Genomic DNA, 107,283 nt, shown 5'->3' with positions numbered 1-107,283 from the left:
TCGATCTTTTGGTTCCGTTCAGTTTGTTGATAATGTAGGTAAGTCGTCAGTACCAGTAATCGTTAAAATCTTTCAGAGAAGTCTGTTCGAAGTAAGTAAACTGTAGCTCACCAAAATTAATCGTTGAAAGCTGTTCGTGCGCCAGGTCATGCATTGAGCCACAAGAACCCATTTCGATTGAGTGTCGTAAAACCAAACACAAAGTAGTCACAACAGCCAGTCACAGCATAGGAGAATTTTACATGGAGCCAGTGAGAACTCAGAGTAAAAATAAACAAACTTGCTAGGACTGGCACATCTATAACACCAGCTGGTGGCCCCAAACAAATAGAATCTCCCCTCAGTCTTAAAAACCAACGGTTCAGGCCTACGCGGATCGTAAAGTCATAATTCACTGGGTGGGCTTTATCACAGCTAGCACGAGTGATCGTTGGGACCTGAACCTAAACTTTTTCAATAAAGTCAAAAGAGCTCTTCGCGTATTTAAGTGCATACCATAGCCAGCACTTATGCAAGTCACTCAGAATTAATGGTGACAATAGAGGAGTTCAGTGGAAGAGTTTCATCAAGACTAACCCATAACCAAAACAGAGATGTTCAGATGATGCACGGAGATCTTCTGTTGCCTTTACATGGTCACCTTCAACCAAGCGAGAGCTGTACCTATCATTGATCGGGATGAGTTACGAATCTATTTTTATATCGAAACGACCCTCCCCCTCCCGAAACCTAATGTATCTCTCATCGAGGTAGGTAGTCGGGAACGGCAGCCCCAGCTGTTTCAATTTTACCATTCATGAGGTTATTCTTTTATGAAGATCTTTTGTCTTTAGCACGTCAACGTATGTAGGCGTGAAACGGCTCGAGCTTTGCAAGAGAAATGAGTTTTGAAATCCTGTGTTTCTCTGATTAAATATCACTACAAAGGAACGAGAGCGGACGAGTAACTGATTCTTTTTTAAATGCCTTTATTTCCCTGATTAGCTACACAATTTAACCCCTCTGTTTCTCATGTGCTAGAAGAGCACCAATAAGTACTATCAATCGACATTTCCTTGAGTTAGTTCTTTGACATCTCGTCTCTGAGCCATTTCAACAGGTTTTTCACTTTCGCGTAGACACCAAACTTGCCAGGACTGGCGCATCCATAACCCCAGCTGGTGGCACCGTGCAGATAAAACCTCCCTCCGGTCTCACAAACCATTGGTCCCCCACTATCCCCCTGACAGGAATCTATTCCTCCCTGGTCCAGGCCTGCACAGATCATGGAGTCGTGGATCTTCCCCGGGTAGGCTTTATCACAACGAGCTCGGCTTACCACCGGGACCTGAACTTGCTGAAGATAGTCTGGTGTAGCACCCCCGGAAGAAAGTCGGCCCCAACCCGTGATCCAGCATCTGGTGCCGTCAGCTGGTTCAGAGACGGCATCAGGAAGACATACCAGGTTAACAAACCTGGAGAAAGAAATCTCCAGTAAGTTTTCGGTTACTGTATGGATAGAGAGACCATCTCTCTAGCTCAGTGACTTGAAGTCATGTTCTTCCAAAACATACATAGATGAAAAACCTTAGGGATTTTTTGCAACTTTTCTTAATCATAGGTGATTTGAAGTTAGCTCTCCTTCTTCTAGGGAACGTTTTCTGTGATAATGTATATTTCAAATTTTTTGGGTAACTAGAGTTTCCTACATGTATATATTAAACTAAAAGAGATATGCTGCAGTGACTGAAGAGTTTTGACTAATTTGTTTACCAAAATTTAGTAAAACTCAACAAAAACGTGCTCTCCATTACCAGAAATTGATTTTTTGCGCCATCAAACAGGTGAGATATTTATAGCGAGGAGGTTAATATTCATGTTTATTAGACCTGTTAGGCTGAGCTTGTTTCTCCAGTTTGAGTAGAGCGATGTCGTGAGCATATCTTGTTGGCCTGTGATAAGATGGATGAGTGATAACTTTGCTCACTTTAATGTCCTGCTCAGTACCAACACTATTAACACGTCTATGGGCACCAGCTCTAAATAACAAAAGGAGACAAAACAAAGAAAAGAATAAGTAAAGCCATCAGCTATAAAGTGTTTCTTCGCATTAGTTGATTTTTTTTTTCATGTCCACCCAAGTCGACTTTGGCCGAGAGTATCTTGATGTAATCAAAAGAGATGGAATTGAATGCCGTTCGCAAGAGATGATTCATGATTTGTGACCAGTGAAGTCGCAAAAAAGAGGAAGGAGCTTGCGTTCTCCTAAAAAATACATCGAAGTTAAATGCCAGTTTTGGCTAAGTATCTCGAAACGGACTAAAAACATTTTTTGTACTAAGCAAAACTGATTCCTTGAAGGTAGTAGCATATATTTATAATCTGCTATCTTTTCGCCAATTTATGTTGCATGCACCTGTACTTGAAATTTTAAAGTATACTTTTTCTGACCATGTTCATCCTTCATCAGGGCATGGATTTTCCCTACGATAATAGGAAGTCTTTGGTGGCCATTTTGAGGAGGTCTACATTAGATTGGATGAAGTACCGCGAAATATAGATTTTGAGAAACGGTTTACCTTATGATAATGGAATTTGGCGATTTACCGCTGACACAGTGAGTGGCCGTAACGACCCATTGGGGACTGACAAGGGAACCTCCACAATAGGGAAAGCCACTTGTGGTTCGTAACTGAACCTGCCATGGCCAGTCACCGTGTTTAGCGGCGACACCACCAACGATCCTGCTTTGTGGACGGATACCGCAAGAACCTTTTAGAAAAAAATATTAAAAGGGATAAGTACGCGGTGAGCTTCTTAATCGAATTGCATGGTTATTACTTATCTCAGAGCGCTTTCAAGGATGCCAACTTGATGTATTTCGCGACTTACGTGCATGTGATAAATGATGACCTTGTAGTCATTGAAAAGCCGCTATCTTTTTCTGGCGACATTGATACCTCAGATGCTATTTTGGAATATGTGAATAAAACATTTTAATATCCTCCGCTCCTCTTCATTTCATTGTTGCCAGAATGGTGCGTTTCTTTTGGTGACAATGAGCGCGCCTTCATTGTCGCTCAGGGCAGTAGAGTAAATGAGTCTGCATAACAAGATGCAGCGCTCGATTCGGCCGAAGTTTTATATATCATATGAAAGTAACATTTTGGGGATCGTTAGAGGTTTGCTGTCTTAAAACGCTGTAAATCGAATTAATTCCGAAATATCCTACCATCTTTTATATCGAGCAAACCTACTGTTTGATTTGAATAGGCATTACATGATTTCTCCGTTTGTGCAGAAGAAAATCATGGACTACCAAACCTTGCGCAATGGAAACTATAAGACATCGACACGAAATACCTCAGAGACAATGGTAATCCATTGCAAGAATCTGCTCAAGATCTCCGAAAGGCATACATGAGATAAATGAGAATTCTTGTTTGTAAATAGCCGTAGAAGAGGAAACGCATTGCAAAATGTTAAACATATTTTGGATTGAGTGTCATTGAAGCAAAATCAGAGTTTCACCCACAACCGAAAAAAAAAACACTTGATGTAAAATGAAAGTAAGAAATGAACGAGAACTCAAGTAAATGCAAGTAATCTGCCAGAAGCGCGAAAAAGCGAGAGATAATAGCAAATTAACGTATCGTTTTATGTTCGTTTCACATCAGACTGATTTCTAGGACGTCAAGTGTTTTCCAGACAAGTCCATGTAGTGGAAGATTTTGTTTGCACCTTCGATGGTTTTAGCGGCTAATCCCGGCCCTCGTTTTTTTGTCATTGTAACTTTGTATTTCTGAAAACACTTCATGAGTGTCACTTATATCGTTAAAATATCTTCTAAAACGTGTTTTTATACGAACCATTAGTAGTAGTCGGTAAGAGTGAAGAGAAGACACAGCAATAGCTATGACTATAACAAAAGCAAAGATGAAACAAGTTCTCACCGGGTGGAGGTGGGGGAGCGGATGTTGTCGGAGGCGGTTGAGTTACTGGAAAAGAAATGAAAAAGGAACAGCAAATAATTAATGTTAACCAACAGATACAGAGTAAATTATTTGAAAATCAAATTATTTTCTTTAACCATTTGATACAATCCGTACAATTTCCTAAATACAAATTTCTGTTTCAATGCAAGCGTAAGCGATAGCTAAATGCAAGCAGATTAATACATGAAGAGATGTAACATTTTAAATTGCTAATGGCATAAAAAGGCATTTTTCAGAACATAAAAAGGGCCTAGCGCCGACCTCCGACTGAGACGCGAGAGTATTGCGGGATCAGGGGGCCTCTTAATCTCCCCACACCCCCCCCCCCCCCGCCATCTCCCCTCTCTTCTTTATCAGGGCACAGGCGCTTTATAAAAAAAGACTTGAGAAGTCTTTCGTTAACTAGTTTTTTTTCCAAGTTGGTCCTTTGAACTTTTTTCTGGACTATTGTAGATGCAAAACTGACACTTATGACAGGCTCTCCATCTAAGTACAACATTCTCCGATAAAAATCTCTCAAGCTTTTATCTAATTTTTTTTTTCTATAAGGTAGTTTAAACACCTGCTCATTGATTAATTTTGAAATGATACTTTGCTGGAATTTAGGCTGTACATACCTGAGGAACAACCTCCCGGTGAAAGTGTAAAATCATCGATTGCGATGTCGCCAGTGTAGCTGGAGCCTCTTTTCGCGTTAAATCTTATCTAAGAGTTTTATGAAAGATAAGCTAGTTCACTGAAAACACCTCAAACAATAAGATGAAAAACAATAAATGTGTTTGATTCTCTTTTTGGTTTACAAACGAAATACCCAAAGATTTTGTTTAATTACCTCGTACATTCCCGAGAGATTGACATCAACCGCTGCTTTGAGCCACTTATTGCCTTTCTCCCCAAGTTCATTAAAGACAATTTTATTATTTATCACCACTTGAAGTGAAGCAATAGTTTTACCATACATATGGTAGTAAAACTGAAGACACATGGTGCCCTTGAAGACCAGTTTAGGACTGTCCAGGCCCGCTTGATCTCCGATCCTTCGAGGACTTGATGTCTCTATGTACATGTAGTAACCTACAAACAAGCAAAAAAAGGGGAAATCAGTGTCAATTCCAAGAAAATAATGGAAGGAGTTGATCATTACATCACATATATGGCTTGCCTGCTTGCCATTTCTCCAGGTTGTCGTAAGTGAGTGCTTTAGCAACCTTCGTGAGCTTTGTAAAAGGCAAAGTCCACCGTTTGTGAAGTTTTTCTTGCAATTCTTAGTTACTCCTTTGATATTTGCACTATTTCGTTCCTAACTGGTTTTATTTACTAATTTATCTGAATATTTAGCATAAGAATTGATGACTAAATCTGAGCTGGCACTTAAGGTCGCAAAAAAGGAAGGAAAAGATTTATTAAGAACTCTACAAACCATTGCCACTGGTGTGGTCACCGCTGGGCCCCGTATTGCTGGATGAGGTGGATCCTTTGTGACGTGTCCAGTCGAAATCATCATTTGTTCTCTGTACAAAGCCGCATATTTTCGGTAGTTCAAAGTCACAACTAAATGCTAAAGTAGAAAAAAATTGATACTTATTAGATTTTTTCGATTCTTTTTAAACAAAAATAGTAATTATTAGACTGCGACACCGCAATAATACATGACCCGCCCTAAACATTCCTTTTTTAATTCCTTAAGACGGAAAAATAGAACGAAATTACTTGTTCGAGTTACGTTGGGATCTCAAGTATGAATCTAGAGTTTAAACCATTTTTACATCTGGGAGCAATTTGAAAGCAAGGGAGGATACAGGGCAAAAGGCAGGGCAAAAAGTATTTTTGGACAGAGCTTGAAATAATAACATAAACTATAGCGAATGAAGTTTTTCCAAAACAATATGGTTTTGAAAACAAAAAATTATCCCAATAGCCCAAATTATCTCTAGTTTTTGGGCTTAAATAATGAATAGAAAATTATGATGACCACGCAATCGAAATTGCGGTTTTGGCAGCTAGTGGTACACAGTACATCTAAAGGTTAACCGTTTGCAGCCCGGTTTTACTGGGTGCTGGTCCTTTCAAAAGGTTCCGAAAGTTCCAGCTGAATACATATTGCTTAATGTTGCTGTTTCTCCCTGACATGCGAAGTCTTGTTTAGCTCTACACCAACATAGTTCTACTTTCCTTAATATATTTCCTAACTGGTGAGAACAAAACCAGCATACCTGATGGTGGTGCAGGTGGAGCAGTTGTTGTTGCTGAAGGGAAAAGGAAAACCAACAAACTTGGTTGAATATATAATATGTAAGAGCACAAGATCAGATGACTTTTAGGTGCATAAAGCTCGCTTACTTCGGTGCTGCTTCGTCGTCATCATAAGAATATAGCGCAATATTCAGCGAGAAAGATAGAATGCCAGTGGAGTAGTCAGCCTGGCTCATGATAGGCCCGCAGGCCCGGCAAAAATTTTTTCCACGCGCTTGACTTTTATGATATGACTCTTGCAAATGTTGACACAAACATTGAACTTTCTTTGGGGACAGACCCACAATAAGTCGAAAAAAACGCTGGCTGTGCCTCTGAATGCAAATAAATACATGTATCCAGAAAGTTCTGTAAATTAATTAAGGAAATCATCGGAAATTAAAATTTCTGTAAACAATAAGTAATTTTCGTTGTCGTGGTTGTTGCTGTTGTTATTGTTGTCGTTGCTTATGTTTTTGTTGTTTTTGATCTTATTACACCCTTTGTGATAGGTTGTAAAACCAGATAGCCAAACACCCAGAACGCGAAAAGACAAAACTGTGCGGGATTTTTCTTTTACAATTCACAAAACATTGAAAGAACTGTAGGCATAATATCTTCGCAGTTTCACCTCCATTGCCTTGCAGATGATCTCCCCGCTTAAGAAATTCTCGACGGCGGCCATTTCATTATCAACCCAGTTGTAGAAAACCAAATTGACTTATTGTTTGTAGGAGGGAAAAGGGGAACATCAATCAAATCAAATGAATTTTCCATGGGTTTTACTGAGACTCACCAGTGTTACGGAGAAACGGTTACTGTCAATGCAAAAGCTAAGATCTTAATGCATCTAGAAAAAAAACTGTACGGAAGAAGTGTTGGGTGTTTTGGTGTCTTCCCAAATGTTTTTACTAATATGAGAAAAAAACACTTACCAACTGCGGGAGGGGGCGCAGCTGTTATTGGAGGGGTTGAAGATCCTGAGAGAAATAAAATGAATGAATAGATAACGAAATAATGCCAGAAATTAAAGCCAAAAATTAGGGATTGCAAGGAAACAATTTGCTTGTCAATTCTTCGGGTCTAGCCAAACTGATGGCCAAGAGATGGAAAAAGGAATGGTGAGCTTTGGTTGCGTCTCAGGCAAGTAATTAGGCTGCTAAGAAAGAATCAAAATGGCAGCGTTATCAAATTTTAAGAAAATTTGAACATAATTTTCAAACACGTTAAGGCGGGTGTCCTATCACCAATGCTGCAACCTGATAAACTAAGGTACTCGACATCGACTCGTCGAGTGAGTGGCCTGACAGTTCTCGATTGTTAACAAGATAAACTGAAAACATGACTTTTCTTGTTGTTAAGTTTTGATCGACTAGTAGATTTATGTTTAAAAAAAAATGGTTCTCAATTTCTATGCGTGATGGTCGATTGGGTTTCACCTTCATCAACTATCACGGGATGAGAATCTCGAGGTTGTATGGTTTCTGTATAATACTTCTTCTGTAACTGACTCACCACAGCCACCACCTCCTCCTCCTCCGCCGCCGCCGCCGCTACCGCCACATTCCATCAGCACCACGTTGTCGATGGCTGCATCTCCTCTAAAACTACTTCCACGAATGCCCTCGAATATCAACTGAAAAGAAAGGTATCTGTATATCAAGGTGTTCATCAAACTTGAATTGTGACTGAGTTATTTTGCTCTTCATCTGAGCTCTAAGTGCGGCTTTAGTCTCAGTCAAAGTGCAGATTTCAGTTTCAAATATGCTTTGCCCTTATTAATGATTTTCTTGCATACTTTTCCCATTGTCTTTTATGATGTGAAATTTATACTCATACTTGCGTCAAAAAAATGTGCGACGGAGCCTGGTACATCAGATACTTCACGATCAATGCCTTGTTCCAATAATAAAGCTCCAACGCATACTTGTGTAATCACACAAACAAAAACAACCGTGCTGAGACATTTCCTAATTTTATAATCCGAAACATTTGGCGCGACGTGAAACCCGTTTTTTGCTTCCTCAAGAATTGTGATATTGAAATTAGCGCCGCCCATGAATAAACGCCGTTTCGACAACACTGAAAGTTTTACTTACTCCGCGGCGAATGATCGCGTCACCAAAATATGTTACATGGTGATACAAGAAGCTACGCCCTTTATTTTACTAATTTCTATGGGTTAAGGTGAGCTGAAAGGTTATATAAAAACGTCGAAGTTTCTCTACACTCTGAAAGCTCCATCTATGCTCGTTTAAAAGTAGTTTGTGTATTCCTGACCTTTGAATTCCCCTTGACATTAGCCTCCCTTCCCACACCATTGCATGACCGATGAATGAACAAATTATTGAAAGACTAAAACTTTCTGTATCAGCTTCTTAGAATTTTTTAACCCGCTTAATTTTACTTTATTAAAATGTTAGGTGTTTTACAAACAAGTGAGAAGACAATTTTTTTTATTTCGACCCCACCTCTGATGCTCCAGCGTCAGTCACATCGATTGATGCTTTTTTCCACTGATCTCCTTGATTTCCTGACTTAGAAAATATTTTCCTTTGCCCCACAAACACGTTTAATGTTCCCATGGTATTTCCGTTCATGTGATAGTAGAATGACAAACATTTCTTCGTTTTGAAGGACAAACCGTCTTTTACAAGCTTAGCATTGTCCCCTTGTACTCTTGGAGAAGAAGTCTCGATATATGCATATTTTCCTGTAGAGATTGATTAAAATGAGCAGGGCAATGAAGATTGATAATTCATTTTCCGAAAGACGTATTTATAGAGCTCGCAGTAAGGCTGGTATGGATCGTGATCTAGTAACGAAATATTTTCAATGCAGCAAAATTTACATTGTACCATGATGATTGAAGGCAATGGCTCACTTTTCGGTAAAAACTCGTAATATTCAATAGCATTGCCGAGATTCCTCAGACCCATTCAAATTGTGTCATTATGTAAATGAGCGACACATATGTTGAAGAGAACCTTTGTCTGATTGAAGAGGGAGCAGTGTTGTCTTATCGAAAGTTGAAAATGCACAAACATAAAAGTATTTCAAATAAAGTTATTTACCATTTCCAGAGGCATCTGCACTTGGCCCAGTAGAAGAAGAAGGTGTACTTCCTGATCTAACAGTCCAGTCAAACTTGTCATTTTTTGATTGAACAAATCCACACAAATTTTGATCAAAGTCGCACGAGAACACTGTTGGAGACAAACCACAATAGTGAAATAAACTTTACACTACCATAAAATGAATAAAGATAACAATAAAAATGAGATGGACCATAAAATATCGCCTCATCCTTACAAAGGCAACAAAGGCTAAAATTTTTTTTATGTAGTGGAGTCTCGTTATGCTAGTTACCAGCGCTACGTGAGCGTCACCAAAGGACAAGCTTTTAAGGGACGGTGTTATCATATCATAATTGTGCCCCCTAATGGCATAAAAAACCTTGTGGTTTTGGTCGACAGTGTTTTTCAAAAGCAACTGTTGTACGAAGCTGAGGAGTTAGCGGAGCCAACACGCGCTCATCTGTGGAATAAAGGCTCTGAAATCCGATTGAATCTGTGTACCGTGGTTTCCTACGAGACCCACTGCTACATATAGAATGTACATTTCCTCTCATGATTTTTTTAAGTCGTGGAAATGTTCCAAAAATGCTCTGATATGATAACAAACTGAGGTTGTTTAATTTTGCTGTGTCGATTTTCTTGGCTGCACTAAGAGGGTCTCAATAGGGTAATGGGTTTTTATGGCTAAAGGTTAAAATTTTAGCCATTTTATGGCTAACGGTTTACACCATTCATTGTTGTCACCGGAAATTTCTACTTACGGTTACCTTTTTCAACGACTTAAGGTTCAAATTTGCCAATTTTGACACCTAGCGGTTAAGTTTTTAGGACGTTTTACGGCTATCGTCCAATCTCATTGAGACCCTCTCCTGAAGCTCAGCTAACTGTTAATTCCAACAAATTCATTGTGAATCATCGCCCTTACCAGCGTTCCCAGCGGTTGTTGGCACCGGTGGTGTCGGTGGTGGAGGTGGTGTTCCTCCTATCAATGCAAACACACCCAAGGTTGATATTGCCTCATCTTTATATCTATTATCAAAGTGACTTAAATAGTTTTATAACAATTTTGATTTAATTGAGCTTTACTATTGATCAGGGTTAGCCAATTACGAAAATGTGCAATCAAACAAATCACTAACTTTGGTGAGCATGGTACATTTAAATCCTTTCGCACCGAGTTGCTACAATAACAGAACTCTTTTTTAAGATAGGAAATGTGAGAAGAATTCTAATATATCTTTTAGTGAATGTAAATATATCAAAGTCATGCAATAAATATGGAAGCGATCTTCGCAGTAATGAACACTACCTAAGCAGTAGTTCAAATCCCATACAGGCCTAATTTTTTTTCAGGCTCTGTTTTCACTACTGCTTAAGTACTGTTCCGCACTGCGAAGATCGCTTCCACATTCGCATTTTTTTAGTGTTATCCTAGGTGAGCTATTTCTCACTTGCCATATACTAGTCCCATCAGCAGGCATTTTTGTATGAATGACAAAAATAATGATAATAATAATAATGAATGATACAATAATGATTATGTTAATGATTATAATAATAGCAATGGTAATGATCATAATGATGACGATGAGAATAAAAATGATGATGATGAGGATAATGATGACAATAACGATAATGATAATGGAATCAAACATCGTTTGAAATTGTTTAAAAGAATAAAATGATTTTATAATTGTTACAAACCTCCTCCTCCTCCTCCATCCAAATTAGTGTGCTGTTTGATCCAAGCTCGGAATCTTGTCACTCGGGCAAATACGGTGAAAATCATCTTGGCATTACACTGTCCAGACCCCCAACTGACAGCGCCATGCAAGGTGTAAGTTTTCTTGTCTGAGTTCAGACACACATAAGGACCTCCACTGTCACCATGACAACCACTCAGAATGGTATTCTCCACGCCCGCACAAAGCATCTCGCGAGTAAAGGGTATTGACACTTAAGTGAGGTTCAAAATGAAAAAAAAGTAATCAATTTCTGTTTTTCTGCATATTGTTACCATGACAATACATCTTCTTGTTGACTTAGTGAGCTTTGAGAACGTCAAACCATTTCTCTAATATAATCTCATAGGTAGGTAACGAGATATGTTTATTGAGAGAGAAATTTCTAAAATGCTAAGTCATGGTGACATGGATACTCAAGGATTGTTCAATTCAAGGAGATTTAGAGATAACAGGGAATTCGCGTCGGTGCTAAACTAAGTTATTGTCTGTAATGGACTCAAGTAAGGTTTTCGAGGTACGTTATTGTTGGTATTGGTTATAGGAGTCGCTTCTTTGTAAGAATTAGCTCATGGCATGATGTTTAATAAAGTAGTTGAGTTTGCAGGAGTATAGTTCTTTCTGTCGGTTAACAGATATATATCGTAACAGAGATCAATAAAAACTTATCGATTTATAAAAGCCTAAAATAGTAGTAATAATGATAATAATAGTGATAATATATTTTTAACTGCGGAATGGCAGTTTTGAGAGGTGAAATACATCGATACCGATATGGCGGGAGGGACATGCGGACTCAAATCCACACAAATCCCGGCTAAACATACATTTTTCATGAGTTTTTCCCTTGTTATACAATTTGTGTATCTAACTGCAAAGATCTTTCATCTTTTGATTAAAACTTTTCTACCTTATGTTAATTTCAACAAAGTACCTCCTGCCTGGCTGATCTTTTGTTTGCATTTATTGTTGTCGATCGGTGGCATCATGGCCTGTTGTAAGATGTGATACGAACTTCCCGGATGTTTTATTTTTCCCCAACCTATCAACAAATTAATAAAGGGGGTAAGTTTCTGAAGAGACTATGGTGCTGCATCAGTGGGAGAAGATACCAAATTAACTTAGTTCTATCAACTGAGTTGATAACGTAAATTCGCCACCGTTGAGAGTTTAGAGCTTTAGCCCTTCATCAGAGCGAAAGGGCGAAGGGCGCTGACGAAGGGCTTACGCTCGAAACGTAAGCTTTGAAACTCTAAACGGTGGCCAATTTGCGTTAAATTTAGTGTTACCTGCATACTGATGCATTTAGTGTTCTTAGAACGACCTTAAGCAAGATATAATGGGACATTATTTTCTCTTGCCTTAAGCCGTGGCTGAAATTTAAGTCAATTTGCTATTTTTAAGAAATACGTTTACATGGTGTGTACGCTGATTTATAATCTATGCTGTCATCTTTAAGTTGTAGAGCTTTCCATTCCGTTTGCAAACAAACCGATGGTATGTGCAAATCCTTTCCGGATCAATATCCGTATCTGGGCAACTGTTCACCTACCCCTCCCCTAACTCAACAACAGTCAATTGATAACAAGTTAGGGTTAATGTTGGGTTAGGGGAGGGGTAGGTGGACAGTGGCCCAGGTACTGATATTGATCCCCCTTTCCTATGGCCAACATGTTCTGAAGTTAGTTAAATTTACTATGCAGACGTAGCGAAATGTGACTTTTTAAGCGTTATTTGAGAAGCTAAAGATCTTTGATTATCATTTGTTTTAATCGATAATGTACCTCAAATCTTAATTATGCTAAATTTGAAAAAAAAATAAATAAATAAAGCCAAAACTACACATTACAGAAAATTTTGAAAGTCACCTATCCTAGCACTGGTCCCGTCTAATTATGTCTTAACACACCGATTTGAATCTCGAAGGAAAACAAACTTGGAATTTCGCTTTTAGGCTAAGCTAAATCTGTATATCACGGGGAAAGTTTGACTGACCCGTTATGTAACATTTTGATCCAGTAGGTACATCTGAGTCGTATGATGGCAAACATATGGGATTCACCCTTTGAGAAAGCTTTACTGGTCTGGACAGTTTAATCAAGGCTATGTCATTGTTGATGGGGCTGGGTCTGTTGTATGATGGATGGCTAATGATTCTTTGAGCCCCAACCTCTTCCTCGGTTCCCTCGTTTGTGTTTCGATTATGATCGCCAACAACAATTTTGTATGAGGCAGGATTTCTAATTACACAAAACAAAGAAAATTACAAAGATGCATTAGTGTTAGTTGTTATTTCGCTTGATGCAAGTGAAACTTTCACGAGGGTAAGAAAAACACCTTCCGATCCCATTAAACTTCTATTCTACATGCAGGCCAATTGCTATTGTAAGGAACGTGTATCAGGTGTTAACTCTGGGATTTTGTAGTAATGTTAAATCACAAAGAAATGGAAGAGGAAAAAAAACATTACTCTCAAGTCAAGCCAGGTAAATAGCTCTGAATATGGATTTTTGAATTATCGGTAACATGTTCATGAAAACTGCAAGTGGATACTTACGAACTCCTTGCCACGCAGTGGGCGGCTGTAATGACCCACGAATCAGAAATCAGCGATCCTCCGCAGATAAACCCTCCATTGCGTTTCAGAGCTATCTGTTAGAGGAAAGATGATATGAAAACGGTTTTACGTTTCTCTACTTTAGGAGTACAAAGCTTAGGTGGGAAGGCTTCAATATTTTTAGGACGTATTTATACGAAGGGCGCGACGTGCGTTAGGAGATCAATCATTTAATTTTATGACCTTTTTTCTACGCTAGCAAGTAGAATAAATCAGGCATTCACTGAAAAGCAAAGACGTATCCGTGCCACCACTGGACTTACCTGCCATGGCCAAGCCCCAGGTTTGGCATCTTGTCCTCCTATAACTCGTGACTGAGGAATAGGCGTACTGCCACATGGCAGCTGCTGCCCTGCAAAGAAAAACACACAAACAAGCTGCACCTGACTCATCCAGTGAAGTAAATAGCTGGACACAGGATCGATGACCTAATTCTACTGTTCTTTGATGGTCACAAGGGTATGAAAAGGAAAAATTAGAGCTCCTAAATAAGATCGACTCGCAGATCAATATAAGTGAAACTTTCGATAGTGTTGATGCGAATAATTTGCAGGACGTATGTGATATATGAAATTGGTATATGGGTCTGTAACTTTGCAGTAAGTCGTTGGTCTCACACGCACGAAATATGAAGAAATTCCCTCTTTGTTTTACGACTGAGCTCAAGATTGAACATCCTAATTCTACTTACGAGGACATTACCTAATGATGAAAGGAGCATGGCTTTTTAACGAAAAAAAAAAGAAAATAACGAGTGCCGAAAGAACGAGAAAAACAATTTAGACGTGACGATGAGGGTGAAACTGAAGTATGTCAACGTTTGAAATACCGTGTGCTGGAGAAAAAATAAAAGTACATAAGATTTCATGCAAATGGTGATAACTCTTTTTCATTAACAAAAACCAAGAGATGAAATTCCCTCGAGCAGTGCTGTAAATAATACGCTAAGTTTTAGTAACTTCGAAGACGTTGTTACAGTTTAGGAAGCTTCACCCAAACAGCTTGCACCAGAATAAGAAATAAAAAAAAAACTTAAGGGACAAAGTTGTGTTTGAAGGATGTTCTTACCCTTAGCCGTGAATCCCAACAGCAGTAACACCAGAAAAATCATCTTCTCTGTATCAAAGATGACTGCAAAAAGTTTCCCCTTCAGGGATTTATTTATACTCATACATGCCAATCACAACTTTGTTTATCAACAAACATTTTTATTGGCAAATGGAAGATTGCTCAAATTTTGCCATGGTGTATAAACATTTTTACTGCCCACAAGAGAAACTAAAACAAACCTTGCTTGCTTTTGGGATGTTCGTAACTTGAAAAGTTAAAGCATTAGTTTAATGTGACTTTTGTGAGAACTAAAAGCCACTTGAAGTCCATCTAAACACAAAAGGATTTCCGACTTTCGGTATAATTGCATTTAATCTGAAAGCATTGATGTAGACTGAAAAAAAACAGATTCTTGATTGGTCTAGTTTTGCATAGCCGTTCCACATTTTACGTAAATTGATAATTGAGACAACACGTTATTAAGCTTGGGTTAAGCTATATTTCAAGTCAAAGGTTATTTGCAAACGCCTCCAAACATGTTTTGTCCTTTTGCTTACTTTTTAAATTTTTCAATACCTAATGTTATCTTAACTGCTATAAACAACAAAACGATTGACGAAAATTACTTTTAAAAAGTTAGACATTAAAAATTAACGACTGTGATTAGAAAAAAACAAGTACGGACTATGGGAAATAGTCGAGTCTTTTGTTTTTATTATAACATTTCGCATATCTTATTTTCAAGTTTTTCTTCGACATTAAGATTTTAAATTCTCCATTCTGCAAATCCAATAAAGGAGAAAAAATTAACCCAAGGGACTATTCACAGCTGGTGGCCATCAATTTCCATAAAAATTCTGCTACATTAATTAATGTATTAATTAATTAATTACGGATGAAGAGAAAAGCTTTTCAACAGTCGTTTAAGATGTGTACAACTGGATAGTGAATAAATACCATGTGTTGCTCAACACTTTATCAGCAATTAGAGACATCAGTCATGGATGAATCAAAATGAACTTGATCAAAATCATTTTTAAAATTAATACAGACGACATAATGCATGGTCAAATATAAAATTCATTGAACAAGTGAAAAGAATAATATGGATTAAAACTGCTGATGTCCATTATACTTTTGATCAGTGTACTTTTAAATCTTGATCGATAACGTTTGCCGTATAATCTCCAGCCGTGTATAAACAACAAAGATCGTGGATTACCATCGTCCGATAACAATTTCAAAATGTTGCTTTTCCTTTTGCGCAATTCAAAATGGTAAAAGCTTTTATTAGACCAATGACTTGCTCCATACCTTATCAAATTGATTACTTTTGATTAAGTGCAGAACTGAAACAAGAACAAAAGATCTGCTCTCGGAATTTTCCCTGCTCAAGAAGGTTTAGGATTTGAATCGCCTGTTTCAATAAAGTAGTAAAGACAATCAATTCAATTCTATCATGCATCTGTATTCCATACAAACACACTCAACTGACGACAAAACCCAACTCCATCTTTCTACCTGTGAATCAACATACTTGTCGTGGAAAATGAAATGTAAAAAGGTTTAAAGAAATGATGAATAAAGGCACTATTTGCTTAATAATTTCTCTACAAACGAAACTGTTCACTTTAAATGTGGAGCCCTTAAAAAATTGAAACACAGAACCGAGTCACTTATCTGGCCCAACAGAAAAAAATCGCCATTATAGCATAACTGCATTAACGTAAATGTATTGATATGATCTTTGATTTAAAACAGAAGAAAAGACAGTTTCTCTTTTATCAATCTGTGCTTAGCTGTTCCAAGACTGAGATTAATTGATAAATATAATCAAAGTGTTTGGCTTGGTCTGAGCTATACATTCTAGACAGTGTTTGTATACAGACGCCGATGGATCTGTATTTTGAATCTTTCATCTTTGTCTTTGAGGCTTGATTTAATTTTTCTATCCTGTAGTACCTCTGAGGAAACGAATTTCCTTATTTACTTTGCTTACTCTGCTGACTAAAAAGAATAAGGTATCTCTTTTAAAAAATAATAGAGATTTTAAAAATCAGCAATTATGGACGAAAAGAGCAACACTGTAAACAATAGCTTTCGAGAATGAATTGCGATTTGCTGTTATATTTCTGAGTTTTTAACCGATAAATTTTCAGGCTTCACCTCAACAATTCAAGTCTTCAAATCTTTTAGGCAACAAGTCAGGTACAAGCGTGAAACTTTTCCCGAGATAATATAGAAAACTCTGCTGTTGGACAAAATTGTGGAAGAATGGAAAAACTATTCAATAATACTAATTAATCGTTTCAGAAGTACGCCACTAGACAATGGGTTGATTTAAAGTGTTGGTCAGCTTCAGCGAGTTGTAAAGAACTTAAGTCACAACAAACTTAATAACATCATTCTTAAAGTATATACAGCTGACATAACCTATGATCAAATTACCGAGTACGTTTTAGAGCTAACTGATTGACACTGCCTACTTTCAACAATTTTAAGTTCTTTAGAACTTTCAATTTTCACACCTAGAGCCGCTATTATATATTTCGGTTTCTATATTGATGTTATGATGGCTGTGAGTCCAGAAGCTGATCGAGCAGGGACTTTAATTCCTATCGTTAATTTTAGATCTCAAAAGTTTCAGCTATTGGGCAATCAAGACTTTAATAAGTAAGCTGTCCTAAGTCAATATTTAATCAATGCAGTTGCTTTGAGTTAATTTCTGAACTCAAAAAGAATGCTCGATTTACTCATTGAGATAATCCTGCAGAGTGATCACTAAAGGTTGACACGTCTGTTTTTATAAAGCAAAAATGAATTAAATTTTCTTAGATAACAGCTGTATTTTACACTAACACAATCAACTGACAAAAACACTCCAAATCCCAACGTAATCCTCCTTGTAAATCAACAAGCATTTTTGAGAAAAAAATAAAATTTGAAGAGTAACCTGAAATTACAGATTTTATATAATGCTCGAAGTCTCTAAGGTAACGATAAGATATGGGATAATTGTACTAATAGTTAGTGGAGTGGTTTTTCTGGGAAAGGCTGTTCGCCTTATAAATGTTTGCCTATACTTTGATAACAAACTGTTCGAACTTGTACATATTCTATGTCAGTTAAACTGGAAATCTTTAAAGCCACAAACTAGCTATTCTATCATGCACGGTCATAGATAGGTCGCCAAACATATTCTTAAATTGGGTATTTTTTCCTGTGAAATACCCTCCAGTTACGCCAGTGGAACTTTCAGGACAGTCGAACAAGGCTCTTATGTCAAAATTTAAACATCAGCAGGTGGTCTCAACTTAGGAACAGAATTCTTAATAAAAAAGAGCATTTTTTTCAAAAGAAACCGCATTATACAAAGAAAGTGAAAAAAAAAGCGAAAAGATAACCTGTGGTGCGTAAATACTGAGTCAAAAACATAATTGAATGACTAAAGGAAAGTGTTTGCTTTGGCTTTTAAGACAAGCGGCTGTGTAACTGTTGGATGAGTTCATTAACGCAAAGCTTTTTGTTTTTAATATGAACAACAGAGATTTCTGATGACTGAGGGGAGTAGCTGAGCAATCATCATTCTTGGAAATTCGATTACAAAAGGTAAAAGTTTAAAAAAGGATAAGGTGAAACATTTTGTGAACATCGCTCGTTTAAAGGTTTATTAAGACTATTCTTAAAATTAGGAAAAACATATTGAGAGAAGGAAAAAGGGACAACGCAACGCCTCTTCTGATGGCTCGACAGCGTTGTCTCTCAGTTCATATTGCTTCGTTTTTATTTGTTTCTTGTTTTGTCTTTTAATTTATTATCAGTTACGAAAGAGATAGAATCCCGGAATGGTTAAGCACTAAATCACCGGTTGAACGTTTCCTGGTGATTCACATGCATCTAAAACGAAAAAGAAAGTTTTTTTCTTCTTTTCTCTGAGGTTCGTGGAAGAAAATCCCTAAAGAAGACCAAAATCGGCTGCTTTATGTTGACTCATAAAAGAGGGAATCTAAGGGTTTCAATTTTTTGTTCTTTTATATTGAATCATAGCTAATGCATCATCACAAGCACCGACCTATCTTTTTTTTTAACTCGATGAATCAACGCTGGACACATATCTCACGGTCTTTTTTTTTCTTTTTATCAGCATTTTATTGTGGCTTTTCGTTACATTATTGCAGCAGCGTTTGGTAGTCTACCGTCTAGTTCTGAAATGTTAACATTCTACAGCTTTTGCAGCGCGGAGGGAATAACGTGTTGTGTATGAAACACGCTTAGAATTCCTGAGTTTCTTTGGGATCTGCGTCACTCCTCAAGGACCACCATTAGGAACTGAACAAGACAAGGTGAAACAAAAACGATAAGTAATGATACAACGAGAGAGCTACGGGTATATATGATAAAAGATCCATTCCGTTTTTGATGGAACACTTTTGGTCCTTTTCTGTTTGACCAAACGCACCTGAAGGTTACAGCAGTACACGAGGGGCTCCTTTAATGCATGCACAAAGTCTTAGTAATTACTCTTTTAATTGCATGATGGCTCAAGCTCTCTCAAACTCACTACTCGACCTCACTCCATTGTTCAAAATCTGAGATTTTGTTAAATCTGGTTTTCATGGTTAAAATTGTAAAGTATTTGTTTTTTATGATACAATATGAATGGAAAATATTATTTTCATTTATTCCAGGGCTGTTTTGTTTTTGTCCTTAGCATAACGACAGTATGTTATAATATAAATAATTTTTCTTTTTATAATCCCTTACCACAGAACTCGCATGTTTGCAAACAGTTTGTCTTGACTTCATACTCCATATCAGCTCGAGTGGAGCTACAGAGTCCGGCATTCTTCAACTCCTGACAATTGTTTCCCTTGTCATAACATTCTGAAAGAGAAAGAAGACGGTTTAAAGCGTGGAACAAGACCTCGAGCCCAGAGAAATCAAGCCTCCAATCGTAAATCAACAATGCGTTGTTTACTCTTTTACATGTGATCTGTGTGATTCAGATTATGTCGGCGTTACAGCTCGACACCTCCGTCAACATATTGTTGAACATAAAAACTCTGCGATCGGTAAGCACTTTTCGACAGCCCATGGGGATACAAGCCTCCTCAAAGAAAGCTTTTTCTAAAAAAGTGCCAAGGAAAACTTTACTGTCTTGTCTATGAGATACCTTTTATCAAGCAGCCCAATCCTTGTCTCAACACGCAGACCGATTCCATTCGCGCAAAACTCTTTGTTTAAAAGAACATTCCATTACCTATTATCTTTTTAGTATTTAAACAATTTTTATCTTTCGCTCTTTGACTTGATAATAACGTTAGCCCAACGTCGAAACGTCGTCGACATATTTTTAATATGCTTTTACCAAATTTTTTTATCGCAATTTTTTATCGTTAAAAAGAAAAATAGAATAATATTGCAGTCTCCCCATAAGCTGGAAGATTGTTTCATAAAATATCAGCTTCTTAAGGCTATTTCGACCTCATCCTTTATGTGACAAACAGTGTTTAATCGGATCAATATCAGTATCTGGGCAACTGCCCACCTGCCCTTCCCCTAACTCAACAAAAGTCAATTGATAACAAGTTAAGGTTAATTTTGGGTTAGGGGAGGGGTAGGTGGGCAGTTGCCCAGATACTGACGTTGTTCCGTTTAATCTTACCCTCTGGGGTAGGTGCTTTGCCTGAAGGAAGGAAAACAAAATATCAACACAAATTAAGTTATAATTAAAGAAGTAGATACATGAACAACAGAACACATTAACGATTCATTTTTCAATTATTTTGGGTTTTTTTTTAATAATCCATCCTAATTATTTGACGTGTTACTTCCCAAAGAAAGCACCTTTAAGGAATATTGCCAAAAATTTCGGGTGCAATTTGCCGCCTTCTAGGCAGGTATCCACAGATCGCTACCTCTTCGCAACGACTACTTCTCTTAACGGCCTCTTCCTTTAACCTTTTATTTATGGCTATAAAAGAAAAAAATCTAACTGAAACAGTTTGCATTTATACTTACAAAAGCCGCAGGTCACTCCACAGTAAACGGCCATGGAGGAATTTCTTCCGTGATTTTCACACATTCCAAATGACTTCCACCACTCGCAATTTCTGTCTCGGTCGCGACAGAAAGCTGAAATTGGGAAAAAAAAAAGTGTGATATGTATGATCAATTTTTTTTTTTTTTTTGCAATGGATAATTATCTGCATACTGTATACTATAGATGAATTAGTTCTTGCAGAATTGTGATTTGAAATTGATATTGTTGTGCCTGCCGAGATGCATTTATGTTTTGGTGGGCGAAAGTCAGCTCTTTTCTTTGGTAGGAATTTGAAGTCTGAGGTTCGATTTCTCATGAGGACGCAGAATGTTTTTCTTGGCCCCGCGCTCGTGGTGAGACGGAAAAATACATCTTTGTTCATTAATTAACAAAAATATTGTTTACGATCAGTGTGTAACCTTGTCCTGTCATTTTAAAAATTATCCTTACTTTTTAATGATAAATACAAATTATTTTTAACCTAAATGGCAAATAGATTTAACCTGGAGGTGAAGGCGGCTTTGTCGCGTTGGGATTCACAGTTGGCTCTGTAAGTTAAGTATGGAGACAAATGTAAAACTTTAGATTTGACGAGCACTCAAAGAACTCTTCCCTTCTCAACTTTAACGTTTCCGGATCACAAATTCAGATATCCTGTTTTTCTTTATACTCTTATCACAATCGGAGTGATTTTCATGGAGTTTCACTTCTGAAAAATCCTACCCGTACAACCATGATATGGGCGGTCAATTTGCAACTTACGATCCTGTATGACATCCAAAAGGAACCTTTACAACAGCGCTAAGCTAATGGTGCCAAAGATGGAGAGGTTATATTCAATTTGAGGCCATCTACAGCTGTACGTGCAATCAAATCAATAGGCGAGTTTATTCTTGGTCACATTGCCAGCTCGACCTTAAATGTAATATTTAAATGTCATATTTGCATCCGAAATGTCTTAGTTTCTGTCCAACACCTTTCTGTACCCTCCTATGTAAAGAAAAACCAATGCATTAGAAAACTATACCAGACCAAAAATTTAGAGATGAAAACAGAGATGAAACGAAAACCCATGTTGCTTCACATTATAGTTTCTGCGTCAGTCATGTAGAGACAAATACCTTTTTTGCATGGAAATTTGCAAGACTTTGGGCAGTAATGTTCATAGAATCTAAACTTCTTCCGAACTTCACATTCCCCCATCGCGGCCCATATTGGGCATTTGTGTCTCCACTTTGGTGCATCCTCGTCACAGACTATTACAAATTTAGAAGCAAAACAAGTGTTATTAGCATCATTATCATTATGAAAAAGGTGAAAAAACGTTCTCTGGTTAAAAAGGTTTTAAAATATGAGCTTTCGGCTATTATACTATAGCCTTTAACGAATGTAAAAAATATAAGCGCGTGAGTGGAAATATATACAGGGGAGGGTGTGAAAAAAAAATAAAAAACTAAAAAATACAATAGAAGTGTGAAAAGCTAAAAAATGGACAATAGAACAAAATCTAATTACAATACGATAGAATATTGTCTTGGTAACGGTTTAGAGTTATTGTCTGCGCCGACAGTTTTTGCGGTATGCCAAGATTCTAGTGTTTTTCGAACGCGGTAATTGCCTTTGTCTATCACGGTAGCGCCCTCAAAGTCAATCGCGTGATTGTTTTCCCACGCATGGTTGGCAATGTTCGAGCCACTCGTATAGTTTTTAAGATTTCGTTGATGTTCCTTTCTTCGGGTTTTAAAGCATCTGCCAGTTTCTCCTACAATTATTACAATTATCGTGATAATCATTATTATCATTATCATCATTAGAATCTTCTTCATAATTGCATCTCAGATTATTCGCGTGCCGTTATTGATAATTTTTTTTAATTTTTCTTTTTAAATGTTCCTTTCTTCGGGTTTTAAAGCATCTGCCAGTTTCTCCTACAATTATTACAATTATCGTGATAATCATTATTATCATTATCATCATTATAATCTTCTTCATGATTGCATCTCAGATTATTCGCGTGCCGTTATTGATAAAATTTTCGGCCCGTAACCATCAGCATTACCCGCTTAGACCATTACTTAAAAGCGGAAAAAACTCGTTATTTAAGTTACGCCTTCTCTTAATAGTTGTTAAATGGAGGATCAACCAATGTTCATTGCTCTGTTATGTGAGTATCTGGGGATATCTTTTCGTGCGTGCGTTTGTTCCTCAGTGTTCGTTTACTGTGCTTGTTTAAGTAAAGTTGCACATACTTTCCTGAATAGGAGGCTTTGTTGCTGGTGAACCTAAAAAAACAAAAACAAAGAAAACAAGACGAGCAATATCAGAAACATTAGAACTTACGCAGTTAATTCAGTGATCCAAGGGGCAATGAGGGGCCTTGGCTGGGATTGTCAGTTTAAGTATTTCTCCTCAGATGCCAATGTTGGCACTGTCATCGTATTATTAAAAAGTATTTCTCTTCTATTTCAAAGAAAGAGGTCGATTTAAATTCCGTTTCCGTAAAAGTGGCAAGGTGGATGTTTTGTAACTAATTTAATTGTGGATTGTACGTAAGTTGTAAGACACGTTGCCCATGAACGCAGCAAATTGAAGTTGGCAACAGCTAAGCAACAGGAATCTGGCTACCGAGCGGGTACTCCGTGCGGTCAACTCCAGGAGTTTCAATGATGTTTTTCATTAGCAACTGCTCATGGTGTAAAAGACGACTATGTCAGGAACGGAAGGCGTAAGGCGGAACCCTAACAGACGGCAGCAAGAGCTAAGTCTTATAAGGGGCGGTAGACTGCTCGTAGCGGCCTTTCTTGAGACCCCTGTTCAATTCTCTCCTAGCAAATACTCGATCACCGGACTACCTTGTTGTCGAAACCTTTCTAAAAATGTAGCCGGTAACAAACGCCTTTTGATAAGAACTAACATCAAGCATCTTAACAAATCAAACTAAAAAGCTATTTTAGCCGAGTTCTGATTATGACTGGATTTACTCACCACACCATCCACATGACGATTTGCAATTCTTTCTCGTGAAGTCTTCCTGCTCTTGACAAAGGCCTGGTGTCAAAGCAATGTCCGCGCATTGGTCTTTGAACTGTGGATTGTCTGCGCATCCTTTTTGGTATGATACAAAAAGAAATCAAATGTTGACTGTTTTAGTTGCATCTGTCAAAAATTAAAGACGAATTGAATTGCTTCCGTCATCTATTTGTAGCTTAATCAACTTAAAAAAAGTAAAAGGAACACATATTATCTTTCTATTCGTAATAGATGAAGACCAAGGGTTGGCTAAAATACATCTGCAAAGCCTGATTGGCAGACGTTTTAAGGAGAAGGGGCCAGCATATGATGGCGAAACACGTGAAGATTGAGCGGAGGACTGCGGCAACAAGAATCGTAAGTAGAAGAAGGAAGGTGACAGTCAACCAATGAGAGGAAAAAGCTGATTTTAACCATTGTTGAGACGTCGTCCACGTGAGTTTTTTTCAAACTCTCGACAGTCGATATGACAGCAATCTTCTTCAAAACTTAATGAAATAGTAAGGTTGACTGATTTGAATCGTTACATAAAGATTAACAACCACTGTAAAGACATGTAAAGTAAAAAAACATTACATCAACATGGTGATCTCCTTAAAGTTTAGGGGAGGGCTCCGTGGAACAGTAAATCTACCTTTTCATGCTGAAATGTGCTTTCGCTTTCGCACCTATTTTGCGAATGAAATCACAAGAGAAACCGGAAATGAAAACACGATATGCTATTCCGTGATTACCAGTGAATGATAAACCTAGCGATTAGACGCTAAGGTAGTGTGGATAATGCATGAAGGATAAATCAAATACAGTGGCAGTTGTTTTGTGGAGATCTTACCAATTTCTCCAGGTTTAAGTGGCTTCTCTGAAATGAAATATCAACAATATAAAGAAAAGTGAATAACGTACAGTCACAAATTCACCAAAATCCATCGATAACATCGACATCGTCGGTCATCAGTGCTAACCATCACTAATATGATTTTAAGTACAATACTGAATGATAGGATTTATCCTTTATTTAGCCTGATTTCTATAAAAAATTGTTAAAAACAAAAAAAAGTGAAAATAGGTAGCTATTCAAAAAAATTCTAAGGATTTTTTACATTCTTGAAGAAACGTTTCAAAAGGCAAGCTGTGAAGGTCATTTTTATGGCGTTTTACCATTCCAGAATTAATGAGTTCATTGATCAAATTCTCTCTGAAACTGAATATCAATAATAACAAATGTGTAGATAATAACAACCAGACAGAAAAATTGCAACTGTAAAGCATGACCTCACAAATACCGCCAGCATCTCACATTTTCCAACCTGGTTCAGGAAGAAACTTAAAAGTTGATCGATGGAGATCTTAGATCTTTGATTAAAATAAATAACATTCGTTACATTTAACTTAAAAGTCAGGATGAATAAACTTACCAGTGGGTCGAGTAGTTGCTGTACAAAACAAAATAGAACGATTTAAAGTAAGTGAATTGAAAAAACGCATGCTGAAACAATTCTAGCGACCATTCATCATGGAGCCTGTCTGCAAAACGAAACCCCATCAAATATCTTTCTCAGTTTCTTCACACGGAAGGTTTTCTGAGGTTTACACTCCTTTAAAATTTAATTCTTTCCACTGAGGCAAACGTGTCGCCGTAGAATTTATAACAGCTAAATGTTGTGTTGGTTTTTCAGGTCAAGTATGCAGACCTCTTCAGTGCATATGAACTCAAAACCTCTTCATGCAGATCTCAACGGAAACTGTTGTTTCATTGAGTTCCTCTAATATGTCCATAAAGATATTAGGGAGACGGAATGCTCAAAATATGCCAAGGTATTACAGGCTATTACAATGTATACAACAGGGCGGAAATGCAAGATGGACAAATGGCCGCATTAAACGATCCAAACTTTGTTTATGTTTTTGCTACTACTTCTTTTTCACAGTAAGGCTTAAACTTTTAAGGCAACAAACTTCTAGTAGTTAAAAAGAACAAGTTCATGGTTTCCCTTACGTTGGTTTTGGGCGACTTAATCGATCGATACGATGCTCAGATAAGGTCTTAGGATTTATTTTGAAAACTAGAAGCCAAAATACTAGAAATTTCTCTCATTTTCCTCGCCGCTCATTCGTGGCTCGACAAAGCCTGCGCTAATCGCAAACTGAAATGTCCGCGTAAACAAAGTACAACTATCGAGTAAATTGTATCTGTTTTCATCACTAAAAAACTACACCTCACACTTACACGCCTCTCCGCAAAAGTTGCACGACTTAGCGCAGTGTTTCCTCATAAACTTCTCTTGGTCATTGCAATAGCTAATTACGGCGGCTTTCTCAGGACAGCGATCAGCGTAGTTTGGATCATCTTCACAAACTGTAAATCAATGTATAAGTGTGATATAATGAGATTCATTGGGAAGGAACTGCTCGCCAGATTGATTTTTACTTAGTTGCCCGTACTTTTCCTCGCATGAGGTAAACATTCTATGCTTAGTTACCAATTGCGGGTTGAGCAGTAGCTGAAAAAAGAAAAATTGAAGATCAATGAAATGACGAATAATATGGCACCTGCAACAAATAGCGGAAGCTGTAAGCCCACAAAACTCGACTTCGCCCATTCCGGACGAACATAAATCGCTTAAGAAGTTAGAGCTCGCCGACAACTAGAAACATGTTCAGTTTGAATACTGAAATTAGAGAGTTGATAAATATTTCAAAAAATGATTGCAAATTCAATTTGCGTTTTGAAAAGAAATTTATAAAAAAATATTATTATTTTGCTGGTTATGTAGTAAGTTCAAATATTAATTGATATCGCGTTAAATAAGGACAGCGCTGTAAACGCTTCTTATTGAAGCAAAAAAATATAAAAACGGACAAAAAAAACTTACCCACTGGTGCCGGTGGCTTTATCGCCTCTGAAGTAAATAGAGATTTGTTATTAAAATTAGGTCATTAAATGTAAAACTGACTGACTGTAAGTTTTATCCATAACATATACGCATGCTCTATTATCTGCAATGCTCGTGTAACTGAGTATCATCACATGATAGTAATTTGTTTTGAGGTAGTTTAAGTTCAATACTTGCTTGTATTTTGCAAGCATCAGGTAAATGAAATGGAGAACTCTCTGCACATCAAGTCAAATACAATTATATTTTGGAGATTCACTTCAACATTGTCTTGTTTAGGTTAGAGTATTAGAGTATTTTTCATTAGAGCATAAAAATAGCACCTATTTTTCACAGCCGCGAATAAAATTTCGCAGTTTTGCAATTTAATTGGCCAACTTACCAGTTGTGGGTTGTGCAGTCGCTGGAAAGGAAAATAACATAAATGTAAATAAAGAGACAAACATCATACCCACGTCAGTTACAACGATTAATCACGGCATGAAGGTCATCCCAGCAGATCAGGGACCTGTTCAAATATGATTTTAATTCCTTGAAATATTTAACAAGGGTAGCAATCCCGATGACAATGCCATTGAAGGTATCTCGGTCTATCTACCAGGGAGATAGACCGAGATACCGTCATTCTGTATACTTTAATAAAACACAAGAGTATAATCTCTTGTAAAACATTGATAAAATTGGCGTACATGTTCCTTATATTTAATTATTCTCTCATTTTAAATTCAGAAGCACAATTTGCATTATTAACTAATGAAACAAAAACATCTTCAACTTACATGCTCCCTTGCAAAATTTGCACGACTTTGCGCAATGCCTCCTCATAAACTCCTCTTGGTCTCTGCAATAGTTTGTAACGGCAGCTTTCAGAGAGCAGCCATCTGCATAGTTTGGATCATCTTCACACACTGTCAATAAACAACGAGCCGCTGATTTATCGTAGGATATAATGTCGATCAATTAATAATTCATAGGAATAACCAAACTATACATAAAAAATTGAGTAGCTTTGGAACTGGTAGGAAAACTACGTAAAGCGAAGTAAATTTAGAATGGTTCTATTTCTTCCAAATTCTATAGAAGGTAATTTTAAGAAAAAGTTTTATGAAGAGACAATATGAATTAAAAGGTTCACCTATTAATTGTTCTCTTGAAGTCATTTTTTTCGATTGTTAGGGAAAACACACACTTACCAACAGGTGACGTGGGCTTTTCACTCTCCCTCCCTAAAATAAAGAAGAATGTTACCTTAATGTCACCTATGCTGGCGATGTTGACTGTCTTCAACTTGCTCTCATCTCTTAATGTGCCAAAGGATTACTGTATGTTGCCTTCCAAACCATGAAACAATTTTCGGCGGGATGTACTTTAAAGTTAGCCTCAAATTTAAGCAGAAAGTCTCAAATGTTGTCAATTCAAGTGATGCACGATACTCTATTTGACTTTTTCTTTTCACCACAAGTCAATTTAAAGTCCGCTCTGAATGATTCCGTAAAAGTGGCGAGGTGGATGTTTTGTAAACTAATTCCGTTGTGGATTGTACGTAATTTGTAAGACACATTGCGCATGAAGGCAACAAAATGAAGTTGGCAACAGCTAAGCAACAGGAATCTGCCTACCGGGCGGGCACTCTGTGCGTTCAACTCCAGGAGTTTCAATAACGTTTTCCATAAGCAGCTTCTTATGTTGTAAAAGGCAACTGAGTCAGGAATGGGAGACGTAAGGCAAAATCCAAATACGACAGCGTGCACGCAGACTTAACAGACGACAGTAAGAGCTCAGTAGGTCTTATGGGCAGCGGTATACCGCTCGCTTCTAGCGGCTTTTATTGACACACCTGGTCAACCCTCTCTTAGCAAATACTCGATCACGCGATTACCTTCTACTCGCAACCTCTCCAGAAAGGGAGCCGGTAACAAACGTCTTTCGGCAAGAACAAACATCAAACATATTACCAAACCAAACCAAAAAGTAGATTAAGCCGAGTTCTGATTCATGTAAATGATTGGAATTACTTACCACACCATCCACATGACGATTTGCAATTCTTTCTCGTGAAGTCTTCCTGCTCTTGACATAAGCCTGGTGTCGAAGCAATGTCTGCGCATGGATCTTTGAACTTTGGATTGTCTGCGCATCCTTATTGGTGTGATATAAAAAGAGATCAAATGATTTTCTATGACTGTTTTACTTACACAGTTCTGTTTCACTCACAAGCAAGGTTGCAATGATAATTTTGTATGGGAAGGATAGCAAGTGATTTTGGCTCGTTGTTAGATGCCTCTGTCAATAATTAAGGAGGTTTGCGACATCAAAAAGCTGATTTAAACCATCGTGTAGAAGTCGTCCATGTAAAGTTTTTTCGAACTCTCGACAATCAATATTGCAGCACTCTTCTACAAAACTTAATGAAATAGTAAAGTTGGCTGATTTGAATCACTTACTTTTATAAAGATTAACATGCTACTCTAAAGACGTGTAAAGTACAAAACATTACATCAACATAGAGACCTCTTTAAGTTTAGGGGAGGGCTCTGAGGCAACCTTACGTTCGCCTTATGGACCAGACGATAAATCTACCATTTTTTTCTGAGATGTTCCTTCACTTTTGTAGCCATTTTACGAATGAAATCAAAGGAAAAAATGGAAATGGAAAACACGATATGTCATTTCATGATTACCAGTGAAGGATAAACCTAGCGATTAGTTATGAAGATGGTGTGGATAATGTTTGAAGGATAAATCAAATAGAGTGGCAGTTGTTTTGTGGAGACCTTACCAACTTCTCCAGGTTTAAGTGGCTTCTCTGAAATAAAACATCAACAACATAAAGAAAAGTGAATAACGTACAGTCACAAATTCATCAATTCACATCGTCGGCCATCAGTACTAACCATCACTAGTATGATGTTAAGTACAATACTGAAAGAGAGGATTTATCTCTTTTTCCGCCTAATGCTATAAAAATTGTTAAAAACAAAAAAGTGAAAAAAGATAGCTATTCAAAACAAATTTAGGGATTTTTACATTCTTGAAGAAACGTTTCAAAACGCAATCTGTGAAGGTCTTTTTATGCGTTTTACCGTTCCAGAATTAACGAGATGATTGATCAAATTCTCTCTGAAACTGAATATCAATAATAACAAATGTGTAAATAATAATAACCAGACAGAAAAATTGCAGTTGTAAAGCATGGCCTCAAAAATACCGACAGCATCTCACAATTTCCAACCTGGTTGAGGAAGAAACTTTAAAAGTTGATCAATGGAGATCTTCAATCTTTGATCAAAATAAAGACCATTCGCTCCATCTAACTTAAAAGTCAGGATGAATAAACTTACCAGTGTGTCCAGTAGTTGCTGCATAAAACAAAATAGAACAATTTAAAGTCAATGAATCGAAAAAACACATGCTAAAACAATTCTACCGACCATTAAACATGGAGCCTGTCTGCAAGACTTATCGAACATCTTCCTGACGAAGGGCTAACACTCGAAGCGTCAGTATTTTAACTCCTTACGGAGGCCAGTTTACGTTTTCAACTCAGTTATTAACACTAAATTATCTGCTTAAACTTTTGAGGCAAGAGCCTTTAAGCGCAGAAAATTTTTTTGATGTTTACAAAGAACAACTTCATGGTTTCGCTTACGTTGGTTTTGTGCGACTCAATCGATCGATAAAACGCCCAGATAAGGCCCTATTTTGAAAACCAGAAGCCAAAATACTAGAAATGGAAATAATACGGGGTTCGACAAAGCCTGTGCTAATCGCCAAACTGAAATATCAGCGTAAACGAAGTGTAACTATCGAGTAAATTGTATCTGTCTCGACTTCGCCCAATCCGGACGAACATAAATCGCTTAAGAAGTTAGAGCTCGCCGACAACTAGAAACATGTTCAGTTTGATTACTGAAATTAGAGAGTTGATAAATATTTTAAAAATGATTGCAAATTCAATTTGCGTTTTGAAAAGAAATTAATGAAAATAATAATGTGATCGATTATACAAAAATATTGTTATTTTGCTAGTTATGTAGTGAGTTCAAATATTAATTGATATCGCGTTGAATAAGGACAGCGCTGTAAACGCTTATTATTGAAACAATAAATATAAAAACGGCCAAAAACAACTTACCCGCTGGTGCTGGTGGCTTTATCGCCTCTAAAGTAATAAAGATTCTGTATTATAATTTTGTCATATCCAATTGATTGCTTGTAAGTCCCTGATAGAAACTTTTATCCATAACATACACGCATACTCTATTAAATGCAACTCTCGTTTAACTGAGTAGTTAAAGTTTAATACTTGTTTGTATTTTGCTGGCATCAAGTAAATGAAACGGAAACTCTCTGGACATCAAGTCAAATACAATTGCATTTTTTGAGATTCACTTCAACATTGTCTTGTTCAGGCTATATGACCTGACAGGCGAAAACATTAGAGTATAAAAACAGCACCTATCCTTAACAACCGCGAATAAAATTTTGCAATTTTGCAATTTAATTGGCCAACTTACCAGTTGTGGGTTGTGCAGTCGCTGGAAGAAAATAACTTAAATGTCAATAAAGAGAAAAACATCATGCCCACGTCAATTACAACGATTAATCATGGCATGAAGGTCATCCCAGCAGATCAGTAGATTTTAATCACTTGAAATATAAGGGTAGCAACCCGATAACAATTGGACCTTCAGTGTGTATACTTCACTAAAACGCAAAAGTTTAATCTCTTGTAGAACGTTGATAAAATTGGCGTACATTTTTCTTCTATTAGATCCTTTTATTATCCTAAATTCAAATGAACAATTTACAATATCAGCTGATGAAACAAAAACACCTTTAACTTACACGCCTCCGAACAAAATTTGCACGACTTTGCGCAATGCCTCCTCATAAACTCCTCTTGTTCTGTGCAATAGTTTGTAACGGCAGCTTTCCGAGGGCAGCCATCTGCATAGTTTGGATCATCTTCACACACTGTCAATAAACAATGAGCCACCGATTTATTGTTGGGTATAATGTCGATCAATGACAATTAAATAATTCATAGGAATGACCAAATCAAGGAAAATGCGTCCTCCTTCCACATTTAAAGGATCCTTGGAACTGATAGAAAAAGCACGTAAAGTGAAGTAAATTTAGATTGATTCTATTTCTTCCATTATTTCTTACAATTCTAGAGAAGGTAATTTTGAAAAAAATTTTATGATGTACCAGAGTCTTTTGCGAAGAAGCAAAATGATATGAAATAGAAGGTTGACGTATTAATTGCTCTCTTGTAGTAATTTTTTTTTCTATTGACAGGGAAAACACACACTTACCAACAGGTAACTGGGTCGTTTCACTTGGTCTCCCTGAAATAGAGAAGAATGTTACCTTAATGTGACTTATGCTGGCGATGTTGACTGTCTTCAACTTGCTCTCATCTCTTAATGTGCCAAAGGATTACTGTATGTTGACTATCAACACACGAAACGGTTTTCTGCGGGATGTACTTTAAAGTTAGCTACAAATTTGGGCGGAAAGTCTCAAATATTGTCAATTTGAGTGAAGCATGGTACTCTACTGAATTTTTTCCAACTGTCTGATTTCTCAAAGGCGAGCTTTGGAGATTAATGTTATGCAACTAAAATCTATGGAGTGAAGTAAATGAGGTAAAGAACAAAGACATCGGGCGCGGGCGAGTGTGGTACAGATGCAATTCTAGTTTGCGCTTTCGCAATTTTATTTGCACCTTTTTAACTCGTGAATTGTGCGCATGCGCAAGAGCGAGTTATAGATACGATGTGGGGAATGGCATTCGCTCGCTCGATTGGTCGATTCCTATAAACTTTTTTTAGATTTTAGGCTTTTGAGTGCATTTGATAGTTTTTGGCGAGCAATAAACAAACGAAATGGCGACCTTTGTTTCTAAGAATAGTGGTGGGGTGAAAAAGAAGCCAATGATAATCTTAAAAGAGTTTTTTTTTCCGTTTTAGTTTCAACAAGCGGCGCCAGCGACTAGCAGGCATACAAGGATTCACACTGAAATAACAGAACAACCTTCGTTTTTCATAAAATTGTAATTTACAATCCTTGAACTTGAAAACAATCCGAAGATTCATTGAAAATATCACTTACTGCGAAGCGCTCGGAGTTTACAGATGTTCAAAAGCTTTTTCTGTTATGGCGTGAGATTGAGGACAAAATTGATCATTACGTTTCGTCGCGTGTATTTTTCCTGTGTGAAGCAACAGAAGATGCCGGCGACTGACGAAATAACAAGTTAACACGAAAATCAAATAACACCTAAACAAACAATTTTAGCTACCGATTTTCAGTGAATTTTTAAAGAACAATTTTCTTTTAAGTTTCAAGACAATTTGAAGATTCAACATACATACAACGTACTAAAATGCGAAAGTTACACACCACAAAATTGATAAATAGGCCTGAAATGAAATTCTATCTTGTTATTGATTATACGTTGCATAGCACGTGACTTAAATCTACCCAGGCGGAGATCCAAAATGACGGTGGCAGGCTTACCTTAGTTATATCACTCAAAACTCGTTCCCGTCTGTCTCATTTGATAAAGAGGGAATCGTTAATGTTTTCATTAAGACAGTATTGCCTTGATTTTCTAATATTTACAACGAAAGACAGTAAATTTCACTTTTCACCCACATTTACTTCCAACCTTTTCTTTTGAACCAGAAACAAAAATGATAGACGTTTAAAACGCATGACATCATCCACCTTGTCAAATGTAATAGCATAATCATTTCAATTGTAATGCCTTCTTATCCCAACGTTACTTTGTTTCTTTGCTACATTAGCGAACACTGAACTACTGCTCGTACTCTAGATATGACAATCAACCACAAAATTCCCTAAACCAGATAACATTAAACATAATCTAAAAAAACATGTGTCAATTCACGAGTTTGCTCACAGAGCACATTGATTTATGTTGTCTTTTTTTTTCCCTTCTATTTCAACTTAGAATTTTTTCTATACTAAACTTGTAGAAGTCCACTCAAAAGGAAACCTGGAAGTTTGCGCCTTCAGCAACTCTAGCTTTTTTTTTTTATTATATTTCAATATCAGAATGTTAAGAATTTGGAGGTTCCTTGCTAGGTTGTCGGAAAGTATAGAAACTGGAGTATAATTATTATGAAAATATTAGAGTATGGTCGCTTTAGGACTACTAAAGTGATTATGTAAATTGTAAATATGAATTTTCTCTTTAGGAGTTCATGTCAAATTGGATCGATAATTTCCAGTCAATCATCTTTGGTGGGGTCACCATTACCAAGGCAACTAATTTTGTGCTACGTATGCAGTGTGTAATTGCTTTGTTGAGGCCCCACACCTTCACTGGAACTCAAATTAAGCAACTGTGCTTTTGTTAAATAGTTCGATGTTTGAAACAATTAATTTAACTTAATTTGCATTGATTACGAATAAAACGACTGCAACTGATATCAAATTTTGATGAAACACCCATATTTGCTAGAAATTTGGTTTAATGGTGACAAAATTAATATTTGTTTATTCAAATTTAATTTGTAAAAAATCTGCTTGCTGTGGAGGAAAAGTTGATACTTTGATTCCGGTTTTCTTAAACTTTCTACAGTCGCCAAATAAAGTTTGACGCGTAATTAATAAATATCAGCATAAAATGTATCGACGTATTGAAAGGTTGCAGGAGAAAGAACTACAAACTGACAGATCAACTGGGATAAAATGACAATGTAAACACCACGAACACTCACCTATTTATTTGATTGTTTAGGAAGGGTTACCACTTAGCATTGGCTTGAAATTACTTTACGATAAATATGCTAACCGAACATCCTTATATAGATGTATTTCTTCAGAAGTAATAAATGTGGTGTTTGTGGCGGTGCAGTTTGTTTGTAATTTGTTAGTTCTGTCGGAAATGATGCTGCAAAATTCGACCATTACCATTCATGAATGGTTCTACATTAAGTAAGGAAAGAGAACACAAGGATGGCAATGACGAAGGAAGGAGTAGAATGATTGACTTCGTATTTTATTTTACTACAACAATTAAAGAATTAACCCCGCATTGTATCGGAAACACAAATTCCTTGGAACAAAATTGCCATCGAGAATATGCCATTTTTTTTTAACTGACAAGTAAGTTGGAAATCGTTTTCAGCTTTTTCGATTTTATGCAACTTAAAACCATCCCAAGAGAAAACCTTCAACAGTTGTTAAAACTAACGCTTTTGAAACCGACTCCTGAGATTAAACTGATTTCATGGGAAAAAAATGAGGCAACTGAAGCAAATAAAATCACCCACGTCTGTGTTGTGCATGAAGAGAATGACAAAAACTTGGTTTCTTTTGTAAGCCAAAAGTACAATTAAAAGTTTCGAAGAAAGCGATCGAGAGGTGTTAACAGACCTGTACATGCAGGTGACTCAGAAGAAAACTCGTTTCAAGCAAGAAGGTCTGAGAAAAAATAGTCAACTGAAAAGAAGTTCGATGATATAAAAAAGATGCATCTTACCTTCACAACCACGATAATTACATGAAAGACCGACGAAAAACACTGAAAATAAGGGAAAGGCTTTCATGGCAGCTTCAGCAGCATCGACTCGAAATGAATGTCCTCACATCAGCTTTTGGCATCAAAATTTACCTAACTAAGTAAACATTTTAAGGAAATGATATTGAACTTAACGTTGTATAGCAATTAAGTGTTTCGATGTGACTTTACTTTAACTGGTTTCGTTGTCACGTAGCAGAACTGACATCATCTGCAATGTGATTTTAGCATTGCGGTGATCATTGTATCATATCCATTTTCCACGAAAGACTTGATGACTGAAACTTGCTTGGTGAATTTTTTTTGGCCAAATGAGAATATAAATGAATAAAACATAATATCGCCGAATGTCGTTACAAAATTTTTTGCTATGGGATTATTTTTAATTTGAGTGAGCACCATTATTGTTTCAGAATGAGGCGTTAGTCATGAGTTTTGTCCAAAAGCAATCCTTTAGATAAAGCATCAGATTTCTTAATTTGAATATCAGTAACACGATTTGAATGCTTAAAAGAAACTTGCCGACAAAATGTGAAAAAAAAATCGTGGATACTTTATTCCCGAGGCCCAATTAAGAAGCAATTTCAAAAAACTCGTGCATTGTGTTTCATCAGAGTTTGCAAGCACTTGAGAACAATAAAAGCGTTCATCTGTTTTCACGTGTTTGGAGACCCTGCTAAAACGCTCGCACTCGTATTGAAAGAGTTGTTCTGAGTGGGTTGAAAATCAAACAAGCAGAATTCTTATTTTTTATTTATTTTTTTTTATTATTTATCTATTTTTTTTCTTTTTTTGCTATTGATCGGCGCTCTAGCTATGAAATGATAACTAGCCGATGATGCCTTTTCATTCTTACTGGTTTATTGTTGTGGTTGCTGGCTAACCAGTGATCACATTGCCTTCATGTTGTAAATAAACAAGTGATTTCTCGTGATTTTCTGTGAAGCAATCAGCAACTCGACGATTGTTTACGATTTGATTTGAAACATGAGCCGTGAGAAGAGTTTTAATTAAAATCCTTTGGCTGTTTTATTTAATTTGATTGGATTTTATGTAAATATTGGCCGCTAAGTGCATTAGTAAAGGAACTCACTGCAGCAAATATTTTATTTCGCCCACTAAAAAAATTCTGATCATAAAAAGTTGAACGTTTCCAGGCATGAGATGGAGAGATTTGTTTCCAGTTGAAAGCAGGAGAAAATCATGTACACAATTATCACTGCGTTACAAGCAATTGTGAGACAAAACGTGATGTGTTAATGGTAAACAATCGAATTTGGCTTGGTCAGTTGGGGTTAGATTTGGATCGCGGCCTCTAACTGTGGGCACATTTGCATTCGAAAATTTGATACGCACAGGATATTATCACAGGCATCGACTGCCTGTGGAACGCGTTTAGTTTTCTACGGGGTTGGGTGGTTACCATCATTCTAGATCTCACCAGAGTGAGACCGCATACGTATCGAAATCCATTAGAATTCTCTTAGTCGACTTTACCTTAGTTTACAAATCAGAATTGAAAAAACAATTGATTTTGTCCTATCATGTACCACATTACAAGGGAAAAGAAGATTTTACCGGTGACTACACGTTCTTTTAGAGGACTTTTGTTTCTTTGTTTCACGTACATAATTCTTTAATCAATAAACAATAGCAGCAATATTTTTCCGTGGACTTTAACTGTGTCCGATAAACGAAGAGTTTTCCAAGAAGCAAGCTAGATAAAACCTGTGACCTTCGAGAAACAGATTTACCGGCGAGGATGAATACACGAGCATAATCCCAAAACAAACTGAAGGCTTTCGTGTTGATTATCAACTAAATATTTATGGAGCGCTCGCGTGAAAGGCAAGGTTTAGGACTATCCTCGGTCACATGACGCGTTTAAACCAATCGCGCAGTCCTGGCGAAAATAATTGATGATTGTAATGATGATTGATTGGATGTAGTATTCCATAAATGAATTCTAATTTTGTTACATTTGCACAAGCAAACTCTCGCCTTCTTAGGAGCAAATCAGTCGCCCAAAATCGGCTTGAAAGCCAGTATCCCATGGGTAAGCAAAGCACAAGCACTATGAGGAAGGCCCATGGTAAATGAGATTTTATCGAATCATTAACAGATTTAAAGTGTGTTCGACTTTAAGTTGCGTTATGTAAGTTTTCTTTGTGCTCTGATATCGTCATCATCATTATTTATTTATTAGCCACTTGAGATATCATATTTATACAGGTTTAACAGTACGGTAGGGCGAGGAGACCTTCAAGAAACCACCAGACATACAGGGGTGGCCACCTCGGTTGTCAATATGTTTGCAATTAAGTTGTGGATGTGGATGTGGATATGTAGCTTGGCCAACTCGTTCAATTCATTCAAAAATCAATCATGTTTCTTTTAAAAGTGAAAAAGCTAGTCAAACCAGTGATCGATATTGAGAGAGAATTCCAAATTTTACGACCTTGGTAGAGTATTGGAAACTGTTTAAGATTAGTACGACAGTTATATGGTCGATAGCAATTGGATATTCTTAAATCATAACCGTGTTATTGTCTATTTGCAGGGCACAAGCTGAGAAACATCGGGGGCAATATGTTGTAATTGACGTGAATTATTGCAAAAACTCGGACTCAATCGAAGGCAGAGATCAAAGGCTTTGAAAAGAAAGCAATTTTCACTTTAATAAGGGCTTAATGATATCTAGTTAAAATAGGAAACTTTCCCATTGCATTCTATCTAATAATTTTACCGGCGTCGACAAAATCTGGATCGGACCGGATCGGAACACGGATTGGATTACGGATCAAAACAAAAAGTTTTGAAAAATGAAAAATTCAAATCGTTTATAAAATCATAATAATCAGAAAATAACAGTAAAAAAGCCAAACTAGGTTGATTGAAATTAGAAATGTTACTTGACAAGCCAAAATATAGTCTACGTGACGTAATGAACTAAATGAATCGCTTAGTGCACTTTATAAGTTATATCTCAAACAGTCTTGCACCTTGATGATATTAAGAAAAAAAGAGAAACGATAACCAACTGATAAAATGATACGTACCTCTTGCTTGCCTTCGTCCATGGCGGCATTGCTCGACACAGCCGTTAAAGTTACTACGTGAGGTTTTGGGGCAAAAAAACTTCAAGTGGGGCCTGCGCTTCATTATGTCACGCAGACTTTATTTTGGCCTGTCACACAACATTTCTAATTTTAATTAACATATTTTAGGTCTTTTTTTTTACTCTTATATTTTGCATTATTACTTTGTAAACGGTTTTATTTCTTTTTCATTTTTCAAAACTCTTTTTTTTCAATCCGTAATCCGATCCAGATTTTGTCGGCGTCGCAGTTTTACCTTCGTCCGCCAATTTGAGTTCTCTGCTTGAAAGACCTGCAATGAGACATGAGAGTAATTCAAAGCTGTCAAAACATATTATAAAATAATTCAAATAGTACGCGCGCTCTGATTGGCCATAAAACCATTTTATATGAGCGTATGTAAACACGGTTTTCGTTCCTCTTTCATTAGTTATTTTATAAAAGAAATGTAAAATGGTTTCCGTGTTTACATAGCTTGATGTAAACACTTGGGAGGTTGGGAGAACACGAGATAAGCGTAGGAAACCACGACGCGAAGCGGAGTGGTTTCCAGCCTATCGAGTGTTCTCCCTACCTCCCGCGTGCTTACATCACGCTATGTAAACACGGAAACCATTTTACATTTCTTCACTCTCAAACGCGACGCGAATTATGGCTGAAAACAAAGCTAAGCTTTCTGACAATAACTAAGGTTTTGCGACGTTAGGTAGTCTTCATTAAACGGCAAATATTATTTTGAAGTGTCGATATGTCTTGAAAGTGTTGTTCAATATTTTGAAATCGTATAATTTTCAGAATTTTCAACACAAAGCAACGCAATTTTTTGATCGTAAATTCTAGTAAAAGAAGAATTCAAACAGGTTAAATTTACCAGTATGTTATAACAGAATTAGTTCGTGCTTTAGCTGTGCGTCTATCGAGTCATGGATGTACGCGGGAAGTTTGGAGAGCACTCGACAAGCCAGAGTTGCTCTTGGCTGCGCCTTGGCGACTATTACGCTTCTCTCGGGCTCGTGCATCTATATTTCGATATGCACACGCTAAGCATGGACAAATTATTTAAAGCTTGTAAACAATGATAAAAATAAAACGACCTTAAGACATAACTGTTAACACTTACTAGGTTTGTGTACATAATCATACGCGTGCAAGGCCTTAACACTTCTCCCAATGCAAATTGGAATGTTGACAGAAAACACAAAAGCAAAAATTATTCCTTTCATTTGGTTAGATTTTTCAACGAGGCAGCGATGTGGACAGTAGAACAGCTGTCTTTCGCATCAGAGTCCACACGGTTGCACTTATGAGAGTTCGCGCTCAGAAAATATTAATTTATTGAGAATCTTAGTATGCTGAAAGGCGTGGAAAACTAACGATGCATGATTTTGGCGGAAAATATAGTTAGCTTACGTTGTTTTCAAGAATGACTGACAATCAGTGTGTCTTCGATATTCAGAGTGTCTGTAAGCCCCGAGGGAACATCAACTGACATAATTTTCTAGACAGCAAATTTATTGAAATGAATGTGGCAGACTCACTCATGATACCTAGATGCACTGATTGTAAAATGTTTTAAGAGGAAAGAATGCATGAATGAGGAAATATAAAATGGTGGTATGAAGTGTTTGAATAAGTCTTATTTCAGTTCTACGTAAACGCTTTCAAAAATGTGATGAATATTGCGAATTGGATTGAAGTCGAGTAATTTAATTTCAACGTTTTTTTGGGGGACAGATATGAATTTAACGGTTGAAAATTCGACTTTGAACCACATCAACTGACATCCTTGGCATACAACGCTTTACCCAAGGCAACTGATCTGACATTGCTGAGGTGTAAGGTGCATTTTGTAAGAACAAGCACAAATAGTAATTTAAGAAGCTTTCTCATTGATTCTATTTCCCAAATAACTGAATTTTGAATACCTTTTGTCACAGGTTACCCAAAATGCTAGTAATATTCTGCTAGAAAACATGTAGGATTTCGCTGAAACACGAAAGGCAACAGGAAGAGCAACTTATACAAATGTACTTTGCTACCGAACCTTTCCATTTGTTTCTCCCAAATGCAGGTAACTGTTATTAAATACTGCATTTATTTTTCTCAAAGAAGAGCCCTTGCCTAGTTAAATCACTTTCTCACACGGGTCATGTACTTTACAATTGATATTAACGATACAATCCTTGAACAAGAAATTATTAATTCAAATCAATTTGAGCGGAAGAATATTGAGGCAGTAAATTATGCAAGGTAGTGCTTTTTAGGGCGAGGCGCCCCGCGCGGGAATGCTAATTAGCGCCTGAGCTGTGTTTGACTCCTCAGCCGTTCGTTGGTTTATCGCGTAATTGGAGGAGCGTTGCGTGACATCTAAAAGAACTGCCCACGCAGGGAGATTAGTAATATTTTCCAACGGGCTCGACTAACACCACTGACCAACAACATCATCACCTTACTAGTATTTTATTGTATTTTCAGCTTTGACGGTAAATGTATTAAAATTTTAAGTTTTCAACAAGCAAAAATTTAGCATTAACTGAAGATAAGCTTACGTATAGGTTTTTTTAGTTAACAGCCCATTTCAGCTGTTTACATTACTTCAGGCAGCGGGTAACTGCGTTTTGAAAGAGGTCAAACTGGCCGTCTTTTCTTCAGAGCTTGAACTGTAGCTCAGAGGCTAAGGAGCTGAGTCAGGAGCTAAGTGAGGAAAGAAAAAACAAGAAAAATGAGAAAAGCATAAGGGCATATCGCTGTATATTTCCCACTACCCCATATCTGCTGATTTTTACGTAAATGTTACACAGTTCTTAAGGTTTAAACGCCAAAAGCATCAAAGGTATTTCCATAATCTCGATTAAAATTATATTAATTATAAAATTAAAAAATTTACTTCATCTTAAATTCTTTTTCAGTGCCCTCAATTAATCCTGCAAGTTGAAATACCTTGGCACTTAAATAAAGATTCTCATCTTATAAAATGTTTCCTTATACGTTTTTAAAAGTAAAACTTTCTGAACACACATTTGTTCAATTTGGCGGACGCGTCAGTTATCATATTATAAACATTTTTTCCCATGATCCCTTACCACAGAACTCGCACGTAACCAGACAATTTGTTTTCACTTCATAAACCTTTTTGGGGTCAGAAGAGGAACAGTCTCCGGCTTCCTTCAACTCTTTACAATGATCAAATTTGTCGTAACATTCTGTCAAAAAAAGGGGGAAAAAAACCAGCCACTAAATAGTGCAAGCTTATATATAATCAGTCTAGTAGATACTGTAAATTGATGCAAAAGGAAACTTTCAATTTTATGGTTATATCACTGATTCGACAGTGATTTCTTAAAATGGAGTTCTTTGTTACTCTACCCAGATTTTTTTTTCAAGAAAATCAGGAGAATTCATATCATTCGATTTTCTCCTTTGCTTCAGGAGAAAGTGGAAAACAGATAAGGTCTTAAAGTTCTTTTTATCGAAGTTAACTGGTGCGCATTATCATAAATGTTACAGACTGTTCTTTGACTTACCCTCTGGGGTGGGTGCCTGGCCTGAAAACAAATGCAAAAAAAATAAAAAGAAAACAAATGATTCTCTTAGATTTCTTTTTCAGATAAGATTTACTAAAACTGTTACGCTTCGTTAGGTTTGTTAGGTTTCTGTTTTGTGGTGTTTCATTTTTCTGTTAGTTTAATGATTGCTTGGTTATCTGACCTTGGTCAACGATGTCATAAATTATTATTGCAAATAGTATATTGTATGCGTATAATGTACTATGAAGGGTACAAATCGTTTGATTCTGAACATGTTCATTTTTATTTTATTTATTTTTTTTTTGGTTAGTCCCGTTTTTCTTGGTAACATTCAATAATAATAACAGCCAGTAAAAAGGATTTACGACAACTTTTATCCTTGTCGTGCTACAGCGGTGTTTGGAAAATAGAGAGTAAAATTGTCATCTTATGCTTGATGTTGTCACCTCATATCTAAAAACCTTTTGGTAAGTTCTACGCTGCAGTTTATCTTTAAACAGCAACAGGCTTTTGCTTACACATTTCACAAGTCACTCCACAGTAAATTGCCATGTGTTCCCTTTGTTCAGGATTTTCGCACAGTCCAACTCTCTTAAAGAATCCACACCTTTTGTCATAGTCTTGACAGAAAGCTAATATGTGAACAATACAAAAAAATATCAGAATCACTAGTAACTTAATCAGCTCTATTGGTTGTAAGAGATGATAAACTAAAACTTGTGCAATTATCCTTTTGCATTATTTTCTCCACACCGACTTGGTTTCCATTCTACAGCAGAAGTCTAACTTTGAAGTGCTACAAAACCTCGAATTTGCGCCACCATTCGAAAAAGCGCATTTTTCAAGGAAGCTAACTGGATCAATTTGCACTTTTATACCATACATGTTTTTTAACAATTTGGAAAAATAACTTTAGAAACTTCTGGTTCAGCTTTATTCGTAGCAGTGTTTGTGTTTTCTCTAATTTCCTAGTGCCTTTTCATCAAAGGCGATTATGTCTGGCTACGATTTAAAACAAAACTGAATTCATTTCTAATAAATGATCAACATCGAAATGGACTCTATGTTATTATCCTTCCTTCTATTCGGAGAGCGAATAGGAGGAAAGATAATGGTTATTACGATGTAAAGCTACTGTTTTAATCATTTTTTTCCTTATTCACTTCGCACAAAATTACCTGCAGGAGGCGCTGGTGGCTTTTTTTCGATGGGCCCTGGAGGCGGCACTGTAAGATCAGAAAAAGTATATATATAACAAAATTAAGAGCACATATTTTAGATTATCTGAAGTTCATCCGATCAAGATGAGTGTATTTAAAAAGAATTGCGGGAAATATCGTGAGGAGTCAAGTGAAAACAAATAAACTGCGTGTAGGGAGAAGGGGGGGAGGGTGGGGTGAAATGTGAGTAAACATGGCGCAACTGTTTTTAGCTTCGCACCTGATTGTTCGAGAAGGTGTTACGAGTTTGCTAAACCATCGATAGAATGAAGAGGAACAAAACCAATGCGATTCCGGATTCGTTCGTATCTGCATTTAAAATTTTTCCACTGGTAGAAAGCTACGTTGACTTAAAATGATAGATGTTTTGTGACATGTAATTATATAATTTACCTGTTTCGCCGCAAACTTTGCAGGTTCCTCTACAGTAATGCTGCATAAATTTCGATGTGCAATATTCGTCAGTTGCCCATTTTGGGCAATTATTCTTCCACTTTGGCAAATCTTCACAACCTATTACAAATTAAAAAGCAAATTTTCGTGACTTTTCTCGCCTCATTCTGTTATAAGATCGAAATTGCTATAATTAGCCTAATAAGTCGTCATTGTGAGAGCTAATTAAATGTTAAAGTAAATTTGCGCGGGAAAGTCCTGTGACAATGATTGTGCGAGGTGCATTTTTTTTAGAAAAAAGTGATTCGCACAGTTAAGTGCATCGTTTAAATATCATTTCACACTTATAGCCCGTGACCAGAAGTTAGGCAGTTACTACGGTTGAGATTAAAGTTAAACTTAGATTTTTTAGTTCAATCGCCTGACTTTACACGGCAAAGCATAATTAATTTACTTCGCGCTTCATTTAATGATGAATAATAGAGCCTAAAATGATTAAGACAAAAATATCAGTTTGAGATGAAATTGGGAAATTTACATGGACTCTTTGTTCAAACGTCTTAGCTTATTTATTACACAAAACCTTACTTGTCTAAAAATTTCCGGAGCACTCAAAATTTGTCTTGGCGGGAAAGTGACAGAATACAAAATACCAATTAACTCTGAAAGCCCATTCCACATTAAACTTCGAAAACAACGGTACCTCGGGTGCTTCAAGTACTGTTTTGTTGATATCTGGTTAGAAAAAAAGCATTTCAGATTGAATTCTTCCCAACAATGATTACCTTCGTCCGAAAATTCGCTACCTCTTATCGACAGACCTGCAATGAGACACCATTCAATAATTTTAAGCTGTGAAAACATATCAAGCCGAATAAAGAAAGCTTGAAATCAAGAATAAAAACTAAACGACTTTAAGATACAACAGTTAACACATACGAGGTTTGTGTACATAATCATACGCGTGTAAGGCTTTAACATTTCTCCCAATGCAAATTGGAATATAGACTGATAACACGAACAACAGAAGAATTGCTTTCATTTTGTAAGATTTCCCAGTGAAGCAGCAATGCGAACAGTGGAACATTTAACTCTCACACCAGAGTCGACCGTTGCATTTATGATTGATTGCGCTCAGTTCAGTTAATTTATTAAGGATCTTACTAACGATGCTTAATTGTGGCGGGAAAATATCGCATGTCACGGTCTTTTGACCATATGAATATGAATAATAATTACGGGTTCGATTGAAAAGTGACTGATAGTGATACTGAAAGGTTTCCGAACTTACTTAATATTCCTAAGTTTGACATAAGCCAACCAAGCTTTTTTTCGCAATTTTAATTCCCCTGAACACTTTAGAAAAGCAAAGAAACTTTCCTGTAAGGAAGGATAGCTAGCGCCATGTACAAGAATGACCCTTCGATATCCAGCGCGTCTCTAATCCCTGAGGGAAATCAACCAAAATATTTTATCTCTCCCATCAGTAAATGTGGTGAAAAGAAGTTTCTAGACTCAGTCATGAAAGTTCGACGCACTTACTTTAAAATTTTTTTTTGAAAGGAAAGAATGTATGGTGCTGCTATTGCATTGTTTGAATAAGGCTTATTTCAGTTCTGCGCGAATGCTTTCAAAAAGTCTGATAAATAAAACAAATATTTGATGAATATTTCAAATATCATTATACTAAAACCGTTTATTTTAATTTTAACCGTTTGTTGCGAGAGATATTTAGATATGGCTTTCTAGCTCGGTTAAGATTGTTATTTTCAACCAGTATTATCCAAACATCGTTGGCAAACAAACGCAAAACCTAAGGTATTTGATCTGACACTGCTTAGGGTGTGGAATGCATTTTGTAAGGCTTAGGGGTACCTTCTTAATTTTCATTTTAAAAAAATTCTAACTGCTGTTGGAGAACAAACGCAGAAATACAACGAAGAAAACGTGATCTGTGGTTTGAACACTTTTGAATACAGGTTACCTAAAATATTATTAATATCCTTCCAAAAAAATGCATGTTTTCGTGGAAACATCAAAGGCAACAGGAAGGGTGACTTATACATACGACATTACCGAAAATTACCATATTTGTTTCTCTCAAATTGACGTTGTTATCAGTTAATTGTCATCAATTCATTCATTTACTTTTTCTGAAAGAAGAGACCTTGCCTGCTCAAAATCAGTCTCACACGAATCTTATACTTTACAAGTAATATTACCTATTCTACCATTGAAGTGGAAATTAATCTTTCAAATCCATTTGCGCAGCAAGTTCTAAAGTTCTTTCGTCGAAGAAGACCTAGTCTTGTTTGTATTGGCATATTTTGTTACCTAAAATTGTCGTTGTTGTTGGTCACTCTAAACTCGAAACAGTCGGTAAGTTTTATCGTATTTCATGTGCATTGTAATTTCTCTCGCTAAGGTGTAATTTTCTGTTTGTAGAAAACTACGTACTCTACCATTGAAATTGGCTGTTTACTCCGTTCGATCATTGGAACATTGTGGATTATCGTTGGAATCCCTGTAAATAAATGGTTTGAGTTTTCGCTTTCGACTGTATTCTTAGGTGGTTCTGCGAACAGCGTAACAATTTCAGTGGCTTGCGGTTTCGGAACTTAGTGTGCTTCAGTGGTCTATCTTATCTTTAGCGATCAGCAGGAAAATAGGAAATGATAATGGTTTCAAGAAGGCTCTAGAAATACATTTATTACGGTGGGCGTGTAGTTTGTAAGCTAGCAAAGCTGCTCATGACTAACGTCTACCTAGAATGCCAAAGAGTCTGCTGCTCTCGAATTGGAAAGCCAGTAATAACAACTTTTCAATTTTTTTTTAATTTCATCTGTTAAATCAGAGAGAAAAACGACGGCCCAATCCATCTATCTATATCTGAAACGTGCAACATCATTTTCTAGATTCTTTATTTTTACCAGCTGGAATATAGTTTTATAGTGACTGCTTTGTAACGTCATTGATGTAATTTCACTATTTGGTAAACCTATTTTTTGCTTTGTTATTTGAATCGAGCTGAGTGTCGTTGTGACCAGACAGCAAATTTTTGTCTTTTATTTGGCACGCCATATTCATTACGATTTTTATGTGGACTGAAGCCGTGATATGCGACGGTAGAAAGTCTTCCTTATCATTATTATTATTGATTAGTTTTGTAAAGAACTTGGGAAAGAAATGGTTTAGCTATTTATGCAGAAAATATTAAAATGTTAATTAAATTCTTAGGATGCTGTCGTTTGTGAAATAAAGGGTTCATTCATAGCTTATCAAGTTATGTGCTCACATTCAACAAGAGCAGTTTTAGTTACCGGGGTACCTTGATATTACTTACCGTTAAAACTGGAAATTAAGGCAAGAGGCGTAATATTCTCACTTCCATTGCTATTCGATCATGCTTGATTGACAAAGTCGTTTTTACGGAAGCCTTAGATTAGGTCACTTGAGTGCTTCCTTCTGCAAATTCATTCTGAGAACGCAGTTATTCGAAGAAGGGAAGTGATTTTTGTGTTTGTAAGTCCGCGTGAACTTTTCCGATTACCTTTCGCTCGAAAATAAAGACGTCATGCATGTCAAATGTCCGACGAGACAATTCTCAGTTTCATGACCAGCGCGTGACTAATTTCTTTATCTGACCATGACGACCCTCGGCGATTTTTAACGAGGTCTGCCATAGGCATCCTATGTAATAAAAACTAAACCCATATGACATCAGGTGCGCGAGTCGGCCCCAGGTCTTTGCTGTGGATGGAGCGGGTTAACCTCAGCCAGATTGTAAATGAGTGTTTATTACATCTCTGTGTTCACTTGTGGAAAAGTTAAGTTACTGGTCCAGCTATGAGACCGAGACATACATTTTCAGCACACTACTATTTTCAACTTCAGCATCTCCTTCATACCAAGAGAATATCATCTGTCCATACATAGGAGCGTGTTGCCTAGTTACATTACATCTATATCGTGTTATTCCAGGAATCCAACTCTGTGACGTTTGATAGCTGACTTTGTCAGCAGTGATGGATAGAATTTGCCTTGGTGTGCTTCAGTGGCTCGCATTCTCGCAACATTCTGCTAAGATGTCGACGAGTATTAGGTCAAATTCGTCCTCAGTCTGTTTGACGTCATTTGATTTCACTAATTTATTCAAGAGGGCTCAGCGTTCCCACGTGCAATATCTTCTAGGGCTGCTATCATGACTTGTCTTAGGCAGTGTTCACACTTGGTGCCCGGGCACTAGTACCCGAGCACCGGCACAAAATGGTGCTGTGTTCAGACACACGGTACCCAGTCTGAAGATATGTTCACATTCAATAAACAGAGCACACGCTCACTATTGAAATCTCGAGTGGGACAAGGAATTGTGGGTAAGAAAACAAGTGGTTTGTGGGTAAAGTGCCAGGGCACCAACGAAAAATATGTTCACACAAGGACTCAGTGCCCAGTTTAGTGCCCGAGTACAAGGTCGAGACCTTGTACTCGGGCACCGGCACCGTGCCCGAATTCTGGCGTGGGTACCAGGAAAAAAGGTGTGTTCACATTGGTGCCCGGCGTAGAATAGAACCCGGGCACGGTGCCCGGGCACCAAGTGTGAACAGTGCCTTAGTTTACAAATGTGGTAGCGTTGTGTTCTGCTGTTGAATCCCATGATGATAACGTACAGGGCTGACATCCCAACATGCTAGGAGTGCGTTGAGTGCTTCCCTAGAATTACCTTCGCCACTTTCGTGCCATCGTAATCTTTGGAGCTCTCAGATGGGTGGTAAAATAACAAGTTCAACAAGGTGCAGAAACTTAAGATTCGTATGCGAGAAACCAGCAAAGTTTCAGTCGTACACAGTTACTCGCTCTAATGTACAATCGTAATAGACAGAACGATGGCAGAATATCTCTGCAGAAACAAACTTCAAATGATAAAAGGCGATGAAATTTGGCAAAATTGAGTATATCTTTGTTGTTTGACACTGAATAAATTCTAACCCTACTTAATAAGTGGTGAAAATAAGGCCGGAAAAAAATTCAGGCTCGTACGGGATTTGAACCGGTGTAGTACTCTACCAACTGAGCGAACAAGTCAAGTGGGAGCTGGTCATTATGTTGGTTCTAAATAAACCCTCCAAGTGGTGGACAAATGACTGCAAATATATGAAAATCATATAAATGTGAACTGCGGTTGAAGAAACGAATATGAAAGCGATCCTCCTAGTTATGAATACTATTAAACTTTTATTCACATACATACGATTTTCATTTATTTGCAGTCATTAAGTTCTAATTCCGTTCGATCTTGAGTTTTTTCAAAGGCCGGAATGCTCCTTAACTTTTGGTGACGAAATCAACATTTTGGGAATTATCCAGTAAAGTAAGCTCTTCCTAGATCTTTCTGAATGAGTTCGCCATGCATATAACACCTTTGATGACTTTACGTTTATGATAGATGTTAACAGCGAGCGCTCCCTGTTTATTAATGCTTTTTTGTCCACTCAAATAATGAATATTATTCTGAAAATTGGTGATCCCGTACTTCCTTTAAAATGTTGCTTTATTAAGAAAGTAGCGTTCAAATGAATTGTATAACTTCTTGAAGACATAATCCTTCACGAGATCAGTCTTTAAGTCCAAAGAATTGGATAGATATGTAAGTAAGTAAGTAGATAAGTAAGTAGTATAGGAAGTAGGCAAGTAAGTAAGTAGGTAGGTTAGTCAGTTTGAATGGGTCTTTCATTATAAAACCACGTCTTAACGTAAAGCGGTACAGGGGAGACATATTTTTGTTGTTATGTGCAGTTTGCCGACTTGAGCTGATCAGAACGAAGCGTCGCCTGTTGTTCTTCAATTACCCTCGCCTCCAGAAGCGTCAAAAATAGCGATGTTTAACCAGGGAAAGCAGAAGATTAGTGGTGTAAGATCTTTTTTAGCGAGGTCGTAGACAGGTAGGATCTTTGAGTGTAATTACCATGAATCGATACAGGTAGGTCGGAGTTATTTTTTTTTCTAAAAATATTCACACTCAATTTGCGCAAACATGTGCTGCGCGTTCATTTTGGAAATAACAAGGTAATTTGGTATTATCAACGGAGTTGGTGAGGTAAATTGGCCGCTGTAAAGAGTTTCAAAGCTGACGCTTCGAGCATCAGCCTTTCGTCAAAGTAAATGACGATAGGCTAACGTTGGAAAAGTCAGCTTTGAAGCCTTTACGGTAACCAATATATGTTATAAAGTTAGTTGATAGTAACAAATTACCTTGTGTTATTATCCAACTGTACAAATAACGCGCGAATAGAGTACAAATATCCTGCGATATTGTACGGTTATTTGGACAATTGGTTTTTTGTAGTGTAAAAAAACCTGTTTAACCAGTCGGCTGCGCGCGCTACGCTTCTCTATCCCCTTTTTTTTCCCGCCTTATGAGCAATGAGCAGAAAGACTCAGCAGAAAAAACAAAGCAGTTGGATAATAAATAACTTAGTAGACGTTTTGGTGTGTGGCATTACCGAGTATTTTTACTCGCCCTACAGGCTCGTCAAAATACGGCACAACTCGTAAAAATACTCAGCGATACTACATACCAAAACGTCTAATAAGATAAATATGCTCTCCCACCGACGCAGCACCACAGTTTCTTTAGAAACTTGCCCCCTTTATTCATTTTGGAAATATTTTTCCTTGATGAGAATTTTGCCTTGGTTGGTGGCTTTTTCGCTGTTTCACCTTTCTGATATTGTACGCCTTTTGGACCTGGTAAAATCAATTTTTTGTGCCTGCCATTTACTTGCAGTTTCGACGATAATTTATCGCTTATAGTGACAGAACCTTTTGTATAGGCTCATGTACCGGTGATGTGTGAGGGGAGCAGAATTCGAAAAAACTGAGAATTGTCGGCTGCTGCGAGGGCTCCACAAAGATTATTGGTACTCAAGGCGATTCAAACCCACTTGGTAATTGAAGGTGGTGAAGATGTAACATAAAACACCGTCCAGCGTGTCGCCCAACATCATCAATTCGTTAACAATTTTTCTTGCATGAAGTCAATTGATTTTAAATCTCTATTACAATAGTACGTTTGCCTTTACCTGTGACTACTACTGCTATTTTAAATGCCCAAACAGGTGTATTTGTTGGCATATAAGCGTTTGCACTTGTGGGATGTGGTAAAGTTTCGCTATTTGACGCAGTAAAGACTGTCAGCTGTCCAGATAGGTAACAATGTACTTTTCAGTGAAACCTACTAGTTAACATTATTTTTTTTTTATAACTACGTCAGTTCAAACTCTCACAGGTACATGTGTGCTTACCTGATGTATATTCCACCATCTTGCATAAACATATGTAAATAATCAAATACTTTTCCTCTCCCATTCATTTATATTTTTAGATTAGCATAGTTTGTATGTGCATGGGGAATACCACACCTCACACGCCTTGGACCATTATAAGGATAATTATGATCCACATCAGTAACATTGTATCATCTCCCCACAGAACACTGACTTGTAACCATTTATAGCGGAGCTCGCAGAGCGTAGCCCCATAATCATACATAATAGTAGTAACCCATCAAGCCGAAAAAATTCGGATGTACGACCGTACGACCGTACGACCGTACAGGGTGCTACATTTAATATGCGTGGTCAAAAGTTCCGCGGGCACGCCACGGCTTTGTTAAGTAGTCCAGTGGTCAGTGCACTGGGCTCCGAGTCGGACGAACCGGATTCTAGTCCAAGCCGGGGCAAGGCGTTGTGCCCTTGAGACGTGCGGGGAAAAAAAATGCGAGCTCCGCTTTTAGGCTTGGCTAAATCTATATATTAACCCCCGGTAGCAACATATATGCGTATCACTTAAAATTGCTTAGAATTTGCTTATTTTTTACAAATAGCCTGCATACAGCCGCTCCTAAATTAAAATAAATTGGGTAGGGACATCTGTGTGGCGCCGTCGTTGATCTTGTTCTAGAATATCCCTTTCATGATAATTGATTGATTGATTGATTGATTTTTTATTTATTTATTTATTTATTTATTTTTTGACTGGAGGGGGTCGGGGCAGCTTTACACAGGCTCTTTAAAAGCTTTTGGTTACTCTTCATGACTTGGTGCTGTCTGGGCATTGACGGCCAACTTTATCTTATCAATTTTCTTCTGCATATTCTTTAACAAACAGGGGTGACTTGAAATACTTCTGATCCTTTTCCGTTAAAATTCTAATTTTAAAGATTCGCACCACCATCATATCCTCTATCAACACCTGACAAGAGCCTTTTGTTCCATGACTCAGACATCTTCTAAAGATATAAGAAATTGAGTTGCGAGGACGGATGATACATCCAAAGCTGTTGCCACCCTCATCAGATAGGCATGGGGAGTGAAATGTGTGGTTACAGGATATTCGCTGGATTGATGCTTGAGATGTATGATGACTCAAAAGGAATACATAAAAAGAATGTGAACTTTTACACTTTGGAGGCATTAAAAAGAAAGAAATGTCAAAAATTAATCGTAATTGTGATAGGAAACATATGCTCCTGGTGGAAATTTTAAAAAGTTTTAAAAATTCAACATGTATTTGTTATACTTCTACTGATCAAACTCGTTGGACTACGAAACGAATCTTTCACTTTACAGATCGAACATTGAACAAAACCATGTTTCAATAACTCAACGATGTAGCTAAGTCACATGTTCAATCTCTCGGGGACTCTCGTGCTCTAAATTTAACTTCAAGATTTACTTTCAACATTCAAGTTTTCCCGTTAAACTCTGTGTTTTCGATTTAGGAATGAACTTTAAGAAATAAAATCTCTTCTTTGGTTTTAAATTCATACCTTATTGCAATTAATCAAAACTCAAACCTTGGGTTTCTCAGTCACAAATTAGTTATACGTTAAGTACATCTATCACATGAAAAGTATAATTTATTAAACAGCAAAATCCTAAATACAAGAGTCCGCAACAGTAAAATTTTTAAACAGTTCTTTAGTACTTTGCTTTGGAGGAGTAGATTATACTCTACCATTTTGGACTAAAGACATGATTGCAAATGAACTAAAACAGGTATCAAAATCACTATAATAAACTTTCAAGTAAATGTATTTACAGTCAGATTAGCTTGAAACTGAACGAGGGAAATATTTCAAATCCTATTTGACGGTACCTATCCACACAAAAAACTATTCTACCCGGCAAACATGGTATACAGGTAAAAATATGCAAAAAATTCTTTATAAACCTAGAAATAACTTCAGTAACAACTCTAGTTACTGTAATAATTATGTAAAATTGTCTAAAGTAGACTAGAAGACACATTCGTTTTTACGAGCTCTTGCTACAGCTCAGGAAAACTATAATTATCAATCAAATAACTGAACTCGACAGAAAGTTTCAATCGTTATCTAAAGTTCCATTAAGCCAAAATTTCATAAGACTGGTTAGTTGCGACGTCGACAAACATTTCTCTTGACAACTTTCACCCTACGAGCCATTAAAATACCTTTACTTTAAAATCTCTAAAATAACTTTAAAATCTCTAAAGTAACTTTAAATTCTCCCACTTTCTAGTCCACTATTTGCATGTATGAGGATAAGGTAACAACTATTTGATGTTCCATTGGTACATGTGACCCTCTCTCCTTACTTAAAAATGAATTGATACGTCCAAGGTATTAGTCAAACCCTGGCATGCCCACTGTTTTGTTTTTTAATTGTCATGTCATTTCGTGAGCCACAGTTTGACCGGATTTCACTGAGCATTTCACTCAGTTCCGATCCTGTTTAAGACTGAAAAAAATTGCAAGTAAAAGTGTAGAATTCGACCGATCTTTTTTTTCAGTTTGTGAACTAATGCAGATTGAGAACTTTGATGGTTTGACATTTTGACAGCTTTAGTATTATTCAACCAATCAATTTATTCGAACCATTGAGACGCATATTCTGTTTGGCTTATTTAGCGTGCTTTATGAGAGTATGATATAAATGGAGTTTGTTTTAAACATAGTAACTAATACGGATTATGTATTATAAAACAAATTAAAAGCCTCGACTGTGTGGCGGCTAAAGTACGCAAGAGAAAGGGAGGAATACTCGACTACGTCTCATGTTTCTCCCTTCACTTCTTTCGTGCTTTAGCCGCTTCCTGCGTGCTTTACAACAGAACATGAGTTTTCATTACCCAAACAGAAAGCAATTAAAACATTTACAGTTACAGTTACCCCCATAAACAACAGGAACCTGTACTTTTTGCTCCCTCTTTGGGTTTTCCTGCCCCTGTAGGTGGTGCTCGCGGCAGTTGTACTTTTTCGTGGCTTGTGACGTACGAATCAATATCAGACAAATCCAAGCTTTCATCGATCTCTTTTATGATCATTTCAAACATTTCTTTGACATTTTTTCCAGTTTTTGCACTCGTCTCAATATAAGGAATTTTAAAGTTTTTTGCATATCTTTGTCCGTCTTCTTCACTGAGAAGCCGCGGCTCTTCTGTTTTGTTTCCCACTAAAATCATGCTCACATCATCCGCTGCATTGTCTTTGATAAGCTCATAAATTTTCTTAACACCATCGTGAAGGGAACGAGGATCTGTCACATCATAAGCTATGACGATCCCTTGACTTTTCCGAAACTCTGATGTAACGAGAGCAGATAGATATTTTTCTAGACCTGCGGTGTCAACAACCTTTAGATTAAAGCGTCGGTCATGTAGCCAGATCTTAGTTACCCTGATGTCCCGGCTCATGGTTACAAAGATTCGATCGTTGAATTCACCGTCAAAATATCGCGCGATAAGGGATGACTTTCCAACACTTACCGATCCAAGAACTAAAAGTTGAATTGTTGGTATTCCATAATGATTCGCAATCATTTCTTTCTGTCTTATCTTTGAGGATTGTAATCGAAGCATTCGAATAAGCTCCTCGGCACGAGGTCTCTTGAAACTCTTGTCCTCAATACAGCGGAAAACAATATCCTTCAACTTATTTTTCCCCATCATGTCAATATCTTGTTTACGACGCTCCTTTTCTGGAATTTTTCGGCCATCTGTAAAACAAAAAAAAGGACAGAGTTGTACGTCATCCTACGGAAATTTAAATTATATTCTACCCAGACACATAACAGGAAATGCAACATCTTAATTAATTTAATACTCTTGCCAAAACGAAATTTTTTTATTCTAAAAAATGTGTCAAAAGCTAATGCCGCCATCTAAATGGTGCGAGCAACAAAACCGTCAAGTGTTACTCGATTGGTGAAAGCAACATACTCTTACCAGTCTAAAGCACGCGAGCAACATACTCTAATAAGTCTGATTGGTGCGATTGTTGCAATTGAAACAGCAAGCGCAATATAATTGGTGCGAGTAACAAATCCGGCGCCATCTGATTGGTAGCGGTAACCGATAACACTTTCGATGACTAACATGTTGGTTTTTTCTAATAATAAGATAAATCGCCATGTTTATATCTCCAACAACACATGAACTGCATATCTAGTCAACATTAGTATATTCATATTTAAGTTCTATTGGCGCCATGCTCCTGCACAATATATCTCCAAACGGATGTTGTTGGTTTGAAAGTAAATTTTAATTAGCTTGATGCTCCTGAACAAGTATTTCACTCTGGCTTGTGGTGTCGAGCCGGCGAGAGGTTCACGAGGGGTCCAGTGGAAAGGGACCTTAATCACCGTTTTAGGTTCTAATCTTTTAAACTAACGTAATTTGTAAAATATATCGAAACGTCCCATCAATTTCCCTTGCTTTTACTTATTGTACCATGCCCTCGTTTAGACAGTCCAGACATACAGGCAAATCAACAGCTTGAGGTACCAAGTAAACTGTCTCCAGTTTACACCCTTCAGTAAAATATAGGGGAGTAAAATTCACTTGCTTCTCAACTAAATATGTTTGCCTTTTCAAAAACTAAGGAATCATGATCGAACAATTTTTCAAGTTTCGTCGTCGAAACTCGTAACGGAGTTCTGTCGCTCCTTATCTTTACCATCTGCGGATGATTTTCATCGAACGCACGCTATTTTGTTAAAGCAGAATCTAGAGCGTTTTTTTGTCTTCTCAGTTCTTCGATAATTTGCTGGATGAGGCTACCTTCATACTCTCGTTCATGTGTGTTATCCTTAGCTATTGCTGCCATTGCGGACGAAGGCGAGTGTACATATTGAAAATCCGCTATAGCTAACTTTAATGGAGATCAGCTTCAATAATCGCTAAACAACACAAGGCAGTCTTTGCAGGCTGGCGGTAAAGGCAAAGGTAGCTATACTGTTCATACTGACTTCCATTTCAATCATTCTTCGCTCACTAGGAAGAGAAGGGAAATCTATTTCGAGCTCGTCTAGAATTTACTATGTCTTTCTTGATAAAATATGTGAGGTGTATGGTGCATGAGGAGAAATTCGTAGAGGAAACTGCCCACAGAACACATCAGTACATGACAGGACGGAAAATACGTGCACTGTAAGTACCTCCCGTTGTCCCATACAAAGCCTTAGAAAACTTTTCTAAGGTTTTATATGGGACAACGGGAGGTACTTACAGTGCACGCGTTTTCCGTCCTGTCATGAAAGCAAACAACTGCCAACTTGGAAATGTGAGTTCAATTGCAATTTAAGCGATCTGTTCTAAGCTATCTGAATGGTTTTTGAGATTTGTGTTGTTACAGCACTGTAGTATGGGTGGAGATAATTCTAAGTGATGAAAAAAGGTAATACCATGCTCATTTTGTTTTAAAATGTCTACTCAATTGACAACTCCCTATATGTGATAATGGGATCTTAATTTCTTTACAGGGCCATCAAAAGCCGAGAAATGCATGAAATGAATTACGCGAATTCCAACAATATCGAACGTATTTTTCGGTCTTATCAAATTCATTTTCTGTAAGATTTAGATAAATTTATCTTCTTTATTTTTGTTCTGGAAATTCCTGCCTTCTGCACGTCATCCGTGACAGATTTGGACCGTCGGTTATGCTTCCTGTATACGCACGCTCAACTTGCACACGACATACGTAGTTTTAGGCATGAAATTTCTGTTTCTGTCATTTTAATAACCACATTCAGCGGAAATAAATAATAATTGTCACTATTCATCTTAATTAGCATTGTTCTACTTACTATATAATTCAACTTTCAACGCTTTGTACAGTAATTAACCGAAGATGACAGACGTTTTTGTCGAAACATGTCTTACAAACTCAAAAGTGTTGTCGCTTTCTTTAAATATATTAAGAGAAGTAACTAATAATGTTCCCTCCTGTGCTTAGCTAGGAAAAGCAATAGTTTAAGTCATTCGCCCCTGCTTATCACAATTTAGGCTAAACTAGAATTAAATAAAATAAGTGAAGATATATGAGGCCGAAATAATGAGATCATCATTTGTCAACTGTTCTGAGGAGTAAGACTCGGGTGCAAACAATCTCTTGTCAAAGACATTTTGAAATTCAACGTGAAACTTTTTCAAGTTTGCAGTCCAACTAAAAGCATTATTAACCTTAGCACGACAAAGGTTGTCATGACTGATTAGAAGCTAAGATTTAAAATTTGAACTAGCGAGAAAACGTGACATTTTGCAGGAAACTATGGTCTCCTGATAAGAATTTGTGAAAAGTTATGCTACTTCGTGGAATCGTGTTGTAATAACGAACAACGCCGGAAAAATACTTGTTGTGGTCTGTTGAGGGGAAAGAACTCAGTTTCGACAAAAGCCCAGTTGTCCATTGTTTTCTTGCTGGATTTAATACATACGATGTCTCGTAGATGTGGCATTTATCATGGATTACTCAGGAAGTATTAAAAAAGAACTCGAGAATTCGAAGAAGCTCGTGCGGAGTTTGGTTACGAGTTTAAGAAAGAAAACAAGTTCATCTCGTGAAGCAATCGTTGTGTTCGATCAGTTTGCCGGTGTGAAAGCTACGTTTGGGCAGTATAACTTCACTGAAACACTTCGTCATGTAAAGGACCGAAAGCGAGAAGGTAGAACACGAATCTACAAAGCCATCAAAATTGCTCAATGTGGCGTCTTCAACTCTACAAGACACGAAGCCCGTAAGATTACGGTTACAGTATCTGATAGCGTACAATCCTCTGGAGCCAATGGCTTGAGATAGTTCCAAACCCTTACGAGAAGCAAACGTCCGCGTAGCAGCCGTAGGGAATGGGAAACAGTTTGTTTGTTTGGTTTTTTAACAAGTACTTAGAGACACATTACCTTTGCAGCAAGGATGCCTTAAATGTCGTCTTTATTTCAATGATGATCACGATTTTCCTTATTAAAGTGTATTTTTATAAAGTCGCTGTTTTTTCCTCGTATCCCCAAATATATATGGCACCTAGAGATATATTGCGGTCATTTTGAACAGATGCAGTACTTATCCTAAAAATAAGTAACTACAAATAACTAGGCCATAATTTGTATGATGTAAACCGACATTCTCTGATGGAACATTGTGGTCGTTTTTTTCATCAACGAAAAAAATGGCTTCACTAAAACGTTCTCTGTTGACGTAAATACAAGTTGATATTTGCCGCACTCTATGTCCTCCAAATGTCAATCCGCAAGCGTAGCCACCGTTAATCCGATCGAAAATGTTTATTCCATTTGATCATAAACAATACGTGGACAAACGACAGCGAAGCTTTCCCGTCATTATTTTTTTCATAAGAACCAACACCTGAAATATCAGGCTTTTCCAAAAGCCAGTTGGCAAAACGGCCAGTAAATCCTTCCAGAAACCAGTGTCGAAATTGCTTCTTTTTGTTCCGATTTTAACGTACAAGACATATTGAAGGCCTCCTCGAGAGCGGAATCGAAACTAATAACTTCACAATCAGAGTTCGCCAACTTTCTCTTTCTCCTTACTGTTCTTTATACATTTCCTAAGGTGCTGACAAGGAGAATTTGTTTACCAATCAAAAGCTTCTTTCCTTAGTGATCATTTCCTTTATTCGCATGACCTTAATGTGTGATTCAGGGGTGGTATTGTGAGGAGAAATTAGATGCTAGTCACTCTTAAGGGTTAAAGGGTAAGAAAATACTGAGCACTCGCTCGCCAAAATTACGCCTGCTCGGCAAGCCAGTTAAAAAAAACATGAAGTATCCTCGAGAAAGAAATTCAGGGGATTTCAGTAGCGTTGTGGTAAAATTTACATCAACTTCTCATCAGGAGGTGATTGGCAGTCAACTTTTTATAGTCACCCTTTTTTACTCTGTTAGCAATGACTTCTCTCTCTTCACTCCCTGCAAAAAATTCTCCGCCCTCTCCTCCCAGCTATGCGAAAAATAATGCCTTGTCCCTGATTCAACTGAATACCACTCCAGACAAATCAAGAGTCCATGTATGCATATCTTTCATTGGTTGAATTGGATGAAATAAACAACATAATGACAAGCTTCTAAGTTTTCATGCGTAAAAGGGTTACAAAACAAACAAAGAAGCTCTATTTGACAAAAAACCAACAAAAGTTTTTGCAATTGTCATTAGTTAGCAAAGTGATTACACTTTTTGTGCATCTGTACAGCAATAGATCATAGAAAACATAAAAAATGGGTAAGGACAAAAAAGTGGTGCACAAGGCACAGCTGATTTTTCCCCTGAAGTTCCAAACATATTTTGATGCCCTCTGTGGTCTGTTGCAGACACTCACTAACTGTTCAAAGTGAAAAATGTAAGGAAAAGTTCTTGATGCTCATGTCATCTATGTGTATGTTCTCTACTAGATCATAGTAAGATCCAGTCAAATGCATATATAATTCAGGTCAATGCTGAAACAAATCTAAAGACTGACAAATGATAGCATTTCTCTATCAGACAAACCTGAATAAGACCTAAGGCTCAGATGGTACTTATTAGCAAACATGTCATACTCGACATAAGCTGTTTTTCCTTCTGTGTCTTCCAGATCAACATGCAGCCTATTCTTGGTTTTCATCCACGTGACTTTTGTCTTGACGACAGCTGCTATCTGCAATGTTGGTGTCCAAGCAAATAGTTACAAATGTGCTTGTGGTTAGTTAAAAGTGAGAAGTATAAAATGGTTCTTTGTGTAGTTTTTGGCTGTGGCAGCAAAAGTGACAGGGGCAAAGGGATTGGATGTTATTGAATACCATCAGTGATAAAAACAAGTCTGCCTTTGAAGAAGAATTGACTACATGAACTATTCACAATACCTACTATGAACATCTCTGGATGCTCTCTAAACCATTTAACACCAGCAGCCCTTTTTTTGACACATTACTGTACTACTGATATGATACAGACTTAAAGTAATCACCACCTCCACTAACATCTAGAGGACTCAAACCATGCCTTATGCAGTCTAGAGTTCAACAGGTTATCAGACCCACCACACTACTGCTCCAGGACCTGGGTTTAACTCAACATCTCCAGATAACAAAATATTTCTTTGAGCAAAGTTACAGGATATGGTTGGTCTTCTTCTGATATACTGAGTATAGAAATTATCCTGTCTGTGAATATAACTGATATTTCATTCTTTGTAATTCATACAAATTATGTGTAGCACTGATGATAATGGCGATGACAGAGTCATTACCCTTGTTTTTCCTTCTTACTCAGTGAGTCAGAAAAAGATCAAATTCTGAGTGACTTCTAAATTTAAGACACTTACATGATTTTGATTGATTTGGAACCTTTATTTCGTCAAAAAGAATACAATAAGAATCACTTTTTCCTAACTGACCTGAATAACGAGTAAAACCGTGATGTAACAACTTAAACAGTGTCACACTCAGAAATTCCACAGCCATCCCTAAGTTTTCTTTTTTTCTTAATTTTCGCACTTTTATGCCTATGAACACACGAGCTTGCAGCAATGTACAACTCACTTTACCTTTAAGAACGTAGAGCTGAAACATTTGTAAATTGTAGGGGGTGAAATGAGACGTTTCAGTTTCTTTTTGCTCATCTTTGAATTTGCAGTGTACATATCTACATTCACTTCACATCGCGTTCCATCTTGCATAATTCGTACAAGAAACTAGTGGGACCCAGGAGCATGTTATGAAGTAAACACTTTGTCCCAGTAACTTTGATTTGTATAACTAAATATCTGATGTAGTCTGTTAACCTATGCCATATTACACATTATACCGGTGGAGTATGTACATGAATGATTCCTTGGGAAAACGAAAAACGATCTCATAGCCACGATAACTTACATTAACAATTCGTACAAAAACTCAAAACAGCAAGATAGTTAACTCTGGGAGCGAAAGACTTATCTGGAGGTATGAGCTGTTCCCGAATTTTAACAATTTCTGTATCACGAGTCCATCCTGTTAGATAGCTCACGAAGCTTGGTCGATGTGCAGCGCTTGGTAACCACCCAGTCTCCGAACTATGGTTGCGCGGGCTCAACGTATTTGACAACTTCCGAAAACAACTGGCCTGGGTTGTTCAAAGCTGGGTTAAGGTAACCCAGGGTTAGTGTGAAATTTGATTTCAGGTCTGAAAGCTTCAAGAGGAAATTCAGTTCAAATCTTTTTGCTTACAATTTGATCATGGGATGTTCTAAAAAGAATAGTAAAAATTTTCCCTAAAAGACTTTTGGACAAAAAAATAAAGAAGACCTGAATTAAAATTTAACCCAGGGTTAGGGCTAATCAGCCTTTGAACAACTGGACCCTGGACTAGAAAGACATTGCGTTGTTTCTATGGGCGGCTTCAGCGACCAGTCCTGCCCTCAGCACTAACTTAAAGTTGTGCGTCAGGAGGGCATTGATATCTGGGTTCAATATTGAGTGATTACTTAGGTATACTTGGAGTGTCATGTGGGTGCTTCTTATTATAATATTTGAGTGTCAACCGAAGGAAGACCGAAGGAAGCTGTTAGTTGCATCAGTAACTCACATGTCCAAGAAACTGAATGAATGCTGCTGGATTCAACTTTGCCTTCATTGGAAAGATGCTTTAACAAAGATGTTAGAATGGAGTGCACCTAGGCAATTGATTGAACACCCTTCATACTGACTGTAGGGCAAAAAACGTTCAATTGCAGAGGCTATATATTATCGATAAATTACAACTGTGAATGATGGCACAGTCTGTATAATAGAGAAGGTCTTAATTGATGATTAAGAATTCTGTTTGAAAAATGTACAATTTAGCTAAAATTTATATTGCTTTTGGTATGAACATGTTCTGAGTTGATTGTTGATTAGTGCTACAAATAGTGAATGAGATGTTTTCATCCTTTTCATGAAAATCTGATTGTATTAATCCCTGAGTGTACTTGAGGATTAATTTTTTTCAAGAGAGAATGTAAAAAAAATAAGAAAAATGTTCCATATACACTGGTAATGAAGTTAAAGAAGTTGACATCATCAGAACTTGAAAGAGTGGCTGACTTTTGAACAATAACGCTTCTTTTTTAAATTCATCAAATCTCCACAAGTGAAAAATATCTATGGAAAAAGAGATTGAGTCAAACTGTTTTGGTAGCAGGCCGCAAATTCTAAATTTTCAGCCAAACCAAAGTTCAAAAGTGTAAATTTAGAACTGTTATCTGAGAAATCTTTGTTAGGAAATACCTGGGAGTCAACTAAGACCAGTTATAGTTGTTACTGCCAAAATGTGAGTCATGCAAATATTTTTATTGGGGAATGCACTTATTGTAGTTATTGCTTTTAATCCATTTTACCTGATTTTGATATTGACTAGGGAAGCCTGTTTGTGTATAAGTTAACTTAAGCAGTGACACTTGAATATTGGCAAAATAAAAGTTAATTTTTACCATGTATACAAATTGCAAACCAAGATTCAATTTTCTGCAGAGTTACTTAAATACTGTGTTGAAGGTTCATAGCCACCTCAATCTTGCAATAATCTAACACTGTGACCACCAACTTGATGCTGTTTTTTGGGTTACTTTTTATTGCTCTGCCTCATATGTACACATCAATATCAGACTAATATAAATTTCCAGTAAACTATGGTCTTACAAGTCACCTTGTGAATGGTTATTTTCATCTTGTGAATCAAATAAACAAACAAATACTTTATTTATTGAGGGTGAAATACATTACCAGTAGCCCGGTAGTTTACATGATGGCCCTCAACAAAAACAAAAACAAAAATTATACTGATTCTAGTAATTATTACACTTCCAACTAAATTATTATTATTTATTATAAAAATCAAAAAGTCTTACTAATCTTGAAAATGTTCTAGTAAAGAGTTTTCTTTGATAAAATTATTCTGTAGCATTTTTCTGCAATTTGAGAGAGAAATTATGTTTCTGTATGTGTTACCTAGATTATTCCATAGATGACATGCACTTGAGTGGAAAGTCCTGAGCCCTAAGTTTCTTTGACATGATGATGTCAAAACGTCATTACAGATAGGAGATCTAGTTCGATAACCATGTGTAGACCTAGCATGTTTAAAATATCAGGTGAAATATTCAGGACAATGACCCTGGCTAACTTTGTGTAACATAAAGAGTTTTCTAATGTGCACGATGTCATCTATAGGTAGCCAGCCTAATTTATCAAAAAGTTCTACGTAGTTGTCATTAATGGTGGCATCCAATATTGATCTCGCACATCGTTTTTGTACTTAGCAGCCTTTGAAGGTTTTCAACAGAACATTTACCCCAAAAAGTACAACAATAATTAAGAATAGGCTTAATGAGAGCATTAAATAACATTTTTCTGCATTAAATGGTTAAATGGACTTTAGCTCTCTCAAGAAGACATATTCTAGAGTTCAGCCTTTTTATTAGATAGTCGATATGTAAGTTACAAGAAAGATGAAGATCAATTATGACACCAAAAAGTTTTTCTCCCACTGATTCCTCAAGTCTTGTGTTGTCAATGGAAAGCTCTAATTCAGTTTCTTAGCAGTACCACTGAGTGCGTGCTTGGTCTCTTTGTGAATCGTTTCTGCCTCTAAGCCAGTTCCACCCTGGCTTAAAGCAGTCACTAATCTTTTCGAGGAAACCTCTCTCACGAGGAGGATCATCGTTTCTGACCTTGATTACATCTCTTCCATCTGAGAAGTACATATCAATATCAGACAAATCTAAATTGTCATAGATCTCGTTTGCAATTATTGAGAACATTTCTTCAACATTTAGGCCGGTTTTTGCACTTGTCTCGATGTGGCTAATGCCAAGATTTTTGGCAAAGTTTTCCCCTTCCTCTCTGGTGATGACACGTTCTCCCTCCCCTGCTTTATTACCCACTAAAATTAAACTCACATTGTCTGGTGCATAATCCTTAATCAACTGGTACATTCGGGGAACGCCTTCAGTAAGGGAGGACTCCTCTGTTACGTCATACACAATAGCAATGCCTTGAACTTTTCGTATAAATTGTGGTGTCATCGCTTGAAATACTTCTTGTCCTGCCGTATCAACAATTTTCAAAGTAAACTCTCGGTCGTGCAGACGGATTTTAGAATTCTTAAAGTCCAAGCCACACGTAGAAGGGACTTTCTCCATGAAGATTTGGTCAGAATACCGTAAAAGTAGAGACGACTTTCCTACACCAGACTCTCCAAGAACAGCAACTTCAATATTTGCAGTTTCACCCCCCTCAACAATGCGTTCTTTCTGTTGTATCCTTTCCGATTCGCATCGAAACAACTTAGTGAGCCTCTCGGCGCAAGGCCTCATCTTATGGGAGTCCTTAATACAGTAAAAGACGATATCTTTCAGTTTATGCTCACCCATCATCTCGATGTCATGTTTGCGACGTTCCCTTTCTGGTATTTGTTGGCCATCTGCGCAATAAAGAGAGAAAAAAGTATAGCTTGCTGCACCACAACCTTAATAAGTCGCAATCATAATGCTTGCCAGCGTGGCTACAAGAACAGAGTAGCATCTGACAGCCAACTTCCCGAGTATTTTACAGGGTTCAGTAAGATTTCAAGATACTAATTATATACTTTACCACAGAGCTACAAAGACTTCGTTGGTGGGCTCAAGCTCCCAGATATCACCCCTCATCCCCAGCCCCTACCACCCGCTTGCCGTAAGTCAAAATGTAAAGCGAAAAACAAACAAATTTGACTGATGGATTTTTCAAAAATTATGACTTTTCACGGTCGGGGTCTACATAACTTCAATTAATGACCTCTTTTCTTCCATTTACTGCCCCAAAGACGTTCTGATTTTTATGGTCTGTTTGTTTTTTTCAACATTATACTACGATAAAGTTTACACACGGTTTATGACCATCTCTTATTTTAAGGTTTTACATTATCTAGGAAACTTCAGTGTCAGTAGCGTGAGGAATTTGTGGGCCAAACACGTATTGCGGACCTGTATTTTCTTTGTCTTACCTCACCTTAACAAATTACCATAACTGTGTTAAGTTAATAACATTGTTTACAAAAGTACGATACGTACCGCTCGTAAAAGGTATGATTGGTTGTGGGGAGGGGAGCCGTCCATTTATAACTTCCATCAAAGTGATTCCGAGCGAAAAGATGTCAATCTTAGTGTCATATTCGACAAGCGAGCGGCCCCTTGGAATGGGAAAATTTGGATCATAGTCGAGGTGAAACGTCTCTGGTGCAGCATAAACTGGCGTTCCGGGTACAGGAGAACAATAATTTTGTTCGCCTTTTAGAAGCACTTTGGCAAGACCGACATCGGCAATCTTCGCCTGCTTTTCCTTGGTCAGAAGTATGTTTTTGCTGGCCAAGTCTCGGTGAACTATCGGTGGATTTTGCTGATGAAGATACGCGAGACCTTCCGCCACGTCCAACATAATCGAGACAGTTTCTGAATATGGAATCCTCCCTGGATGACAATCACGAATATGCTCTCTTAAGTCACAATCCAAGAGTTCAGTTATCAACATTGGCGGTGATGTATGTGAAATGATAAATTCCAATAACGTAACCACGTTTTTGTGCTGGAGGTTTTGAAGAATTTTGCATTCCGCTTCAAACTGAGAGAAATATTTGTTGTGGCTGTGAGGTTCTCTGAAGAAGCGTTCATGAAGGATTTTCACTGCAACTGGTTTGCCATCCAATTTGGCTCTGTAAACGTTCCCGAAACTCCCGCTTCCGATGAGTTTCTTGTGCTTAAGGTTTGGCAACATTCTCAGTAGGATTGAGCTCTGTTTATGCTATCACTAACAGCCTGTGTTTAGTACAAACATCAAGGCCCAAAATTATCAAAACTTTCGCTTCTTAAATGTCTTGTTCCCAGGTTCCTCTCATACAATGAAGTCTTTACATTAGAGGTCTGCTTCTCTTTCCCTACGCCAAGAAACGAAAGATGCTTGAAATTCTTAATGTTATAGAAGAAATAGTTGGCGTGCAGCGTGCAACCACTGAGTTATGGATGCGCTTAGGAGGTTTACTAAGCACTCACGAAGCTAGAGTCACACTTGCCTATCACCTCGTGCGACTCTTACGCTTCTTTCGTGCTTAGAAGCCTCCCACGTGCATCCATACCTCGATGGTTGCACGCTGCACGCTGACCATTTCTTACTTTTCCGACAGGTAAACTGGAGTATCTGCGCAGGCAACAGCCTGACAATACAAGTCAGTCACCATGATATTTGCCTACATGGCCAAATACAAGACCCTGGGAGCATTATATAACTCCAAAATCCGAAAAATGACGAGGAAAGCTTCTATTAGTTGTTTCATATATAACTTCAGTAGACACTCAGTTCCAAAAAAATGACACCTACAACTAAGCATGATCCATGAACGACGAGACCCGATGACTGTATGGCTCTTCCAGGAAGTGTGGATAGGATAGCTCAGATGGTGTGATTTCGTAGATTTGGTGCGGGATTTCGTAGTTATCCTTTATGTAGTTGATTATTGAAAAAGTCATCAAAGGATCGTTGATTGTGAATCGTTGATTGAAGATTGTTGGTTTGAGCTGATGATAAAATATCGTAAAACTATTTCTGAGGGCATGACCTATTAAAAGCGTTGAAATAAATTCTAAGGCTTGCTTATTCCATTGGTAGAGTCAAATAGGGGTAACGTAGGGTTTTCAGCGTCAAAGGTCTAAGTATTCTATTGTTTTTTAATTAATGCTGAAGCCTCTGTAATAAGTAGGTAATTAAGTATTATAGTATTATCAACTGAGTTGATAACGTAAATTGGCCACTGCAAAGAGTTTAGCTTTTAAATTATCCACGGTGGCCAATTGACGTTATCAACTCAGTTACCCTGTGATACTCTCCCACCGAGTCGACGCAGCACAAGTTTCTTTAGAAACTTACCCTCTTTATTCATTTGTGATGATTAACTAATTTATGTTTTCGGTACAGGCTAACAGAAGGTACTTCATCACTCAAGCTCGGTGATCTAAATTCTAAATTCTAATAGTGGACCAATGCTACAAATACAACATTGATATGGAAAAAATGATTAAAAAATTCCTTACATAAAACCTTAAGTAAATGAGTTTACAAAAGAACTGCATTATTAACTGAAACAAAGATTTCTTTATTGACATCTCACTTGAAAAATAACAATACAATATTACTGCAACTTCGAAAATCTCTAACTTTTCAAAAACGTTTTTCGAAGGCTAGGCAAATAAACAATAATAAAGGGTCGTAAGGATTATTGATTTTTGTGGGGAAAGGAAAATTGGGGGGAAAATCCTTTCACCAAAGTGTCACCCTTACAAGCTTAATCCAAACTACATTTACCTACATTTTCACCACATTGTAAAAATAGCATCTTTACCTTAAGTGCTGTAAGCTATTCCAACGGGCAAAACGTACCTCACAATCTTATCTTCATCATGTTCACAGTTACTGTACTTAAAGTTGATAAAATGACTTTGTCAACCTGAAACAACTATTCTTAAACTAGCTGATTGAAAATACACTGCGTTTTTGTTGGTCTCCTTGCAAGTGAAATAGAACACCTAATTTTTGGAATACTTCGTTCTTTTCACATGCAATGTCACTACGGCACCACCGCAGCTTTTTAGAAATACTTATTCTTTAGGTTTTGTGTACCTGTACCTTAAAATGAGATGGATGATACCCGTTTTTCATTAATGAAAGATCATTGCCACCTCAATCTTGTGATAATTTAACAGTTACAACTTGATTCGAGGAGGCGAGCGTGGCCTAGTTGTTAGGGCGCTGCACTTGTAAGCCGGAGGTCCCGGGTTCAAGTCCTCCTCCCTGCCACTGGATGGATTTGTCTTCGGTGGCCCCGAATTCAACTCCTGCACGCTTTGTAAATAGCCAACTGGTCTGCCTCCTACCAGTTGGGGTTTTTAACGAGTTTCTGTTCATTTACGATATTTGTTTCCTTATTTACAGTGTCCCCAATCAGCACAGCAGTGCTAAAATACACTGACACTTAAATAAAGTTATTATTATTATTATTATTATTATTATTATTCAGTATCGAGGTTACTCTCTCTTTCTCTGCGTCAATATCAGACAAATCTAAGTTGCCATAGATCTCTTTTGCAATCATTCTAAAGATTTCTTCAACGTTTAGGCCAGTTTTTGTAATCGTCTCGATGTGGCTAGTGCCGAGCTGTTTGGCACAATTTTCCCCCTCTTTCTAGTGTTGACCTGTCCTCCTCTGTTTTATTACTCACTACAATTATACTCGCATTATCTGGTGCACAGTTCTCAATGAACTGATGCATTCTGGGAACTCCTTTAGTGAAAGAAGACTTAATTGTTACATCGTACACAATAGCAATGCCTTGAACGTTTCGTATGAGCTATGGAACCATGGATTTGCATTTTTCTTGGCCTGCTGTATCCACAATTTTCAAAATAAACTCTCGGTCGAGCAGACGGATCGTAGAATTCTTAAAGTTCAAGCCACCTGCAGGAACAATATCCTCAAAGAAGATGTGGTTAGAATATCGTTAAATTAGGGATGATTTTTCTACACCAGACTCTCCAAGAACGGCAATTTCAAGCTTTAGAGTTTCCCCCCCCCCCCCTTAACAATTCGTTCCTTCTGTTTTATCTTCTCAGATCCACATTGAAACAACTCAGCGAGCTCCTCGGTGCTAGGTCTCATCTTAGGGGAATTCTTGATACAGCAGAAGACGATATCTTTCAGCCTATGCTCACCCATCATCTCGATGTCACTCTTACGACGTTCCCTTTCTGGTATTTATAGACCATCTGCTCAATACACAGAAAAAAAGTATAATTTATTGCATCACAGGCTTGATAAGTCGCAATTCTAGAGCTTGCCAGCGTGGGTGCATGTTCCATGGGTTTAAGTTTCAAGATACCACACTGCAGTACTGAGCTACAGAGAACTCGTTGGCTAAAGATGTATACCAAGCTCAAGCTCCGAGAGCTCCCACCCCTTACGACCCGCCTACCCTTGAAAAAAAACCTGAAAACGAAAAGAAGACAAATTTTTCCGACGAATTTTGCTAAAAACTATGACTTTTTACGATCGAGGTCTGTATAACTCCAATTCATGGCTCTCTTCTTCCATTCGTTGCTCCCAAAAGACCCCGCTACGTTTCTGTTGTTGTTGTTTTTTTTTTAACATTATACTAAAATAATACTTACACTTGATTTTTGACCATTTAACCTATTTTAAGGTTTTGCTCTCTCTTAAGAACTTCGATGTCACTAGCGTGAAGAGTTCGTGCAATAGCCACACGCGTATGCATTGCGGACCTGTATTTTCCTTAAACTATGTCCAGTTAAATGCATTGTTTACAAAAGTACGTTACGTGCCGCTCGTAAAAGGTATGCATGGTTGTGGGGAGGGCAGCCGTCCAGTTATAACTTCCATCAAAGTGATTCCGAGTGAAAAGACGTCAAGCTTGGTGTCATATTCAACCCGCGTCGACCCCTTGAAATGGGAACATTTAGATCATAGTCGAGGTGAAACGTCTCTGGTGAAGCATAAACTGGCGTTCCAGGTACAGGAGAACAATGATTTTGTTCGCCTTTTGGAGGCACTTTAGCAAGACCGACATCAGCAATCTTCTCCTGCTTTTCCTTTGTAAGAAGTATGTTTTTGCTGGCCAAGTCCCAGTGAACTATCGGTAGATTTTGCTGATGAAGATACGCGAGACCTTCTGCCACGTCTAACACAATCGAGACAGTTTCTGAATATGGAATCCTCCCTGGATGACAATCACGAATACGCTCTCTTAGGGAAGGTACCTTTTTTACTGGGGGGGGGGGGGGGTCGGGGTATGTTAGAAACTTTTTGCGAAAAAAGTCGTGGCCCTCCCACTTCCCAGAATGGACTAAAGCACGACCCTTCACAAACACCTACACAAAAACATCTGACCCTCCCCCCTCCTCCTCCATGGAAGACAAGAATAACCGGAAGTGTTACTCACATAACCGCGTCTGCCCACAAAGCAGTTAATTGCGTGGCGTGTGATTGTACGGTGAAAACATGAAAATGGGCGAGGATGTACGAGGAATAGAAAGAGGGAAATGCGCTTGTGGTGAATGCGAGGATTTCATGAGGTCAGATGGAGCAACTTGTGGCTATTGTGGCTGTTTGCCGACTCGCCATTCTAAAAAGGATGCCCGCTACTCCTGACTCTGTTGGTGGCACATCGGGTGAGGGAACAAGTGAAAGTGCAAGTGCAGAGAAGTGGAAAGATGAAGACCTGGGGTGGTTCCCGAACCCAAAGGGCGAATACACTGAGTTCTCAAATAGTACTCTGCCAAAATTCTACCTGTCCTTTGGGACCACTTGTCCCTACAAGGAACACTTTCGCCGCTGTTTCGTGACCGAAAGAAAGCGCTAGTGGAAAGTTCGCGAGGCTTTGAAAGCAATAAATTACAATTTGGCTTTTGTGACTTCTGATAATCCAGCGGCTGCCGGGAGATTCATGGAGGAAAATTTTAGCGCAAAAACACCATGACGCTACCACGATTAAGGACAACATTGATGACCTTTCGAAGCTGAAGATCAAAATCGATGAGCTGAATGGGAGTGCGAAAGTGACCGAAGATGATAATGCACTGTTCGATTCAAACGGACGGCATATTAAATAATTTAGATTAATCTTGACTGGTAGCTTTGCTTGTATATACAAGTTTTAGGTTTCTATACACTTCGCGTGTTTGTTAACAAATAAGAGTCAACTAAGCGACATGGAGAAATTTTTTTCCTTGCCAAAAAAACTGCGACCCACCCCCGGTTGCGAATAAAACAGGTTTGACCCCTCCCAACTTGTAAAAACTTTACTAATCACCCCCTCCCCGATAAAGACGTACCTTTCCTTAGGTCACAATCCAAGAGTTCAGTTTTCAGCATTGGTGGTGAAGTATGTGAAATGATAAATTCCAATAACGTAACCACGTTTTTGTGCTGGAGGTTTTGAAGAAATTTTGCATCCTGCTTGCCTGAGAGAAATGCTTGTTGTGGCTGTGAGGTTCTCTGAAGTAGCGTTCATGAAGGATTTTCACTGCTAGTGGTCCACCATTCCATTCGGCTATGTAAACACTTCCAAAACTCCCGCTCCCCATAAGTTTCTTCCTCTTAAGATTTGGTAACATTCTAAACAGGACAGAATTTTTCCCCTTACTATCGTCAATTGTCTGTAGAATAAACATCAAAGCCGGAAGTCGTCGATACTTTCACCACTTAGATGTCTTATTCCCAGGTTTCTCTCATCGGATGAAATCTCCATTCTCTTTCCCTACGCTAAGCACTACAATTAAGTCATCCTTACTTTTCATAGCCTACGGCATAATTTAGCTTTTATCTGCTCTCAGTAAATTGGGTCTCCGTTTTTCCGACAATCACAAGGGGTGAAATAAAATTGTCAAGTTTGAGGGTGGAAGTTCAGTTCGCTTGCACACATACCATGACAATTAAATCAAGCAAAATGACCAATATGACCAGTGATGACCAAATAGACAAGCGAGAAATTAAAATCGAACTTCTCAGGAATATTCTACCGCGTTGGCGACTCAGCCAGCAGGTCAGAAGGTATCTAGGAAACAGTATATTGCCATACTTTTATAACAAGAATAATAGTTTTTTTTTTCCACGAAGTTGGTAATCAACAAATAACGAGCACGTGTTCACTGTGCACAAAATAGGCGCAAGGAGTATTTGTTAAGGTCTGCCCATGTTCCTTTTCAACCGAATATTTCAATTTCACTCTCAAGTGCTACTTAAAGTGGTCCTCAAGGAATGCATCCTTAAGCTACAGGGGGGCAGGAGGGGGAGGGGGGTACCCTTACCTCACTGACGCTGGTAATGCTTCAGTTGTGTCAAGAGACAGAGACAACATTTACAAAATTAAAATAGGACCATTCTTTATATTTACCAGCTTGCTTATGCACTATACAGGTAAGAAATCGAAGTTTTGGGGCTGTAAAAGTAAAAATTGAAATATGCCCTAGAAGTAAACATAAATTGCTGCGCAATGCAATTAGGCTCTATTGAAATGGTATAGTTGCCTCAGGAGGTACCATTATATTTCTAATTACCATTTACAATCTAAAATAACCATCTAAAAAATTCAAATTACAGTTAAAACGTCACCTTTATCAGAACCCTCAAATACTTATACAAAATTGCTTTTGAAGACTGATGATACGTTATTCTACGAGATAAGCCTAATAGGAAATGCAGTTACCACTTTCACAACAACATAACAAACAAAAATTGGCATTTCATACGTTGCAATTCATCGAAAGGTAAAAGAGAGTAATATGCATGCATACAGAGTCCATCTCTTCACAAACTAGTTTCACAAAAACTTCTCTCCTAAAACAAGGTTTGTAATCCTGCACATCCTGTTATCCTGTAATATTTTCACAATGTTCATTGTTAGATGCCTTTAATAAGCAAACTCTCTCCTTAACTTTTTACACTTAAAATAAAAGGAATGATACTATGCTGGTTCAGTGTCCTGAACAGGCTGTGCATCTGGAAGACAACAGTAAAATGATTGGAACATAGCTTTACAAAATACACTTGATGCTGTGGGTTGCATGCTAACTTCAGTTTGTTTTCCTCTTTTTTTTTCAAGAAACAAAAAATGTTTGACAGTCTCAATGTTATAAAAGAAATGGTTAACATGCAGCGTGCAACCATTGAGTTATGAAAGCACTTAAGAAGCTAGAGTCACACTTTGCTATCACCTCTTGTGACTCTTATGCTTCTCTCTTGCTTAGCTGCCTCCCATATGTAATAACACAGCGATCCACATGTTCAAGCGGTTACTGAACAGACATTTAATCTCTATCAAGTGCCTCGAAGGTACAAACGAAACTGAATATATAATGAGTCTAGCAGCACTTGCAAATGAAATTCAACACAGGGCGTGAAAATTACAATATTATAACACCACACATCCATAACTCACTACACGCTAACCATTTCTTAATTACAATTATGCCTATTGTTACACACATTCATATATGAATTGTTCAAATAACACATAATGAAACAAATAAAAAAGGGTGCACATTACAGCTTAACAGCAGCAATTACATGGTGAAAGGTAACAAATGAAATACTTGTTTTTATCTGCAAGGGATGGATCTGGAGATAGAGAACCTGGATCTGCGAGGAAACCAAAACATAGCTGCCACTGAACTCTGACTGTCAATACTCTTTGGGAGGCTGACCAGTGAATTTCAATTCAGTGTACTGGACAGGCAATAGATCATAGAAAACATAAAAAAAGAGTAATGACAAAAAAGTGGTGCACAAGGTGCAGCCGATTTTGTCCCTAAGGTTCCTATTTTGATGCCTTCTATGGTCTGTTACACCCACTAACTGTTTGAAGTGTAAAATGTAAGGAAAAGTTCTTGATGCTCATGTCATCTGTCTTTTCTCAACTAGATCATAGTAAGATCCAGTCAAATGCATTTATAATTCAGCTCCAAGCTGAAATAAATCTAGAGACTGACAAATGATAGCATTTCTTTATCAGGCAAACCTGAATAAGACCCAAGCCTTAGATGGTACTTTTAAGCAAACATGCCATACTCTACATAAGCTGTTTTTCCTTCTGTGTCTTCCAGATCAACATGCAGCCTACTCTTGGTTTGCAACTACGTCTTGTCTTGACGATGGTTGCTATCCATGATAATGGTGCCCAAGCAAATAGTTACAAATGTGCTTGTAGACGGGTAAAAGTGGGAAAGTGGAAATGGTTCTTTGTGTAGTTTTCAGCTGTGGCAGCAGAAGTGACAGGGGCAAAGGGATTGGATGTTATTGAATACCATCAGTGATAAAAAATAAGTCTGCCTTTGAGGAAGAATTGACAACATAACCTATTCACAGTACCTTCTATGAACATCTCTGGATGCTCTCTTAAACATTGAACACCAGCAGCCCTTGCTTCTACACATTACTGTATAACTGATATGATAAAGATGTTAAGGATATCGAACAAAGAACAGCCTTTTTTGTTGATTAGATCAATTGTCAATTACTTTAATTTGCATGCCTAGTTACGATCTTAGTTACAATGTTTATCTTTTTCCCTATTGGTTTGAAATCGGATATTTTAGCGTCACCACGCGCATATAAAAGCTAAATTAGCGTCCCTTTAAGCCAGAGTTTCGTAAGATTTCACCTTGAACAGCAATAACTTCGTCTTTCGTTCCAAACCTTTGGCACAAGCGGGACCGATATGTAAGTGATTTTTGTTAGTTTTAATTCAATATGTTTAAGTTTAGTTTTTTACCTTGGGCGATAGCGCACATATGTACTGTGTTGTACAACAGTACAACTAATTATCTTGAAATCGAAGGAATATTTTAAAATAACTAGACGCTCGCAAAGTAACGCCCACATTTTAGTCTTTGGGCTGTTAACCAGCCGCAAATGGTCATTGTGTAGCTGATCTTTGATTCTCGAGTAGTTTTAATTTAGCCTTTTATGATTTGTTTATGTTAATTCACGTTAATTGTTGTTATTTTAATCGCGTTATCGACATAGGCACGTAAAGCGTTTCATTCATGCTTTCGTTATAATATTATTGCAATTTCAGTTTACGATCGTGATCGTGACCGTGATCTAAATAAACACCGTTGATAGTCATCTTGGTTTTCGTGGTTTCATTACGACCGGTAAAATAGTCCCACATCAGCGACACTTAGAAAAACACGCATAGCAACACCCCTCGAAGTTTCTTCTTTCGTCGCAAGCGTCACAAAAGACTTAAGACAATCACCACCTCCACCAACATCTAGAGGATTCAAACAATGCCTTATGCAGTCAAGAGTTCAACAGGTTATCAGAACCTCCACACATTACCGCTCCAGGACCTGGGTTTAATTCATCATCCCAGATAACAGAATACTTCTTTGAGCAAAGTTATAGGATATGGTTGGTTTTCTTTTGATATACTGTGTAGAAACTATCCTGCCTATGAAAATACCTGAAATTCCATTCTTTATAACTCATACAAATTCTGTGTACCACTGATGACGGTGGTAATAACAGAGTCGTTACTCTTGTTTTTACCTCTTACTCAATGAGTCAGAAAAAGATCAAATTCTGAGTGACTTTTAAATTTAAGACACTTTCATGATTTTGATTGACTTGGAACCTTTATTTTGTCAAAAAGAATACAGTAAGAATCACTTTTTCCTAACTTACCTGAATAACGAGTCTGACCGTGGTGTAACAATTTAAACAGTGTCACACTCAAAGAAATTCTACAAAGCCATCCCAAAGTTTTCTTTTTTTTTTTTTTTTTTTTCAAATTTTCTTACTTTCATGTCTATAAACACATGAGCTTGCAGCAATGTACATCTCGCTTTACCTTGAAGAACGTAAAACTGAAACATGTGCAGATTGTAGGAGTAAAATGAGACGTTTCAGTTTCTTTTTGCTTATCTTTGAATTTGCAGTGTACATATCTACATTCACTGGTAAAATTTCCGCACAGCCCCATACTATTGTAAAACAAATCTGTTTTCCCAATGACAATGTATTGTTTTAGTCATTGTTTTCTCTATTCAAGAACTGAATGCATAATGAAGTATGGGGCTGTGCGGAAATTTTACCCATTCACTTCACATCGCGTTCCATCTTGCATAATTCGTGCAGGAAACTAGTGGGACCCAAGAGCATGTTAGAAAGTAAACACTTTGTCCCAGTAACTTTGATTTATACAACTAAATATCTGATGTAGACTGTTAAGCTATGCCATATTACACATTATTATATACTCAACAAAATATCGCGTTTCTGATTGGTCAATGATGAATGCATAAATAGGTTATAGAGTGCAATAGAGGTTATAGAGTGCAATACGGAGAAGTTGCCATGGAAACACCGGGGTAGCGCCAAATTTGAACACCAAATTATAAAAAAATGGCTGACAACCGGTTTGCTTTGTCAAACCAAAACATCGTTGAGCAACTTAAAGAAAATGCGAAAAACAAAAACACGTTGAAAGCTACACAGACCTGGTTAAATGTCTGGCAAACATGGGCGACTCAACGAAAAGTAAACCCAAAAATGGAAGAATACGAGCACAAACAACTCGATAAAATGTTGCAAATCTTCTACACAGAAATACGCACAAAAGACGGGTGTGAGTACGAACCTGAGAGTTTAAAATCCATGCTGGCAGCCCTCGACCGCTATTTAAAAGAGCATGACTACAAGTACTCTATTATACGAGACCGAGAGTTTCACCAGTCGAAGTTGGTACTCGAAGGAAAAGTGAAGTGTCTCCGTCAACAAGGAAAAGGCAAGAGACCCAACGCCGCGAACGCACTGACAGCCGAAGAAGAAAAAATGCTATGGAGTGAACAAAGTCTCGGCGACTGCAGTCCAAGAGTTCTTTCCCAGACGATGTGGTGGATCTTGACTCAACATTTTGGCCTGAGGGGAAGACAGGAACACCATTCAATGGAAGTCGAGGACTTCAGTTTTTGTGTGGACGACAGCGGCACAGAGTACGTCACATTTAAAGAAAATCCTACAAAGACGAGGCAGGGAGGACTGAACACAAAACATCGTAGTGTTCTGCCAAAAATGTTCGCTACTGGCGGTCAGAGATGTCCTGTTGAGTTACTGAAGCAGTACCTTAGTAGGCGTCCTCAAGAGCTGCGCGACAAAGGTCCTTTTTACCTTGCCATAATCGAAAATCCCAAAACAAATGTTTGGTACAAGAAGCAGCGGCTCGGCGTAAACAGCATCGACAATATGATGAAGAGCGTCGTCAAGAACACAGCTCTGGAAACAAGCGAGAAGAAATTGACTAACCACACTGCAAGGAAGACAGTTGTGAAGAAACTCAGAGCAGCAAGCGTCGAGAGGCAGTCGATAATCCAGGTGACCGGCCACGCAAATGAAAAGTCTCTTAACGACTACGATGAAGGTAGCGAGAAGGAACAGCGACAGCTTTCAAACATTATCAGCAATGCTCCACAGTCAGCAGCCTCCAGCAGTTTTCCTGGTCTACCAATGTGGTCTTCTCCTGCAACGGCTTCAACGTGTGAACAGGTGAAAACAAGCGGCCATACTTTCACTGTGAACAACTTTCACAACTGTCAAGTCACATTTAACGTGATTCAGGGGCAATGCAGTTCACCAAAGTCTACAAGTCAGAATGTTATTCCCTGAGGCCGATTGAGATCAAACATTTGAAAACAGTTTAGCGGGCTTAAGTACTCTGGCCGCTTTTAATAACGGAAATTTAGCTTTTGAGTTCGGCTTGTAATATTTTCTGAGAAACTTTCAAGAACTTCACGCTTGATTTACCTGTCTCAACATTACATTTTTGATTGGTTTAAATAAAACATGTGAGCATTTTGGAACCCATTGAAGTGTTTTTTGTAGTACGTAAGGCGTGCAGAGTAGTGCGATGGAGTAATTTTGTCGAGAATATAATAAATAAAAAATCGTATGAACCTGCTCGTGCATTTCGTGATTTATGGTCACTCGTGATGTTTTGAAAGTTCTCAAATTGCACTCGCCTACGGCTCGTGCAATTTAGAGAACTTTCAAAACATCACTCGTGCCCATAAATCACGAAATGCACTCGCGTTCATACGATTTCCTATACTTACACCGATGGAGTATGTACGTGAATGATTCCTTGGGATAACGAAAAACGATCTCATAGCCACGATAACTTACGATAACAATTCGTACAAAAACTTAAAGCAGCAAAATAAATAACACTGGGAGCGAAAGACTTATCTGGAGGTATGAGCTGTTCCCGAATTTTAAAAATTTCTGTATCACGAGTCCATCTTCTTGTGTGGCTCGCGAAGCTTGGCCGATGTGAAGCGCTTGGTAACCACCCTATCTCCGAACTATGGTTGCGCGGGCTCAACGTTTTAGACACCTTCCGAAAACTGGAAAGACAATGCCTTGTTTCAATCTCAAATAATTTCAGCGGCCAGTCCTGCCCTCGGCACTAAAGTTAACTTGTACGTTAGGAGGGCATTGGACAAAATTTCCACACAGCCCCATACTTCATTATGCATCCACATATGGGGCTTTATTATTCAATGTATCACCAATAAGATGTGTATGCATAATTAATACTTTCACTCCCAAAATCTAATTAGTAATTCTCCTTACTATCTGCCATACAATTCTTATGATGTTAGTTCAGAGAATTTGGTATTGGATCAACTAATAATCCCATGGTTGACATTCTTCTCTATTCTCATCACCTGCCTGCTTGATATTGTATTGATATTGTAAGGAGAAATTCTGTCCTGGTCACTTGTGGGAGTGAAAAGATTAAGTATGAGCTGAAATTTTCCCAATATTTGAGTGTCATCCGAAAGGAAGACCGAAGGAAGCTGTTAATTACATCAGTAACTCACATGGCCAAGAAACTGAATGAATGCTACTTGATTCAACTTCACCTTCATTGGAAAGATACTTCAACATAGATTTTAGAAGGGAGTTCACTTAAGCAACTGATTGAACACTCTTCACACTGATTGTAGGGCTGAATCATAAATCATGATATCATAAACTTTATTTGTGTCTTGAATATCAAGCTGTTGGGTTTAAAAACTCCTCTACTAATAGGGGACACTTAATATAGTTAATAACCTACTAACTATTTTCTAATGAACTATTAAAAAAAGCCTAACAATATAATTAACAATATGATATAGTTAAAAACCTATTAACTATTGACTAATGGGATAAATTATCAGAAAGAGAAAAGATTAAGAATTACAAAGTATGCAATTGGAACAATTGAAAAATTCTCAGTTGCAGACGCTGTATAATATCGATAAATTACAACTGTGAATGATGGTACAGTCTGTGCAGTAGAGGTCTTAATTGATGATAAAGAATTCTGTCTGAAAAATGTCCAATTAAGCTAAAATATATTGCTTTTGGTAAGAACATGTTCTGAGTTAACTGTTCATCAGTGCTACAAATTATGAAGATGTTCTCATCCATTTCATGAAAATCTGATTGTATTGATCCCTGAGTTTACTTGAGGATGAAGTGTTCTTTTCAAGAGAAAATGTAAAAAAAATTAAGAGATATTTTTCATATACACTGGTAACAAGGTTAAAGAAGTTGACATCATCAGAGCTTGAAAGAGTTGCAGAGTTTTGAATGATAACACTCCCTATTTAAATTCATTGAATCTCCACAAGTGAAGACCATCTATGAAAAAAAGAGATTGAGGCTAACTATGTTTCTGGTAGCAGGCCACAAATTCTAAATTTTCAGCCGAACCAAAGCTCAAAAGTGTCAATTTAGAACTGTTATCTGAGAAATTTTTGCTAGGAAATACATGGGAGTCAACAAAGAACAGTCATAGTTGTTACTGCCAAAATGCGAGTCATGCCAATATTTTTATTGGGGAATGCACTTATTGCAGTTATTGAATTTAATTCAGTTTAACTGATTGTGAGATTGACCAGGGAAGCCTGTTTGTATATAAGCTCACTTAGGTAGTGACATGTGAATATTGGCAAAATAAAAGTTAATTTTTACCATGTATGAAAATTGCAAACATTAACATTCAATTTTCTGCAAAGTCATTTAACTATTGTAGTGAAGGCTCAGTAGCACCTTAATCTTGCAATAATCTAACTCTGTGACCACCAATTTGACACCTTATTTTGGGATACTTTCTAATTCTCTGCTACAAGCATACACATCAATATCAGACTAATCTAAATTCCAGTAAATTATGGTTTTATGAGTCGCCTTGTGAATGGTCATTTCCATCTTGTGAATAGTTTCAGCCTCTATTAAATATTCCTTTGAACCGGTTCCACCCAGACCTAAAGCAGTCGCCAATCTGTTCAAGGAAACCTCGTTCACGTGGAGGATCATTCATGACTGTGATTGCATCTCTTCTGCCATTTGAGATAAAGGTATCAATATCAGATAAATCCAAATAATCATAGATATTCTCTGCAATCATTTCAAACACTTTTTCAACATTTTTTCCACTTTTTGCACTAGTTTCAATGAAGGGAATTCCATAATTTTGAGCAAAATGTTCACCCTCCTTAGAAACAACAAGTTCACTCTGCTCACTTTCCATCAAATCTGCCTTATTGCCCACTAAAAGCAAACTCGGAATGTCCGGTCTTTCCCGATTGATAAAATGCAACATTTCAGGAACACCCTCCCAGAGAGAAGAAGGGTTGTTCACATCATATACGAGGAGGATTCCCTGAGACCGCCGAATTAGTGTTGGAGTGAGGGAATGGCGAAATCTTTCCTGTCCAGCAGTATCTTGAACTTTCATTTTAAAGTCTCTACTCCGGATTTTGATGGGAACATGTTCATAACGACAACCAATTGTGGCAACTATCGCACCAGGGAACACATGGTCAACAAATTTTGAAATAAGACATGTCTTTCCCACATCTGATATCCCGAGAACTGTGACTTCAATAACTGGGATTTCTCCCACAGCTCTGTTTGCAATAATTTTCTTCTGCTCGATTTTTGAACATTCTTGTCGAAGCATTTCAGTGAGTTCTTCTGCACTAGGTCTTTTGTCACTGGAATCCTCTATACAGAGAAACACAATTTCCTTCAGCTTGTGCTCACCCATCATCTTGATGTCACCTTTACGACGATCCTTTTCTAGGATCTGTACACCATCTTTAAACACAGAAGAGAATGTATAATTTGCTTAAGTTTTGAGCTAAAGAAGATCGAATTGTAAATCAATGACAATGTATTGGACAAGAGAAGCATAAGGTACCAGTGACACCACTATTGAAGTTTTGTATAGTTGGGTAAGGGAAAATTTGAAGCTCAATAATTCACTGATACCGTACTTCCTTCAATGAGTGCCAAGACACTCATTTAAAATTTGGCTAAAGGAAGGGGGGGTTGGGGGGGTGCTTATTCAAAGGAAGGTGCTTAATCTGGTGGGTGCTTATTAAGTTTTACTTTCAAAGAACTGTAACTTTATTGGCTAAATTGTTAAACAAAAACTACAGCATTATCCGCGTAAAGTCAATATTTCTTTTTGTTCAAAAATTTGGGAAACATTCATTTCCTAAAAAACATGTATTTAAAATTCTGCTATAGGAAGGGGGGGGGTTGGGGGGTGCTCATTCAAAAGAGGGTGCTTAATCTAGTAGGCACTTATTATGTTTTACTTTGAAAGAATTGTAACTTAATGGTTAAATCATTAAACAAAAACTACAGCATTATCCAGTTAAAGTCAATACTTTAATATTTCTTTTTTGTTTAAACACTTGGGAAACATTCATTTCCTTAAAAAGACAACAGGGATTAAGCTAAGAAGTATGATGTTAATGCAGTTGGAACTGTAAATGTGGTACATGTGTATGGCACTGACGAATTGTTTGGCACACTCCGATTGAGCTATCAATCCTTATAGAAACTGTTTTTATCTACATGCCAACCAATTTGAGAAAATGAAGGAGGACCTAGAGGGAGACACTTTTTCGAGGAGGGGGGGGGGGTGCTTATTTGACATTAATTTTTAGACCCAGGCTGTAGGGTGCTTATTCGGGGGAGGGTGCTTATTCGAGGGAGGGTGCTTATTCGAGGAAATACGGAATTAGTGATGCAGATGATAAACAAGTATTTATTTGTCTTGCTCCTGCCGTGACAGCACCAATAACTAAAGATAGATAGGAGCCTGAGAACAAGATTGACGCTGATATTATTTTGAACATGACAGCTGAGCCCAAAAAAACTTTTCAAAGTCTATTACAAGAAAAGTTCTTCTTAAAGAGAGAGTGATCACTAAATATTTAAAAATCAGTTCAGGGTGCATTCTCAAAATTCAACTTCGATGATACTTCTACATGCACACTTGGGTAAACTGTAAATTGCATTCACACATTCTTTTCTACACCTCATAAAATTTGACACGTACCGCTTGTAAAAGGACCATCACCTGGCTGAGGATTAGGTAGCTTTCCATTTATAACTTCCATCAAAGTGATTCCGAGTGAAAATATGTCAATCTTGGTGTCATATTCTACACGCGATGGGCCCTTCCTTGACTTGGGAAACCTTGGATCATAGTCTGGGTAAAATGTTTCTGGTGCAGCATAAACTGGCGTTCCGGGTACAGGAGAACAATATTTTTTTTCGTCTTTTGGAAGCACTTTGGCAAGACCGACGTCCGCAATCTTTGCCTGCCTTTCCTTGGTAAGAAGTATGTTTTTGCTGGCCACGTCTCGGTGAACTATCGGTGGATTTTGCTTATGAAGATACGCAAGACCTTCCGCTACGTCTAACATAATCGAGATAGTTTCTGAAAATGGAATCTTCCCGGGATGACAATCACGAATATACTTTCTTAAGTCACAATCCAAGAGTTCAGTTATCAGCATTGGCGGTGAAGCATGTGAAATGATAAAATCCAATAACGTAACCACGTTCATATGCTGGAGTTTTTGAAGAATTTTGCATTCCGCTTTGAACTTCTTCAAACATTCGTTGTTGCTGTGAGGTTCTCTGAAGTAGCGTTCATGAAGGATTTTCACTGCTACTGGTTTACCATCCAATTCCGCTCTGTAAACGTTCCCAAAACTCCCGCTTCCGATAAGTTCCTTCCGCTCAAGGTTTGGCAACATTCTTAACAGGGTCGAGCTTTGTTCATGCCATCACCAGCAGCTTGTATTAAGTCAGGCATAAAGGGTAACTGACGGCTAACAGGTCACTTTTTCGGAAAACCGTCTAAATGCTTCGGTTAACACATTGAATCAGATACAATGTGCTTCGAATGCCTCTTTGTGCCTTTTTTCGCCGGGAAAACTGTCCTTTATGCAGCTTCACCATAAACGCTTCGATTTTGATCATATGACCTTCACGTCATACGTGTGTACATTGAGCAAGGGTAGTACTTGGTGTAAGACTGCCCAAAATGTCCCGGGCCACCGCCCATACTATTAGTACTGTAGTAAGACCTATGGTACCCGCAGGAGTTGTGTAGTACCTGTGGTAGCTGTAGTACCTGTAGTAGCTGTACTAGCTGTAGTACCCGTAGTAGCTGTACTAGTAGATGTAGTACCTGTAGTGGCTGTAGTAGCTGTAGTAACCCTGTAGTACCTGTAGTACCTGTAGTACCTGTAGTACCTGTAATACCTGTAGTAGCTGTAGTAGCTGTAGTACGTGTAGTAGCTGTGGTAGGTGTAGTACCTGTACTAGGTGTAGTACCTGTAGTACCTGTAATACCTTTAGTAGCTGTAGTAGCTGTAGTACGTGTAGTAGCTGTGGTAGGTGTAGTACCTGTACTAGGTGTAGTACCTGTAGTAGCTGTAGTACCCATAGTACCTATAGTACCTGTAGTAACTGTAGTAGCTGTAGTAGCTGTAGTACATGTAGTACGTGTAGTAGCCGTAGTAGCTGTAGTACGTGTAGTAGCTGTAGTACGTGTAGTAGCTGTGGTAGGTGTAGTACCTGTAGTAGGTGTAGTACCTGTAGTAGCTGTAGTACCTATAGTACCCATAGTAGCTGTAGTAGCTGTAGTAGCTGTAGTAGCTGTAGTAGCTGTAGTAGCTGTAGTAGCTGTAGTAGCTGTAGTAGCTGTAGTAGCTGTAGTAGCTGTAGTACGTGTAGTAGCCGTAGTACCTGTAGTAGCTGTAGTACCTATGGTACCTATCGTACCTGTTGTAGCTGTAGTGGCTGTAGTAGCTGTAGTACGTGTAGTAGCCGTAGTACCTGTAGTAGCTGTAGAACGTATGGTACCTATAGTACCTGTAGTACCTGTAGTAGCTTTAGCAGCCGTAGTAGCTGTAGTACCTGTAGTAGCCGTAGTAGCTGTAGTACCTGTAGTAGCCGTAGTAGCTAGAGTAGTTGTAGTACCTGTAGTAGCTGTAGTAGTTGTAGTACCTGTAGTAGCTGTAGTAGTTGTAATACCTGTATTAGCTGTAGTAGTTGTAGTACCTGTAGTAGCTGTAGTAGTTGTAGTACCTGTAGTAGCTGTAGTAGTTGTAGTACCTGTAGTAGCTGTAGTAGTTGTAATACCTGTATTAGCTGTAGTAGTTGTAGTACCTGTAGTAGCTGTAGTAGTTGTAGTACCTGTAGTACCTGTAGTAGCTGCAGTACTTGTAGTAGCTGTAGTAGGGGCGTCCAGTGGTGTAAGGAATTGTAAAAATTCCTTTCTACCTTCCAGCAAATTTTCCAAGCATTTAGATCGACTAGTCTCACTTTAGTCAATCGACCAAACTTGGATAATTATTAGGCGTAAGGCAGTGAAACCGAGTCCACACTCAAAGGGATTGATATAAACTAATGGGCGAGAGAATATATAGAATATAAATGTAGGTATGTGAGTCCTGAATTGAACCTTCTACAAAGTACAAAAGACGATTTGCACAAGCTTATGAAAGGAACGTCAAGGTTCACACACATTTGATGAAGTTAGTGATATATAGGAATATTTTCTAGCTTTTATATTTTTTTACGCGTCCTATCTTGTTCTTACGACTGTGGTATCCCATGCTCAATTGCACAAAATTGACCCGGCGAGGCTACCAGGGGCACCCAAAGACAATTTTCTGCTAAGTATCTGTTCGGAGAAGCAAATATTGCCAAGAATTTTCTTTTGCTTGAGGAAGACTAAAAATTCCTAGATGGACCTTTCATTCATTTACAATTTTCGATACTTTATACCTAATAAATTCCCTACCAATTCTGATTTTTAATGTTTCAAAATCAGTTCCCAGGTTACAATATTTTTGTTAAAAAATGGTCACCTAAAGTTTTTTTTGGATTCTAAAATGTGATGGGGAGAGGTAACCAGAAAAATACTCACTTGCGTAAATCGTTAAATTGCAACTAAAATTTTCGCAAAAGTAACACTGAAACCTTTGTAATTGTGAAAACTGACTTAAGTTCCTCTAGGATGACCAGTCAGACCGGGAGGGCTTTCCATAAGTTGCTCGAGATTTTCCAAAAAGTTTCACATTATTTCTCAAACAACTGCTCAAAAGTTGCCAAAAACAATCAAAAGTTGCTTATTGCAACAAAACTTACTCAAACGGTTGTTCAAAAACAAAATCTTTGTTTGGTCTGAAGTTATGAAAATATGCAATTTGTACAAACAAAAGTAAGATTTCTTAGAATTTTCGTGCAATTTTTTCAGCGCAACCAGCTTTGCTTAATAACTTTTTCCGGAGTTAAAATCACGAAGGAAATGTAATGAGCCAAAAACATTCCTTAATGACCTTCTTCACCCGAAACACTCGAGTCAGTCGAGTGAGAATCTGCGTCAATCATTTACAATGTTCTGTAAAAACCGCTGCCTTATCTTGCGCCCTTCAAGTGGCTCAGGGGAGGAGTATTTGTCTCCTTTTTTTACTGGTAATTCGCAAATTGTCTACAAAACATTGTGAAATATGGAACAAAGGCTAATTTAAACACTAAGAGCTGCTCCGATATCACAGAATTAGATGATAAAGTTCTAGAGAAATCTTAATCCAAAAGCCAATAGTTGCAATAAAGGAAAGAAGTTGTTCCAAATACGAGAAGTTGCCAAAAAGTTGCCTGCTTGTGGAAATCTCTAATGACCTAAGCGATAACAATTTTGTAGTGCCGCTTAGAATGCATTTCTAGGGTGCAGAAAAGAAAACTCTGGACTGCGTAAAAAGTGTTTCCAACATACTTTAAAGGAGACAGTCGTTGGGTGCCCCTGAGGCTTTAACCCTTTACTATGTGACATCACGGCACTGTCAAGCGAGTCCGGAAACGTAGTTGAAAAACGATATATTCACCTTCCCCACCCCCTTCTCGCGACTTTAAGACGACCGAGTGTGACTGACTGGAAAAAGCCAACAGAGAGACTTGTATTCAAATGTAAAAAACTTTTATTGCCACATTAATCAATAACAAGAGCTAATGATAACTAATGATTAGATACTTTTCTTAAAAATTGAAATTATTCTTATTGAAGTCTCTACCTAACCAATGGGAAACTCATAAGTTTCTCGAGCTAACCGCTGCTCTACTTCGCAGAATCTTTTTTTTTCTTGTCTTTGCCATGCTATTACTCAAAACAATTCTTTCAACAATCTGTCATTTTAAGGAACATCAAGAATGTAAATCAAGACGAACATTCTCAGAAATTAAAGAAATGTTTGCCAATAAAACATAACAAAGTTATCTATACAAACAATAAAAGAACTATGTAATAAGCCTAAAAACGTTAATGACGATAGAATAATACCTTTTCAATGAATTTATCTTTTTTTCTGTTCGCAGAATTGAATCTTGAAACAAATTTTGGTAAGAGTAAATTGAACAAAATTCTGTGTCCATCTACCCAACTCAACTACTCTTATATATAAATATACAGACTGAAAACTTAAAAATTTCCATTAACAGTGGTTTTTTATGAGGCTATTTGAGCCTGTCACGATATAATCTATTGATTTTAAAATACTGAAGAGCTCTGGGAAGGTTTAGAACTTGAGCTCCGAAGTTTCATTTTCCCATCAGTTCTTTATTCATTTATTTATGTTTACAATAGTTCTAGGCGCATGAACGATTTTCAACGAGTTCTCTGCACGGCTAGCTAGGCAACTATCCGCTCAAAGACTAAATATTAGGCTCCATTCACACCAAAGCTTGAAGAGTCCTTAAACATGTTTAAAACGGTTTGTGACTGTTTAGTGCACTTTTATCATTTTCAAAATTTTGCGACGATTACGCAACGTCTTGAATTCAATTCAATTAAATCCGTGTAGAACCCTGTGTTCCTTTTTAACCTAAGGATTTTACTTATTAAACATGTCTATTCGATGTGAATGGTTCATTTGTTACTTATATGAGTTAGTCTCTTCCTTTTCTTTTTTTGGGTAATTGGGAAGAAAAATGGCTTAGGTCGTCACTCAGCTTCTCTACTTCTGTTTTCCCTGCAAGAAAGAAGGAAGACAAATTGTTTTCATGGAAGGTTGCACAATTTAAATTAATCCGATGTTTGAAAAGTATTATTAGAGCAGTATTAAGTCAAGGTTGCTTTATGGGGAGATCCAATGTCATAGGAATGGACCTCTGTTCAGTTTATTTATAGTACAATAGCTGAGCATTAATATATTAACTTGCCTCTCTTCCTAGGTTCCAGCCGTCGTGTAGCCCCTGGTTCCTCTCCAACCCCATCATCAATGCCTCTTCCATCCTCCTTGTCCCCGCATTCGTGTCTTTCTTCGCCATTTTCTTTTGCACTGTTCTCGTTGCTGCCTTCTTCAGGTACATCTGCATCAGTTTCTCCTTTGATCTCTTTGTTATTAAGTTAGCAAAGCAGAAGCAACATCCTTTGGTACAACCCTCCATTCAGCAAGAACGTCAGCACCAATATAGGACACAAATTCCTCAGCCTAATCGACAAACATTTCCCTAAGGATCACAGCCTCCGCAAGATATTTAACCGCAACACCATCAAAATCAGTTACAGCTGTATGAACAACACCAAACAGGTCATCGACAACCACAACAAGCGCATCTTACACTCGTCTCACTCATCTTACACGAAAGACAACAAAGACGGCACGGGAACCAACAAAACATGCAACTGCCGACAAAAGAACAATTGCCCGCTCAATGGTAACTGCCTTCAATCCTCAGTCGTTTATCAAGCCACCGTCACACGGAACGACAACAACACCTCTGAAACATACATTGGACTCACAGAAACCGACTTCAAAACAAGACACAGAAATCACACCGCATCATTCCGCCACACCAAGCACAAAAACTCTACCGAACTTAGCAAACACATCTGGACACTCAAGAACGACAACATTGACTATTCTATTTCATGGCGCGTCTTATCATCTAACTCTCCCTACAACAGCTCCAGTAAAAGATGCAACCTCTGCCTAAAAGAAAAATTCCTGATAATTTACCGACCCGACCTCTCATCACTAAATAAGCGTAACGAACTCGTATCTTCATGCCAACACAGAAACAAAGCGCTGCTACGCAACAGCTGAACTTTAAAGTTTTTAAGTTTACCGCGTATTATGTAAATTTTCCTAGTATATACACGATAGTCACATGAATATTCTTTCATTAAACCCCTGAAGAGTGAAGCGATTCACGAAACAGGCTTGTCGGGAAATGTAGTTGCGTCCTTTTTTCCTCTCATAATATTTATATACATATATTTATATATTTATATATATATAGGTTTTTTTTTCAAGTTCAGGTCTTTTTTTTTTTTACCAAAGCACTGCGTTTTAAACGGTGGGTACAAGGTAGTCCCGTGACTTGTGCTTTAATGGTTTCCTCTCTCAGGCTGTCTGCTTTTTTTATTTACGATAAACGAGCGCGAGTAATTTACTGTTCACTCAGCTGACATTGGTACATTTTTGAAACGAGTAGCCTTTCGGACAGGATTGATTTCATCATGTTTCCAGTCGCAAATGAGAAACAACGCTTGAGTGTGGCGCTCATAACAAGGCGATTCTTGTAACATCTGTTTACAGCATGTTTCTGTTATTATACACTTCCTTAATTAAACTTAGGCACACGAATGTGCTATATATGCTTCTCATGGTAGTTGTAATCATTCCTGGAGAACTCTCAGCTAGAGAAAAAACGCATCGAAAGAAATAAACAAAAAGTTACAACAGAAGAAAGTCTTCCTTTGTGCTTCTCGCTAGTCTCCATTAAAAAACTTTAAAAAGGATAAATCTTGCCTGTTTCCGGACCGGGGGAGAAGAGTTTCGTTCACGAAACCAGATGACGATTTCCCACACAAAACATGTGTATTTTACAGTTGTTTGGAACGGCGTGCAAATTACCCGTGGCACTGACTACAGACATGCGATCCGTCGCGTTTCGATTATTCAACCTTCGTTATCTTATTTCTCACTTCGTATTTCGTAGTCTCTAACTGGTGACCTATATCAGAATCGAACAAATCCTATTTTTTTTCCGCTCGTAAATTTCGGTAGCAGCTGAACAGCCGAGACGAATTTGTTACTTTCAGGTCTTGACATGACACTTTTCACTGCCTTACACACGTGTGACGTATCACATGACCTGAATCTAACCGTTTTCAAAATGGCCGTCGATTAATCGTCAAAAAAATTTGTAGAAAATTTGATTTTGCACAATATATCGTTAATTTGCTCATTTTGGATTCTTTTACCTAGGAGGAATGTATCGGGACAAAAAAAGAAAGGAGAAAAATTTGGCGTCAGTTACCGAGGCTACAATTATAACATTGGTATGGAAAAATAATTTAAAAATTCCTACATAAACCCTTAAGTAAATGAGTTTACAAAAGAACTGCACTATCAACCCAACACAAAGATTTCTTTATTAACATCTCACTTGAAAAATAACAATACAATATTACTGCAACTTCGAAAATCTCTAACTTTTCAAAAGCGAGTTTCGAAGGTTAGGCAAATAAACAATAATAAAGGGTCGTAAGGAACATTGATTTTTGTGGGGAAAGGAAAATCGGGAGGCAAATCCTTTCACCGATACGTCGCCACTAAAAACTTAATCCAAGCTACATTTACCTACTTTTTCACCACAGTATAAAAATAACATCTTTACCTTAAGTATTGTAGGCTATTCCAACGGTCAAAACGTATCTCACATCTCTTATCTTAATCATGTTTACAGTTACTGTACTTAGGGTTGATAAAAATGGCTTCGTCATTCTGAAACGACTATTCTTAGACTAATTGATTGAAAATACACTGCGTTTTTATATTTGTCTCCTCGCAAGTGAGATATAACACCTAATTTTTGGAATGTTTTGTTCTTTTCACATACAATGTCACAATAGCACCACTGCAGCTTTTTAGAAGTACTCATTCTTTTGGTTTTGTGTACCTGTACCTTAGAATGGGATGGGTGATACCCGTTTCCCATTAATGAAAGATCAGTGCCACCTTAATCTTGTGATAATTTAGCAGTTGCAACTTGATTCAGTATCGAGGTTACTTTCTCTTTCTCTACTAGATATGTATACGTCAATATCAGACAAATCTAAGTTGCCATAGATCTCGTTTGCAATCATTCTAAACATTTCTTCAACGTTTAGGCCAGTTTTTGCACTCGTCTCGATGTAACTAATGCCGAGCTGTTTGGCACAATTTTCCCCTCTCTTTCTAGTGATGACGCGTCCTCTCTCCTCCATTTTATTACCCACTAAAATTAAACTCACATTATCTGGTGCACAGTTCTTAATAAACTGGTGCATTCTGGGAACTCCCTTAGTGAAAGAAGACTTATTTGTTACATCATACACAATAGCTATGCCTTGAACGTTTCGTATGAGCTGTGGAACCATAGATTGGCATTTTTCTTGGCCTGCCGTATCAATAATTCTCAAAGTAAACTCTCGGTCGTGCAGACAGATCGTAGAATTCTTAAAGTCCATGCCAAACGTAGGAACAATTTCCTGAAAGAAGATGTGGTCAGAATACCGTAAAATTAGAGATGACTTTCCTACACCGGACTCTCCGAGAACGGCAACTTCAATCTTTGGAGTTTTCCCCCCCATAACAATTCTTTCCTTCTGTTGTGCCTTCTCAGATTCACATTGAAACAGTTCAGCGAGCTCCTTGGCGCTAGGTCTCTTCTTAGGGGAATCCTTGATACAGCAGAAGACGATATCTTTCAGCTTATGCTCACCCATCATCTCGATGTCACTCTGACGGCGTTCCCTTTCTGGTATTTGTCGACCATCTGCTCAATAAAGAGGGAAAAAAGGTATAATTTACTGCAACAAAAGCTTGATAAGTCGCAGTTCTAGAGCTTGCCAACGTGGGTACTAGAACTGAGTAAAATATGACTGCCAAGTTGCATATTCCTGGGTAAGATTCAATTTCAAGATACCACGCTGTAGCACTGAGCCACAGGGAACTCGTTGGTTGGCTAAAGACGTATACCAAGCTCAAGCTCCGAGATCTCCCACCCCCTTCGACCTGCCTACCCTTGAAAAAAACGTAAAAATGAAAAAAAAGGCAAATTTTTCCAACGAATTTTGCTAAAAATTATGACTTTTTACGATCGAGGTCTGCATAACTCCAATTCATGGCTCTCTTCTTCCATTCGTTGCCACCAAAAGACCCCGCTACGTTTCTGTTGTTGTTGTTGTTGTTGTTTTTTTTTTTGACATTTATACTAAAATAATACTTACACTTGATTTATGACCATTGTCACCTATTTTAAGGTTTTACTTTCTCTCAAGAACTTCAATGTCAGTAGCGTGAAGAGTTCGTGCATGAGCCACACGCGCATGCATTGCGGACCTGTATTTTCTTTAAAATATGTTCGGTTGTATTGAACATGTATTGCATGTATGTATTGCATGTATTGTTTACAAAAGTGCGATACGTACCTTTCGTAAAAGGTGTCCATGGTTTTGGGGAGGGCAGCCGTCCATTTATAACTTCCATCAAAGTGATTCCGAGTGAAAAGATGTCAATCTTATTGTCATATTCGACACGCGATCGGCCCCTTGAAACGGGAAAAATTGGATCATAGTCGGGGTGAAACGTTTCTGGTGCAGCATAAACTGGCGTTCCGGGTACAGGAGAACAATAATTTTGTTCGCCTTTTGGAAGCACTTTGGCAAGACCGACATCAGCAATCTTTGCTTGCCGTTCCTTGGTCAGAAGTATGTTTTTGCTGGCCAAGTCTCGGTGAACTATCGGTGGATTTTGCTGATGAAGATACGCGAGACCTTCCGCCACGTCTAACATAATCGAGAGAGTTTCTGAATATGGAATCCTCCCTGGATGACAATTAGCAATGTACTTCCCTAAATCACAATCCAAGAGTTCAGTTATCAGCATTGGCGGTGAAGTATGTGAAATGATAAATTCCAATAACGTAACCACGTTTTTATGCTGGAGGTTTTGTAGAATTTTGCATTCCGCTTCAAACTGCGCCAAATATTCGTTGCGAGATGTGAAGAGCTTTTCATGAAGAATTTTAACTGCTACTGGTCCACCGTTCCATTCAGCTTTGTAAACGCTTCCAAAACTCCCGCTCCCCATAAGTTTCTTCCTCTTAAGATTTGGTAACATTCTAAACAGGACCGATTTTTTCCCTTACTCTCGTCAACTGTCTGTAGAATAAACATGTAGGCCGGAAGTTGTCGTACTTTCGCTTTTCAGATGTCTTGATCCCAGGTTCCTCTCATTGCATGACATCTCCATTCTCTTTCCCTACGCTAAGCGCTACAATTAAGAGTCATCCTCACTTTTCGTAGCCCAAGGCATAATTTAGCTTTCATCTGCTCTCAGTAAATTGGGTCTCCGTTTTTCCGACAATCGCGAGGGGTGAAATAAAAATGTTATGTTTGAGGCTGGAAAGTAAGTTCGCTTGCACACATACGATGACAATCAAATCAAGCAAAATAGTTGAATAACCCAAATAGACAAGCGAGAAATTAAAATCGAACCTCCCAGGGATAGTCTACCGCGTTGGCGACTCTGCCAACAGGTCTGAGGGTATCTGGGAATGAGTACATTGCCATACATTCATAACAAGTATAGTTTTTCCACGAAGTCGGTAAATCAACTAAAAATGAGCACACGAAGTAGTCGCAGGGAGTATTTGATGAGGTCTTCCCATGTTTCTGTTCAACCGATTATTTCAATTTCACTCTTAAGTGCTATTTAAAGTGGTCCTCAAAGAATGCATCCTTCAGCTACAGGGGGGGTGGGGGGGGGGGAAGGGGACTTCCCTTACCTCACTGACGCAGGTGATGCTTGAGTGGTGTCAAGAGACAGAGAGACAACATTTACAAAATTAAAATAGGACCATTCTTTATATTTACCAGCTTGCTTATGCACTATACAGGTAAGAAATCGAAGCTTTAGAGCTGTAAAAGTAAAAATTGAAATATGCGCTAGAAGTAAACATAAATTGCTGCGCAATGCAATTAGGCTCTATTAAAATGGTATAGTTGCCTCAGTAGGTGCCATCATATTTCTAATTACTATTTACAATCTAAAATAACCATCTAAAAATTCTAATCATAGTTAAAATGTCACCTTTCTCATAACCCTCAAATACTTATACAAAATTGCTTTTTAAAGACTGATGCTACAATGTTATTCTACAAGATAAGCCTAATAGGAAATGCAGTTACCATTTTCACAACAACATAATAAACAAACAAACAAACAAAGTGATTAGAATTTTTTGAGAAATTCATGGAAAGGAGAAAGAGGGCAATGTGCATGCATACAGAGTCCATGTTTTGACAAATTAGTTTCACAAAAACTTCCCTCCTAAAACAAGGTTTGTAATCCTGCACATCCTATTATCCTGTAATATTTTTGCAATGCTCGTTGTTAGATGCCTTTGATGTGCAAAGTCTCCCCTTAACTTTGTACATGCCAGTTGCAATCCGAGTATATGCCAAGTGCAAATCAATTAGTGTTGTTAAATTTCATAATTACTATGAAGGCTAAAATCTTAGTTTTAATATCATTTTAGACTGTTATGAGTATTTCCTTTCGCACTTAAAATAAAAGGAATGACACTACTTCCAGAATTACCAGAATATGATGGGCTGTGGCATAACAGTCTGCATACTATTCTACAATCAATAATGCAAACTCCAGGGTTGGAAACTTTATCAGCCTCACCCACACTTTGCCATTTTCCACCAAGCTATAACATACTAATACCAGTTTTAACTGGTTGCACACACAATACTGCTTATCCATCACTAAAATCACAAGTACAAAAGGAAAATTCACTAAATCAAAATGAGCATTAATGTGTAACTTAATTTGAAATACTTTGCACAAAACTAGTGACACAGCTGTATGTACACTACAATCAACACATGGATTTACCATTTCCCCCTAGCCAGGCAAAACTCTTCCCTGATGTGTGCAGTTGATCAGCTAATTTCACAATTCCACAAATACATCGATAGAAAACTGTACCATATTACTTCAAAATTTGCTGTTAAATTTTATAAGTTACTAGTTACTTATTCATATTTATTTTTGGTTTGCAGTTAAAAGGATTGAATTCCATAGACATTCACAATGCTAACATGACAAATATTAATTCCAGAAAACCTATGTAGCACAAAACATAAGTAAATTTTATGTGACTCATAACAACTGCAAAAGATGCACCTATTTCCAATGTCAGTTCAAAAGACATCTACAGGTCTGATGGTCTTCCCCAAAAACTTTAAGTTTGTCACCTCTTGAGGTTTACTTTCACAATTTCTCCCTCTCTACGCATGGTTGCAAATTCCTACATAATTTGCCTCTGTGAAAAATGAAAGGACTTTTAAATATTAGATACAACCAATAGATGAACTTAAATTCTTGTTTCTCCTTGAACACTCTGAGAAGTTGCAACCACATGGGGTGTAGTTTGATGATGTGATCTCAACCAGTGTTTCATCAAATGTTCAATTTTTTGGTTGAATGTAATTCATTTTCAATGTGTTGCTTGCATAGTTGCAATTTCCTGAAAGCAGCCTCTTAACATACTAACCCCAATATAGCCCTACTCATATAATTTCCATTCTTGTTCTGACCTAAATAATGTACACTTGTCTTTTTTATCAGTTGCTAGCCTTTCAAATAAGTTGCGAATGGACACTTGGTTTGGTCCTGGTATAGAGTACCATGTTCCTATAGATACCCCAAACAATCTGCAATTATAATTGTCAAGATTTCCAATGGAACTAAAAAGAAAATACAAAAGAACACTGTCTGGCAACTTGCAACTGAGTATGGCTGTTTTATGTACATTTCTCCCTCTATTTGGACATCAAAGGCACATTTGTATGCAATCATTGATTTTCATAATTATATAAAATATAGTTAGTAGCATATTGCCTTTTTGATAAAGATTCAACTAAAAAGTGAGTATACAGCATTTTTGCATACGGTACAGCATACACAAAACCCAGTAATAGGTTTTGAGCATTTAATAAGCTTTAAGCCTAACTTACATCTTTAAGTATTCAATAAACATTCACACATGAAATAACACATTCTATGAAACCCATCAGGACATTGATGAACAGTGAGCAGAAGGAGAACCCATCTGTGTAAGAACTTTATCAAGCCATTGAAGGGGGCCATTGAGGTGAAGCTCAATCCAACATGGTGTACTTGTTACAGTTTGTCTGCGATACTCAGCACCCCAGCCTTTTACAAACGACATTCTGATGGTACACATACGAGTTAATGCATACACTGCCTCAAAACCTTGATTGACAGACTGTGACAATAACTGAGCAAATTCTTGATTATTAAAGATCTTTAGGTTGCATCCCGGTGGAATCTTACACACAGTGGCTGGGTGCCAGCCATACCGTTGATTACAGTTGGGGCTCTGTACAAATATACTACTGTCACTTAAACACTCAGCAAACACTTCACCACCAATGTAATAGAGGCGGACTCCCTTCCCAATGTGTTTACGTGTCATCTCTATTTGAGGGTTGCGGTTAATATTAGACAACAATCCCAAACAGAATCTGTCACAACTAGAGGGATCAGTAAAGCCATCAACAGTAAGACTTGGTCGAGCCGCATGAAAAATTTCTCCCACTCTTGTGTTCATCTCATAATATGAAATCTGGCACCAGTATGCTGGTTCAGTGTACTGGACAGGCTGTGCATCTGGAAGACAACAGAACAATGATTAGAACATAGCTTCACAAAGTACACTTGATCCATTTGCCTGTGGGTTGCAAGCTAACTTCAGATTGTTTTCCTTTTTTTCCTTCAGGAAACAAAAGATGTTTGACAGTATCAATGTTATAAAAGAAATGGTTAACATGCAGCATGCAACCATTGAGTTATGAAAGCACTTAAAAAGCTAGAGTCACTCCCTGCTACCACCTTGTGCCGCTCTTACTCTTCTCTTGTGCTTAGCTGCCTCCCAAGTACATCCATAACTCACTGCACACTAACCATTTCCTCATTACAATTAAGCCTCTTGTTGCACACATGTTTATATATGTATTGTTCATATAATGAATAATGAAACAAATAAAAAAGGGTTTACGTTAAAGCTTAGCAGTAGCCATCACATGGTGAAAGGTAACAAATGAAATACTTGTTTTTACCTGCAAGAGATGGATCTGGAGATAGAGGACCTGGATCTGCAAGGAAACCAGAAAAATAGTTGCCACTGAACTCTGACTGTAAAGAATGTTTGGGAGGCTGACTAGTGAATTTCAATTTAGAATGTGGTTTACAGGCTACATTTTTTGTACACCAGTCAGAGGGGAAAACTAATGAAAAGAGGATGGGTTTGCAGATTGTTTACGTTATTCACTTAATTTACTGAAACTACCCAAAGGATTTTCCTTGTTCATACTAAAAGCAAATCAAAATAGTGTAAAATGGCTCCTTTATCATGACGTGAATTAAGCTCAAAAAAACTACTTGGGGTCTTACCTGTCTGCATGCTCTGTGGTTGATCTCCTGACACTGAGCACTGATCCTCTGACATATAACCTGGAGTATCTGCACAGGCAACAGAAACAATACAAGTTAATCACCATGACATCAGACCATCTTTTTGCATGATACAAGTCCTTGACAGCATGATTTACCCAAAACACAACAAATTTGTGAATTTCATGTTCAGACAATAGAAAACATCTCAGAGAAAGTGACAGGGGCTTGTGGTTTGCCTAACTAACAACATTCTTTCCTGGTGTTGTTACTCAGTTTGTTTGTCGTGTTTGTTTTGACATTTGTGACGTGTGGACATCATGCACATATGCAATTCCCTCAAAACATTTCACCCTTTATGTTATAAACAAGTAATCACAAGTTCCTATGTGCAATAAAGGATTAATTTCACTTCTATTTCTAAAGTTTTCCCAAACTTAACAAGGAAAACTTTGAAAATAGAAGTGAAATTAATCCTTATTAGCCCTCAGGCCCATGTGATTACTTTTGCAAAACATGACTGAAACAATACCATTTCCCTGTAAATTGACATTTTGCTTACTGTGATTGTTAGGGGTACTCCTAAATAATTGGCTAGCAGTTCATAGTGTGAGCCAAGTGTCAATATAAATCTTATGAGAGGGTGTGACATGCTTCTCAACCTTCAAAAGACCAAACCTTCCACTATGATTTTGACAAAATACCATCTCTTTTAATACCAGTAATGGTAAGAGGATTCAGTGGAATCCAATTTGTTTTGTAATTGTACAAGTGATCAACAAAATCAGACAAATGTAAAGCAGGAGTGCAATCTGTTAATTTCAAGTATAATAATAGATTGCTTTGGACACCTCAAAGTCCTGTTACCAGTTAATCAAACAATGACAAAATTTGAGAAATAATCTAGTATTGGTTATACTTATCAGGCAAAGCAACAGTAAAATCATGAAAACAGGATGCAAACAACACAAACTGTCCAATGACACAGGCAAGACATGTAAACTGTCCTATTATAATGTCCAGTTACAAGCAAGGAAGACACCATCAAGGGTTTGGAGAAACCTTAACCCTTTGACTCCTAGGAGTGACTAGCATCTAATTTCTCCTTACAATATCACCCCTGAATAACACATTAATGTCATGAGAATAAAGGAAATGATCACCAACTAAAGAAACTCTTAATTGTTTGACAAATCAGTACACAGCACATTAGTAAATGTACAGAGAACAGTATGGAGAATATGAATACTGATGTTAATGTGTAACTAAATGACCTGGAAAAAAATTATTTTGCCCTCCATTTTGAGTCTCAATTCATTTTTCAGCCCTTTAACCCCTTAGAGTAACCAGCTTCTAACTTCTCCCTACAATATCAGCCCAGAAGCAAACATTACAGTTATGAGAATTGAGGAAATGATCACCACCTGATAAAGCTCTTGATTTTTAAACAAATTCTCATTGTCAGCACTTCAAGAAATGTAAAGAAGAAGTGTAGAGAATATGCATACTGATATTAGGGTGTAAAGGGTTAAGAAATACCAAAGCAAGCCAAATGGTTCACAGCCAGGACTCCTTCTACACGCCCATTCAGTGGTCTCTTATTTGTATTCTTTGGTACAATACTTCACTTTTGTACTGCCTCTTTCCACACATTGTGGGAAATTAAAGGTTTGTTTTTCCTTTTTCTTTCTTAAGGTCAATGTGTGTTCCTAGCTGGAGCAGTAGCTATAGTTTTGTATACTCCTTGTCTGTTCATTCTCATAGAGAAGAGATTAAACCCAAGCAACCTAAACATCAGAATAATGATCTTATGCCAGTGCTCCCATGTTTTTCACTCACCTTGGCAAGTGAAAAACATATTTGATGACTAGAATTTCAACAAAAGTTGCAAATTGGCAACCAACAGATTAAAAAAAAATAAATTAAAAAAAAATAAAAAAAAAAAAAAGAAAAGGGGGGGGGGTGGGGGGAGGAAAGCAAAAAATGAGAAATTTATTGATCCTTGGTCAAATTATTGAATGAACAAATGCAAACAAACTGTTGTGCGACTCCCAAATTGTACCTACCAGGCAACTGGAATGGGGAGTTAGTGGGCTCTTGGGTAGGAAATGAAGTATTTTCTGGTCTGGTGTATTCTGGGAGTGCTGGACGTTCCCTGGGAACTTCAGTTGTTTGACGTGGAACAAGAACAGGTGGAAGAACTAAAAAAACAAACGCAGTCAAATAAGTTATAAGCTACCCATTAAAATATGGTGACACTTAACGACTGAACAACCAATGTTCTTTGGCAAAAGTTACCCCTGCTTCTTGGCCTTAAAGAGAAGAACACCAAAAGGTACACATATAATACAGATTTAACTCGCCTGGATAAATTGTTCAACATGTCATTTATACCTAGTACTATTATGACGCAGCACAATGAACACAAAATCATAAAACAATTGAATGAAAGCATCATAAAAAGGCATTACCCACAGACATTTTCCCAAAATATTGATTTTCATTTTAAAGAAAAATAAAAAGATTTAAAATCTGACTTTATTCTCAAATCTTAGATCTAATTTCTGCTTAATATCAAACTTCTTGCAGTCAGAATGTATTTAGTTACCAGATATTTGACTGCAAATACATGTTACTACCTATTGGCTTTATCCATACTATGGTTTTGATAGCAAGTATTCAAATATATCATATAAGGGATTGTTAATACAAAAAAAATCATTATTTTTTTCACACTATCAACATTTGAAGATATTGTTAATCAGAGCTGTGACTGGATCATAGAAAAGGATTGGATACTCTCAAAATCAAAGAAACCCTTGTCTCTGATCTGGAACTTAACAGATCTGACCAGGTCATGACCCATAAGGAGGTTGTTTATTCCCATTGTCCACCCACTAGAACAGATAATATCATTCATAGATTTGTTTGAACTCTGCAAAACAACTTTCCAAAGTTTCAAAGTTTTCTGTCCATAAAAAATATATTTTTAACTGTTGAACTGTTTTACAGGTGTATTTGAACAATAAAATGAATATTAAGTAAACTTTGAGGAATTAATTTGGCACTTCAGATTGATCAAAAAAGTCACATAGTGTTACTTCCTTATTAAATGATAATGTCGACTGTGATTTAACAGGAAAATTTAATGAAACTCAACCATTCCAATGTTACATATGAATGTTCACTACAGTTTGAACTGCAGCAAAGTACTGGGTAATGCTCAATGTTACAAGATTAAAGTGTTGCTACTGTTACAGAATGCACCAAACACAGCAAATAGTGCACACCTAAGCCCAATAAACAGTATTATGAAGTGTTAGCTTTGATAAACATGTTCTGCTGATAAAAGCCACACACACACACAGAAAACCAAGTCACACCCTTGACCAATGTAAATCACTGATATGCTGATATCAGTGTTTAAGACACATAAGCATGTTAAACATTACACCAATGTGTGCTTCAAAATATAAGAGGAAAAATAAACTATTTGGACAGACACAAAGCTTTAACAACAACAAGAACTGCACACTCCTTACAAGAGAAAACAAAGAAACCATATATCTTATTTATTAATAGTATTTGACTGATCAAATAATAAAAATAAAATTCCAACGGAGAAAATGTAGAAGTTAGTATTTTACAATAGGTTAGGTTTCACTGGCAAAAAGGAAAACCAAGTTTATGAAACAACGCATGGCGATTAGCATTTTCATGATATCACGTAACAACATCACCATTGTGAAATGATTCGAACGAAACCATGAACAATAATGCAATGGAAACAGTGAAAAAGGTAAATTCTAAAATACTTGCATCTCCACGAACAACTCATTCGTTTGACAATCGTAAAAAATGATAAAGGTGAAAAATCTGCAGTTGATCATTGGCTCTATATCAGATAACAAGAGAACGTATGGAGACTCCCTTCCGGAGACAAGCCCAATTTTCTTTATTTGATTTCTCGTACAAATTGCCTCCAGAACAATGCAAAACAAAACTTGTATATACACTCTCGCTGTTTGACTTTGCATTACTACGCATCATCGACCAAAGTTTCGTATTCGTCAACGAAAAATGGTTGATAATTTCTCCTCATTAATTTAAATTGACGGAAACAGACCGAGGCACTAGCGTGGCGAATTACAAATGTATACAGAGAAATAAAATTCTTAAGTCAACAATCATTCACGACCTAAGAGCTTTAATATGTAGGACACAGCTTATGAACTTCAATTTGGTAACATTTTAAAAAATATTTGACGCGGTTCTGGGCTATTTCATTGCTTGGTCAAACGACAAACAACTGGCCGTTTGATAATGAAACACATCACAAATGAAGTCCGTAAAAAAATATCCTACGACTTTCAAATAAATATAAAACTTAAGTGGGACAATGTGTCATTGAGCACTGTCAAACTACCGCTGAAAGTACTTGAAAGTTTGCCTTATAGCGAGAAGATCGAATTTTTTCTCGGCGCGAACACAAACACACGTACGTTTGTCGCACACATACCGTCGAATAACTATTCATTTGGTCGAACATCTTTCCCAAAATTCAACGATTCAAACAACAATATCTAAAGTAACATTTAATCGAGTTAGTTTAGAGGCCTTTGAGAAGCAGCAGAGAGGATTCAAACCAAACCCACGAAAAAACGGAATGAAATGAAAATCTGTATGATATCGGCATATTTCCTTTAGCGTCCATAACGCGCTTGGAATAAATCGGCAACTGATCGTAAAGAAATTGATCAAGGTTGAGAAAAAGCCTTGGCAGCGACTGTCGGGAATAAAAACACCGAGCCTAACAACCAGTCCGCAAAAATCGCACAAAAAAAGTCCTACAACACCAGCCAGTGTCGTAGTTTTACGTTGTACTACACAATTTTACCATCCAACATGACCTCCGCAAAATCAAGGCATCTGTTTTGAAAATGGAAATTAACCGATCAGATCCGATCAAAGACTCTATCTACAAAGCAGCAATTCAATATTGGACGTCAAAAACAGCTGATAGCAAAAGGCGAAGAAAAATTAATCTGGAACGTGCACAACCTATGAGCACATTTTGCAGGTTTTTTGAACACATGTTCGTTCATTCAATAGTACGAGATACAACGGCCGATTAACGCTATGTTGGTTGACAAACCATCAGTGAAAAGGCGAAATTTGAAGTGGCCATTCGTCTAGAATCTTTTACTCGAGAGGATTGCATTTCTGCAGTCAAAAATGCACTTTTTCTTGCTAACATATCCAGCAATTATCGAACACATGGACGAAAGCGTAATTATCAAGGAAGAAACATACTCATTTTCTTCGCGACTTAGGCATTACAAGGATGTTTTAATGGCATGTTCGCTTGTCATCCCTGCTGCTTTCGAAAAGGTAAATTATAATTTTATACTTAAGTAAAACATTCAGATTTCCTGCCATCCAGAACGATCACAGGAGACACTCGAGCAGTGTACAAAGTAATGAAACACGCGCGCTGAGATCAAAACAAAACTAGATAGACTAATTGGGACGCCGAAAGAACACAAACGAGATATTTCTACGACCCCGTAGAGCATTCTTTGCGTAAGGAATTGTGCACAACATTGATTGTAAAATTACCTGGTGTTTCTACTCGCTGATAGTGGAAAGGATTCACACAAACTTCATCTTTCTTCAAGCTAAAAGCGTATTCACACGACTCAATAGGTCGCAATTCGTGATGGCTTTGCAAGTCCGGCCAACGCCATAGTCGACAGTAAATCACATGAGGCAGACCTTTGCGATGCGAAACTTGCAAACGGCCGTCTAAACTGCGAGGTATTGTCACACATTTAGTAGGAATACCCGGGTTCGTGATCGCTCTTTCCAGCTCCTCAAGGCCTCCAGTTTTCTTCAATTTCTTTACCAAACTCTTCACTGCTTTCTCGGCCCATTTATCATCGTCGTCCGTACTTCGCTTCCAGCCCAGCAATCTCTTAACAATGGGCGGCGTAAAAGGAAGAAGCGAAGTCATATTACCAAAACACTCTGGCTAATCCAGATCTCTCTAGTTCTGTAACACGCCAGCGTTAACCCCTTAGTCTTGGAAGCAAACGTGAATCGATTCCCAATTCTCGCTTATCCTTTCTTTGCATAGGATCGAGTCCATTTCTTGACTGACAGGTGAGGCATTCTCATCAGTTTTACGTGGGAGGTACGCGAACCACTAACCAATCACAGCTCTCGTAATATTGACGTCATAGTGCTCCTGACATTGACACAAAGCTGTGGTTGATCAGAAAATAGGTGTCGTCACGTGACTAAAAATCGTTTTTCTCATTCCACAATGAAAACGAAAACTTCTGCTATTTCTATTTCATAAGGTTTTCGTCTCTCGGTAAATCTACAATGAAAACGATCAAACCAGTTTTCAACAATGTGACAAGAATTTAATGAAAGTTTTTCCCTGACCTCTACTAATAGTTCAAAATTGATTGCGCGTATAACCACAAAGTTATTTTTGTAAAAAGGCAGTAGACGACTTAGGTGCCGCCCGAGTCAAATATGGTTCGTGAGAATCAGTCAGTCACGTTGATGTTAAGTTTATTTGTTTAGAATTATTCTGTTTACAGAGAATTGACACCTATGATGACATTAAGGGTGCAATTCCTAGGCAACTTTTAATGACCTTTGGTGACTCTCGCGCTCTAAGGCGGAAACGTTTATCCCGAGAAACCCACTTTTCGTCTAATTTTGAACTAGTCTATTTACTTTAATCTTCTCATAAGCATGATTTTACGTTCTAATGGAACTGTTTGGGTGTCATCAGAAGTTGTATTTATTTCTCTGTTTCCGACGATCACCTTGCAAGGTACTTTCGTTAAGAAAAATTAACACCTATCGAACAACTATTTTGGATATCAAAGTTTGAGTTCCCATTCTGACATTTGGCGCTCCCAATTTCAGGCGCTCAATACCAGTTGATCGTGTATACAACTTCACATGCAATTCTTCTAATTCGCGAAAAAATTTCAATACTAGTGGATGTGAGCTAAAATGAGATTTGTTTTCACCAGCAAAGTGCCATTAATGATACTGCATCATATTTCTATTACAACAGAGTCTTTTAGACCTATAATTTGGAACTAACGATAACAAGGCGAAATGAAACGAGATTGTCACCCACCGGCTCTCTTTTTTACGTAATGCAGCCCTAAATTTTGATAATGCCCAGAAATTGGCGTGCCCAATTAGTGACTCCTTTTAATAATAAGTAATTTAGTGTTAACAACTGGGTTGAAAACGTAAATTAGCCACCGTTAAGGGTAAAAAAGCTGACGTTTCGAGCGTTAGCCCTTCGTCCTTCGCTCTGACGAAGGGCTAACGCTCGAAACGTCAGCTTTTTTACCCTTCACGGTGGCTAATTTACGTTTTCAACCCAGTTGTTAACACTAAATTACCTGCTATACTCTCCCACCGACGCAGCACCACAGTTTCTTTAGAAACTTACCCCTTTATATCCTTTTAATAATAATTGAACATCGTACATAATCACCGAAATGAAACCTGCTACACTGCGATAAATTACTTGGGTAACCCACGACAAACTAGCGTTGGTGAGAGTCCTAAGAGTCCTACCTCAGTTACGTCATCTCGTAATATCCCGGTGGCCGCTGTCCCTTTCCGTTGACGGAAATTCCTTTGAGGTAGGATAATTTCTCAAAGGGAATTTTAACCAAAATGCGAGCGGAACCCTATTTCAGCCTTCGACCTGTCACTTGTTAAGCAATGATCTCAGCGGTGATGTAACGGAAACAATTTAGGTAAAGAAGATAAGAATTTTGGAGAATGAATTGATCGACTTGCTTACATCTAAGAATTAGTCGATAAAATAATGTCATTTTGTTTCTGTTGGATTGGAGAGATTATCAAGTTCATTATCTCTTCAAGAAGCATACCGTTTACATACACTGTATACACACCCGTTTTTCAATTTGAAAATGTTCATGAAATAAATGTATCTTTTCTTTTCTCATCAAAAAGAGCCACTTGTTAATGAGAAAACTTAAGGTGTATATATTTCATATATTTTTAAATTCAGATTGCAACGTTTTGGACAACGGGTGTATATATATATATATATATATATATATATATATATATATATATATATATATATATATATATATATATGTTATTTGCCGGCTGGGAGGTCCGTATGGTGAAAAACTGTGACCGAGGTCTTGAAAATGCTGCCCGAGGCCGTAGGCCGAGGGCAGCATTTTCAAGACCTCGGTCACAGTTTTTCACCATACGGACAGACCCTTAGCCGGTAAATAACATATTTATTGTTTTTAAACTTGACGAAATTCTTTCCGAAAGAACCCTAATGATTTATGGACGTAAATACGGCAAGATCTTCCATAAACTGAACAATTTTTGAGTGGGTAAATGGTAGTTAAAATAGAGGTGATGCAAATTTAAGAGAGATGCCTTAGCGAAACGTTTTCATTTCCGTAACGATAAAGGTGATTTAAAAGGCTTCCAAACAAACTTTGAAACATTATTTTTACAAGTATCTGTCACAATCTGACACTTGTCAATTAGAGAGCGCGCAAGAAAAAAAAAATCGTGGGAACATTTGAAAACCAACAGAACTAGTTTGGCAAGGACTGTCACAACAATGTTTTCTTCAAAATCAGTCAATGATCTAACGGAAAGTATTATTCACTCTCATCGACCATTCATTCATGTACGAAGATTTACCTCTGTTCATTAAGTAAACGGCGAGGAAAGTAATTGTGAGTAAATTCAATTTTTTTATTTTGAAGTCGTGAGAGTTTGCTCGTTTGTTTGCTGTAATGGCGTGTTTAACTCTGATCTTTCCTTCACAAAAACTAAATTCGAACGGCACACTTCAACGAGACACAAGGGAATGTAATGCGGCCTTTTCTCAAAAAATTCCTTCAATTTCTGTTGTGCAATTTAAGGTACAAATGTCCAAATTGAACGGAATTGGAAAGACTCACCAGGAGCGTATATTTGTTGTAGAACTTAAATTAAAACTTCGCTCGCTTTTTTTTTACTATGAACAAATTGCTCGAGAAAATTCAGATTTTAAATGAACGAAAGTTCCATCGTTCAGTTTAACTGTAACCAAATACCTCACGTTTCAACTTTCTGGGTACTTTTTGTGAACGATTAAAATTAATTGCAGACGGTTACTAGGCCGCTTGTCAACCAACGTAATGACAATATTGTTTATACAAATTCATTCTGAAACCAATATTTTTCTGTCAACCAAAGTGATTTGATAGAGAGAAAAGAGAGGATTCATAAGTTATTTATCGGCTTGAGGTAGTGACCGACGTGTCTGCTTAAAAATACTGCCCAGCCGGAAAACGAGGTATATTTATGAAAAATGACAACGAAAGTTGGGATGTACTCGGCGACTCACGAGAGCGTTACCGTGGCCCGTGGGCAGAGATAGGAAAATACTGACCAGGTAAAGAACCAATCAGATTGCAAGATTCGTTACCGTGCCCTCTAAAAAAACAATAAATATATTTATTGTTTTTTTAGAGGGCACGGTAACGAATCCTGCAATCTGATTGGTTCTTTACCTGGTCAGTATTTTCCTATCTCTGCCCACGGGCCACGGTAACGCTCTCGTGAGACGCCGAGTACATCCCAACTTTCATTGTCATTTTTCATAAATATACCTCGTTTTCCGGCTGGGCAGTATTTTAAAGCAAACAAGTCGGTCACTACCTCAAGCCGATAAATAACTTATGAATCCTCTCTTTTCTCTCTATCAAATCACTTTGGTTGACAGAAAAATATTGGTTTCAGAATGAATTTGTATAAACAATAGTGTCATTACGTTGGTTGACAAGCAGCCTAAAAACTGTCTGCAATTAATTTTAATCGTTCACAAAAAGTACCCAGAAAGTAAAAACGTGAGGTATTTGGTTACAGTTAAACTGAACGATGGAACTTTCATTAATTTAACATCTGAATTTTCTCGAGAAAATTGTTAGTAGAGAAAGAGCGAGCAAAGTATTAATTTAAGTTCTACAACAAATATACACTCCCGGTGAGTCTTTCCAATTCCGTTCAATTTGGACATTTGTACCGTAAATTACACAACAGAAACTGAAGGAATTTTTTGAGAAAAGGCCGCATTAAATTCCCTTGTGTCTCGTTGGAGTGTGCTGTTCGAATTTAGTTTTTGTGAAGGAAAGACCAGATTTACACACGCCATTGCAGCAAACAAACGAGCAAACTCTCACAACTTCAAAATAAAAAGATTGAATTTACTCATAATTACTTTCCTCGCCGTTTACTTAATGAACAGAGGTAAATCTTCGTACATGAATGAATGGTCGATGAGAGTGAATAATACTTTCCGTTAGATCATTGACTGATTTTGAAGAAAACATTGTCGTGACAGTCCTTGCCAAACTAGTTCCGTTGTTTTTCAAATGCTCTTATGCTTTTTTTTTTCTTACGCGCTCTCTAATTGACAGGTGTCAGATTGTGACAGATACTTGTAAAAATAATGTTTCAAAGTTTGTTTGGAAGCCTTTTAAATCACCTTTATCGTTACGGAAATGAAAATGTTTCGCTGAGGCATCTCTCTTTAATTTGCATCACCTCTATTTTAACTACCATTTACTCGCTCAAAAATTGTTCAGTTTATGGAAGATCTTATCGTATTTTCAGCCCTAAATCATTCGGGTTCTTTCGGAAAGAATTTCGTCAAGTTTAAAAACAATAAATATGTTATTTACCGGCTAAGGGTCGGTCCGTATGGTGAAAAACTGTGACCTCGGTCTTGAAAATGCTGCCCTCGGCCTACGGCCTCGGGCAGTATTTTCAAGACCTCGGTCACAGTTTTTCACCATACGGACCTCCCAGCCGGCAAATAACATAAATTTATGTTTACATCATAACAAAGTTCAAACATAACGCGCGCTGTCATTGGTTGAAAGCTAAGCTAAAGTTGTCACGCCCTCTGCCGACTATGTCCGACCTTTTCCGAGACCTCTCTCTAGCCTTTTTCGTTAAT

At 37.6% G+C, this 107,283-nt stretch overlaps 9 protein-coding genes and 1 long non-coding RNA gene across 15 annotated transcripts; 2 read left to right on the top strand and 8 right to left on the bottom strand.

The window, feature by feature from the left end:
* Positions 1–948: 948 nt before the first annotated feature.
* On the bottom strand, positions 949–14,823 carry LOC113684604 (transmembrane protease serine 9). Its single transcript, XM_089194982.1, has 18 exons — positions 14,711–14,823; positions 13,906–13,994; positions 13,583–13,677; positions 13,021–13,265; positions 11,960–12,067; positions 10,988–11,239; positions 10,209–10,265; positions 9,281–9,412; positions 8,678–8,919; positions 7,731–7,842; positions 7,138–7,186; positions 5,395–5,525; positions 4,807–5,048; positions 4,592–4,679; positions 3,933–3,977; positions 2,559–2,751; positions 1,869–2,018; positions 949–1,454 (listed from the first exon to the last, which is right to left on the bottom strand). Exons 1-18 carry the CDS (start codon positions 14,811–14,813, stop codon positions 1,061–1,063), a joined length of 2,727 nt encoding a protein of 908 aa, XP_089051108.1. The 5' UTR covers positions 14,814–14,823; the 3' UTR covers positions 949–1,060.
* A 3,993-nt stretch (positions 14,824–18,816) lies between these two features.
* On the bottom strand, positions 18,817–39,756 carry LOC113684605 (uncharacterized). Of its 6 annotated transcripts, XM_089194968.1 has the most exons (24): positions 39,438–39,756; positions 38,574–38,609; positions 31,981–32,013; positions 31,508–31,636; positions 31,177–31,197; positions 30,795–30,821; positions 30,001–30,018; positions 29,439–29,465; positions 28,679–28,798; positions 27,853–27,885; positions 27,439–27,567; positions 27,042–27,062; positions 26,639–26,665; positions 25,993–26,121; positions 25,181–25,198; positions 24,598–24,624; positions 23,721–23,840; positions 22,985–23,017; positions 21,857–21,991; positions 21,239–21,283; positions 20,714–20,827; positions 20,358–20,378; positions 19,457–19,576; positions 18,817–19,021 (listed from the first exon to the last, which is right to left on the bottom strand). In XM_089194968.1, the coding sequence occupies exons 1-24, from the start codon at positions 39,538–39,540 to the stop codon at positions 19,002–19,004; spliced, it is 1,506 nt and encodes a 501-aa protein (XP_089051094.1). In that variant the 5' UTR covers positions 39,541–39,756; the 3' UTR covers positions 18,817–19,001. The 6 variants fall into 6 exon arrangements, 4 of the variants coding, with proteins under 4 accessions (XP_089051094.1, XP_089051096.1, XP_089051095.1 ...); XR_016183253.1 differs by lacking the exon at positions 20,358–20,378; XM_089194970.1 differs by lacking the exons at positions 38,574–38,609; positions 39,438–39,756 and adding an exon at positions 35,181–35,364.
* Positions 39,757–40,761: 1,005 nt separating this feature from the next.
* On the bottom strand, positions 40,762–44,659 carry LOC113684599 (uncharacterized). The gene is made up of 8 exons (XM_027201994.2): positions 44,397–44,659; positions 44,243–44,278; positions 43,458–43,577; positions 43,023–43,070; positions 42,363–42,476; positions 41,842–41,862; positions 41,401–41,520; positions 40,762–41,011 (listed from the first exon to the last, which is right to left on the bottom strand). Exons 1-8 carry the CDS (start codon positions 44,542–44,544, stop codon positions 40,992–40,994), a joined length of 627 nt encoding a protein of 208 aa, XP_027057795.2. The 5' UTR covers positions 44,545–44,659; the 3' UTR covers positions 40,762–40,991.
* A 7,697-nt stretch (positions 44,660–52,356) lies between these two features.
* On the bottom strand, positions 52,357–55,602 carry LOC113684606 (uncharacterized). The gene is made up of 2 exons (XM_089197850.1): positions 55,557–55,602; positions 52,357–54,493 (listed from the first exon to the last, which is right to left on the bottom strand). Exons 1-2 carry the CDS (start codon positions 55,600–55,602, stop codon positions 53,664–53,666), a joined length of 876 nt encoding a protein of 291 aa, XP_089053976.1. The 3' UTR covers positions 52,357–53,663.
* Positions 55,603–62,334: 6,732 nt separating this feature from the next.
* LOC113684607 (uncharacterized) lies at positions 62,335–66,394 on the bottom strand. Its single transcript, XM_089194967.1, has 2 exons — positions 64,841–66,394; positions 62,335–64,212 (listed from the first exon to the last, which is right to left on the bottom strand). Exons 1-2 carry the CDS (start codon positions 65,538–65,540, stop codon positions 63,326–63,328), a joined length of 1,587 nt encoding a protein of 528 aa, XP_089051093.1. The 5' UTR covers positions 65,541–66,394; the 3' UTR covers positions 62,335–63,325.
* Positions 66,395–73,786: 7,392 nt separating this feature from the next.
* On the top strand, positions 73,787–74,454 carry LOC149049444 (uncharacterized). The gene is made up of 2 exons (XR_016183305.1): positions 73,787–74,046; positions 74,405–74,454. It is a non-coding gene; the product is annotated as an uncharacterized LOC149049444 (long non-coding RNA).
* A 1,206-nt stretch (positions 74,455–75,660) lies between these two features.
* Positions 75,661–77,183, top strand: LOC149049443 (uncharacterized protein KIAA1958-like). The gene has a single exon (XM_089196495.1). The coding sequence runs from the start codon at positions 75,736–75,738 to the stop codon at positions 76,993–76,995; it is 1,260 nt and encodes a 419-aa protein (XP_089052621.1). The 5' UTR covers positions 75,661–75,735; the 3' UTR covers positions 76,996–77,183.
* A 1,724-nt stretch (positions 77,184–78,907) lies between these two features.
* On the bottom strand, positions 78,908–82,580 carry LOC113684597 (uncharacterized). Its single transcript, XM_089194966.1, has 2 exons — positions 81,737–82,580; positions 78,908–80,481 (listed from the first exon to the last, which is right to left on the bottom strand). Exons 1-2 carry the CDS (start codon positions 82,440–82,442, stop codon positions 79,604–79,606), a joined length of 1,584 nt encoding a protein of 527 aa, XP_089051092.1. The 5' UTR covers positions 82,443–82,580; the 3' UTR covers positions 78,908–79,603.
* Positions 82,581–89,119: 6,539 nt separating this feature from the next.
* LOC149049442 (uncharacterized) lies at positions 89,120–91,915 on the bottom strand. Its single transcript, XM_089194965.1, has 2 exons — positions 91,175–91,915; positions 89,120–90,519 (listed from the first exon to the last, which is right to left on the bottom strand). Exons 1-2 carry the CDS (start codon positions 91,863–91,865, stop codon positions 89,738–89,740), a joined length of 1,473 nt encoding a protein of 490 aa, XP_089051091.1. The 5' UTR covers positions 91,866–91,915; the 3' UTR covers positions 89,120–89,737.
* A 668-nt stretch (positions 91,916–92,583) lies between these two features.
* LOC113667438 (SMAD family member 3) lies at positions 92,584–102,332 on the bottom strand. Its single transcript, XM_027183258.2, has 5 exons — positions 101,853–102,332; positions 98,300–98,434; positions 96,234–96,302; positions 95,900–95,935; positions 92,584–95,450 (listed from the first exon to the last, which is right to left on the bottom strand). Exons 1-5 carry the CDS (start codon positions 102,244–102,246, stop codon positions 94,831–94,833), a joined length of 1,254 nt encoding a protein of 417 aa, XP_027039059.1. The 5' UTR covers positions 102,247–102,332; the 3' UTR covers positions 92,584–94,830.
* Between the last annotated feature and the right edge of the window lie 4,951 nt (positions 102,333–107,283).

Source organism: Pocillopora damicornis, chromosome 2 (assembly GCF_964200805.1).
Source record: "Pocillopora damicornis chromosome 2, jaPocDami1.2, whole genome shotgun sequence".
Taxonomy (NCBI): Eukaryota; Metazoa; Cnidaria; class Anthozoa; order Scleractinia; family Pocilloporidae; genus Pocillopora; species Pocillopora damicornis.
The sequence above is the reverse complement of the archived record's forward strand: the minus strand, read 5'-3'. Positions and strand labels throughout refer to the sequence as shown.

What these genes read in the sequence shown, in the direction of transcription:
- LOC113684599 (XM_027201994.2), bottom strand. Translation starts at nt 44,544, where the DNA reads ATGTTCCACTGTTCGCATTGCTGCTTCACTGGGAAATCTTACAAAATG. An exon ending in TGGAGTGACTTGTGAAATGT is followed by an intron (nt 41,863 to 42,362) that starts GTAAGCAAAAGC and finishes ATTTGTTTTCAG; the next exon opens with GCCAGGCACCCACCCCAGAG. An exon ending in CCAGGCACCCACCCCAGAGG is followed by an intron (nt 41,521 to 41,841) that starts GTAAGTCAAAGA and finishes TTTTTTTGACAG; the next exon opens with AATGTTACGACAAATTTGAT.
- LOC113684604 (XM_089194982.1), bottom strand. Translation starts at nt 14,813, where the DNA reads ATGAGTATAAATAAATCCCTGAAGGGGAAACTTTTTGCAGTCATCTTT. An exon ending in GTTGGGATTCACGGCTAAGG is followed by an intron (nt 13,995 to 14,710) that starts GTAAGAACATCC and finishes TTTTCTTTGCAG; the next exon opens with GGCAGCAGCTGCCATGTGGC. An exon ending in CCAAATTCCATTATCATAAG is followed by an intron (nt 2,019 to 2,558) that starts GTAAACCGTTTC and finishes TTTGTTATTTAG; the next exon opens with AGCTGGTGCCCATAGACGTG.
- LOC113667438 (XM_027183258.2), bottom strand. Translation starts at nt 102,246, where the DNA reads ATGACTTCGCTTCTTCCTTTTACGCCGCCCATTGTTAAGAGATTGCTG. An exon ending in CTCCCCATTCCAGTTGCCTG is followed by an intron (nt 96,303 to 98,299) that starts GTAGGTACAATT and finishes TTGCCTGTGCAG; the next exon opens with ATACTCCAGGTTATATGTCA. An exon ending in ACCACAGAGCATGCAGACAG is followed by an intron (nt 95,936 to 96,233) that starts GTAAGACCCCAA and finishes GTTTCCTTGCAG; the next exon opens with ATCCAGGTCCTCTATCTCCA.
- LOC149049443 (XM_089196495.1), top strand. Translation starts at nt 75,736, where the DNA reads ATGGCTGACAACCGGTTTGCTTTGTCAAACCAAAACATCGTTGAGCAA.
- LOC113684607 (XM_089194967.1), bottom strand. Translation starts at nt 65,540, where the DNA reads ATGTTGCCAAACCTTAAGCACAAGAAACTCATCGGAAGCGGGAGTTTC. An exon ending in AATCATACCTTTTACGAGCG is followed by an intron (nt 64,213 to 64,840) that starts GTACGTATCGTA and finishes TTTATTGCGCAG; the next exon opens with ATGGCCAACAAATACCAGAA.
- LOC113684597 (XM_089194966.1), bottom strand. Translation starts at nt 82,442, where the DNA reads ATGTTGCCAAACCTTGAGCGGAAGGAACTTATCGGAAGCGGGAGTTTT. An exon ending in TGATGGTCCTTTTACAAGCG is followed by an intron (nt 80,482 to 81,736) that starts GTACGTGTCAAA and finishes CTGTGTTTAAAG; the next exon opens with ATGGTGTACAGATCCTAGAA.
- LOC113684605 (XM_089194968.1), bottom strand. Translation starts at nt 39,540, where the DNA reads ATGAAAGGAATAATTTTTGCTTTTGTGTTTTCTGTCAACATTCCAATT. An exon ending in CAAATTTTGTTCGGAGGCGT is followed by an intron (nt 31,198 to 31,507) that starts GTAAGTTAAAGG and finishes ATTTTCTTCCAG; the next exon opens with CGACTGCACAACCCACAACT. An exon ending in AAAGCCGCCTTCACCTCCAG is followed by an intron (nt 20,828 to 21,238) that starts GTTAAATCTATT and finishes TCCCAATTTCAG; the next exon opens with CTTTCTGTCGCGACCGAGAC.
- LOC113684606 (XM_089197850.1), bottom strand. Translation starts at nt 55,602, where the DNA reads ATGGCAGCAATAGCTAAGGATAACACACATGAACGAGAGTATGAAG. An exon ending in ACATGAACGAGAGTATGAAG is followed by an intron (nt 54,494 to 55,556) that starts GTAGCCTCATCC and finishes TTTGTTTTACAG; the next exon opens with ATGGCCGAAAAATTCCAGAA.
- LOC149049442 (XM_089194965.1), bottom strand. Translation starts at nt 91,865, where the DNA reads ATGTTACCAAATCTTAAGAGGAAGAAACTTATGGGGAGCGGGAGTTTT. An exon ending in ATGGACACCTTTTACGAAAG is followed by an intron (nt 90,520 to 91,174) that starts GTACGTATCGCA and finishes TTTATTGAGCAG; the next exon opens with ATGGTCGACAAATACCAGAA.